Source organism: Hippoglossus stenolepis, chromosome 2, assembly GCF_022539355.2.
Source record: "Hippoglossus stenolepis isolate QCI-W04-F060 chromosome 2, HSTE1.2, whole genome shotgun sequence".
In the NCBI taxonomy this organism is placed as follows: Eukaryota; Metazoa; Chordata; class Actinopteri; order Pleuronectiformes; family Pleuronectidae; genus Hippoglossus; species Hippoglossus stenolepis.
In genome coordinates this window covers 20,104,425-20,242,671 of record NC_061484.1, presented here as the reverse complement: position 1 = coordinate 20,242,671, position 138,247 = coordinate 20,104,425, and the positions used below count along the sequence as shown (strand labels likewise).

The 138,247-nt window shown below is 42.5% G+C and overlaps 5 protein-coding genes and 1 long non-coding RNA gene across 11 annotated transcripts; 3 read left to right on the top strand and 3 right to left on the bottom strand.

Annotated features, from left to right (window-relative positions):
• Positions 1 to 3,420: 3,420 nt before the first annotated feature.
• On the top strand, positions 3,421 to 7,905 carry LOC118121893. Its single transcript, XR_004698413.2, has 3 exons — positions 3,421 to 3,560; positions 4,637 to 4,717; positions 6,623 to 7,905. It is a non-coding gene; the product is annotated as an uncharacterized LOC118121893 (long non-coding RNA).
• A 44,928-nt stretch (positions 7,906 to 52,833) lies between these two features.
• lef1 (lymphoid enhancer-binding factor 1) lies at positions 52,834 to 95,020 on the top strand. Of its 6 annotated transcripts, none has more exons than XM_035181209.2 (11): positions 52,834 to 53,855; positions 56,056 to 56,113; positions 57,316 to 57,440; positions 75,886 to 76,018; positions 80,216 to 80,306; positions 81,521 to 81,640; positions 82,436 to 82,598; positions 83,407 to 83,514; positions 85,217 to 85,256; positions 85,830 to 85,872; positions 93,516 to 95,020. In XM_035181209.2, exons 1-10 carry the CDS (start codon positions 53,649 to 53,651, stop codon positions 85,862 to 85,864), a joined length of 1,080 nt encoding a protein of 359 aa, XP_035037100.1. In that variant the 5' UTR covers positions 52,834 to 53,648; the 3' UTR covers positions 85,865 to 85,872; positions 93,516 to 95,020. The 6 variants fall into 6 exon arrangements, with proteins under 6 accessions (XP_035037100.1, XP_035037092.1, XP_035037083.1 ...); XM_035181201.2 differs by having other exon boundaries at positions 85,214 to 85,256; XM_035181192.2 differs by having other exon boundaries at positions 85,208 to 85,256.
• A 655-nt stretch (positions 95,021 to 95,675) lies between these two features.
• On the bottom strand, positions 95,676 to 99,165 carry hadh (hydroxyacyl-CoA dehydrogenase). The gene is made up of 8 exons (XM_035181221.2): positions 98,974 to 99,165; positions 98,000 to 98,128; positions 97,743 to 97,900; positions 97,350 to 97,476; positions 97,006 to 97,095; positions 96,844 to 96,916; positions 96,613 to 96,729; positions 95,676 to 96,000 (listed from the first exon to the last, which is right to left on the bottom strand). The coding sequence occupies exons 1-8, from the start codon at positions 99,091 to 99,093 to the stop codon at positions 95,882 to 95,884; spliced, it is 933 nt and encodes a 310-aa protein (XP_035037112.1). The 5' UTR covers positions 99,094 to 99,165; the 3' UTR covers positions 95,676 to 95,881.
• Positions 99,166 to 100,263: 1,098 nt separating this feature from the next.
• Positions 100,264 to 104,093, bottom strand: LOC118101042 (cytochrome P450 2U1). The gene is made up of 5 exons (XM_035146671.2): positions 103,539 to 104,093; positions 102,393 to 103,043; positions 101,838 to 101,999; positions 101,513 to 101,680; positions 100,264 to 101,407 (listed from the first exon to the last, which is right to left on the bottom strand). The coding sequence occupies exons 1-5, from the start codon at positions 103,975 to 103,977 to the stop codon at positions 101,226 to 101,228; spliced, it is 1,602 nt and encodes a 533-aa protein (XP_035002562.1). The 5' UTR covers positions 103,978 to 104,093; the 3' UTR covers positions 100,264 to 101,225.
• A 504-nt stretch (positions 104,094 to 104,597) lies between these two features.
• On the bottom strand, positions 104,598 to 116,448 carry sgms2a (sphingomyelin synthase 2a). Its single transcript, XM_035166322.2, has 6 exons — positions 116,325 to 116,448; positions 110,392 to 110,881; positions 109,366 to 109,483; positions 108,528 to 108,681; positions 106,773 to 106,939; positions 104,598 to 105,978 (listed from the first exon to the last, which is right to left on the bottom strand). The coding sequence occupies exons 2-6, from the start codon at positions 110,838 to 110,840 to the stop codon at positions 105,793 to 105,795; spliced, it is 1,074 nt and encodes a 357-aa protein (XP_035022213.1). The 5' UTR covers positions 110,841 to 110,881; positions 116,325 to 116,448; the 3' UTR covers positions 104,598 to 105,792.
• Positions 116,449 to 117,354: 906 nt separating this feature from the next.
• papss1 (3'-phosphoadenosine 5'-phosphosulfate synthase 1) lies at positions 117,355 to 135,000 on the top strand. Its single transcript, XM_035177810.2, has 12 exons — positions 117,355 to 117,647; positions 119,580 to 119,694; positions 119,786 to 120,021; positions 120,550 to 120,688; positions 121,595 to 121,713; positions 122,028 to 122,141; positions 122,306 to 122,417; positions 125,434 to 125,639; positions 128,109 to 128,244; positions 128,615 to 128,883; positions 130,229 to 130,458; positions 133,858 to 135,000. The coding sequence occupies exons 1-12, from the start codon at positions 117,588 to 117,590 to the stop codon at positions 133,994 to 133,996; spliced, it is 1,875 nt and encodes a 624-aa protein (XP_035033701.1). The 5' UTR covers positions 117,355 to 117,587; the 3' UTR covers positions 133,997 to 135,000.
• Positions 135,001 to 138,247: the final 3,247 nt, after the last annotated feature.

Sequence of the window (138,247 nt, the reverse complement as noted above, 5' to 3'; positions counted from 1 at the left end):
GGGAAGTTCTTATGACATTTCGTTGGCTAGAACTTATAAGTCGTGTACGCTGTAGGCTTGGTGTTCAAGTTGTGAGAAGATCACAGGCAATCCCGCCTTTTTTTTCTCACTGGTCTGTTCTACATGAACCAGTCCGTCAGCAGGACAGCAGCTGAACAGTATGTGCCGTTCAAATTATATGACCAAAATCACCACACCCCCATCAGCATTCGTTAGCTAAAGGTGTGCTAGTACGTAAACAGCAGCTGGTGTGTGGTGAGTAAAGGATGTGAATTGGAGAAAGGTGAGTTTGCTATCTTGTGGGTGACACATGAAAAACGATACATGACTGACCACTGTGTTGTAGGATTGGACAACCAACCGAAAATGTATAAAAAACAACATTTGTAGCCTTTAATCAACTTTATCTTGTCCATGTCGGTTAATTCGGTTAATACTTAAAATTTTCTATTTTATTTGTGTAGTGCAAAATCATAATATACATTTTCTCAAGGCACTTTACCACTCGACAGGTTTGGGGTGAGCAGAGAAAAATCGGAAGGAAAGGGGAGACAGGTGGAAAAGAGAGAGAGCAATAGGGAAAGGGGGAGAGAGTTGAGAGAGAGACTTACCCTTTTACTCACAATCCAGGGGGGGGGGGACACTAGTGGAAGCACTGAGTAGCGCTGCAATGGGCAGGAAAGAAATTATATCTGCCATCTCGGAATTTACATAGGTGTGGTGAGATTTAATTGGTTATATGCAATATTTACAAAATCTTTCGCTGGCTTCAAATGTGATTCAGGAGCTTATGGTTACAATTAGGAAAACTGTGTACATGGTACGTTTGGTGTTTGAGTTGCGAGAACACAGCTGCTAGGCAACAGCAACATGGATACAAATATAAACATTACTGTCTGTCTAGAAACCACATAGACTACCAATTTAGTAAGCTAGCAGGAAGGTAACCCAATGAAACTTTTGGGAATATAAGCATTTTCTGCAGTCGTATCATTATATGGTGCCATGGAAACGCCAACAAACACATCACAACTCATGAACGCTGACCTTTCAAACAAATCTGGGGTCTGTGTTTGTAAATACCACAACAGTCAACATAACTGAGCCTTTACCACTACAGAGACAGATGTTTTCCTCAGTTGGTGGAGAGCACAGTGGAGACTACAAACAGAGCTTAAAGTGGAGCATATAGTGGATTTGTGTTTGCCCAGTGGCCTGAAATATGATTCCAACTGTAACCTTATGTTGCTTCATAAACATTGGATGGGAACATTGAAAATATTTCCAAACAAGTTTGCCATATTGATTTAAAACATGATCGCACTCCCTAAGCACTTTATCAGAAACACCATATATGGGTAGGGCCTTCCTTTGCTCTCAAGACATTGAACAAGATGTAAACATACCTTTGACATTCTAGTCCATGTCGACGTGATTGCATAATTTCTGCAGATTCCGTGCCTTGAGAAGCAATTGAAGTACACCAAACTCATTTTTAATGGAATCAATTTGAGTCAACTTTTTCTTTGTGACATGGTGCTTTATCATAGTGGAAGTAGAACATGGTAAATTAATAACTATAGGGTCAGCAACAATACTCAAATATGCAGCAATATTCACTTTCACTGAGACATTTTTTTTACAGTTTCTGATGTTCGATCAGTATCTTCATGATATTATGCATGGCACTGCTTCCACGTGATTGGCTGATTGCATAATTGCATAAATAAGCGGCGTACCGGGGTTCCTAATAAAGTGCTCAGGGTCTGTATGTCTATTATGTTCACAACTTGCTTCTGCTGCCCCCAAGTGGCAGTTATTGCAAGTTTGATTGAGTTTCTCTAATTCAAAGTAAGTAACATTTTATCAACTCTATTGGAATGGAATTACCAAAATTGGTGCTTCATAGGCACAAATTACTTGATCAATATCACCAACTACTAAAAATAATTAAATGTCTGAACATGGTCTCTTCATTATGCAGTAGCAGATGCAATTAGTGACATTACACTGTACATTACTCTCACCTCAGCCCCTGACCCAAGTGAATATGGATCGGACCAGACTCGCTCAGTGCGACGAGGAAGATGCAAGACAAAATGTATACCAGCCCCCCCCCCCGTCCAACTCAGGCTAAGTAAGGCTAAAAACTCTCAAAAATTTTGAATTTCAAATTTTAATCCCCTACACTATTTATTAATGAAAAAAAGAATGTACTGTAACTCATTACTTCTGCTTATCAACTTTACTTAACATTAAATTGAATTGGATTTGATTGGATTTCATCTCTGATCACACTCCTGTCTTTCACCTCTTCACCTTACATTGTGGTAAACAAGTGAATCCTCATATGTGGGTCTGTTGAGTTGTCACTAAGACAATGAAGTAATTTCTCTTCAGGTTTTAGTTGTGTGACCCATATCCGAGAAGGTTTTTGATGCTGAGTATGATCTTGATGGGGCTGAGGAAAATGAAAACAATGACAATTTTTTATTGAACCTTTTATTTAAACAGGACAGTCCCATTGCGGTTAAGAATCTCTTCTTCAAGCGAGACCTGGCCAATATAGACAGCAGCTCAGATAAACACATATAACACAGGTAAAAACACATTTTCCACAAAATCAAACATTGTAATGAGAAAAGTTAAGTTATTCCCCACTCAAAAATCCCCCTGGTGAGGAAATAGACTGATAAAATGAGTTTCTGCATGTGTTCATTATGGTTCTGCAACGTTTCTTTTTTGATATTCACATGGCTGACAATTAGTTTTCACTCAAAAACACATGCTTTACATTTATTGGCATATACAGCTGTGCGTGCGTCATTACTTAAAATCTGTCTTATTGATGACTTGAGGTTTTAACCAAATCCAATCCTTCCCTGATTCATGGACATGGCCTCATTAGTTCCTTAGCTCCAAACTAATCAATGGGCTCTCAGCTGCGTGGTCATTAAAAAAGTCAGTTGCTCTTGGCGCTCACTCTTAAGTATGTCCAGTCAAAATGCCAATGTGGAAATCTACATTCCAGATACCACCCATTCTGACCACTGCAGGTTGTTCATTAATATTTGAGCGTATTATTGATAAGTAAGATGAGTTTTGTAAATACGATCTGTAAAACCTGAGTGAAGCAGACCACGTTATATCTGATGGTCTTTTTACCTAAAACTGTGCTTTAAGCCCAACAAAGCTGAACAAGTGCTTTGAACGCGCTCTTTGAAAAACCTGCCTCACTCTACAAACATCATTGTGCCTACTTTGCAGAACATTTGTGTGGCTAAACTGCAAAAACATCTGTTTATGTTTGTCTCCGTAAAGGCACAAAAGAGCCTTGACTGGTGCAAAGTGAGATATTACTTCTCTCACTTATCTTTTAAGTCCAAGGAGTCAGGCTATTTCATGAAAGCATTAAAAAAATTCTTCTGACCTCCTTTACTTATCTTTTACTCTACAAACCAGTGCAATGAATCCTGCAAGATTTGTGGAAGTCATCAATACTCCCAGAGAGAAGACGTGGTGGGATGACAGAGCGGCTGGATGTAATCAATGTGTGCTCGGTGAGGAGATTTCTTTCCCCATCTATTATATCTTTAATTCATATTTTATCATCATCTTACAGAGAAACTGTAGAAATAAATTTTACATCAACGGTGCACACAGAAACCTTGGCGAATGGCTCAACAGCCGTATATTCTTATTAAGGTCGTCAGCCGTGTTGCCAGCTTGGCTTGATAGAGACACTAATGAAATTACAGACAAGATCCTCTGCCCAGTTACTGTTCTTTTTTCAGCCCAGTCATCATCACCCTGCTGCTGGATTTATCCTCTCATACCAACCACAAGACTGCATCAGCTTTCCTGCTGAATGAATTTATTTATGGCAAATGTGCCAAGTTTCTTTTTCTAACGAGTTGGCTACTGTGCTTTAGGCCATTGAGAGAAGCTGCACTTTGATAATAGAAGCTGCTCGTCCAGAGATTGGTTTGACAGTTAATTTTGGAAGAGCAAAGTGATGCATGGAGTAATTCTATATTTGAGGGGACAAAACTTACATAAATTGCTCTAGACTTAAACGTATACAGTACTTTTCTCATCAATTTTTTTTACTCCACTTACTTTAAATAATTAAAATTGAGAATTAACACCTTCATACTTCATGATCAACCCCTCACCTCTAATATAACTGTGGCAGAGACTCGCGGCCCTCATTACCCCTGGAGCTGATTGAAGCATACAAAGGATATTGATTTGAGTGAGGCCTCAGGAAAGTCACCTTCATGCACATGTTGTAATATCTTCTGTGGTGCTGTAAATTGAAGTGCTGCAACTGACGCTGTCGCTAATCTATCATCATCACCACAGGCGTCATGTGGGGACGACGATTTCTAAATTGGATGACTGATGACATTTTGCATGGTTTCATTTTAAATTTAAGCTCTTGAAAATATTCTTGTAGCATTATGGCTAATTCTTTTTACTTTTAATTGTTTTTAAACTGTATCTGCTTTCTGGAAATCATCTTGCGACCACCCATTCACCCTAGTTTGGCCCCCACTGTACTACATCATACTATGTACTTGTTGTTACTTTAATGAGGAGTTCACAGTATATTATTTATTCCACTGTATTGCAGCAGTAATATGGACTTTGACAACCTGCTCATCTACAATGTTGCTGGGATCAAAAGAGAAAACAGCTGACTGAGTCTTAATCGGTGAGTTTTTTTTTAATGTTATCTCAAGAGTCCTAAATGATTCAATGCACAATCTGTACACTGTCAAGTTATTAAACCAGTTGTTTTAGAGGTTGCCCTCATGAACCAGCATGAATTTGGGATTAGGCTGCCACCTGGAGGTCTTGGATTATTACTACAAAATCAGAATGCACAATTAATAAAGCTACAAAAATAACACTATGTTCCCCACTGAACTGTTTGTATTTTTTTTTTCTTTTTACAGAAAAAATACAAACAAACACGACATGTCTTGTTGAATTCTTACTGTGTCATTAATGAAAAGCGTTAATGAAGTTCAGCGCTGTAGCTTTTTCCATCAGGCACCTCCTGGATATTTGGCGCCATCTAGTGGTATGAAACACGCACATGCTCTGAATATGTTCGAGCTAATCCGTAGATAAGAATGACGTAACAATGGCTAACCGAACGTTTTGTTTTGCTGAGCTCACGCACACACTGCTTGGTTGAAATGTAGTTTGCATCCTAAGGAGCAGGCACAGAGTTTCATAAACTTAGATTAATTACCTAAGATATAACAACCATGATATATATATTCAAGAAAAATGTAATTTACACTTTATTGATACTGTTTGAAAAAACAGATAGGCATACGTTTCCGATAGTTCTTGCCGAATATCACATTAAATCCAATGTGCTGTGTTGAGAGACTGCCCTACACACAGAGGCACTCGGGCTTAGTTAACCCTGAATTCTTAATATCTGCAGACTGAATATCAAAGGCCTGCGCAAAATATAGATGAACCATGACAACTCAAATCCATTTGAGTTAATTAGACAGAAGAAACACAGAGAGGAAGAAATCACAAAGCTCACACACACACACAATGTTTTCAAAAATTTACATACCTGCACTTTAATGTACAGTGTTTTTAAAAATAAATATTTCATGTGCGTCTCAATAATAATATTTACTCTACACCACTCATACACTGTGAGCACAGGCGTCAGGGGCAATGTGGGGTTCAGTTTCTTGCCCAAGGATATTTAGGAATGCAGGCTGGAGGTGCCGGGGATAAAACCCCCAACCTCCTGGTCAGTGGACGACCCTCTCCACTTCCTCAGCCTCACGTACATGCACTTCAGTAAATTGAAACCCAGCCAGAACAGGTGACCTCCTCTAATATAATTATGTGACCTCTAAAACCAAGTGGCTGCACTATTCATGATTGAGGTGTCTCCAATTAAAAATGGCGACCGCATGTATTCTGTATTTTATATCAGGTATTAGATGACTTTGCATAGATCTGGTTTCAATTTGACATTAGATGCACTTTTTCTGTTGATAAATGTGAAAAAAGTTAGTTAGTTAGTTAGTTGGTTAGTGTGGGGGAATAGTATTGGGGAAATTCAGTTTTACATCAATGCACACATTCACATTTACCGTTTCAAATCACATCACATGAAACAAACAACAGAGCGACACCTAGCAAACAGTACACATCATTAGACAATAGCAACAGTAACAATCAAGGACATGTCATCAACATGAAACATTGACTGACACTAAAGAGCCGGGTGAGTGGCAGGATGCATACTTAGTCAATCCCCTTTGGTTCAGTGTAAAAATTCAAGACAGAGAAAAACACTTTCTATGGGAACTGTATCTACTGATCCACTATAGTAGCTATTGGGCTGAGCTGCTCTTTAAAGCATCATATACGATTTTATTCAGACACCTGTCAGTTGTAAGACAGTATTTTTCATTGCCGTTACAATATATGATTAATATCTAGTGTGTGTGTGTGTGTGTGTGTGTGTGTGTGTGTGTGTGTGTGTGTGTGTGTGTGTGTGTGTGTGTGTGTGTGTGTGTGTGTGTGTGTGTGTGTGTGTGTGTGTGTGTGTGTGTGTGTGGTGGCTGCACAGAGGTAAGTGGAGGACTGTCGGGAGTCAGAAGGACGGGCTGTTGTTTGAAGTGCTGGGGCGCACGCAGCCGAGGTAATTGTGTCTGACGGGCGGCGATAATGATGAGGCGCAGATCAGATCAACTGCAGATCCCCTGCCTCCAACCCCCTGCTGCTCGTCTTCACTTTTCCCTTCTCTCCTAATTGACCGGGCCGCATCTCCCCCGAGCCCCTTTGTTATTATTTATTAATAATTCATTGCTAAATAATTCACACCCTTGGACCCGCAGTGTTAATTGAGCTGCAGCGCTGGTGGGTGTGTGAGACTGAGGGGGTAGAAGAAAGGAGAAGGGAAGGGGGGAGGTTTGAAAAGTAGAGATGAAGTGGGAAGTGGGCCTTCCTCGACTTGTACGGGATCAAAACCAGGGAAAAGGTTAGTTTTGTTGTGGATACTGAAGGAGCTCAGGGGCATCTGGACATCACAGTTTTGTGTCTGTTTGAGGCTGAGAGCAAGAGAATCAATAAAGCTCTTTATAATTAGAGGTAAAGGGTTAATTCTCACTCAGGTCACATTCACCTCCATTCACACTCTTTGCATGATTTATATCTAAATTACAAAAGGGGGATACATACATCAAATTTTGATATTTACCTGGCCACGCTTTTGATTGATTAGGCTGCTGAGTGTTCAACTCAGTTCATATATGAATATAATTTTTTATCGTGATCAGTTAGAATTGACGAAAAAGTACATCTGTAACAATGAGTTGATAAATCGATTGTTTCAGTTGTCAGAGAGTAATCAGCAACGATCACTGAATTAAAGACAACACACATTTACTTACTGCAGCATCTCTGTTGTGAAGATTTGCTGCTTTTCTTTTACAACATTACAGATGGAAAATCTTTTGGTACAGATTTTTGCCTAGAAAATAGTATTTCATATGCAGACGAAACATTTGGCTTTATTAAACTGTGATGGAGATTTCTCACTTTTTTCTTACACGACACACATAACAAATCTTTTAATCAAGAATAGAATCGGCGTTGTGAAATATAATTTAAATAATAATTAGTTGCAGCACTATTGGAAAGTATAGATGACATAGAACTGTCGCAAAGACCTTGTAGTGAGTGAGAAGTGAGTGAAAATGTGATATTAAAGTAGAGTTATATACAAATTTAGATGTAATTCATATGCATTTATACAAAACCCAATATATACACTGCAACAGAAATGAAAGTTTATTTGTTTCAGATAACTTATTATAGCAGCAGTAAATTCATCCATCACTGGAAATACGATGACATTAAACTGGTTATTTATTCAACTGTAAAATATCCACCTCTGTAAATAGATGATGGTTCTTTGATAAACAAATCTAGTAACAAAAATGTGTGTTTTAGTTATGTACTGTATCATCACATTTTTTTAAAACTTAACTCAAATATCAAAAGGAAAGTATAGAAGCTGGCGGGGCGTGTTTACGTGTGAAACGGTTATACAAGTATCATTTTATGTTTAGAATCGATATAAAATCAACTAAAAAGTAGTTTTTTTTTATGACTAAATGTATAATGAATTATGTGGTGGTATTACCGATGAATGTAGAGTTTTGGATTTGGTTGGTAATAATCCTGCATTCAGCAGCAGAGCAGTCCAGTAGAGGTCAGTATCAGATCAGCAGACTCTACGCGGCACACAGTGGCTCCGCTGCTTCATGTGTTTGCAGAGCTGCTGCTAATTTGAAATGACATGCTTTGTTTATGTTAAATTATTCATGCAACCTTTCATTAACACCATAAACAAATACAAATAGCACAGCATAGAGGGAATCGTAGCAGTCATGCTGTGCTAAAGAATGTTTTCTTAAGAAGACGCCCGCTTGCTGCTTTTCTGTATATTATTATTGAGACGCATCCTGGTCCAGAACCCAGTGGCCAGCTGGTTATGCTTCCTGCTTACCAACTACTGATCAGAAGTGATCAGAATATATAAAATATGACGAGGTCAAATTTGTCTTGCCTCTAGCTGAATAGTTCATCAGACTGTAGCCGATGCTTAAAATTTAACATAAAATTGAAAAAAAATCCAAAGTGCTGACTGTTTCATAACAACTCTACAAAATCATTCTCTCTGTCAATTTGTTCCCCCCTCGTCCTCTGATTCAAACGTTGGCCCTGTGTGGAGTCGCTTGGCCAACTCTCATCTTCTGAGCTTCATCTAGTTGCTAAATCTCTTTTAAGCAGAGCAATATATCATGAAAATCAAATTAACTCTGAACCCAGTCTTTTAAAAAAAATTTTTGTTTTTTGAGGGGGAATTTTTCTGGGTTTGGGAGATAAAAAACAAGTTTGTGAAATGAGAAAAAAAAAAAAATCTCCCCAGTTTATGTTTCTTTGGGGAATGGCTCATCTGAAGCTGTCGACAAGGTCCATACAAGTCTCCTGCTACCACAGAGCATATACAGACTTGTCTTTCATGCTGTGGTGGTTTGGGACCAGAGAGGAAGGGCCAGCAGAGAGGAATCTGTCTACCAGAGCTCAGTGTACACACTGCATGTATTTTTGTAGACATCGCTGTAGACTTCACTTAATCTAAGAGTACATCAAAGCATCCTCTGCTCCTCTTCTTCAGCTAAATCCTTCTCTGGTCCTTATTACCAAAGTGCTCATAAATGCCTTGGGGGAGTCGGGGAGCGGAAAAAACACAAACAAAAAACAAACATGTTTGCTTTTATCTTTCAAATAACTATTTATGCTGGTACAAATGAGCATTCTGAGAGCGGATCATATTGTATCATAGTGGTTGAAGATGTAAAGATTCATGCTGACTGAAAAGAACAAAAGGAAGAGCGCGTGTACGGCCGAGTAAATAGTTTTTCGGTGACGTTTGCCAGGGTGTCATCATTGCTGCGGGGACTGAAGAGGGTCTGCCAATCTCTGAGAGGACGCTTTTTGATTCAGCAATTGGTTTCAAAAAAGTGCCAGCGAACACGAGATTAACAAATGGCTCGTACCACTCTGTTTTTGATTTATTTTTGATGGCTCTGATGTGAGCATGCGAGTGAAGGGACTGGTTGTATACTCCAGTGGACCACGGGGCCGGGGCCAGGGAGTAAACAGGCTCTCAGCAGCACAGGAGTCTTTCCATCAGGATGGAGTAACCCCATGGAGATCCTAGAGAGTTCTGAAGCCAGAGATGGTGAATAATAGAACAAAGTGAGAACGAGTCTTCTGAGGTTTCGCCGCTCTTCACTATCCCTCCATCGCGTGGAGAAGGGATGTGTGTATGAGAGAGAAAGATGGAGAGAGTGGTGATAGCTGCAACCGCTCCATCCATCCTAACTAACTAAACATGTTTTTCTCTTATCAAGTAAAACTCACAACGAAAACAGCAAAAGTAGCTTGAAAGACCATTTGGAATTGTAAACTCGCACAATTACAGCTACAGAAAATAAAAGTCTGCAGTCGTATGACAGCATCCAAACCTAATCCAATGGAACTGAGGGCCCCTTCTCCTTCTTCTTCTCATTTTTTCTCTCTTTCCACCTATGAAAAATTCACCACAGCCGCCGCCCCCCTACGTTTCTCCTCTGTGCATCTCCAACACTGAGAACTGACATGCGGTAAACGGAGAAATATTCAAAGGCAGGCCGGGGCTGCCTGTCTCCCATAGGGGTCTCCTTTTTACCCCCTCACCACTGCTGAGGAATCAAAACTCTTTGGACGTCACAGAGGCCGATTGAAGTTCGGTGCCTGCTCTGGAGCGGTCCCTTGCCCCACGATGGCAGGCTTCATTAGAGCTGTCAGTCAGGCCCCTGTGACGGGGCAGCGCCGCAGGGCACCCTCAGGGCCCAATCAGCGTTGGGGTCCCCAGGAAAGGGCCATCAAACAACCCTATAAGATGATGCTGTCACCCTGCATCGTGGAGCCTCACGCTCATCCCCCATTGATCACATGATTAATAGCTCGGCTCAACACTTTCAGCTCTGTTTTTTGAACTCTGATGCAAAGCTTTGGTCTTGTATTTTTAATCATTGACTTCCCATTGGCTCCGGTATAGAAATGTGCACCCTGGAAGCCTCTGTAGGAACAGCCTTATTGAAACTCTAATGATGAAGGAGAACGAAACTTCTCCCACAAACAGCTCCCCAGCAGCGGCAGTGGGAAGCAGGAGCCAGTTGTTATTTTTTGTATAACTTCAGCCTGCTTTTCTCAGTGTGTCGCAATTACAATGAGTCACATGATGCAATGAAAATAAATGAGCCAGTGGGTGCTCCTCTGTCCAACAATCTCAAATCTGGAACAATGAGATATCCACGAAATCACGGTACACAATTCAAATACAGGAGCAAACAAAACCCAAACAAAACAAAGTAAGCGTCTTTGAAGAGCGAAAAACTCAGACTGCCTGAGTTCCTTTCAACAATATACAGAGCGCAATATTCTCAGTACCAGTATGTTATTCAGAGCGTTCCTCCAAATATTTGGAGAGAAGGAGGAGAGATGAAACGGGAATAGAACAATGGGACTTTAGCTGTGTTATGGCGTTAGCGCACCTCGCCCCCGCCAGCCCTTTGTAGTGTGTGTTGTGTAGCGTCCGCGTCCCCAGTCAGTCCCCCCCGCTTGTTCTGAGTCCAGGTGGGGTCTCAGACCCCCCTCCGCCTATCTCCCACACACCTGCTCCATCATTTACTCACACACACATGCACACATCTTTTTGTTGTGAGTCATCGAAGCACAGATTAAAGACAGAGATGGGGCTGCTTTGCTGTTGAATTATTTTTTCAATTTTGCATTTTAAGCATTTTTTTAATTAGTTTTATATCAGTATGTAAAAAACAGACTGATGCATATTAACAGTGAATAACAACACTGTGACATTTCAGGTCTGGAATTGAAAAGGAATTTTAGGATGAATAAAGTCTAAGAATATGGATAAAAACTTCATCATATAGAATCTGAGGTGTATCTAATATATAGATTACATATACCGTATAATTAAACCCATATATTATTGATTATAAACAAGATCACTGCTGTCAAGTGCTGCAGTTATATAAAGAAGGATAAAGGGTGTTGCTCATTTATTCAAGCTCTCTTCTAATGTAAGTGAGTGAAATGTAACAGCGATCAACTCCCGAAAGTTAGGCTGAAATTCGCCCTCATTTCAGATGCCTTTCATATGAAGAAAGTTGCCCTTAAAATGCCCAAAAGCATTTAAGAGTGGTAAGATATCAGATTCATTTAATCTCACACTCTCATCAAATCCACTAGATAAACCCTTCTGGATGTTTACCCCCCCTCCCCCCCACTTTCCCCCTCCCAGTGTGCAGTACCAACACAGCCCACTGGAGGATGCCTAGATATACACACCGCTCGGAAAAATGAAGTTGTTCAGACTGGAACAAAGAAAATAAAATAATGATTTCTCTGTCAGATATTTGGCTTTGGGTACTGAGCGCTGCTCGTGTTCTTCGTAAAGGGCGATCATTAGCAAGTAACGGGGACTGTAGACACCTTTTTATCTGGCAATCAAAGGCAAATAAAAACAAAAAGAAACGAGGCCTGACCTATATTCACTCTGCAGCAGCATCCCAAAGGAACGACAGGTACCGGGGCATCATGCACCCTCCCAGCAACACACCAAGCCCTCACAGGATGTGGAGAGTGCACGTGAATAAGTAAATTATGATCGTAACCTTTCTACTTGCACATAAAGAGAAACACATCTCAAAACATGATCAATAAATTTAGCTATTCACTCCAAAATTTAAACCCATCCTCCTCCCTTTTCTGGGGGGGGGGGGTGTCTCTGGTCAGCGTGTAGAGGCTGCGTCTGGTGGGGGTAATCCTCGGTGATCTGCCCTAATCTGTCACAGATACGCAGCTGAAGTGCAGAGAAACTGTTAGGGAGAGCGGAGAGAGAGGAGGGGGTGAGATTCAGGAGGGAGGTGGTGGTGAGGAAACTGGATTATGGCAGTACGTCTGCATTAACTCACTGGCCTTATCTTTTAAATGCTTTGCAAAAACAGCTTTGGCTTGTACACATGGGATGGGGCAGTGTACTGTACAAGCTCGGATGTAAGTGTGTACGCAGGCGTGTGTGTGTGTGTGTCATGTGAGCTGAGCTTATTTCACGCCAGCCATACAGGCATGAGAAATAAGTGTCCCCATTATAGAGAGGAGCACGCCCAGTGCCACCTTGTGCTAGTTCACATCTTTGCCTCCCCAACTTCCCTGAAAACCTGGCAGCCATTCCCAAGGTGATTCAGTTTCCATTTCATCCCTGTAAAGTTATTTGATTGTCACACGTATCAAATTAGTCTTTGTTCTCATATCTGAGTTATGCGCTCATGACATCATTTTTTCCTGTCGAAACCGCACGCAATTATGGTTTACACGGTTATCGTGGAAAAATAACTAATTGTTGGTTATTTCGGATGAAACTGTCTCGCATGTCGAGTCGCGCCCTGAGTTCGGAGGCTGATTTACCCAGCAGCACAGGAACACACACATCCTTTGCAATCATAAGCAGGCAAACACGCACGCACGGACACACTACAAACTACAAACTACAAAAAAAAAGCCTTCACAAACAACTGTTATAAAACTGATATGTTGATTGATAGTAGTTGCCGAAACTCTTCCTAACACAAACAGTGGGACGGCCCGGAGCACGCACAGTCCTGCACTCGTGCAGTCCCTCATCTCCAGTCATGGGAGGGTCACCCCTTTGGCCCTGAGAGAGAGACTGTGTGGATGCTCTCATGTTTATGTTTGGGAGATTAGCAGTGATGAAAGAATGCCTTTTCAAGTCTGGGCTAGAGGGGCCTCTGTTCGATGCCCCACCCTTACACCATACGTGCACGCACGCACGCACGCACGCACTCCCTCCGCATGCACATACATATCTTGTATGTGAACCAAGGACACATGTGCACAAATACAAAGGCGTACGTGGTCATAGGGACGTGTAATTTTGTTATTAATCCCTGCACATTGTGCGCTATTGCCTCCATATGTTCACCACATCCAAAGATTTGCATTTGATTTGATTTTGCAAGACTGCAGCAACATGTCTGACATTCATTCAGTCGTCTTCCGGTACGTCGCGCTGTACGTGGAAGCCACACTGACACTTCACCCTCATCTATCCTCTTCCCTCTCATTTTCCCTTCATCATTGAACCCCACTGAAAGAGGCCCATTGTTCTACTCGGCCTGTATGTGGTCTCTCCGTCTTTTCTCTCTGGTTTCCCTTCTCCACTTCCCTCTGTCTCCCTCTCGCAGCCATATGTTTGGCGCTCTCTTGTGTTTCTTCATCTCATCTCCTTGTGGTGTCATGGATTATAATGTGGGTTATTCATTTTTTGGGGGGTTCCCATGCCCATGCCAGGGGACGGGCCCAACACTCTCGATCTGCCTTGTCATTATCCCTCCCCACCAAACCAAACAGAAGAAGGTATGAGGTTTGAAGCTGTCTGTCTGTCTCTTTCGGTTGTGGACTTAGATTAGGGGATCTCTCAGTTTGAGGGGGCTGCATGCTCGGGCAATTTGCTTCCCATTAGTTGTAATATAAAGCAGGGTTTTCCAAACAAAACACGATTGTAGGCTGAAGTACTTACCGCTACTAGGCCTCTCCCAAAAAAACTTATCTAAAAACTACTGGCTCACAGTCCCATGATCCTTTTCACTCTTGAACTGTTTCATTGTCTGAAACGCATCAATCACAGGTTTGTTTGACCAGGTATTACAGGCTCTATTGTGTAACGTCTCTCCTTTATGTAAAGCTGATTCTGTTTTCTTTGGCTCTTTGACAGAGTCCCACGTGACAGTTTCACTCACTGCTGAGATGCTTAGGGAACAGCTCATACTCTACACTGGAGTTCATGCTTGTCTTTAAACTGACTAAACACTTTGATATTCCCCGGTTTTATTACCCAGCGTGGTGACTGTATCCAGCTCCCTCCTTTGTTGTCCTGGCAAGAAAACCGTTCATTCATCAAATGCTTGGAACCACAGATGTAATTGGAGTTTTTTAGTATGATTACTGATTCTGGGGGGCCCCGGCTGTTGTGAGGCAAACTCCCTCAGGTCTTACCTACTGAAAAGTGGAAAGCACCTATTTCAGGTAGCGTCAGGGGAGAGGTGTGCTGTTGGAACGTCCTGGAAACTACTTAATTAAACATTAGGCTGGATGATAGTCATTATCTCCTGATTGGCTTGATAATGATTACTGGCAGCCTCCGTCCCGCTTACCAAGAAAGCAGGGGAGAGAGGCAGGTAAACAGACATATGAAGCGTATAAAAGAGGGGAAAAAAGATGAAAAGCTTGTGTAGAAGCCGCGTTAGTGAGCAGTGAACCTGGAGGCACTGGCCTGGCTGCCTGTAAGAAACATGATACAGCCTCTGTGACAGCTGCTGACACTTCTTGATGTGAGGTTGTGGAACCAGTCAGAAACTATGGGACTGTGTTGTGGCGGTGTAGGGTTGGGGTTGGCATGCTTATCCCAAAAATGCTGCAAGGCAAACGACACACCGTCCTCCAGTTTTAGAATTGTTAACTCGCAGATCAAATTGCATTCCGAAGTGCCCTTCCCTCCAAGAGTGAGACGTCTTGTGTGTGTTGTGCCCGCTGTCAATCACTGTCGCCGCGCTCGCAGTTAGCGACACGGAGGAATGTGATGTCACGGGGATCTGACCTACATCAGTGTGCCCTTAATGCAGATCGTTAACACTCCATACGTCAGGCAGCCTGCTGGCAGCGGCGGCCTGCCGTCTCTGCTGCAACAGAACACTCCGCCATTATTTGTCTGCGGCTCCAAACAAGGGCACAGACATATTGACTCAATCAACATTGTTCTCATGAAACTTGTATGAGCAGACAAATAAACATCCTGGATGTATTACACAGTATATGCCTCAATATAAATGCTATAGAGTGATCAAAGCTTTAGTCTAAGGAGTTGGTCCATATGCTGGGCAGGATATGTGAAGCGGTTTGTTGATGTATATGTACAATATTTGTTGTACAAGAGGAGCAGATGGCACTACCGTTGACCCACCGTGTGTCTTCCTGTCCCCTAGCTGAACCACAGCGTGAGGGGGCCCTTATCTGGTCAAACTGGGCGGTGGGGAGGGGAAGGCTTTGAAGGCACGCTTGTGTGGCGATGCAATCAGGCAGACTGCTGTAGGGCCGCAAAAACACACTCCCACCCTCCCTCCCCAACTCCCCCCGTACCCCTCTTTGCCCTTCTGCTGCTGCTCACCACCGTACGGCGACGAGAGAGCGCACCGCCGCTCCCTAAGCAGCAGCCTCCCCAGACAGGCCTTGGGAATTATGCGAGTATCACGTAGAGTCCTTTCCATTCCCCTCAATCAGTAGGACACATCTCCAGGAGAATCTTCAAGTGATAAAACACTTACTGAAACCCAAGGGATTCGTTGCAAATTTTCCACCCTGGACAGAAAAATAAATAGAGATTATCTGGAGAGACAATATGATCCCAGTGGTTTTGCTACCCTCTGCATAGAGGACAGAGATAAAGCCTCTCAGATATCAAGTGAAAAAAAATCTCAGGGCCGCTGAGATGGATAACATGCAGAGTAAATGTATTGGACGTAGCCACAGTTTGTATAAATGTTTAAGTCTGCTGTCAAAAACACAGAATGTCTGTTTGTGTTTGTGTTGGATGGTAAAGTGGGAAAACGGCCGTCTTGGAGCTGTCATTCAGGTATTAGGGAACGTTTGGTTGCAGAATCTCTCTTGGGCTGAAGAAAGCTACCGCTTCCACTTCTCATGTGGTCATGTTCGCAAAAATGTATCCCAGCTCTCCTCATATTTTTCCAATTATTACTTGTGCTTTAAAAGACATAATTTCATCTCGCTAACCACTTTGATGCTTTCATCTTCAGCTAATATGTTCCACACTAGCATTGTAACAACACCCTACCACTCACAGATATTGATTTGGATTAGGCTCTGTCACGTTCGGGTATTGCGTAAATGAGGCTTTTTTCCCCTCCTTTATTCTCCCCTCACTCATTTTTTGTTCCCTCTCTCCCTGTCACATCTCCATGCTGCCTCCTCACAGGCCCTTTGATGTGCCTGCTTTAATTTGGAGCTTAATGGAATCTGTGGCACTGCTGCGCCTATCAGTGGCAGCATCACAGATCCCAGGGTTCATTGCGGTATATGCCTCCATTCTGGTGAGTGGGTGTCAAGATAGCCGTGAAACAATGAAGGAGGGCCTGTAGCCCTAGGAGACGAACTGCATTTCCAATGCAGATCCCAGTGTATCGGAAGCCCGTGCCAGGGTTGTTGCCAGTGTTTCACTGGAGGAAGTCCCATCTGTAGCTCAGCGTTACAAACAACTGTTGACCTGATGGCGACGAAAAGACAAAGCATAAAGCCATTTTGTTCATATATTACATGATTCATTAGTGCATATGAGGTCAATGAATACAATACAAATTTATACAATAGGCAATACATGGAAAGAAATGTACCACTCATAATGGCATCAATAACAACATAAGTCATCATAACAGCTATAATAACAATCATTTTGCAATGTTGAATTTTTAGATGCTGACTATATACTCAATGTCTCCAGTTTAAGCCCTTGTTGTCACACCTCATCTCTTTCTCCCCATATTTCCTATCTGCTCTATCTGTACAAAACGTTAATAGAAAAACAGAAGTGGAGCAGATACCTCTGCCAAAGCCCAACAGTCACCTTAAATTCAATCAAGCTGCACCAAAGTTGCACACTCATAGATATCAGTCCTCTAAATATGCCTGATTCTTTTCCCGTAAAGGTTTCTGCATTATTTCTTGAGAAAGTTAATTTCTGGGTTTTTCCGTGGCCCGTTCCCCACCTCTCCACCAAGTTTCCATAAAATCAGTTTAGTAGTTTTTGTGTACTCACTCGACGGCTACATGTGTGTCCGGAGACGGTAAAAACACATTGCTGATTTATCTGCGTGACACTTTATATTCTCCTGCTCCGTGGTCTTCAGGCTGTGGATATTATTACTAATGTTCACAACCATTAGCCACTTAACTGTGGATCACACATTATCTTTAATTCCTACCATTTGCCTCCTTTGCAGTGTTTTTTTCTACAGGCCAAGAAAGCTGTTGAAGTAAAACTGATAATTTAGACCATCAGGCTCAAAGTCTGGACTGGCCAGAGCCCAGCATGTGCGACTGAACCTAGAGGATATGTCAGGGATTTAACACAGTGCTGTCCCGACTACAACCTTCAATCCATGGGGGTTGTAAATCAAAGCAGGTGGTTTCCTCCCCAAAAAAACCTCTCCACAGGATACAGCGCTTGGGGGCAGCGGGTTATGAGTGAGCGATGATAAAAGTACGGCCATAAATCAATTCTTCATCCTTATCAAAGGCATATTTCAATCGCTGTATGTATCGTTTAACTAGAATGCTAGTTAAAAAAAAGGGAGTTAGGGAAGAGAAGGAACTTCCATGTGTGTGTGGAAAGAAGACAGGATCTGGGATCTGAGGCCTGATGAAAATACGCCCTCAGCCATGCATTTGTACCGTATTCAAAGACACTGGCAGTCATGTTCAGACAGTATGCGAGCAGGGGGAAATCCCCCCGATACAGGGGCCTTCATCTCTCCTCACATACTCAGCTTAATGAACTCTGCTGCATGTAATGGCACATACAGGAGCTGTGGTGGAGGTGCTTCGCCTCTGTCTTTCATCCATGTTTGTATTTGATGTGAGCGAGCTAGATCATTATGTCGGAGGGGAGAGTTGTTTATGGCTGTAAAGAATATTTTAAGTGTTTTTAGGTCAAATGTAATTATTAGTATTAATACACTTTTGTTTTATATCAACTACAAGAGAACTTTTTCGTGTGACACCCCAGGAATGGCGACAGTGTGGATACAACCGATTCCAGCTTATTCAAAATAAGAGACATGGATGCACACAATCTCTGAAATGTTAATGCAATCTCATTTAGGGTGCAGAAATATGAATGAATGCCGCAGTGAGAAATGCAGCAAGTTTAACTGCTGGTATGTAATTGAGTTTCCCAGTGTACAGATATTGAATCTCGCCAAACATTTCAGCGATTTTGCTCATGCACATTTCATATTTCAACAGTAAAGCAATTAATTCTATGAAACAGGCTCCATTTCTGTGGGGTTCAGATTAAAACATTCTTCTGAGGCTGTTTTGAAAAAAAAAAAAACTATTATTACCAGCTCCTGCATTTATTTGATGTTTGACAACTCCTCATACAAAGACATATATTGTATTTGACTTCAGTGCAGTTCAAAGTAATATATATATATATATAAATACATATATATTTGAAATCGCTGACAGTGGTTTGAATACTCCTCATGCAGATCAAAACCGAAAAGTTAAATCTTAACTTTGGTCAAACTCAAATTCCAATACACCCACAGGCGTGTAAACAAGATTTGCTTGATTTGTGGTATGTAGCCTCTCTGCTACATCAAGGTAGAAGTCAGCCACTCCGAACCGACTGCTCTCGCTTCAGTGAGCTCTTGCTTCCCGTCATCCCTCTCAGGTCGGTCTGAATGAACGCAGTGACATTTAAGAGCCATGACGATAAGGGCACATGGGAATACCATGAAGCAGTTTACTGGCCGCTGGACCACGCTCTCTCTGGGCTTTGATGTACCGACATACACCGCTTTAGTCAACTCTGAGCTGAACTGTTTGCGCTCCTGCTCGTAAATCGATGTGTGTAACGAAGCCAACAATGAAGCAGCTTTAGCCGAGCCGCGCGAGCTGTCTGTTCCATTCAAATCTGACAGATGAGGAGGTTGTGGAGCCGCAGCCCCGGCTCTCTTGGCCCTACCTGGGCAGGAGAAGCCTCTCCCTCTGATGTCTGTCTGTAAATTGACTTGCCTTTTCAGGCTTTGACCCTGATGTCTGATGTAAGACCGAGACACCCACACATCAAAGGAAACTGGGGGGGCGGGAGAATGGATTTCTATTTTGGAAGAAATATTGACTTTAGGCAATGAAGTGATGAGGCATCCAGCTTTTGCATCCTGTGTGATATTACAGGATCTTCAAATTGATTTTTCTCTTTCAATTAAACTATCATAAAATATCATGAAATGGATGCAGTGTTTTTGATTGTCGAGCATGAACTGGATCTGTTTTGCATTATTTGGCAATCTCTCTCGGATGGATATAATAGAAGTCTAATAAGAGGCGCATTTTGTCTTCATAAGCTCTGAGGTTTGTGCGCAGGTCCAGTGTCACGGGGAGACAGATGTGAAAGATGTGTGAAGATGATGAACAGATGAAAAATCAGAAAATAGTGAAAACTAGAATGGCACTCAGTAGAGCACATCCCACCGCTGAGTCCCAACAGTCAATCTCAAATTCATATTGCACACACATAGACATCAGTCGCCTAAATATGCCAGATTTTTAAATTCCCTGAGAAATTGTCAAAAAACAACCTCTCTCACAACGTTACAGAAAGTGCGAAAAAAGATCCTGGATCTCACCACCTTCCCTGACCCATACTGCATACTTCCACCAAGTTTTATTTGAATCCATCCAGTAGTTTTTAGTTAACCTTGGTTCTGTCATATATAGATATATTTAAATATATTATTATTAATCATACATTTATGTTATGTTATGTATTTATGTTATTATTACTGAGGCATTCATTTGAACTACTTTATTTACTTTTGGGCAGTTAAAATTCAATATCAAATATTATATTATAAATATGATTATGTCATAACTACAGCTGTCAGAAAAGTGTGACATTTATCTCCAAAAAGTAGAAGAGTTGAAGTATAAATAGGAAATAGAAATACGTAAGTGAAGTACATGTACTCAGAATGATACTGGTAAATATACACACACTCACACTTTAAAAAATATACATATATTCATGTATACACACACTCACATGCCACACTGAGGTTCTTGAACAGGCCTCATCTCCTCCTGCATCAGTGTCAACACCCGAGACCCATAGTCACAAGAGACAGAGGCCACCTGCTGCTCCTTCTGCAGGCCAGCATAAACATACCTGCACAGCTCTGGGACGGGGACATCAGGGCAAAGCCACACACACACACACACACACACACACTCACACTCACACTCTCTCTCTCTACAGGTGCTGATTTCAGAAGGATTGGTTTTGCTGGGTTCCAGTAAAGACTTAGTTTAGAGGAGCTGTGGTGAGTCACACTGCCAGGAAAGGCTGAATGTGCAGCCGCGTTGTTTATGTCTTTTTAATTTGCAGTTAGCCAGCACTTCATTTTTTTTTATGTTCAAGTCACGGCCATGAAATATGTTGACAATTTGGTAACAATTAACATGCGACTCTCCAAAAACAACACGTTTTCATCTCAGTAAGGACTTTTTCTCTATTTTGGGCTGAAGGTCTGATGAAGCACCTGAACCAGTTTGTAGAGTAATTAAAAGGAGTGGTTAGACTGCAACCGCCCCCGCATGTGTCACGAGACGCACACACACACACACACACACACACACACACACACACACTCTCTCAGCAGGGCCGAAGATAATGCCAAAGCTCCACATGATGAGACTTCATAGAAACACACACACAAACGAGCACACACGTCTAATGGTGCAGCCAAAGCTCCTGATGATCTTTGTTGAGAAAAGTTTGTTGAGACTCTAGAGCCATCTTCAAGGTTCAGTCAGCCGCTGCGCTCAGCGAGGAGTTTGCGGGATGGAAAAGCATTTAAGCTGGATTCACAGTGGGGATCTCCACAAAGCGCGCTCAGAAGGCAGCAAGACCAAGTATTCTACAGCTTTCTTTGAAGAGTGGGAAATACCAGTTGTTATGTTTCCCCAAAATAAGCAGCGCGGCACACTGTGGGTTTGTACCTTCAATTTTTCTCCTTGTACAAATAAAACTAAACATGGGGGAAATGCAAACACACACAGCCATGCATGAGCTCACAGGAGAACTCTTAGATTCAGGGGCAGAGTGTAGACACGAAAAAGCCTCAGTGATTTACTGTACTTGTACACACATACACACACTACACATGCATGGCAAACCGCTTCCTAACCCCTCACCACTAACTAGAGTGTAGCAGTCTGAGAGTTATGTCCCTCCTCTGACTGCTCTTCTCGTAATCAGCGGCTGGCTGCAGCCTCCGCCGCAGCGCTGCCTTGCTCAGGAGCCTCGAGGAAAACAGGCACCTGTGAGGTGGGCTGGCTGGCGTGCTGCCAAAACAGAAAACAGATGTGAAAGCTAGTACCTGTGAAGGCGTCACACTCCAGTGCAAACCATACACACCAACACTCGCACACACACACAAAAAGGGAGGATAATTCCCTTGGCCACATGAAAGCAGGGGGCGGTGGGCAGAACGCCAGGCAGCGCTACCTGGAGACAAAGGAGCAGCACCTCTGGGGGGGTTTGATGTTCATCTGGGATTCAACATGCTGATGGATCCTGCCTGTGAGGGGGAGAGAGGGAGTTTGGGCTTGTGTGTTTGTGTGTGTGTGTGTGTGTGTGTGTATGTACGCAGATGAATATATTTGAGCCTTCAAGCAATGTGTGCTCCCAGCATGCTGCTGCTCCGTAGTCTGCAATTAATCTCTCCGACATCAGGCCTTCCCCCGGGGGGGCAGATTTCTCTCTGCTGCTACTGATCTCCGCCGCACAGCGGGCCCGCGGGCATGTGGGCGGTCTGAGAGCTCACCCAGTCTACTCAGACAGGAGGGGATCCACCTGAACACAGGGAGAGACATCTCACTGCCGGCTCACCTGCCTTGGCAGCACAGATAGTGTGATGTAAGATTAGTTTTGATTGTTGGCTAATTAAGTGTAAGAAAGCACTTAAAGTTATGTTAACATACTTATTTTCCTCAGTTCTGTCTTCTCTTATAGGGATGTTGGTCATTATAACTGACCTACTTTGTTCAAGTACACATACAAAATAAATACTTTCTTTAAAACTCTGTCACTTCAAAATGGGATTTCTTTTTTTAGGATCTAAATCAGACTTTACTTTGATGACAATGCGATTTGACATCATCCAGTGGGTTCTAAGACGACTCTGAGCCCCTCCAGAGTCTGATGGTGTCTCAGCTCTGAGCTGCAAAGGATTCGACATCAGAATCACCAGGATTGGAGGCACAAAGTTTTAAAAGACAAGTTGTACTTAAATCTGTATACATTTATGCAGTAAATGTTATCTGTTATATTCTTGAACATTTTAAACAATCACACGTGAAATCATCACTGGCTATAAAATGTAATCATATCGGGAAAACTGCTGTTGAATTTAATCAATATTTAATCCATAATATTTAGATACAAAAAAAGCCCCTTTAATGATGCAATTAGGCTCTACTGTTTTGGGGCTGTAGCTAATTATTATTTTCAACATCTATAAATCTGCCAGTTTCTTGATCAATTTATTATTGTTTTGCCTCAGAATGGTGAAAGATGTCCTCATAGCTGCAGGGCCTGAAGAAACATCTTCATATTGGTTTTGTTTGTTTTGTCTAGAGCTGCGGTACCAATTAGTCAATTGACATACAATTAATTAGTAATTACTTTGATAATCAAATATCTGTTGATAGTTCCAGGTTCTCAAATCTTAGAATTTGCTGCTGTTGTTGGTTGAACATAACAATAACATTTTATAATGGACATTTTTAATCAATTTTAATATAGCATAACATTTAATCATTTAATGTATTAACGAAAAATAACCGTCACATTTATTAATAATAATAAAATGAATCTTTCTTGTTTTGTTCTGTCAACTTTTCAAAAACCTCAAGATGTTAAGTTTAATATCAAAGAATTTTACACATAGTAGATAATAAATTGATTATTTGACCACTTTCTGCTTTCTGCTCTACTTTTATATCTAGGGTGTGAGATACAGTAGCTGGCAACAGGGTGATCAATAAAATCTGAAAGGCAACTGTCCAAAGACTAAAATACAAGTGATCTGATCTTACCCCCTGCGGTTAAAGGTCGCTCTGGCATAATGAAAAAGACCTTTTCAGTGTTATGTAATCCAAACAAAAAACCAGGGAAAAAAGATGACGCTGTGGGAAGCAATGCACCTCTCTGCCTCCCAAGCCTCTTGGGGTTGCTGCTCACACAGGTACGTTTGAGTGATAGCACCGATGGAGGCGGCCGTGCTGCTGCTGCTGCTGCTGCTGCTGCCAGTGCCAGATAATCCCGTGTTTGTGTTTGCATGTGTATACTGACACATGCACAGTGTCACTCCACATCAGTACAAAGAACCTGTGATGTGAGGATTACCACATAGAAGCTACACGGTGCTTTTGGTTTCATGCGGCGGGACTACGGCTGGCTGCTGCGCACCACCACCCTCTGCACTGTCCTAATGATGTTGTCTGAGCACCGAGGGGTGGGGATGCGAGGGGGGTGCGGAGGGAGGGAGGGGGTGCAGGGGAAGATGGGGGAGGGAGGGAGGAGATGGAGGGGTGTTACTTATCTCCACCGCTCGGCAGCATTTCTCTTAATTAAAACTCCTATCTGTGTCTTTGAAGTTCATAATGAGTCAGTTTGGTTACGCGGAGGAACAGGGAGAAAATAAGGCCAGGACTGATATTTGTGCTGTTATTTCTCCACCTCTGATTCCTCCTGGTATTCGACACCACGCTGAATGTATGTTGTTGCGTATTACGTGCTGGGAACGAGCGTTGTTGCGTTTGTCGTCGAGTCTCCCATCAAGCTATTTACATGAAAACAACCCTAGAGGAGCGACGGTGTAAGAAATGAGGCTGATAAAGAAAAAGGAGCTATACCGCTGCTCATTTTTCATTATGGGACGTGAATGGGTTTAATCTTATCACTGGCTGCTCCTCACAGCTTGTGCTGATCTCTCTCTCTCTCTCCGCGCACTCCTGCTTTCACAGGCCTTTCAGATTACAGTCAAATATTACAGCCCGTGACCAATCTCCAATTAACCAAATGTTGTAGGGGTATAGTATCACCCTTGGCTCCTTTCATGCTCCTTTAACGTCTTTTCAAGGGGCTTGAATATTTTTCACTTCTGCACTATGAAATATCATTCTGTTAAAGCCTCCTTACTCTTCCGCACAGCACACTACCAATGGAAGCTTAACCTAAATAAATCAGTCTTCCTGTAATGTATGCCAAATCAGCTTGGGAATAATTGAACCCTAAAAATCGTGTTGCAATCAAGTAAATTACCACAACATCCCTCTTTTGAAAGGCTGACCAAGGAATTTTCGTGTCTCTAATTTTCGCCACAAACTACCAGGCATAATCGAGCGTTAAATGAGCTGATCTTTTGACAACGTGGTCTACATGCGCTTTTGCTGGTTTACAATTATCTCCTTTTGTGTGTGTGTGTGTTTTGACGTGCGTTGGCAGTGGCATCGCTGTGATGGTTTTTATCTCCTTGTTCGTGGGTTTATGCGTCACTATCGTGATCGTATGCCTGTCCGTGTCAGTGGTTCAAAGCACATGGGGAAATAATTAGAGTCTAAAAATCGGAACATTACGGGCAGTATTAAGAGAAGCAGACTGCTACGATGATGACAAGATGCAAGCTGGTTTGCCGACGCTTGACGTTGAAGGACAGATTGATGTCTCTCTGGCTGTGATATGAGTCTTCATCATTCCCAAACTGACAGTCTGATTTTCCCTTGAGCGTCCCCCCCCACCCCTCGGGGATAACCTGAAAACTTTATTTTTTCCTTCACTTCACTTCACTCTCTCTTTCTTTCTTCAGTTGCTCAAACCTGGCTTCCTCCCTGTTTTCCCTCCAAGAAGAGAAATCTGACCTTTTATGTCCAGATACACTGGATGTGAGACTCCAGATAGCATGTTATTTATTTCTCCATCTTTTTCTTAAGTGGAGAGAACTTCAAAAAGACCAGATAGTGTAAAGCACCTTTCGTTTGATGTCACCAGGGACAAATATTGCAGCTGAGGCGGGTGTAAAGTTTAGAGAGGGCGAGGTGAAAAGCTCAACATGAGAGAGACTGTAAAAGGTTTGCTATGATGTAAAATTGTGTCTTTGTGTTTTAAAATGAGTTTGGAATTGATTTATATTCCTGATATGAGTCAATGTGTTGCAGTCAAAAGTGGAACTGACATGGATAGTAAGACAGTGTATGAATAGCGTGTGTAGACTATCGTAATTACTCCTACTCAAACCTTGAATAAAAATGAAATCGTGCAAGAAATAAAACAACTTGTGACCCAGCTTGATGTTTTAGTCCATTCGGGGCACTGGAACAAGCGGTAAACACAACATCATTGTTAACCAAGTTGCCATGGCGAACACGTTTCCCAACATTATCTTGATTTAATATCCTGCCGGCAAGCAGCATTAATATGGGGTCAGGTTTCTTGCCATCAGCAACATTGAAGTCCAATATCCAATGTACTTTTACCTCTGTTTTGGTCTCCACCAGCTCCTGAGGGAAAGAGCGGCCTCTTTCATGGCTCCCCTGTGCTCACCGGCTTGCTGCTAACTGTGTCTGTCAGTAGTTTGGTGCTTAGATGAACATACAGTGATGTCTTCTTGAACTATGCCTGCTATGGCTGGAAATTACACTGTGAGAGGGAAGCAAAACCATAAAGGGTAACAATATTTTACACGTTTTTTTGATCAAATTCCTATCGGAAGGAACTAATTCATGACAATAATTGTTTTGATTATAGGGAAAATTGGGACCCTGTGCTAATGGTACACTTTTAACTATTAATTCCAATTAATCGTAGCACAATATACAGTTGTAAGCAAAGCTTTAAGGGGGAAACTATATATATTGTTGCTTTCTGCATTGAAAGTAGTAAATACAACACCAGCAGCGAACAGACATAAAAAGAGAGGAATTTTGAAATGTGCAAAGGTTTGGACATCCTAATAAAGTCTTACTTAGTAACTCACTTCTTTGGCAGACATCACAACATGCAAATATTTTTTGTCGCAAGTAAAGAGGTTTTCTACTCTCCATATAGGAATTTTTACCCACATGCCTCTTCGCAGATACCTTCAACTCTGAGATATTTGTCTGCTGTCTTTCGTGCACAGCACAAAAACTTCAGCAGGCCTGGTCTGATGCATGAGCAAACCAAGTGCCTGGTCAGGGCCCCCCTGGCCATCGAAGGGCCCCCAAGAGTGCTTGAAATGTCCCAAACAGAGCTTGAAACAGAGCGGCCTTATATGCTCACTATATGCAAGTTGTGTAGGAACTGCTCCCCTCGCTTCAAAGCGGACATCAATGTACATCAGATGCAGTGTTTTTTGCGCAATCCTACTGACAAACCGAAGAATTACACTTTAAATAATATATGAATACTTCTTTGATTTTAATGTACTCCTCACAAACAGTACAATCATTTCCTTGTTCTTCGGCGCAGTGAAACCAACATCCAAAAGTCCACAAAATGCTCTGTAGTGCTGAGAGGACCTGCAGCAGGTGATAAAGATCAATACAACTTAACTTAAAAAATATTGATTTGTGCAGCTGAGATTTAGGATCAAGTTTAAGCTGAAAATGCCAGGGAAAGCTGCAGGAGCCGAGGAAAGCAAAGTGAAGATGTTTTTATCATTGATATCTCAGAGGCCAAGGCTGCGGCTGATACCAGACTCTCCAGCACCTCTATTACTGACACACACAGCCCAGGGCCTGGAAATTGGCTTTGTGTGTCCAGAGGCAGAATTCACCGCCGCATCTTGAGAAAATGCATCTGCGAGGACACAGAAGTCCTCTTCAGGTCTGAACCTTTGATCCTTGAGAGACCCCCACCTTCCTTTTACCCCTCAGATACTGCATCAGTGTAATTGAAGATCATTACCAAGCCACAATGCAACCCTCTCAGCGACCGTCTCCATAATGGAAATGAATTGTGGGGCGCGGAGCAGCTCACAACAGCCGAAAATGGAAGCCAAAAGGTAGAAGGAGCGAGGGATGTATTCCAAATTGAAATGAAGTGGAAATATCCCGTCCGCGGTGCCATTGGTTAGCCAAGGAGCCGAAACGAGCAAGATTACTGGCTTACATTTGTAGCTCCTCAGTGTTTTTGTTTTGTTTCGCTGAAGTGGGGTGGTATAGGGGGGCGTGTGTGCACTTCAAAAGAATTTGTAACAAACCTAATTCATCTGAAGCGTAGGATGAGCTGGTAAGAAAGATGAAAGATGAAAGTGAGTTGGCATGGAAACAGAAAGCACATCAGTGCTCATTGGCACACAAGAGGGCTGCCTGTGTTGCATGTTGCATTTTTGCGGGAAGGGATCCAGAGAGGCTTTAAGTGCTATCATGACCTTACAAACAAAATTAGCCAATTATGACTAACAAGGGTCCTCAATTTCCACTTTTTTCATGAAACCGTGCTTATCATGTTTTTCTCTATTTTTACACAGGCCTATAATCTGGAGCATAGAATCAACATTTTTGTTACACACCTTCCAGAATATTCGCTCCACGCCTGTTATGTTGGCGCGTGCTGATCAACAGGGGAGCCGATCCAAAATTTCCAAAGCGCTTAAAAAGCTCGCTCCATCTCAGTTTCACACTTTCTTTCAACCTCTGGCTGTCCCCATCTTTGTTGTTATCACTTTTCATCTTAACGCAGACCCAGGTGAAGTATTAATTGGAAAGCAGTGAGAAACCATATATCTTTTTTTCTTTCCATTTGATCTCGGGAAGGGGAATTCCACACGTTGCTACTGCTGAGACCTCCAGTGCTGCTGTTGCTGTCACTACACACGCGCACGCGCTTGCACACACATGCATGCCTGGAAAACAACACAAAAAAACCACCCTCACGAAAGTCAGCATAACACAAAAGAGCAGTGAGAGCTCAGGAAAAAAGTTTTTCTGCACACTAAAGCAGCATTCACAGAACAAACGCGGTCCAAGTAAGACAACAACATTAAAGTAGACAATCATTTCCAGAAAAGCAAACATTGTACAAGACTGTTGCCCCCAAACATTTGTGGTCTGAACATGTGAAACAAAGAGGGCTTTTAAACAGGTAAACCGCCAGGACACAGTGTTTACCTTTTCATGTTCTCTCTGCGCAGAGGAGTTTGATCTTTTTCTCCTGTATATCCCGCAGTGTCACAAACACAATGCAGTGTCTCGCAGCTTCAAAGGCCCATCGGTGACAGGTTCAGGGGGAAAAGATCAAATATTCATTTCGAAGACACTGAGTGGAAATTTAAATGAAAAACAGTAAAAAATAGGAAAACGACTGCTCGTGCCTCTCGTGACAGGGACTTGCTGGAGAGGAAGAACCTTTGGGCTCTCTTTTGTGTGTTTTATTTGTATAACTTTGTTCAATGTGGTGACTATAGCTGTTTTTTTCCCCTGTAGGAGAGTTGCATTCTTAAAATTACTTCTTTGTTTGAAAAACAAACAAACAGACGGACTGAGGGTCTGATTTTTCAGATTTTAATTGTTTCTTCCATCTAAACAAACATTTTTCAGCCCTTTTACGAAACTCCGGGGTTTCTCACTCTTCACTGAAGCCAACTTTGTGCGTGAAGATTGCAGACTTGTTTTGCCCTTAATTAAAACTTTTCAGTTTATTGCTTGTTATGACACCAAACGTTCAAATCATATTATCATATTAACTGGCAATCCTCTCTCAACTCACTTTCAGCTCGCTGCATACATCAACAAAATATTCCTGTGGGTTTCCGTGGCACGCCCAGCGAGGAGCTAATTGAATTAAACTGCATTAATATGACATATTATTTGTCTGTCCTTCCAACCAAAGATGAACATTACTCTCTAATGCCCTCATGTTTACGATTATATGGGATATTGATTTCAGCACTTAAAAGAGATGTGTTTTATCCTATCATTCAAACAGCTCTCTCATGGTTGTTTGTTTACAGCAAGACTCGTCCAAATCGTAAAAAAAACACATAGCAAACATATGCAAAAATTCCCACAGCAATTTCTATACCAATTCTCAGCAAACACCCCTTTTTTAACTTCTTGTGCAGAGAGCAACTTAATCTCTCTCCTCTTAGAGCCGGGGTTGTCAACTGAAATATGGGCGGACTGTGAACCGATCGCGGGCTGAGCGTTTCATCAATATGACAACGATAACAACGGGGCTGACCTCGCGAAGCCTCCGAAGAAGAACTTCAGAGGCGGGAGGAGGAGCTGCCTCCACTTGTGTTGAGTGTGTGAAGAGGTGGAGGGCTTTACTGGATTATTGTGCTCCCTGCCTGGCTGGCACACGCAAGGGAGTGTCTGATCCGAAAACCAGAATACGAGGAAGAGCCGTCGCTGCCGTCATTGTTTTCCTGGTGTTGCCTCTTTGTGTCAGCGTGTAGCATCATTGGTCGCAGGTACGCTGAAGATCTTATTGATGTTTCTGATGAATTCATACAAAACAACAGAAAAGCCTGCATAAAGATTTCCTCCACTGTTTTTAATGCTATCTCCTTTATCTCTCTTATCTTTCCCACAACCGCACTATATTATCCCCATCTCCCCTCCCTTTACATTTTGTGTATGTGTGGATGCGTCTGAAATGCGAGCGACGACTCCAGCAGCAGGGAAAGCGGAAGAGAGACCAGCCGGCACATGTTGAAAGGCATGGCTGCTCTTTAATGTGGCTCCAGCTCGGGAGTCCTGGGCCTAATGAGGTGCTGTGGAGCTCTGCTGCTCCGTCGCTCCCGTCGCCTACACACCAGCAGCCCACATACTGCCACTGCTGTACCATCCAGGATCATTAAGGAGATGCTCCCAAATTCCTCAAGGGACCCTGAATAAAAAAGAACAGAGAAAATCCCCCCCGCCCCCCCAAAAAAAGAAAAAAGAAAATGACAGCCGTCAAGATTGGCACACATTGAGTTTGGTTGAGAAGTGACGCTCCATTTGCCAACAGCCACACCCTACAGCCAACACACACGCACACACACGCACGCACACACACGCACGCACACACACACACACACACACGCACACACACACACACACACACACACAAAGCAGAAAAATGACCCACACTCTGCGGTAACATTATTCTTTTAACCACAACATATATCATAATAAATTCACAAAAGTCAGAGTGATACAATGTACACATTCTAATATATTTTAATATATGGTTAAAAATAGGAAGGACAAGGTCAAACTGGGCATCCATGGCTGAAAGGAGGTGATCATTATGGAATGAACAATTTGGAGGTTTCATGAAAATGTTCTCTCTAGGCACTTTTACACCTTCGTTGTTTGGTCCAGTCCATAACAGGTGTGAAAAGTGTCTCACACCAACGGATCAAAATTGAACAGACCAAAAGAGGTGGTCTCAGTCCGAGTCAAACTGAGCCATGGCGTGTGGCTTGTTTGCAGTTTGAAAACTTTTCTTGGACAGTTCGGACTGTCCGTTGCATTCAAACTGAGACAACAATTAACAATAGAAGGAGGAAAAGAAGTGGAAGCGGCTCGCAGGATTTCTTGCAGTCTTTGACTCTGATTATATAATGTTTGAACAATGAGGATGTTCATTTGGCACATTCACACTCGTGTCATGTGCTGTTCCTGAAGTTGATGACGTCGGTAGTTCTACCATTATCTTATATCAGCAACACAATTAATTAAATGAACCGGCTCATTAAATTTCTCTATTCAAACAGAAAGACTGCTACCTGCCACTTAACACGTACATTGGCCACATGCCCAACCAAAACAAATAGATGTCAAGTGGCAGATGCAGCTCATGTAGGTGGTGACGAGAGGACGTGCGTATGTCATACAGAAGTGAAATCAAAACTTCCAGGTGTGAAAACACTAAGTGAGGCTCATGTTCTTCCCCTGCTTTAATATTGTTGTTTAGTAAAATAAATCCCACTAATAGCAATACACATGTTTAATATGACAAATGTTGGCTTTCGCTCAGAGGTGACAGTTTGCGCTCCAGGATTAAGTTTCAGAACTTGTTGAGCAGTAAATATCACACATGTTTGATATGGTACCATATGAGTATTTTATTGCTGCTTTACCAAAATAATACCACAGGTCACTGCTGAGCTATGTCACCAATTTTGGCACGTCACATGTTTTTCATTCTGCAGAAGTGCAATCGTTTCAACAGCGAATGCAAAGCTACTTAATATATTTAGCAAAAAAACGAACTGGAAATCTCTCTAATGTGATGTATTTTTAAAGTTGTTATTCAACAACACATTATTTTATTCAACTATTTTCAGTGCTGTGAGACATCTGCTATGCAGCTGTCAAAGAAGGAACATTTGAAAAACAGTTGTGAAACCAAAACTCCATCTGCCCGCATTACTTACGTCTCATATCGAGGAAAAGATGATTGCACTAGCTCGATGTCCTCAGAACGATCATCTTAAAACTCTACACTGTCTTGATAACAACAGCTGGTCCAACATCAAAGTGCGTTAATGGAAAAAAGTAAAAAATTCCTGAGTAGGAAATATTGGTGTAGTTATTTTTCAAGTGTGTGCCAGTATGTGTATGTCTGCATGTGCATGTGATGCTGCTGCTGGTGCTGTGTGACAGTGGTATACGGCCCAACGAACAGGATGAATAATCCCCAACACCATCAAAGGATCCCCAACAGGGAGCTCAGGCCATGACAGCGGCACATACGGCAAGTCTCCCAGCCTGTCTCATACCCCCTGGGGACGGCAGAGGCTGAGGAGAAAAGGGAGAGAAGTCGAGAAATGGGTAAAGTGACGGGAGAAGAGAAGAAGAGAGGAGAGCCGAGAGGGGAAATTGGAAAGAGGAGAGAGAAGTGGGGGGAAAGAAATTGACGAGAATTGGTGGTTGGGGGGGGGAAGAGATAATGTGAGCTGCAGTGAGTTCAAGAGTATTTAAGAGCTATTCCTTTAGGTGATAGAGACAAAGTGGAGTGTCGTGTCCCAGCTGAGGGAGCGTGGACATAACCTGCAGTGTTGACTCACTCTGCTCACTCTAAATGATGATCAGCTTAAATCTAGCCTCAAGTTTTTTTTTATTAGGAGAAGCTTTGGGTCTAGATGAAGTCTGGAAAACAAAGACAATCACTAAAACCAGTTAATGGAGGGAAGAGGTGCCAAAACATGTTTCAAACATGTACACACAACATATGAACTTTTGTTGATGGGTTATGACCTCATGCAGACAGGATATTGGAATGGTGCAATAAGCGAATAGTTGGTTTTCTCCTTAAAATGACAAACTTGGCCCCAACCCTGAACTTTAACCCTCAAACAAGAGGAAAAGCTCAAAAACATAAAATCCACAGAAGTTGTCCCTAAAACTATACATTTTACAATAGGCACAACCATGTCAGACCAGGTTTACAAACTGAAGAACCGGTGCTGTACTTGACAAATTGAAGGATCACTCCTGAACATGCAGTGTCAGAATGAACACATGTCCAGTGGATCATCAGATACTTTCACTGTGTTTATGATAGATCTATGACCAGGCACAATCACAGAGGCACATCACGCTCATTGAGAACTGACATTTGATCTCTGTATAGGCTTTGAAAAACATTCAGATGAACTTCAATGATGAAACCAATGGTTACTTTAGGTCAAAGTGCCACTGCAGGCTGTTTTGTTACGGTCAGGGTCACAAACATCAATAGAAGTTAAAGTTAAAATGTCTTCCTTCTGTGTATCAGCTGATGCACTGTAATTATTTTCGGTGAAAGACCAAAATGCACACAATAAACCACTGTTTTCCCCCCCAACAGAAAGATGCCCAACTATTACCAGTACACACATCAAAAATATGTCACTGCAAGTCAACAGGTGAACTCCCCATACACCAGGCGCTTCCAGTGGAGGCTGACACCAACTACATGAAGATAAAGCCATGAACCCATATTATACCCACCACAAGTTAAACTGATGCAAACTAATTAACTGCAACAAGAACTTTGCCTTGCAACTGCCTCTGCTGGTACTTCTGGCCTGTTAGGATTCTCCTCTCGTCGCTTCTCTCCTCTTGGCATCATTGCGTTGCTGGCCCGTTTGACAAGGAAATACAGTAGATCACAGCTGGCTTGATGCCCACAGATAGAGCGGCTCCCCAGCGTCCTCACACCACTGCCTCAGATCCCGGGCCAATTCTCCTGCCCCGCCTCGTAGGTCAACCTTGGCTGCTCTCTACACCCTCACACTCTGTCCCCTGAGCCGATGCCCATCCCACCAACCCTGGCACAGTCTCTCCTGCCTCTTCCTGCCAGGTTTACACAAACCAAAGAGGATACAATGCAGTGTTTTGGTTAAGAGATGGACAAGTAATTAACCTCGGACCCTGGGTGTTTTTACTTCGTGTCAAGAGAGGTACGGAAGGCAGGTTAGCAAACAGTCAGGAATGTTAGCTGTGCTCGAGGGGGGCTAAATTAATGAAAGCGCCATCCATTAACCCATGTGGCTCTCTGGCTGCTCTCTAGGCCTAAGCTTCTGGATGGATCACAACAACGTCACTCCAGAAAACACGAGAAAAATGATGTTAGAGCTGCAAGAAGAATCGTGGCAACTATTTTAATTAATAATACATTTTTAGTGTCAAACACTTCCAGCCACAAATTTGAGATTTTAAATCGGAATTTTTTTGGGGGCTAATTAGGATCATTTTCACCTTGGATATCCTTGAAACTTTTGAAATTGAAAATGACGATATTGTTAATTTTCATGAATGCCAAAAACACAATTTACTAACACTGTAGTGACAAAGCCCTTAGCCAGGTGGACAGCAGTATGACACTGTCGTAGCAGCACAATCACCTGCTGCGTTTTCATATTTGAAAATCCAACTCTGAACCCAATTTTAGGTGAGCTACCGGATATTTCTTAACTTTCCGACTTTTCAAATCAAGAAAACAGTCAAAAATGAAAATACTCTTTAGTGGCAGAACTCTGAATAAAAAAACACATTACAACCCCCTCACGTGTCGCACCTGCGTTTTTCACTTACCTTGACTTACCTAGAGACCCATGAATACAGTCTGAGAAGGTATGACAGTTACATTTCTATTTGCACAGTCATAAGGCTCAAACACAGCATCCAGAATAAAGATAGGTCTTGTCACATGACCGTCTTAGCCATCCCTCCCCCAATCTGCCAGTTCTGTGACATTGTTCATCATCAATTACATAAAGCCCTTTCTGCTGCTGCCGATGTGCGGCAGCGTCTATTCACATGCAGATGTTTCTAAATCCTCCTCTTGTTTTGTTTCGAGGATGGCTCATTTTGTTTTGCCTCCCCCCCTCCTACAGCTCCGCATCTCTCTGTGTGTGCATCTTGTTATTTATATTTATAGCCGGGGAAAAAAAGGGTTGAGCCAAAAAACTGGATGGTACAGAATTGATAATAGGTTGCCTGGTCTATATAATGAATCCCTGCATAGTATAGATAATGGCTGAAAAATGTCTAATTGTAGGCATGAAGCTGTACGTCCAGCATCCCCCCCATCTGTTTTCTGTCGTCTCTTTTCTTTTAAAAACCAGCCCAACAATAGGTCTGATATTTTTCTCCGCACTCGTTCATTTCTCCCTCTTTTTTTCCCTCTCATTCGCTGCCATCCCATCTTTAAAAGGAGTCTCACAGCTGCCCTACCAGCGGGAGCTGCCTTTCATCACATGCTGAATACATCGCTCACCATTTTCGTCTTTCATCGCCCTCACAATAAGTCAGGAAACGTGGTGACATTACGCAATAAGCTGTAACACTATTACCTCATTGTCACATTTAAAGCATTGTGGTGAAGGCGGGTACAGCGTCTTCCAACAAATCCAAATGTCCCCTCGCACGAGAGAGACACACTGTGACTTCCTTCCTTTGCCAGACAATTGCGTCGCTCTGTGGCTGGTTGGCCATTTCTAATTATTTCATGCCCCTTGGTTCTGCATGTACAGGATGACACAGCATAGTGTTGGAGAAGAATGAGGATGATTGACAGCCAGCTCCCATCCCACAGGAACTCATTAGGCTTCCTGACTAAAAGCTAGTGGGCACGCTCATGCTGCTCTTGCCTCCTTCTTCCTCTGGTCCTCCTTTTAGTCCCACATTCAGTAAGTTGGAAAAAGAAATGCCTGAACTCAGCTCCAAGCAGAGACTGAACTTACTGTGCTCTTATCTCATCTGATCTGAGGATCAGCTCAGAATAAAAGTTCTTTTTTTTAGGCTCTGCGCTCTTTCATTTCAAGTTTCTTTTTCTCTGTGAGGGTTTCTCTGCTCATCTCAGCTTTTATGACTCTTTTGCATTTCGGTTTTAGAGTGTTCTCCCTTTTGCTCGCTGTCTCTTGCGTTCTCTTTCTATTTCTCTTTGGCCCGCTTTTCTGTCCCTCTCTTGGGGTGATACAAGGCAGTGGTGCGGGTTCTAAGAAGCCCTTGAAGTGTTGGCTCCTCTGAGAGTACTTTAAAAGGCCATTTCATCATGTTCATGAAGCAGCACTTGAGACCAAGCTCAAATATGACTTATGTGAAACTCGTAAGAAACTACCAGGAAAGTTTTGTTGCATCCTTTACTGTTATATACCACTTCTCTCCGCAGTGGATGTCCTCTCCTGCTGCTTGTTTGTCGTCTTGCAGCTGGTTATCTACAGATCTTCATGCATGTATAATGTTTCTAGTTCAAGGAAAAGGAAAAGTGAGTCTCTGGATGCTGATGAGCATTAATTATGTTGAACTGTAACCCTGATGTAAGCCTCAAACACCCCGTTTCCTCAACAAAATCGCAGACCGGAGAGCTCTGGGTGCAAAGGCCCCTACTTTTACACATTAAGTGCCCAGACTTCACTGGGTTCTGCGGAGTGGCAATTATGACATGCCAATTACACAGAGACAGAAAGATGGATTTGCAGCTCACCAGTTTGTAATCCGCTCTCAAACTGGGAGATCTCCAGACTTGGTGCATCAGATTTGATTCACTCACCGCCTTTCATTTAACACATCTGTCATATGCACATGTACGTATGGCTGAACACACACACACACACACACACACGTGGACACATATGGATACAAGGGAACACCAGGGTAGGAGTCTCAAGGTGTCAGTATGCTCATAATGATCTAGAAGAATGTCATTGGACCACATCTAAAAGCAAGAGTGTTTGCAAAGAGAGACGAAGAGAGAAGTTCAAACCCTGCTTACTTACAGAGCAACAGTAACACTCACTTGAGTTCAGAATTCATAGTGTTTTTGGAGCTGTTTTTTTGTCTTTGGTCCGATTCCTAAGAAAAATATCTTGCTCTGTAGTTGCTTAATGCTCCATGTGTTCTCCTGCTAGTCACTAACTTTGGCAGCTGTTTGATGCAGAGCAGGTCGTGTGCTTTCGATTTTCACTCAGGCCACTTCCACACCTACCTGAAAGGTGCGTTGGATGACAAAATGGAGACTTTTTTTTCTGTGCACATTATTGAAAAAAGTTAGCAAATTAAATCGCGAATTCGACAACACGCTGAAGTCAGACCCACATCCACCTACAAACCAATCAATGTCAAGTATAAGTAGACTCAGCCCACATAGGTAATGAAGACAGGACGTACCTATGTCATACAAAAGTCTTTAGTCTGTTCGCTAAATTACAATGTGAAACAAAACTAACCACATCAAATGTAACAAAGACATGAACCTTGGTTCAGACCATGGTCCAGACTTTCAGGTGTGAAAACGCCCTCAGTCAGCTGAAATCTTGCCTTCTGCAACTTAAAACAAATACTATGTTTTAGAATAAGATGTGAAAATAAAGAAGCAAAATCATCTGACTTTAAAGTACTTTAAAAGTCAAGTTTTTCTTTACCTTAACCACTGCCATGATACACACACACACACACACACACATGCACACATTGTCATAGGCCACCTTTGGGGACTTAACATAGCCTAACCCTAACAATAACCCTAACCACTTCTTGCCTAATCCTAATCCTAACCTTAACCTTAACCTTAACTCAATCCTAAACTTTTGTCCCCAATCAGACAAATTGTAGCCAGAAGGAAATTTGTCCTTAAATCATGTCCCCATGACCGCAGAGGACATTACACTGACTTACATTATTTTCCTGGAGACTAACCTTAAACACTGTACTACTCTAACATTAACCTACTCCCGTCCTTACGCTTACCTTAAAACATGTCTTACAATTTAATGATTGATGTTATGAGGATTTAAAAGCAGGTCACCATTGTGGCCTCTAAAACATGAGTAATATCCAACCATACACACACACACACACACACACACACACACACACACACACACACACACACACACACACATCAAGTCTGATTTGATGCACCCTGTACTATTTAGAGTGAATTTGTGTTGTTTCTCTCGTCACTAACGCTGTTTGCCGTTTCTGTCTCCCAATTAGTCTCCAAACACATCTGAGCAAGTTCCCATTTGAGCTCATGCAATTCAATGTAGACAATTACTTCTTCGACTTGCAGTGTAGTACCAAGACTTTTAAGGCTCAACAGCTTGTCGCGGGAGCCGGGGGTAAATACTGTGCTGTTTGAGGAAATGTTGACGGTAAAATCACGGTTTCATCTGCGATTAACATTATTTACGAAATTGTTTGGCCTGGGCTTAACAGTAAGAAATTAATGATGGATTTTAGAAGGCCATAAACACAATCTTTCTTGGTGCCAAGCCAATGGTTAAATATGAATTAAGAAGAAAGCGGAAGATCAATGGGCTTTCTATCACTCTCAAATCCCCATTGCTTTATGTGCTGTTTGATGTCTCAAGTGAAGAGCTCATTCACACTAAAATCAAAGACCTGTTGTCTCAGTTGCAGTAAGAGCAGATAATATTATAGTGTGGGACTTTGGGTATGAGTTCCTTTTTAAGCCTTGAGGAAATTGTTGTTTCCACTGGGAGGTTTATTTGAGTTTATTTGAGACTCAGCTGCTCGCTGCCTGCTGACCAACGTCCTTACACCACTAACTAACTGTCAGTGGGACCAGTGAACGGTGTCAGTGATACAAACAGGCTTCTTTAACTGCTACAGATCATTACACTTTATTTCTTTGTAACTTTATTTCCCCTCTTAAAATAATTTTAAATTACTTATTCAAAAGCACAGATCAATCCCAAAAATCATAGAGAATTTTATAAAGCTTTTGATATTTTTTAATAAATTATTTTTATTGTTATAATAATTTCATCTGTTGTGACATTATTGAGAGACAAAGTATTGTTTTTTTATTATTATTAGGATTGTTGTCATTATATTATTGTAAATCATGATAACAAAATAAATCTTTTGTTTTTAATTTCCTCATTTCTCAACTAAAAAAAATTGAATGAATTTAATATGGCCACTGAAACTTCATTCAAACCTATAGTAGTCTAGAGGATAAGTCACTTCATCAAAAAATGAGTTTAGTTTATTAACTTTGTAAATAAATAAAACATTTGAGCCATTTATTGAGCTTAATTACAAAATGTGCTGTCTTTTGATTTTGGACTGTTGGTCAGATGAATTTGAATTTAAAGTCATTTAAAGACACCACCATGAGCTCTGGGACTTTGGTGATGGACACCCTTCAATACTTTTTGATATTTTGTCAACCAAATAATGAATAGGTGAATCAATCCATGATCTGTAGATTCATCAACAATACAAAATAAATGTGTTCCTTGCAGCTTTAAGTCCATCTCTGTTTTAAGACCAATCCCAATATCACATTCAATTAATTTTGTACGGTACTATCATAATGCTGTTTGATTGTATCTTTATTTGTTGATTTTATTAGCTTTTTTTTCAAATTGTAATTTTAATATATATAATAATATATATTACAATACAATATATATATGAAAAAACATACAAATGAGCATAAATCATGATGCTTTAAAATGACTTAAGTAGATTGAATAGGTTTCATATTGCTTATGTTGCTTGTGTATAAACTAATACAAAATACTCCTGTGTTTACATGCTACTTTTGTCACTGTGACACAGATGCTTTAAATGATCTCTTGTGACATTGTGGAGCAGCATGTGGTCGCTACACAAGTGAAAAGTGAGCAGCTTATAGTGTGAGTCTTCACTTATAGATTACGCATGTGAAGCCATAGAAGAAATCCACCCGCCACATCTCAAGAGAGTGATGACAGGAGACAAACACGGACCGCAAGCAGCCACGGAAAAACTTCTAGTCCTGTCAGAGGCAGTGACAAGGCCATTCAATGTAAATGAACGAAGAAAGACTGTGACAGGAAGAAGGGGAAGAGTGAATGTGTGTGTGTGTGTTCTGCAGTCATGTACGGCCGTGGATTTTAATTGTGCTGCGCCCAGACTGCCTCCACCAATCAGAAGACCTTCCCAGGCACACTTCAGGGTGACCGCAAAGGAACAAGAAACAAATGCAGGACAAACAAACCAGCCCTGCAGTGACAGAGCTGTCATGAGGCTTTCAGGGGCAGACACCCATTCCTCCACGCTCTCTGATTTAGAGTTTTTCCTGCCAGGATTTTCCATTTCCCCCTGTTTGCTGATCCCATGCTTTCTCTCCATTCACTTCCCTCTCTCTATCTTTACTTTCTTCCTCCCTCTTCTCTTCTCCCTCCATCTCGACGCGCGCTATCTCCCTCCCCTCCCTCTCTCCCACCGTGTCACTCGGCCCATCTGGGCTGCCTGGTGGAGTCGGGAACATCGGTCCCTGTCAGGGGAGCTCAGTGGGGCCCTGTTGAAGACACAAAGGGCGGATTACTGCAGCTGCCAGTCACACTAAGACCCACACAGCAGCTCTTCGGAGTCTATACCAGTGTCCTCAACCCTCACACCCAGCGTCTATCACAAAGGGACATCATTAGCTCTGGCACAAAGGAAACCCCTGCTCACCCGTCTTAAGCAACACTGCAATCAGGCCCACAAATAGCGTGATTAGTTCCGATGATATGCATGTGTAATGTATGCTGAGGCAGTGTCATCTGCTCAAAAGCGAGAGGGTGTGTCGAGGGGCTTTGTTTTTCAGGAGCATCTCGCACACAGTTTTTCTATCTTCTGTGCTTACGACTGGATTTTCTGTCTTATTTTCCCATGAATAGTTTTGTCCTGTAAAGATTTGATCACTTTTTGTTGCATGAGTCAATGGATTCTTTTAAGCATCAGTGCAAATTACATAATGTGAGAGTTCAACAAATACAATAGCTTTATGTTTACGGTTTCATGTTTCCTTTCCTTTAAAGAATCTTTAATCATTTGTGTCAGAGGATTAAGTTTAGGCCTCATGAAACCCTAATGCTCAACTGAAAGGTTATATTATATATTAACTGATTTTAATTATACATCAAAAAGGTGTTTTAATTGGATGTTCTAGAAGAATCTCACTCTTTGTCTTGATTACGGCTTCTGCTGAGACTTTGCTTTTGTCAGAGAAATCAGTACAGTCATCTTAATTGCAAGAACAAAGAATTCCTCACTCCTCAATCTCTCTAATCATCAAACAGGCACAATACATATCTCTTTGTTTGTTCTTCTTATTTAATCATTTCTCAGAGAAGGAACTGTTGTCGTTTTTGGCCCATTAAAAATTTCATTTTCACCCGCTATGATCCAGCCCTGATCACTTCTGACCAGATTTGCAAAAGCACAGAAACCAAAGCAGCACTCCGGGTGCCTAAAACACATATTCCAACTCTGTGGTTACAGTGTTGGCTTTAGACTGTAACTAATAACATCTACATTCAGGCAGTTTTACCAGTGAAGATTTCTGTTTTTCTGAGAAGCATGTGAATGTTTTGCTCCTCGTCTTATCATGCGTCCTGTTTCTCCGCAGCTCCGCTGACCCTCTTCATCCAGACTGCTTGACGATGATGAGGATCAAGGGGTCAACAGCACTGGGGCTCGTGTCTGTAATCTCAAGTTATCTGTGAAATCTTGGCAAAACACCTCCATGACTGAATGTTACAGTTCCTCTAGATGTCTTCTCTAGGTGTTGAGAGCGGATCTGAGCTTTGCTCTCTGATAACAATGTTGCACTATACCTTTAAACACCAGGATGAACGTTATTTAGCTTTCAAGTAGTGTTGATAGGCGTAGAAACTTTGTTCCTACAGAAACTGTGGACGGCACATGTCTGTCATGGCTTTCATAAAGTTAATACATCTCTAATGTTCCCTGCTGAAACTGCACATCTTCCCATTTTATAGATTTGTGGAGGAGCTGGACTTTAATGTATCAATTGTTTCATCGCTGACCCGGGGAATTCTTACAACATGCGAATGGTCTTTGAATTTGTTGGATTAAAGCATAAGGAATAATAAAAATGTGGCTCGGAGGCTCGATAGAGAGGTTGGGAAAGCCTTTCAAGTCTGAACCTGGGCCAGTGGCGGTCCGCAAAGAGAGGAAACGTTTGCATGTTTTATGTGCGGTGGGAGGGATTTGTCCATGAAATGTGTGAAACATTTTTTACATGTAATCTCTGGAGGATTAGACTCTCTAAATCATTATCTGGGCTTTCTCTCTCCGTGCGTCTGACAGTGGGGTGCCCAAAAGAGTGACCCCCCAACACGGCACTGACGTTCGCAGACATATCAAACATTTAGGCAGCGGCAGAACTGGATGCGGATGAAAACAGAGAAATGCTCAGGGGAGGCTTGTTGACGAGCATCACTCTTAAAGTCAAAGCTCGGGCAAGACGAGTGAATCAGAGGAAGGCAAATGGCATCTACAGCAGTGGGACGGCACAAACACTGGAAAAATCAACAGGGGCATTAGGTCACCACACCCTGAATGAAATGTCTTCTCCATACATTGTATCTATTTTCATTACAGACAAGGACATTTGGAAAAATAGTGTAAGTGTTCACAAAACAGTATTTATTGCGACTCTTCAGCCAGGCTGTAAGGTGTGGTGGCACTAAATCTCTCTCTCTCTCGCAGGCCTTTCGTGACTACACTTTATGAAGCAGATGGCAGGGCGAGGCCGGGCAACGAGGATTTTGGCACAGCTACTTCACTATACATCCTCTGGGATTTTTACCGTTTCAAATTTGGCTCAAATTGGGCGACGACTTGGGCGAGACTGAGGCCAGGAGTTCAAACATTCTCCCGGCCACATATTGCTGCTGTAATAAAATGAGCAGCAGGAACAACAAAGCTGTAGTTTTACAGGAGACGCTACGTCACAGGCCTCCCATATCGTAAATATCGCTTCACAAATATTACCTGCAAGCGCATGGTAGAACTCAAAGGAACTAGGAGGGCGAAGTAGGACTCTGGAACATGATATCAGGAGTTTTCCTTTCAGATATGAAGAACCCAGCAGGAGATTGTCTGGTTCACAACAACAGGAAGATGTCGGGAACATTCAGATGAGGAGTGGCGTCTGGGTAGAGTATTCAGGAAGTAGGACATGATGTAAAATTTCTGTTAAGGAACATTTTTGTTTTTGTTTACATCACATTCTCACTGGTGTTAGCTAATGTCTCAAAAAGCTCTTGAGTGTCCTCTATGTTGATGGAACCTCTTTTTCATCCTAAGATTTTTTTTAATTTATGTTTTTCTGCTGCCATCGCATATTAGAAACATTATCAACACCTATTTTCCCCTTCTGGAATATGTCATGAAAATGTCTTCATGTCTAAAGAGCAGCTACTGAGAGATGTGATGTGCCTTTGAACCCCCCCCTCCCTCCCCTCCCAGGCCGACGCTAACAGTAACACACTCATTAACCAACACGTGAAGTCATGCATGCACACAAGCATAAATCTCAACACACTTTTTCAGAAAACTCCCACACAAACTCCAGACGTAACTCTTAAATTGTCGACTGATCACACTTTTCCGCGTGTGAAAGAGAATACAAGTTTCAAAGATATAATTTAAGATATTACATCAAATGATTATCAGCATCAGTAATCACCACTTTTATCAGAGCCAATTAAACCAGTGACAGGATGAGTAAATCGTTTTTTTGTCTACTCAAGAATATGGCCCGTTCTTTCTCTTTCTCCCTCTCGCCTGAGGCCTGCCAAGAAGAAATGACTCATTTGCAACAATTTCTTCATGTTGGGAGACGTGGGGGGAAAACCCTTAGACAAAGGAAAGAAATGAGTTGTTTCCCCACTCTGGAACCGAGCAGCCTGCCTACAAAAACACTCATTTGATGCTTTTTTAAATACAACAAAGGAGCAGAGCCAAGGTGCCTAACTAAACCTGTCAAATTGGCAGCATGTTTCCCCGTGTCTGGAAACGCTTTCCTCTCTAGTAACAACTCCCGGGAATTGTGGACATTTCCTTTGTGAGACTAGAACAAATCAATCAGCTCGAGTAAGTATCACACTCCAGTGGTTTTAACAGTTAATTTCCTGATGGTGTAGGCTGGCGCACCCAGGAAATCAGCCACCGGCCTGGTTAAGCATTGCTCGCCTGGGCTCTTTACACAGGCCATCTTCAGCTTTCGCAACATACTCAAGCTGAGAAAAAAAAAAAGCAAAGATTAAAGTGCATAGTATTTTACAGACCGGGGAATTTTGAGTCTTGGCTTTCACTCCTGATGTTTCAACCTGTTTTTATGGCATCAAATAAGTAATTGAAACTCTTTAGTTTGGTCCATTTCCCATCCACTAACATGGAGGTGATGGGGTCTATGACCTGTAGAGCCATTGAGAGATTTTGGCTTCATTTTTTAAGGAGCAGTCATGTCGTCCATCTTTATATACAGGCTCATAGTGACAAACCCACCAGGGAACCGTGAAGATGTAGCATCTAAAAATGTGTTTGAGAAAAACCTGCAGTGCTGGTTTCATCCATTTATCCAAGATAACTTGTGCTTCTGTTGTTTCAGCAACTGAAACTTCTTGTCCAATTAGTCGTAAACCTCACTGACTAAAGTGACTGAACAAGAAAATTCTCAAAACATGGATGAATGGATTTTGTAGCTCTCTCGGTAGTTTGTAATTTGTCTGTGGAAAGGGAAACTTTGTCATGTCTGGGTACTTCTCATCCTCCAAGCTTTAAGAAAAAAGTAGGAGAAGGAGAAGGAGCTTCGTCTGGACGGTGGATAGTTCAAAGCTAATTTCAGACTGGATAAAGAGTTTGATCTTCTTCTGAGAAAAGCAACACCACGTATAAAAGGAAAAAAGATTCTGATCTAATATCGAAAAATTTGCGGTTTATCAATCTCTGTGCACCACAGACACCCCTGGTTTTGCAGAAATGTAGTGTATTGATGAGTGTCTCCATTTAAAATAATAAAATTGTGCAAGCAAACCTTGATCATTATCGTCCGACTCTCTGTGTTTTGATGACTTTGTTCTAAAATAACCCTTTTACCATATTTTTGTTGTTTTACTCTTTACTCAAATTAAATGAAAACAATCAAAAACAGTTTTTGATAAGAGACGTAAAAATCTAATTTAAATTTGAATTGATAAAAAAACAGCTAACCCTTACCTTCATGCACCTGGGTGCAGTCATGGTCACACTTCGATACTGATATGTACACAGGTTTGCCCCCCCCCTACATACACTCACACAAACACACACACACACACACACACAGTGAGAGTCAAACCAGGCTGGCTGTGTTTACTGTTTAGCCCTGTGTGTTGATGTGATGAGACACCCAGGCTGATAACACAGGGCCAGAGGTACCGCCGCTACGTGTTTGATCTCAGGCAGCCGAGGCGGGCGGAGGCTGGGCGACGGGTGCACACGGAGGATTGGGGTCAGTGAGGTGTGCTGTGTGCTTGATTACAGACTGGATGGGGGCCCCGCGACCTCTTAGCAGGTCAGTGCTGACCCCCGACCCCAGCACAGCAGGGCCCGACGCAGCGCTCACTGCTTTCTCCAATAACACAGTGGGATGAAAGGAGGGGCTGTGTGCAGCGGGAGGACTGGACCGCTTCCCCTTTGGACCTGAAGAATGTAGCACACAACAGAATATATTGGAGGACGGCTGGTGGTGAAGCTGTGCAAGCCTCTGGACATATGTTGTCCCCGGTGCAATAAAAAAAGAGCCCGGTCGTGCTTCTCTAACCTGATCAATTACACCAGTGGAGACCTCACCCTTTCCCACAGTGCAACTGAAGTAAATCAGTGTAAACCTTCACTCAGAAGAGGACACAAGCTGCAGAACAGCTTTTTTCCTCATGTTCTGTGAAACATCTCAGTAACCAGTGTGTTGCTTCGTGTGCTGTGGTCATTTCAAATCAGTTGCACAGCGCACACACAGTTAAACGACCACCCCTATCAACAGTAGACACCAATGGTGCCCATAGGCAAGCTCAGCAGATTTCCACTAATTCCTGTCCGCTGCAGAGATGGTGGCTGTCCCAGCTGGGTTAAGTTTTTATGTAAACACCCTCACTGTCACTTTCCCTCAAGGCACCTAAGTCAGCCAAGTGTTAATCTGCCCATTAGTCTTCAGGAGTGGCAGTGGGACAGGGCGGCATGTCCACACACACACACACAGATGAGAGAGACTGCCTGTCATGATATGATATGCTCCAGAGGAATTTTCTTCTGGCTGCACCGAGGCAGCACCTATGAGAATCGGTGCCGGATGTGTTGAGACAGTGAGGAGGGTCAGCGGAGCGATGGAGACCGTGTCTGCATGTGCATGTTACTCCACTGTGGTGTAGCGAGGACGGCGGCATGCAAACATTCTGGGTTTTGAAGCTCGGAGGGTGTAAGTTAATACTGTCTCGTCTGTGAGTGTGAGCCAAGTCTCAGAGGAAAAGTCATCCCTCACTCTCTCTCTCTTTCTCTGAGGAGCTCTCTCTCTTTCTCTTCTCTTCTGTCAGCATCTCTGACTAGCTAAGATAGAAGGGTGGAGTCAGGTGCCATTCGGCGTGAATCACTCCATGTCTCTGTGTGAGTCAGACGGCTTCTGATTGGATTTGGTTACCTGAACAGTGGGTGGATGAGCAGATCCTCCTGAGGAAACTTGTTTTTAAAGCTCATTGTTAAATATGCAGAAATACTGCAGCGTTTCATTTTTAGCCGCACAGGGAGGGCGGCTCATGCACGGCAAAGTTAGTCAGTTGTTCAGTCCACCAGAAATATCTAGGTAACTGTAGGATGGGCCGTGATGAAAGTTTACATAGAAATTCAGGGACGATGAATCCTCAAGACTTTGCTGATCCTTTAAATTCTCATCTTGCACAACCTGCAGAGATCAAAGATTTCTGCCATCAAGTAAAACGTGTTAATTGTAGCAACTTTCAGAAAACAAACGTGTCGCTGAAAGGCTGAGGTCGGGCCTAATCATTTAAATGACACGCTAATCAAAAAATCACTGCTATCCGTACAAATGAGTTTCAACTTTTATTAAAGAAAAAGATGATCAACTTATTTGAACATGCACAAACTCATACATTAATGCAATCAAATAGAAAATAGCGTAGCGTTAAAACTAAAATACAGCGTCCCCACTCACCCTCTCTCCTTCCACACACAGGTGAACAGGTGCTCATATAAACTATAACCCCCGCCCATATCCTATGTGACCTACTTCCTGCAAAATTGATATGATCACAGATAAACAATAACTAACAAATAATCCAACAAATACTCCCAAAATACAAACCCATTACACCCTGTATCCCAAATAATAATATTCTTCTTTAACTTATTTATGGCTCCTACATCAATATTTACTAAAAAGCATTGTACAGGTGTTCACGGTTCCCAAATGATGAATGACTCATGACTCCACCCTTTCACCATGAAGTTAATATTTATGCTAAGTGAAACTGCTCTGACTTTTGACACAGACATTCGTGTCCTCATGAGAATGAAGTGTGACAACTTTGGAACATGGAACTTGCTCAAAGAAAGAATCCATAAAATGTTGGCTTTGATTCCAACAAAAGGGCAGATCAAGGATATTTTTTCTTACTTTAACATTGTCAGATGTTTGTTTTTTTTCTTACATTTTCACCAATTTCCCAGGGAATAATTGACAGATTTTGATGAAAGGAATCAGGCATATTAAGGGGACTGATATTTAACTATGTGCACGAATTGGTGTGGCTTGATTGCGGCGGTATGTGCTCTACTGAGTGCTATTCCAGTTTGGTTTATGGGTTAATGCCTGCAAAACATTCCTGTCAGCTTCAGCTGTTCTTTGTTTAGTGCTAATAGCAAACGTTAGCATGATGAGCTTGAACAGGGACCGTAGTAAACACAATACCTGCTACATATGTGTATGCTAGCATTGTCATTGTAAGCATTGTTAGCATTTAGCTCAAAGCGCAGCTGTGCAGTATCACAGAGCTGCTACCTCGCCTGAATTCCTGGATTTATTGCTCTTCTTCTATAGTCAGACCTCTCTTGTCCAAATTGTACACATCCATAATATATACGAAGCATGACAAATTCCCCTCCTTTCCATCAAGGAGATAATTTCATTTTAATGACAGTTTGTCTGAGACATCCTCCTGACAGCGTTGCCATAAATCAACAGATCACACGTCTTCCCCACTCTTCCCTCACCTTACCCCCAAGACACGCCCCCAAGGTGACTCACCGTCTACCATTCAAAGAGCAGCACAAGTAATCACTCACCTCAGACCTCCCCCGTTTTTTGATTTGCACGTTTGATAGATGGTGTCTTTTCTTGGCTTTAATTGCAAGCTCTTTTCATCATAATTTTATGTTTGTTTCCTGTCGTTTTCTTGGGGATGGCTGCGGGTGCCAGGGCTATAATTTCTACATCAAGGAAGTCGTTAGGAATGACTAACAGGTGGAATAGACTGCGGCGTGTGGGTTTCTCCTCTGAACTCACCTGGCAAGTGAATTTAGGAACTGATATTGACAAATCTGAACACATTGATATCACGGAAGCAGACACCGTAACGCTCACACACACACGCGCTCCCACACACATACGCAGCACAATGAGCGAACTGCAGATAATTAGGGTAATTTCTGTTTGAAGTATTATGCATTGCAATGAAAATAGAACGGATAAAAGATGAGACAATAATAGATCTAAAGAGGACCTTGACTGAATGTTGTTGCAACAAAGAGCATTTTGTTTGACACAATTCATATTGTCTGCTAAACAGATATCATCTCTCAAATTTATACCAGAAGGGAGAAAAATTCTCATATGAAACAAAATATGCTAGATATGCAGTATGTTCCTCAACACGATGTGTGGACCATCTATATATATTCATTCCCAACTTCAGATTGACTACTGGTCTGCTGGTGATAAATTATGCCCTGTGCATAGATATACTCCTTCCTTACACAACATGCAAAATGTAGTATCTAAAGTGAGAGACAACTGAATTCAGGTCACAGCGCAGCAGGAAATCTTCCTTTTCATGTGAGATCCAGAGGGGTCACTCTTATGAACTCATTAGGAGAGAAATGCTAATGTAGCTCTGTTTTCTTCGGTTTCTCTCCCTCCCCTCCTTCTCTTCTCTCTCTTTTCTCTCCTCGCCAACTTTCCCGGGTATTTTAACAACCAGGGCTGCGATGCTCACAGCCTCGCTGCAGAATACAACGTATTTAGATGTCAAGTTAAAGTGTGTAAGGTGGTCCTGACAGCAGCTTCATTAGAAAAGGCTGTTGTTTGTTGCCTTGTCATCGAGTCGCCAAACTGGAATCGTTACGCAGCAAACAAAAAGCTGCATCTTTATCTCTGCTGGCTTATTACTGATGTTCTCATTCTGCTGCTGCAAACTCATTAACTGAATGAAAAAAGATGGAGAAAAAGAAAATCTGTATCACTCAGTGAAATGTGGATATCAGTATGGTGTCCTGGTGAACAAATGACCCTTCCTCACAGGGTTTCTAATCAAGAAGGTGGACTTCTCTGCAGTGGTCTCTCACCAAGCAGCGGAGGACATAACAATGAATTACTCAATCAGACTTCCACAAGCTGGACTACCACTTTAAAGACCAGAATATGAAATATATATAATTCAAGCTAATCTGCTAACCTTTTTATGTTCTTCTATGTTTTCGTTTACTGCAGGTGAATGTAGTGCTACATGTAGCAAAGAACAGAAAGACTGCCTTATTTAATATATGCAACAACACCAATAATATACAAATTAGGTAAATACTATGCTTTTGATTTATTTCTTACTTCTTTGACATCTGCATTTTCAACAATGTCATTCAAATTTATTTTTTATGTTTTTTGGGTGAATATATGAATCATTTTTTCAGATATTGAAATATTTTCATATTGAGATAGTTTCAATATTTCTTTTGTCAGACATGAAACTTGAATAACCTCTGCTGATGTACAAATTGTAATTGAAGAAAGAAAAATGGATGATTACAAAATCAAAAATGATCCCCTTAAAAGTTCAGTGTGTAGTGACATCTTGCAGTGAGGTTACAGATTGCAACCAACTCCCTTTCCAAGCAAGTGTGAGAGTGTACAGTGGCCTTCAGGCCATGTAAAAATACAAAAGGCCCGCTCTAAGCCTGTGTATAATGTATAATGTAGAAACAACAAGCTCAGTGGATGAGGACCTGGTCCCTGTATGAAGAGGTAATTTGCTTAACACGATTCTTAGTTTTAGGTGAATTTTATTTTGTGGTTTAAAAGCCAAGAATTATTTAAGTAATCCTTTATTCCACAGACTGCACATTTAATAAAAACAATACAATAAGTAAAATGATCACACATGACCAAATGAGGGAATTGTATAGTACTGTTATATAGGATCGTATAATAGTGTGTTTTAAATGTTACAGGGGATATACATGGTCAAAATAAGACTGTTTGCCCAAAAGTAATTTTTCTTTATTAAAAATTATTTTAACCCACAGAATTTCTGTCAGTACCAGTCACTGATGTAGACAATAATTTTAAGTTTAAACATGTTTGACAGATTGCTTCTGTGAGAGCCTATATAATTTCGAAATTTAAATCACTTGATAATAATAATGAGAATGATTTGGAGTTGTTAGAGGGGACCTGCATGTGTTCTCAGTGACCCCAAACAAAACATTTAGGCTGATAAATCCAACAAAGTCTGATATGTTGAATTCCATAATATATTGCAATGCCAATGAACTAATTCCAAACATGAGTCATTTAGTCCTTTGCTGTATTAAATCTGTTTCATTTTTCACTCTTTGGATCTCTCCACCTCTTATCTCGGGCCCTGCAGGCCTGCGCTGTCTCTTTTTTAGTACCTTAACAGGCCTTTTTGCCCCCGATTTCCCTTTTCTCCTAATTTCATGATTTAAAACCATGTCCAAGGTGAATGCTGGAAAAAACCATGGAAGAAAAAAAATATTTGAAAGGAAATGAGTATGTTCCCATTAGCGAGGTTTTAGGTCGTGGTTGTGCATGTAGGTAGGATCATTTCAAATTGTGCCAGGAAAAAAGTGGCAGGTAATTAAATTAAAGAACACTCTAATGAAGTAGAACCAACAATTTCTTTCAGAGTGGGAAGGGAAACAGAGTTTAAAGCTTGTATCACACTTTTCTCTCTTTTTTTTGGCTGGAAACATTAAGTTTAATGTTAAAGTTTTTTTTTTTTTTATAAATGAAAGGTTTGTTTGTTCATGGGTTTGCTTTATGTGTGAAATCTTTTTAATTAACTCTCTCTCTATCGGTGCTGTGTACTGCGTGCTCGTGCGTGATCGGGCGCGTGAGGGTGCGAGCGCGCTTTCCGCTACACTCTGGAATGCAGCCAGTCTCCTTTGATTCCACACTCCGCTTCCAAAACCCCAAAGCCTTTGATCTTTTCTCTCTCTCTCTCTCTCTCTCTCTCTCTCTCTCTCTCTCTCTCTCTCTCTCTCTCTCGCGCTGCCTCCCTTACCCGGAAGAGAACCCTTCTTTCTCTCTCTCTCTCTCTTTCTCTCTCTCCCTCTCCCTCTCCCTCTCTCTCTCTCTCTCTCTGTCTCTCAGCTGGGAGGATGAACGCACACGTGGAAATGTTGGCCCGGCTCCACACTCGGACCAAATTTAGTCATACAAAGGGAGAGCGGGGAGGGAGGAGGGGGAGGAGAGGGGGCTTGCTGCTGCTGCTGCTGGGGGAAGCGGGGAGGAGGAGGAGGGGGGGAGAGTCGGGGATGAAAGAGCCAGCCGCCGCGAGATCAAAGGGAGCCGCGGCTCCGCCCCTCTAACCCCACCCCCCGCGCTTTATAAAGATCTGCCTCCCCGGCCCAACTGTGATTCTCACGCAACCTCTCTGCGCTCAGACAGACGCACTGACGCACGCCACTTCCACTTCTTTTCCTTTTGGTTTTTTAATTATTATCAGTATCTGTTGCCGTTTATTTTCCTTTTCTTCTCCCCCCCCTCTGTATTTCTTCTCATAAAATCTGAGAGACTCCACATCGACGCATCGATTTCAAAACAGTTCTTTCCCCTCGTGTTTGTGGCACGTGCTTACATATTTTTCATTCCTAATTAATGACTTCAATTTATTTAATCACTGTCTAATGACGCGTGTGCGGTTCGTCTGTCAATAATAAAACGATTAGCTTTCATATGCTTGATTTTATTGTGTGTTTGTGACTGAAGTGTAATCTCAAATGTTTTGTCACGTTTCCACACAAGGTCAGATGAGTGTCTGACTTTTAATTTGAGTCACTAGGAAAAAGTTTATGATTGTGTGGCCTTTTATTTCTCTTATTTCGTTAGGCCATTGCAACCCACTTTATCTCTTTCTGCTGTCACGTTGAGACTTAAATATTTTTTTACTGAATAGCAATAACATAAATTTCATATTTTCAGATGTTGTAGGAAGCACATCAAAAGCTTACGCGGTTTAAAGAATAAAAACGAACCTTCACCCTGGATGTTGCTGATTTGTTGTCATCACAAATAAGTATACAATAAATATATGGGACGAAGTGAATGTGGGGGGAAATGACAAAAAAACAAAACAATTGAAAGGTGTTTACTGTTTTTTAAGTGGCCTCATCTACAGGTAAAAAATAACAATGTTGCCATCACTTGCATCGACATTGAATTCATCCTACCTCCAAACTCTCTTCTAAATCTATTGACATTTTTATTAATCGTAATTGTTTCAAGGCATCCAACGCACAGAGTGCGTCTTCTTCCTCACCTCCTCCTCCTCCTCTTCTCCTCCTGTCTGCCCATTTGTTGTGAAGCCGCGTATAAATCTGTGTCTCAGGAGGAGTGTCAATCGGTGCGGTGTCAATCACAGCCTCGGCTTCCCTTTCATCTCTCCTTCCTTTTCCACAGACTGAAAGGAGAGAGAGAGGGAGGGGAGGAAGGAGGGGAGGAAAGGAGGGAGGGCGCACGGCTACATTATACCAAACACACACATACACACACGGGTTACATGACACTGTGGAAGCGGTGCGGCAGCAGCGGGGAAGTCGCTCGTCTTTATTCCCCCTCCTTTATATCTTCATGTGTTTTTATTTCTCACTCGAGGATGTACTTTGGACGCATTTTTCTGTTTTAAATCCCTAAGAATTAAAAGAGTTTTTTTCCTTTTCTTCCACATCCATCACTTACCTCTCCACCTCCAGCTTTTTTTTTTTTTTGCTGTAGCTCAGTTCCATTAGTTTTTTTTTATAATTTCTTTAAATTCTTATTTCCAAGGACGCCGCAGCTTCTTCACCGGACCACCGAGGAACTATTTTCTCTCTCCACTTTGAGAATGCACTTTTCTTAACGCACATTTGTTTTTCCTGGACCATATCCGCTGTGCGCTGACTCACACGCTGTAGTGATGAGATTTTAAACTCGTGGTTCCCTCTATTTTTATTTGTTATTTTCTCCTCATGACATTGAGGCGTGCACCGGACTCTTCATTCCGACCCGCTTGCACGTCAAGTTTTCCGGGTCGTGAGTAGTTCAGAGACTCGTGGAGAACAGACACACACACACACGCACACGCACGCGCTCTCCTCCTGTTGCTTCTTCAGACACACACCGGCTGCGTGTCCGCGCCACGCCGCTTCCTCTCCCGGTGACTCACCGTCGACGCTCCGGTGAAACCAGAGCAGACGGTTCCCCACTCCCCCCCCCACCCCTACAACTTCCACCCGGGGATTGCCGTGAGATTTCCTCGCACAAGCCGTGGTGGCTTCAGTTTCTCCGGTGGAGCAGATCAAGTCAGTTTGTTAAAATGCCTCAGTTATCAGGCGGCGGCGGCGGCGGAGACCCGGAGCTGTGCGCCACCGACGAGATGATCCCCTTCAAAGACGAGGGGGACCCGCACAAGGAGCAGATCTTCGCCGAGCTCAGCCACTCGGAGGAGGAGGGAGACCTGGCCGACATCAAGTCGTCCCTGGTGCACGAGTCGGAGAGCAGCCCCAACAGCAACAGCCACGACGTGAGTGGTGTTTGTATTGTTATTTTCCCACACATGGTGAACTGGGGAACGAGGATGAGGAGGATGAGGGAGGAAGGTGGGCGTCAGATCTGAGCCCGCATCACACAGGAGGGAAACGGCCTGTAAACAAAAGTTGTTTTTAATCCTTAATAATCACTGCAAGACCTGGTTTTTATTTAGCTTTCACTGATCTGATATGGATGAGTTTACCTTAACGATTTGCAGGATAAAGTGTGAATGATCTACAGAAAGATAAATTAACAACACAGGCCTGATAGTGTCCTTTCTGGTCATCAAGTTTTATTCATGTACTTTTATCATCTCGATTTAAATGGCAAACAAGATGAGTGCAGGTGCATTTATTCTGTTATTTGTTTTATTCTAATACAAAATGAAAAGCTGCAGGGACAGCTTACAGAGCCACATTTCCTTTGTTTTATAATGTACATTATGCACGTGTATCATTCAGATTTAGTTCATTTCACTGTGTATTTCATTTCTAATACAATATGAATAGCTTTAGCACCCAGGTGCACCCCCAGAAACCATAAGATGCTCCTCTAAACACAGCATCCACCGCCCTCTATAGTCTCCCCACACCACAGAGGCCTAAATGTTTTAACCTCCCTCATCAGTTAGATTTCATTTAGCCAGAGTGAAATTTGGATTAAGAATAAAGAAAATCTATTTTTGGGGCTTAAAGAATTGAGGCCTTGTGTGTGTGTGTGTGTGTGTGTGTGTGTGTGTGTGTGTGTGTGTGTGTGTGTGTGTGTGTGTGTGTGTGTGTGTGTGTGTGTGTGTGTGTGTGTGTGTGTGTGTGTGTGTGTGTGTGTGTGTGTGTGTGTGTGTGTGCGCTGCCTGTGAGAAGTAGGCTAATAGCTGTGTTTGCTTTGGTTTCACTATAACCACTCAGCAGCTGTAAACAGCAGCACATGAATCTGTTTAGCACACATGGCTTAAAACCATATTAACAAACAAGATTATTAATTTACTCTGAAAGATCAAAGCTCGTAAAAATGCAAGCTAAATGAAATGACGCTTTGCAATTATTCTTGTCATCGGGGATGTGATCTTTTGATTTTTGCTCTCTGATAATTTCAAATATTATTATTGTCATAACTGTTTACTGGAGTCATAAATAATTTTTTGCATCCTTTTTGAGGGCAGTGAAAAATATGTATTTGTCCTCAGTGATCAGATAAAAAAGAAAATTAGGGTTTAAGATTCTTAAACGTATAAATGTTGAATTCATGATGTATCTAAATACATAAAGAATCTCAATGGAGGAATTATTAATGATACATTTTTAATGTTTATTCTCCTACTTTACATTCTGTACTTGCACGCACAAAAAAGGAACAGACTAGGTATGAAACATCACAGTTAAAATGAGTGTTTGATTTTTTCCTGCATCTGTCTACGCGTGCACTGACCTCAGGATGCCGGCTGCAGCTTCCCCATTACAAACTTAAGACGGCTTGTTTTTTTCATTAACTGCGGCGTTAATGAAATTTTGAGCACATCCCGAACAAGACTGTACACATTCACCACCAAAATGTCCTAGAGACGCACGAGACAGAGGCTGAATGTTAATTAGGAATCCAGCGAAGTTCCCCCCCGCTCAGCTTGAAGCCATCCTGAGGGGTCTGAACTCTAAAAAAAAGAGGTCCTCTTCCCGGTTCTGATTCCAGAAGAGAAGGGAAATTGATATGCGAAATGCAGGGGATTTTATATATATTTTTAGGCAATTCTGTCTGTGCCATTTTTCTCTTTTTAAATAATAATTCTATTTCACTTTCCACTGATGTTTTTTAAATTCTTAACACAAATGCACTTGATTTATTTGAATTTAGAGATGAGAGATGAAATTGCGAGTGGACCTATGATATTGAAAACAAGTTAATTTGTATGCTCCTTAAGGACATGAAGATTAATTAAGTGGTTCTTTTGAAGCTTTGATGCAGGCTGCTCCATCACCCCTCTATAGATAGTGGTGTTTGTGTGTGTGTGTGTGTGTATGTGTGTGCGAGCTTGTTCTGCTTTGGTGACGAGCAAAGGGAAGGCATTTGTCCCTGCAGTGTTTGCGGGTGTCTGACCGTATCACCATGTCTCTCTCTGTGTTACTGCCTCTGAAGGCCCTCCTACTGTAATTAATTCATCCTCACTTCATTTCTCTCTTATTTTTGTTTGTATTTAACAGGCAGGTAGACATTCCCAAGATTCATATCACGAAAAACACAGAGACCATCTGGAAGATGGTAAGTGACACAGCTCTTTAACTCTGCATGCTTTATTGGACGGTCAGTGTCGCCATTTAGCTGCAGTTGAAAAAAACCCCTGACTTCCAGAATAATACGCTGAGGCGAGTGTGAGAAAGCACCACCTCTTTTTTTCTTTTTCTCAGTGATCAGTCACACTATTGCACTGTGCTTATCAGAGACCCCATTTCTGCTGCTCTCAGTCAGATTATCTCTGATCCAGGTCTAGTCAGGACATGCTTTACCTCCATGCACACAGCTACCTGTTACCTACCTCACAGATGAGGGTGCCTGCAGAGAAGGGGGGGAAACAGAATACTTGATGTGAAAAGAGGATGATTATACACCTTTTAAAAAAATTATTATGCAATCCCCCACCCCCACCCCGATTAACTTCCCCCACCCACATACATCATCTCTCCAGTCGCACTGTCACATGCAACATGTTGCTGCCACTCAGGGCTCATTGCTCTCTTGGCTATTGTAGTGTGACCCCGCAGCTGCAGGTCATCATTATAGAGTGTTGGGAGTGTGTCTCCTCTTTGTTCGCCTTTCACATCCTGAATAGTGATCCCCTCAAACCAAACACTGGCTTTCTTCACAACAAGATCCATGTTGCCATCAGGCTGTATATCCCCAAACACCCCCAGCCCCCCTCCGGCCTTATTACGCTGCGCGCAGTTGGAGTGGCGAGTGGCGATGTATTGAGGCCTCTTACATAAAGCTCCCTCTCTCAGGTCAAAGGCATAGAGGAACAGTTGGGGCGTCTCCTGTTTTGACACAGTCTGTATGTTCTTCTAATTGGTGCTAATTGGCACAGAGGGGCTCCATTGTTCCTCTGCATAATGCGACCCTCCTCTCCTAGATGGGAAGAAAGGGCACAAACAAAAGGCTGAGGCAAAATGGGGCACGGGTTAAAGCAATAGAAAGCGATACCATTACAGCAGCAAAACAGGCCGAGGCACAACTTTGTGTTCAGCTTTCTCATTAGTACCTGCTGGATTTATTGTCAAAAACCCATTTGGAATTTAGCATTTTTAAGATTTGATTGTGTGTAAAGTCTTAACTCTTGAGATTTTCGATACTGGCTTATTTAAATGAAGAGTTTTCTGAGTTTCTCCTTGTCACTGAAATTTATGGATCTCTCTGTCTTTTGCTAACACAAACGGACAAATTTTTCCCCCCCAAATTTGTTTTACCAGGAAAACATCATGACTTGTACGGCAAAAGCCATCCGTACTCGGGCTACCCAGGCTACATCATGATGAGTAACATGAACGACTCCTACATGAACAATGGCTCCCTCTCACCACCCATGGCCAGAACGGTGAGTGCCAGCTCTTCTTTTCACCTGTCACTTTGTCGGTCTTTGGATTGCATTTACTTAAATGTATAAATCCTTTTATAATGTGAAAGCGATGTGTGGCAAGGATACACATTTGTCTATGTAATCGCTCATTTGAGAAAACAAATCGCTGAGGAATTTAGGGGTGGGAAAATGACTCTGGAATTAATTTTAATTTGTAAGTATATTTGAGGCATGAAATGTATTTTTTTAATGAGGGTTAAAGGTAAGAGGTTTTTAATAAGTTAAGTAAAAGTTGGTAAAGTGATGGTTAACATGTGGAATGGAAAGCAAAATCAAACACGGAACATAACGATACACAGCGAGGATTTGACTTCATGTTGCTCAGATTAAATCATAGCACGATTATAGTTTCAAAGACAACTGAAGTTGAATGTCAAAATTTGTTTGTAAACCCTCTCATAGTAATGCCACTTAATCTGGTATTGGTACAATCAGTAGAGCATGAAGAGTGAGGAGGCAACCTGTTGATTTACCTCCCCACACTCTGACTGGGAGCTCTCACAATGAGATACACCGTCTCACGTTTAATTCATTACCTATGATATCAAAGGTCATTGATGGAATCAGTGGTTTTTCACAGTTCATGCAGAAATCACAACAGATTAATTTCATTTTCAGTACACAGCTCAGTAGTAGTAAAAATAGCAAACATTGCACTTCTCATATGTGAACATTTGCTGGATTCGTCATTGTAAATCGAATACTTTGTGATTTGGATTGTTATAGAGGGGGAAAAAAAACAATCTGCAATGTCGCTCTATGCTGTGAAATGCTTTGATATACTCTTGATAGTTTAAGACAATTAATTGACAAATTATTTGCTTTGATTCCACAACCATACTAACAAATTTAGTTTTTGATGTCGCAATTCAATGAGAGAAATCATTAATCATATCGATCTACAAATTTATGAAAAAAAGATTTATTAAAAGACAGTTTTTCCTGTAAAATTAAGATTCTTGTCACAAACTTAAACTTAATGATATAATTAAAACGAAAATCAACTCCAAATGTTTATAGCATTATTTTTTATGTTGTGTAGTATCTCTTTATAATCCGTATTTACCCTCTTGCACCAGAATTGTTGACACCTGTCCCCTCCAAAACCATATGTGAACCAAACGCCTTATTTTCAGCAGATTAGCATGAGATGTAAAGTATTTCTCATCTTGTTAAAATCTTAGATGATGCATGTCTTAATGACCCAAGTAAGCCCTCTACTAAGCCCGTCATGACCGAGGAGCTCCAAAGGCAACATTACGTCTCTGAGGCTGACTTGTGGAGGAGCTTGTATTACCGTCCAGGGATGGAGTATGTTGTCACAGAAAATGTCCCTGTAACGGTATTAATTTCAGGCCAGCTGCAGGTCTCTCACTGGCGGCTTCCTGTGTCTGTCCCGTTTGCAAATTTCTCCTCTCAAGACAGACATAAAACGCAGCGCACACCAGCAGCTGTCCATTCTAATCCTGTTTTGTCCATGTTTCTGGTATCACACTCAGACAACCCAGCCTCGGTCTGGCTATGATTTGGTGCCTCCATACAGGAAACACTTACACAGTGCAGAAAAAGCGAGATCCCTGGGTTGTTTGCGCTTTTGCAGTGCATATGAATTAGTTTCATCAGTGTAAAGTTTTTTAAAATGTGCGTTCTGCGTAAGAATCGGCTTCGGAGGCAGATGTGATTGTCGGGGGCAGAAGCCACATGCTGTGTGTAAAGGATCTTCATTCATACGCAACCTCTATCGTGGAATGATGTTAAAATTGCATTGCTTCCCCTCTACCAAGTAGCAGAGGGTGAAAGCATGTGACATTATGGTGAAAACATGATCCTGATTACCTCACGATTCACTCTCTCCAGTTTACAAATAGAAGAGCTTGTGAAATGCGGGGGTATGACGCTTTCTAAATTCTCTTTTTATTGCTTGTTTTCTGGTCAATTTTATCAATTATTCCATCATACGCACTGAGAGATTCATAGACGTGAGTATGGAGACCAGCTGACTGTATGAGAGGAAATTACCCTTCACTGCAGATGAATTAGGCCAGGCAGTTAGGCGGCGTTCTCGCTGCCAAAACTTTTAAAGCCCTGCTTTCATTTCATTTACCATGGCTGCTTTTTTTTTTTTTCTTCACCCAATTTTCCCCCTCATCCTGTCTTCAATAAAACGGTAGTCATTTTATATACGTTTCTCTCACTTATCCAATAAAGAGAGCCAAGGCTCGGTGGAGGGATCATGGAACATGAGTCCTCTGGCTTTCTCACTGATGTCAGATTGCTGCCTCTGCTGCTGGCCATCGCAGCCACAGTATCTGCAGGCCTGGGATCAGTTTTCACTGAGATCAAAGGCACATTCTCTCTTTCATTCTCTTCCATCCCGAAGCCCCCACCACCGCCACTGCCACCCCCCCAATCCCAGTAGTTTAGATTGATTTCCATTGACCATGGCATTCCCGCACATGCCGTCCAGTCATGATGGAGCTTTTGGGAGTTGCTGATTGTCAGCAGATTTTAGTGCTTCTCGCCTGATAGGTCACCTCCGCCCCAGGAGCTGAAATTTTGGTGTCAAGAAGCCCAACGGTGTTCAGTTTCATTTACTGTGTGGTTAATGTGGATTTAAGACAAAGTTGACCACTTCAAAGAGTCACTGGTGGATTATAAATATACAGATACTCTGTAGCTGTTTGTGGATGCAGAGTCTGCAGGCTGAATCTTCTGTGAGGGCGAAGACTGTTTCATTATTTTATGATCTTCCCTCTTTGGCTATTGCGCTTGTTGGAACTGCTGTCTAATTAATAGTAATTTAAAGTGATTATCATGTTTGCCTACCTTAGACCAACATTACTGAGCCTCCAAAATGCCTTTGGATACAAATGGATTGACCTCCAACCAATCAGAGCAATGATATGGGACATATGTATTATCTATTGCTTTAAGTGCAGTTCTTTGCTCTTCTTTTAGAGAAAATATATTTTCAGTTTCAGTTTCTTTAAAACGGTCCCAAAAGCAAATCAATAGACGTCCCCACCTTCCCTTATACGACAGCCATCTTTCGTCAGGCATCGCCTCAGTTTATATAAATGTTTGTGATTGGCCCAACCTGCCAAAGGACGGATATACATGTGTGGGAGGGGGCGCAGTGCCATCTGTGAGGGAATAAGATGAGCTCGCTGAGTGGTCTGGTTTCCAGCTAAACATTATTCATCATCTTATCAACATTTGATATGCGCACAAAAAAGAGGTTATTGGAAATTAACTTGCGTGTTTTAAGTGTATTGGAAGTAAATCCATCATCATTTTCAGTCATTGTTTTCAGTCATGGCATTTGGTTGGATGAGAGTAAAAGGACATGAGGGTTGCTGATAGAGAACAGATGTTTCTTACTGTGTAAATTTGACAAATGAAATTTGTCTACAGAAACCAACTAAACTTCTTTATTTCACTTTTAGTCTGATGTATAATTCAGTTTTTTTTTGTGAAATGATCTCTCTTGTCATTCCACCATATGTGCACATGTTTAGAGCCAAGTAGAAGCCCAGGTTAAGCATATACAGTAAGTGTTCTAAAATTTGTTTTACATTTATGGTCAGAACTATCATAATACATCCCATAGTGTTTATGAAGTAGGATCTTCAAAGCGTTTAGGATGTTGTCATCACTCCAGGTTTGATGTGTAGAAGAATAAAAGTTCACTCCTTTCATCGGCTTTGTCTTATCAAGCTTCCTGAACTCAAGTCAGGGTTTGGAAGTGACAGTTTCTAAATAAAGATCAACATGCATTAGATGGGCAGAACATATTTTTAAATGACCTAAAAATCATTCTCAGAGCACCCCACTGTTTTCATACCCTTTTAGTTTCGCACATTCCTCTTAACAACCCTTTGCATAAACTCCTAAATGCATCGTTGACGAGATAAAGACTCAACTGCATCTTCCTAGTTCGGAAATAATTATAGTGCAGAGATGTAGCGGAAGTTTTTTCACCTAAATGTGAAGATGTGTTGGTGATCTTCGGCTGTGTAAGAGCAGTCGTCTGTTCACAGGCAACATCTTGAACAGAGATGGATAGTATCACATATTTTTCCTTTTTTCTTTAAGCAGAGTTTCGCTGCTGTGGCGGCGGGGGGGCGAGAGAGCTCTCTCTCTCTTTTTTTCCCCTTTGGACCCTCAGTTGCAGATCCTCATGGCGAGGAAGAGGGTTTGTGTGTGTGTGTGTTGGGGGTTGGGGGGGCGTAGTGCTGCACTTTTCTTTGATGTAGTGGGAACGTGACGGATCTGCTAGCCAGTGTCTCGCAGCGTGGAATCACTAACCCAGGCTTACCTAACGGGATTTGGTAGGACCGCTCTGGTGTCCCTCAGTGCCATGTGTGTCCTGAGCTCATGCCCCCAGCGCTACCGTGGAAGATCCCTGTTAAAGAGAACACTACATTTACCAGCAGACTTCCATGTACACACATAATGTTCTAGATGGCAGCTTGTGCAATTTTTCATTTTTTTAAAGTCTCACTACAGTGTGAATATGCCGCGTGAAGTTTACTGGAGTCGAATGTAGCATTTAGCCTTTAAGCAGCTGGACTTCATATGATCATCACACTGTCGGCTCATTTAATTTTCTATAAGTAGACTCTCGTACAGCACACTGTGTATATTGAAGTCTAAAAATGTATTTATAGTATATATAGTAGTTGTCAAAAAGGTAGAAGTATAATTGCCCCTCTCTAAAGCTTTCTTTATCTAGCGGCATATGAATCAAAGAGCCCTACTGACATTGATGTCATCTGCTGTGCAGCTCTATCCCACAGTGAAATATGTGTGTACACATGAAGGACACCACCAGAGACCTCACACAGAAGAAACACTTGCCTTCTCTGGCTCTTTGTAGTGCCGCTGGGTCTCGTTGTTTATAAACAGCACCATTAACACCAAGGTTTCCTTCGTGTCCTCCACTGTCTGGTGATGCCGGTTGACACATTTACTCCATATGCACAGTACTAATGACAACATCTGGTTGCAATCACCCTATCGATGCATTTTATCTTTTTCAGTGGAGCCAAGCGCAGTGATTCTCTCCCAGGACCAAGAGATATGCGTTGTTAAAGAAAGATAAGAATACTGAGATCACAGTAAAGGTCAAGGATGATTTAGTTTTCCTGGTAGAACTTCATGCTGATTGATTGGGATTTGATTTGTCGAAAAAGATAGTGCTTGTTGTTGTATTGATTTGTATTTTACACTGTTTGTCTTGTTCTAACACATCCAAAAGCAACACGCCTAATTTTAAGGTTGTGTCATTATATCCAAACTATGGAAATGAAGCAACAAGTCGATATAATCAGAAACCTCAGATTTCTTTGTTATTGATGTCAATCAGAAATGAGTGACGCAGATCAAAAGGGCAGCTATGGACAAAGTTGAAAACATTATGTGTTCAATGTGCTGAAAAATGTGTTTTCTATACGTTTCTGTGGGAAGCAATTTGGAATGCCACGGCTGCACGCATGACATGCAGGCACACACTTAACCCCTGTTGATGTTTATTTTGGGCATGTTACTGCTCAAAGCGCAGCGCTCATAGATGATGACACTTTATTTGCTCCCCGTCCTCCCGCTGAAACGGAGGAAGCTTAACCAATCAAGCAGCACTGCCTGGAGCCAGCCAGTCAGGCTTCCACAGACAGACCGCCGCTCAGGCCTACAACACCTGCTCGAAGGGCGTCACTCTTCACCAGCAGCCTGCAACTGATCTCCTGGGGTCAACGGAAAGCCTCGCCAAGGTTGTTCCTTATGCCCAAATCAGTTTGAATGGCCAGGGTGTGGACTTCCTGTAAGGGCGGATCAGAAATGGAGACTGGAAGGGGCGGTCTATGAAGGAGTGGAGTGGTTTTGTCAATTTGTTGTGTAACTGTCATCACGCTTGCCGTTGTTATGACTGCGTAATTAGAAAGGACTGTGGGTGAAGTGGTTGTCTCTTGGCAAAGATGATGAGTTGGTGTAGAGGAACTGCGTCCGGATGCAAAATTGATACGTTTTAAAATGAAACTTCAAATCGAGTTTTATAGACATTGTTTGTAATCTGAGATGTGTTTAATATGCTCCTGCAGCACATGTTTCACTTAATTGACCTAGTTGAGTCGTTAAGCCGTGATTGAAGCTTGACAGTAGTCCCTAAAGCTTGATCACAGTACCTCACTGTTCCCTGATACAGCTGTAAAATGAGTAAAAACATGAATAGCTTTATTGACTTCATCCTGACAGCTTGTAGGTCTATATAGAGGCGAGCAGTGTTCCAGCTAGTAAACTGCAGCAAGGGGAACAATAGGACCACAGGAGTGAAACATGGGTGCAAATCCTGCCGGCTGTATCCAGACTTCAGAGAAGCTCAAACAGCCCTCACTTTGTCCAGCTAAGAAATAGAGCTATGATCAATAGCTGCTCTGTTGTATGAAGTTGGTCAGTCTCTGGTGCGCTTTTGCCCTCCCTCCTTCTCGTTGCTGTTTCATATTTTTCAGAAGCTCATTATTTCTTTCTGCTGTGGGTGCGAGTGCTAAAGAGGCTCACATGCAATGTGGATCTGACAGCGCTGAAATATTAATGGTCCCCAGTGTAGGAGGTTGGTATAAGGCCTGCATAGTTGCAGTACAAAGGGTGCCTTCTCGCCACCAGGCTTTATTAGCCAAGCTGTTAAATGAATAGATGGATATAGCTCGCACTCTTTCTTCATGCCTCCTTTTGTGTTTTTCGCTGCACACATCAAACCACTTTCTCTTCGTCTAACCATTTCTAACACATACACCAAACGGATATTAGATGCAGACTTGCACGTACACACACACACACACACACACACACACACACACACACACACACACACACACACACACACACACACACACACACACACAGGGGCTGCGCTACACTGTTGAATTTTCTGTGGGAGGACAAAGAGGAGGGCTTTGCTATCAGTTCATTTTGTGTGGTCTCGGTCATAAAAAACACCCTGTTCTTTGACTGTGAAAAAAGCTGCCTGTCTTTAATTTTTGGGAAACCCATAAAAGTTTGTCACCCCTTTCATATCGGCTGCAGAATTGAAAACAAATGCTACATTCTCCCCTCCTCTCCTTTGAACTGGCCAATTATGGAGTTGTGAAAATAAAAATCAGTCTGTAGATCTCTTTACCCCCCCTCTCCTTTCTTTCCCTCCTTCTCTTTTTTCCCCCCTTCTCCCTCTCTCTCCCACTCTTCCTCGTTCACTTTCTTTTTTTCTCCTCCCCCCTTGTTTTTGAAGAAACCGAGGGGGATCACTGATGTCAAAGTCAAAACCAAGAGCATTAAGAAAACTGGCGAAATGCAATACAGCTGCAATCCGACATGACGCTAGAAAATAGGGCTGAGGAGCAGAAAGCCTCTCTCCCGTATTCCCAGGGCGCGCAACTGCTCCCGGCCTTGGCTTTGATCTCTTCAAAGCCTCCTGCCTCCTACTAGATGGAGAGTCTTGGCTGCTGCTCGTGAGCGCTGGAGAGAGGCAGGGAGGGAGAGGTGGGGGGGTTTTTTGGTGGTGGTGGGGAGCCGTCGTCTTTTCCTTTCCAGGGCTGAAATCAATCACGGTGCCGAGGCAATTATGCGTAATTCAACCCCAGCCAGATTAGTGACTCTTGTTACCTGAGCGACCGGAGCTCTGTAATCTGTGAGACACACCGGCCTCACCAGCAAAGGAGTAGCCAGGAACAGGCGAGGGCACTTGAGGGAAAGGAGGGGATTGAGGGGGAGAGGTGCTGAAAAGCAGGCTGCCATGCTGCTGTCCAGAAGAGCAAAAAAATCTGAGTACAATGGAGTGATTACACTTGCAGATGTAGCCATATTTATAACAAAGTGGATAGAGAGAACAGAAAGTGCTGATTGCCATGGAGCTTGCTAGTTAGTGTGCTAACGAGCCCGGTCTCTTTTGTGTTAAAACATGTGCGTAATGTCACCTCAACTGCGTTTGGAGTCCTCCCCCCACCATCCCCAGCCCCGTCCTCCCTCTAGTGCCATATCTCTATCCCTCATGCCCTCCACAGTCGGCTCCGAAATGCAGGCTTGGCCGAGGCTCCTGCCCCAGGCGCCCAATTTACTATGGCTGGAGAAAAACTCAGTGGCCCCAAGTCACAGAGGAAAACAGCAGAGCTGAATGCTGCTCTTTCCCTGCTGCTGCAGTTCGTCTGATCTGTGCAACTGTTTTAGTGTCTTAACACACAGCAGTGTAACAATTTACACCCTTGTGCTTTTTTTACGTGGCTTACTGAGATTTGTCCCAATTATGTTTGCTACTAGTTAAGGCAAATCCAGAATGTGGTAGGAGTTTGATGCTTATGACGAACACTGCCTTGTGTACGTTATGAGATTATATATTTGTATGCACATTTTTTTAGCCTGTGATATTTTGGTGGGGGATTTAAGAATACAAAACAATTAATTTGAGGTTGGGTGGAGTGCAGAGGAAAAATTGCAGATTCACATTATTGTACCAGTTAATTGGAAATATATGATCGTCTGGGCTCTGGTTCTTTCCCTGGGCTCTGTCTGTAAGCGCTGATGTCACAGGGATGGGAACAAGGCTTTGTTTTTTTCCTCAGCAGTCACTTGATGCGGGATGATGAAACCCACAAAGATATCTAGCAAGAATGTGTTTGTTCATCTGATGAGCTCGCCTTGTGCTCCATGCTGCTTTTGATCATCGGGCGGCTCGGTCGGTGATGGGAGGCAGTTATTTTCCTTGCTACACATTAAAATAAATCTGATATTCCATCCTGTTTTATAATAGGAGGTAGTTCATCAGCACCCTGATGTCTGCTATAGTTTTGACAAGGCAGGCAGGGAAGTGGAGCTGACTCTAAAAATATAAAGGTCACGCTGAATGGATTATGTGGCATCAATGGAGCCACCGTCCAGCTCGGCAGGAGCCTTTAAATCCACTAGCAGCCATAACCCTCAGCTCAGGGGCCAGGTGACGCTTTTCATGTCCTCCAATGGAGAGACATCACAGAGGCGTCCTCGACTTTGAGCTGCCCGTCATCAAACAATGCATCAAAACATCAAATCAGTCCACCCCCACTGAACCCCTATCTTTTGATATGAAAGATGAGGAAATGTAAGAGCCGGCCATGGCCCCTCACCCTCAAATCTACATTTTATTTTTTCTGTCGTCATTGCAAACACTGATAGTTCGTCCACACCGAAGATACGATAAAAGGAAAGATTTTTTTTGACTTTTACGTTTTTCCCTTTACTTGATTGTCACCTGACCTGGGCTCACACATGTGCTCAGGATCAGTTTTATGTGGGTCCACCATCCATTGTTATGAAAGAGGAAAATAGTTTTTGTGAACATTATTTTACACAACTTGAATAGAACTTAACATAAAGGCAATGGCGCTAGGGGTTCAAATTTATGGTCAATATTTACTGTAGCCTATTAAATAAAAAATTTGAATTGTTCAAATCCAGTTGATATGGACATAATAATTTACCGGAGCAAAAGATGACATTTCCATTGTCAACAGTTCAGTGTCCAACGATATTCAGTTTACTCTCCTTTATTTGTGTAAACAATTTTTTTTGGAGCCTCACTATTTAATATTTGGTATTTTTCATTAATATTAAAATTGATTCTTCAAGTAGCTGTCAGTTTATTTTTTTCAGTTGATCAACTGATTGTTTGAGCTTGAGGACTCCATTTCAATAACTCAACGGCTTATTCAATCTAACATTGCTTTTTGTAATAGACAGATGAGATTAAGTTCAAACATGTATGAGTCCACCATGAATTAATATAGCTGAAAGTTGAATTACAAGCACTGCATGCTCATTATGCTTATCATTCAGATTGTTTGCCTCAGGTGCATGAATGTGCCCTATAATGTTGCTGTAACCATATGCCCTGAACCTACGGAGTTTCCTTTGTGCTCACTATTACCATTTCTTTGGAGGTATCAAGGGATAAGCAGACGTCCGCTGCCATGTTGTACATGGTCATTGTTTTGTTTGTATTAAAGCCCGTAAAACCCTGTCACAATGCTAATTGATGGGGAGGAGTTTCCATGTGACCGTTCAGGTCCCTTGGAGAGGTTCTTGAAGTGCTCCCTTTTTCTGTGGAGATGGAGAAAAGCCATTTGTTCAGAGGGGATCAGATTTGAATAGCTTTGTGCTTTTCATTCAGATCTTAGCAGGGGCGTGTGCGTCTGGCTAGAAAGAACCCCTAAAATGTGTGGTTTGATTAATGACTAATTCCAGGCTGAAAGGCAGTTGTTGGTAGTCTTTACCAGTTAATCCTTTAAAACGTGGATTCACACCCAAACAGTGGGCTGATGGTATTGTTGAGCGGTCAATAGTGTGAGGGAGCGAAAGGTTTGCAGTGTGTTCCGCTACCATGAATACTTCTTAGCACTGTGACGGGAACCTTGCCTGATTATAACTAGAATCAAAATAGTGATATAATTTGAAACAGAAGGACAAACACAGCTTTATCTGAGCTCTCGTCTAATTATGTAAAAAGATTGTTTTGAAAGTAAAAGAAGAAAGAGTGTGTCTTCAAGAGGAAAGGTGCACTGAGGTGAGGCGACCACTGATCATATGACGACGGGGTCAAAGGTTCAGATGATGGCCAGGACACAGGTGTCATACGACCTGAGGCGAAAGGGCTCCTCTTCACCTGCACTTTTTAAAATGTTGCATAACCTACATACTTAACACTATGACAAGAAATTTCATCTCATAAAGAAATTTCTTCTTCAAGGTAAATTTTTTATTCCATAAAATCACCAACAGTACAGGCTTGGGCTACCAATATTTTCACTCTGTCTATCCTCACATGCTATGTAGGTGGGTGCACATCTGTCTGAGATGGAAAACTAGGTCAATACCGTCTGCAGCTCAGGCAGAAGCGGCTCTCATTCAAATCACCTCCCCATCCACATTTTCCTTGTGTGTGTGCTGTTGAAAACCTTCCTTGCAAACACGGCAGCCTCCGCTGCCGTCTGCTCTCTCTGTCCAGCTCTACCCTGGCTAGCTTGCCATGCTAATATTTAACCCCCTTCCTTTCTGTAGACGTAATGTGTAGCATTGGAGCTAGCTGTGGCTTAGTGAGAAGAGTTCTGTCTCCAGCTTTCGTCTCCACAGGTAGAGACACACAAAGACCCCCACCAGACTCCATTTTCCCCCCTCAACGCTCAGCTCCCAAATCCAAACTGACAGCCATTCATACCCAGAATACCTGGGCGAAAGCTGAGGGGGGGAAACACTATCTAGGTGTAGCAGGCAAATCCCCTCTTGTTCGACGGATCTATGCAGCTCCAGCATGAGGCAACTCATCAGCACTTTTCCCCCCATTCTGCAGTGCGTTTTCTCACCCTCTTTCTCTCTGTCTCTGGTGTTGTATGGGGGCGAAGGTTTTAGCACACTAGCCACACAAAGTTAGCTTGTGCTGCAGTTTTATTTGTGTACATCTCTCAGGGCCTTCATGTGTTGTTGTTGAATGTGGATGTTGGCACCGCCGCGTCGCCTGGCATGAATGTAGCTACTCAGCAGACCAGCGCTGGCTTCTAATGATAAATCATGCAGTGTGTTAATGCAGCAGCAGAGCTGCTATAAATAGCTGCTTGAGAGGGATGCCGATTGATTCAGTATGAAAAAATAAGTGCGCTGTAAACATTTTCTGCTTGTGGTCAGTTTAAAGGCTGAGTTCAAACAGCCCTTTGATTTAAAACGCACAGCTGATTAGGTAAATGAGGCAATGATTCAACCATTTCTAGACACACTGTCATTGTCCAGACGTGCCAGGTAGATGTCTCTAAACTCCTGAGTGCTGATAAATGAATTCTGTGAGACTTGTCATCTAAGGTGTCGCTAGCGTTTTCAGCGAACACGTCTCCATAGATCCGTGGCATTTCAGAGAGCAGCCATGTTCTTTGTGGGGGTATAGATGCCTAGTGGGGGCTTGTGTGTGCGGTCTGCCTTTTGTGCATGTGTCTGCGTGTGCGCTCGCAGGCCTGCTGACAGTGGCACTTCAGCAGAATGTTTGCCCTTTCCTCAGTTCTTTGATGTGACCAGGTCCTGCTGTGATAATGAGCCCCGTGCCCCGCCGCAAGGTGAACATCCTGCAGTTCGCCCAGGGCGCTGCCAGAGCTGAGGCCCAACCCCCACCACACCTCTACCGCACACACACTCTCTGCAAACACAACAGTGGAGTAGGCGACCTCCGCTCAGCTGATAAACTCCCACTCAGTGCTTGGATAGTGCGATCGCTATGACAATACTTTGTGTGGCACGGAAAGGTTTCACTCCCAAAATCTACCTCAGAGCGCCTTACAATATATACAGTTCACACAACATGAAGATATGACTGAACATGGTGATTAATATTAGTGTTTCACAAATTTAAATATATTATGGATGCTATATGAAAACTTGAATACAAAACATTTGAAAAAAAATTGTATATGCGTTTAAAGGATACCTGTGGTGATGCGCTATATTTTTTATTTTAAGTCAAGTAAGTAAATCTCATTTAAATATAAAGATTACACTAACTACTAGAATGCACACCTCATCCTACATGCCTGTCTAACTCTAAAATAGAAAAATAAAAAGGAAGAAATAATCCAATAATCAAAATGTAGGGACTCTTATATCTTAACGCTTCAAATAATGTTATTTTTTACACCAAGATCCATATTGAAAAACTGATGGAAATGATCTGCACCAAGATAGAATGGGTTCATCTCTCCACCAGGTTTGCTTCAGTAATTTACTATTATTCCCTCAAACAACCATCAGACCACCAAAACCTATAAATTATTTTATATAACATTAACACTTTCATATCGCAACAACATAATTCCAGCAAAAGATACTGCACAATGATATTGAACTCTCTCTCAGTCCTATTCCTAGTCCTCTACTTCAAACAGTCATGACCTCTTGAATGACCTTACAAAGCACCGGCTCTTTTAAAAACAAACTGTGGCTCTGTAGTCACACTTCTTAACTCTGTAGCTTAGCAGGGAAGAAAAACAGCAGCTGGATCATTTCCTGACATTCTCTCGCGCTTCCACAGGTTTTTAATAGCATCGCGACATATAGAAAAATTAAGAGTTGAACAGCGGATAAAGTCTTTTCATCTGGGGAGGCATATTTCACACAAATTAAAGTCTTTGCACGTTCTGAATGCCAGTGTGAGAGCTTGCGCGATCGGTTCGCTCGGAGCACACGCGCTCCATGCCAGCTGAAGGATGATGGGTAATCCACCTCGTTCTATTCAGTTGTGCTTGTTTGCGGTGGAAAAACTTGGCTGATAATAGCTCCTTTGTGTTCATGTGTAGCATGTATGTGTTAAATGCATTAATCTCGTGGTTATTGCAGGCTCTGATCCTGTGCATCACGCCTGCATTTTATAGCATGTCTATTGAGTTGGTGTTTTTTTTTTTTGGGGGGGGATGTGGATTCTATGTTTATTCAGTGGCATGCGTCTGTCACATGTTTGTTAATGTCAAGTGTTTGACTTTTGGCTTGTGGGTCATGGTGGTATTTGGAGGACGGTGTCACAAGTTTTCTGACACATCAGATTTGTACTGCCACTAAAACCACAACACTGTATACACATGGCACATGCTTTAAGTTTGTGTTATCTCTCATACATTTTTGTTGTTTTTCTTTCCATTTAACCAGCCGGCCTCAGCCCTCAGTATCATTGCGTCTTCTTCACCCTTTGGACTCAGTGTAGCGCACCAGGGTTCCTAACTAAATTTTAAAGAAGGGGGAGAAGAAGAGGTTTTTTTGGGTGGGGAGGGGGTCACAGATGTAAATTTCTCTCCAGGGCAGGCTTTTCCTGTTATCCGTAGCCTCCTCCACGCCTGTCCCTGTGGTTGGCTTCACTTGTTCGTCTCATTACCCGGGGCGCGTGGCGCTCCTTCGCTTGCTGCCGGCCTGGCTTTCTTCTCCATTAATTGGGTTTCGTTACATTAAGCCCCCTGGCCAAGGGGCCATCCTGCCAATAAAACATTCCATTTTTAGCACTATGCTCAAAGCTGTTGGGGTTCAACCCGCTCTACGAATGGTAATTGGTTATTTATTTAAGCTTCCTCAGGTTGGTCTCTACTGGTTTTGGTGAATAAGAGGGAGGGGTGGAGTGAGATGCTGTTCCCTTTTCTTTCCTGTGTTCAGAGACTGTGGCCAAGAATGTTTGCTCACCGTTGTTGGGAGAAGGTTGGACAACTTGCACACAAACACACCTGAGAGTGAACACCTGGTCTGAGGGGGACTAGGATTTCAGCAATGGGCACGCCCTCGCTTCATACTTAAACTTTCAGCGTTCTGTCTGTGAACTATTCATCTTTATGAGCCACATTGTCAGTGGAGACAGTAGCTAAGGACTATTTAAACAATCTCAAAAGGGTGTGTGGTCTCGACCAGTGATTCACTGTTACTTTAAAACATGTCCTCAGGTGGGAATCACGTCATTTTATTAAAGATTCCAGACAAACACTTGATGATGCTATTTGCTCCCTTTCTTGCCTCATCTTTTTTTCTCTTATTTATATATATTTTGTATGTATCCTCTTCCTCTGGAGTGCAGGAAATCCCCTGAGTATGTGAGGTTGGGTTTTGAGGTGAGAAGGGCATCTTGGTAAAAAGATTTAGCAGCATGGGAATCCACAGCCACCACCACTTGAGCTGCCGTCTCCCCAGCTGTTTGTGAAACACCTCACATGGTTTCTGCACACTTGATTGTAGCTGCAGGCGGAAAGAGTCCTCATTGCATATAAATTACAGAAGTGGGAAGTGATTATTATAAAATTCCTGCTTTCCCTTTTTTCCACTCCACTCTGCAGAAGTGGTATAATTGAGTGGAGCACAAAAGCTGTGCTGTGAGGGGAGAGAGGGAGAGAGATGCTAAAAAGGCAATATTGCAGGGATAGTTTCTCCAGATACCACATAGACACACATTTAAACACACACACTCGTGCTCAGCAACCATGGCAGCATGGTGGTGGAATTTGACAGAATACAAGCTCCGAGACACCGGCGTGCCGTCAGAAAAATCCTCCCCCAGAAAAAACAAAAACGAAACAAAAACGAAACGTCCCATTTCCCTTCCCCACCCCCAATTTCAGATGGCACGCCAAGTCACTGGCTCCCCGCGCTGAAACACACTGGAGTGTCTCCTCCACGGAGGGCTTGCTGCCAGCTCCAGTTCCACACAATGAATTTCTCTTAAAACCACATCTGAGGGGCTCTTTAAAAGGGCCGGCCAAGCCTGCATATGGAATTCCAAATGGAACGTTTTCTTTTCAGTCCTTGCAGCCTCTCCTCTTTCGCTCTCCCTGAAAAATATGAATAGAGAGATCCTAAGCCTATTATTTCTCCTGTATAATAAAAGGGACCTCCAATATGGCCGCCCTCCATTTGCAACACCGCTGCTGCCACTATGGTTGTTGTTTTTTTCCGATTCAGGACAGGGGGATGAGAGGGGATCAAATCACTGCGACGCGGCCGTCATTGTCGTGGTCAGTTAAGTGTCTACGCACTCCAGGAAATTGGTAGAAGGGTGTCGTGGGCACAGCAAGCAAACAAGTCTCCACCTGGAAGTATTAACACAGTGGCTCCATAACATCATTTGGCACATAATCAATGTAACGTTAAAGAGACAGTAAAAACATACTGTTTAACCATAATACAGCGATATGACAGAGAGATGAAGATATATGAAGTCTATATTACAATTCCTTGCTGTTCTTCTCTTGCTCAGATTTTAGCCTGGCATGCAGTTTGTGTAAATGTGACCAAACAGCCATAAATTCTCTATTGGTCACAGAGGCCTGCAATTTTTCCCTGGTGGATTTGGCCACAAGGGAGGCAGTTTATTAAGAAGTTGACAAAAATAGATTTGACAGCTGTAACTGGGACGAGCACCGAGCTTTCTGCACCTTCCTATTCTTTTGCAGTATCATAGTTTGTACAGGAACAAGTGTGAGAGTCTAACTTTTGTCTCCACTTGCTTTTTTTCCCCTGCCCCCTTTGCCACAAGTTGGAGAAGACTTCCAGCTAAAATGATAATCCCCCAGGTTCTTATCTCATGCTCAAAGGATAGCAAATGGGAGTGGAGAGGCGTAAAATAATATGGGTGAGAATGCTATCATTTAGCCCCTGGTGTAGGCATGTCCCAGCCGCCCCGGTCCTGGTTAGCCCTCCTTCAGGGTTAGCGGCCCTACTAATAAGCCCTCCCCTCTGTAGGATGAGGTCTGACTCTCCCCCCACACCCACAGATTATCTCATCACCTTTGACTCTTGTTAGCTGGGGTCAGAAAACCCGACCCACCTGGACCGGTGTGAAAAAAGATCCTGCATCATGGCTTAATTAGTTTTCAGGCAGGATTTGTCTCTCAACCTGAAATTGTACAATGTGGTCTGTGGTAGATGACTAATATGGAACTTGGGGGGGGGGGAAAAACAAAAAGACCATGGGAGATGAAATTCTTAGGCTGATTAGCAGCCTGATGTGGATGACGCTTCATGCGGTTGGGGACACTGAGCTCTTTTTGGAAACGCAGCACACATACTGCCCTTTGTGTTCCTGGTGAGGACATTCCCAGAAGTTGGAGAGAGGGAGGGAGGGAGGTATTAAGTTGAGAGTCGTGCCAGCCTGCGAGAGGTCCGGGAAAACGCAGACATTCCAGCCACCGGGTGTGTGTGTGTGTGTGTGTGTGTGTGTGTGTGTGTGTGTGTGTGTGTGTGTGTGTGTGTGTGTGTGTGTGTGTGTGTGTGTGTGTGTGTGTGTGTGTGTGTGTGTGTGTGTGTGTGTGTGTGTGTGTGTGTGTGTGTGTGTGTGTGTGTGTGTGTGTGTGTGTGCTGGGCGAGGAGGTGCACCAATCGCCAGTTAGCACCATAGGAATGTCACCTTGGCACACACCTCACTGGGACACCGACACGAGCGCTAATAAAGAGCGGCCTCATGATTATGTCGTCTCCTCAGAATTTAAATTTAGATGTGTATCTTCAACAACATTTACTAATCAGGTGACATTCCCATGGGAGCATCTGATTACCATTTCATGAGGCCTTTTTTCTCCCTTTGATCCAAAGCTTCTGGGTGCTGTTTGGCGTAAGACGCGTCTCACCCAGCGGTGAACCGATGTCTCTCCGATTAGCCATATATCCTGTGGAGGTGATATTTTGACTCCAGCTCAGCTCTGGGCTCAGATTGTAAATAGTAGATTTAGCATGGCTAAGCACTACCATGTGTTCGGTGCTGCTGAAGCATGTAAGCGCTGTTGGCTGGGGGTTGGGGCTGGGTTTTCTTTGGGTCCGGCTCGGCCTATTTTAGTTGTCAGGAGGCAGGGTTCGATCTGAGTCAGCCAGGGATGGGGAGGGGGGGGCTTGTGGCCGGCCCACTGTTGACGTGATTACCCCTGCATTAAGTACCACTGCAGACATCTGTCTCACTCGCGCTCTCCCTCCATAGCCAACCCCCCCTTTCTTCTCCTCCTCCTCCATCCCTCATCTTTCCTTCCCCCGGCTCTTGCTCTGTAATGAACTCCCCTTATTCACCAGCTAATGACTCCCTTTGATCTCCCGCGTAAGACCTCTGCTCTAACTCTACCCTGTGAGTCTCTTTTTCTCTCCCCTCTCTTCCTCGCTCCTATTCGCTCCAGTTCTGCTCACATCTTTCTCTCTTTAACTGTCTCAAACATGCTCCTGCACCTCTTTGACTTTTTCCCTTGTTTTTCCTCTTTGCTTGAGGGAATAGTGTTTTTTAATCCTGCTGACCTAGGCTAAACAAAGTTTTTGAGGTGCACCTATCTCATAATTCCAGAAATCTGTCTGACTGTGGCTTGCATAGTTCGAAAACTGTTCATCATATCTGCTTCACACTGTGCATGTGTATTGTTATGGGCCCAATGAGGTGCAGTGTTGAATTTGATACAGTTTGGGTCGAGTTGAGTGTCACAGAACTTTGTGTAAACAGGCGAACAGCTCTTTGTGTCTTCAGGGTTCTGCAGACTGAGTCCCACAGTCCGTCTAAACTTGCAGCGTCTTAATTACTGAGGGTCATTTTTAAAGTTTCAGAAAGAAAGCTGCAACCACTCCACAGGCCAAGCAAACAGCCCATTCCAAACAGCAGGTTGAGAACAAGCATTAAACTAGTAAACTGAAAGAATTCTTGTTTAACTTTTTCTTGACCATACTCTGAAGCTTTACTCACATATATAAGGAGACTGTTCTGCAATCAGGGCCGTACCAGTCCCCGCATCATGTGACGGGCAACGGACGGAGACATATTGCACATCGAATAATGCTGCTGCAGCTCATGCATATTGTCATCATCACTCTTTCTTATTGGTTTTTTTAAATCTCCTTGTATTTTTCTCCACAGTCCAACAAAGTCCCCGTGGTGCAGCCGTCCCATGCAGTCCACCCACTCACCCCGCTGATCACGTACAGTGACGAGCACTTCGCTCTAGGATCTCACTCTGGACATCATCATCAGGATGGCAACAACAAACAAGGTAGAGAGCAAAGCATGACACGGCAATAACAGCCTGTGCACCAACTGTGTGGCAGCTGAGTCAAAGATAAACAGACATGATTTTGCACATGACTCATTTAGAGAGCAATTAGTTTAATTCAGCTGGCTGTATGAGAACTTTGTGCATGATCTGTGTTCCCAGATATTTTGGATGTTCTTGTCGTCCTGTTATATTTTCTAAATTTGCCTCGGAGCTTCTGTAGTAAGGAAGAGAAAGACAGCTCAATACCAATTATTATACCTCTGCTTATCTGCTGATACTGTACCGAGTATCAGTCTGACATCAGAACAATTTAAGATTTGTATACCAGACTGTGTAGAACTCTGTGACTGACTGACGGAGTCCCTGACAATATGACACCAGTGATCGGCCGTTCAAGTGTTTTGTTTCCCATCGGTTGTTGCTGTTTGAAAATGATTTGGTTCAGTTATATCATCAGGGAGTGCGACTTATTTCTGTTGGCCCCTCCAGTCCTCTCTGCTACGGTGTTTGTCAAATTCTGCCTACGTCCTAAAAACGACATGCCTGTCGCGACAACGTGCGTGGCTAAAGCAAAAACTACCAGTGATACGCCGAGTTTACAGAGGCTGACAAAGCTGTGATCCGCCCGGCAGGAGAGACACTCTGAGGCAGGAGATTTTCATTACTGACCTGTGCCGTACACATCCACTGTACAGAAATAAAATGTGCCCAACTGCACATGGTACTTGGTTTTTACCTTGTCTTGTTATTCAAGACAAGGTTTGCTGTGTGACCAAAACCGTAGCTTTAGCCAGGGATATCTGAATAAACACAGCTGATTGAAAAAACATTGAATTGTATAGTGACACTGAAGAAACTGTATTTAATTAATTGTATTGCATCAGTGCATCGCCTAGATTTGTAAGTATGTTGTAGATTTTACTTTCCCTCTTTCATCATATATTGAGTGGGAACATCGGTAATGAATTGATTAACAAAACAAAGCTTTTTGTGATGCTTTACATGATGTGTGTTACTCTCTTGATGGGTTTTAATAAAAAGATTGCCTGTCTGTTATAAACTGTTAAAGTTTTACATCATCCGTAAATAAACCGGGCTAATTAGTATTGTAGGTTTGAGAATAAAATATGATTTTTTTATTCAGGTCACGCTGAATGCTGAACTTAGTCTGCACCAAACCAAACAATTACCTGATTCTTTTTACATACCTGCCCACACTCAGGATTCAATAGACACTCAAACCAAAATGTGTCACAGTGAAGTCATCTTTCCTGTCAGCTGTGAGCGTGAACTCATTTGAAGCCGCCTGTGGGATGGCGCGCTCAGCTCTGCTGCCCTCTCCCTCTGCACCCTTTGCCTCTCTGCAACAACATCAAGCTCCAGCTCTGACAGCTGCAGAGAAGCTCCGCAGCAATTTGCACGAGCTCCTCAGCCCCTGCGCAGCTGGAGACTCTGGCAGCTTCTCTTGAAAGCGAACAGACGCGAGCCCTCCATAGTTTTGTCCCGCACCTTTTCTCTTCGCGAGACTTTCTTCTCCCGTGGCTGACAGTTGAAAAGAAAGAGAGGAATGAGACAGGATGTAGGCGATGATGAAGATGATGATGATGATGAGGTTCTGAGGGACCAACTATAAATAACAAAATGAAGTGAGTACACAGCTTAGTGAGATGAAGGGAGTTAGACATACAAAGAATTTGTGCTCCACTTATGCCAGAGGAATCGTGCACCCGACACGTTATGTTGAATATTTTTCTAACGGAAGCAGGAAAGAGTTGTGTTGACACGGAACTAAGCAATAGATATACAGAGCACACACTCAACCTCAGAAAATTGTTGTCATATCGTAACACTCTCCATTTTACTTTTTTTGGTTTGCTTTTCAGTCCACAGAGATCCACTAAGTTTCTGACAAACGCAGTCGAGCGCACAGAACCCCTGGAGGTCTTTTTCTTACTATATTTGATCTTTGCACTCGCAGCCCAACAGAAATCCATGTCCAAGCGATGCACTTGCAGAATTAGCTGCAAATGATTTCCCCAGGCATATTCATGTGTGTATACCAGCAGAGCTAAGCTGAAGATGCTTAAAACGAATCCTCTCTTATTCTCTTTCTTGCTGTCCCTCCCTCCCTCTCTCTTTCTCTCTCGATATCATATCGACCAATTGATGCGCTGCCTTCCTTAGCGGCCTCAGACTTTGATCTGCTCGTTAATTATGAAAAACAATCATGGATTTCTCATTATGAGCTCTAATATGCACAGGGCTGCAACGCAGGGTGGAAGTTTGAGTATTGGGGGGGGGCCCTTTGAACATTTTACATTCAAACCTTTACATTGTGTTTTGTTTTTAAAGATGGGAACGCTGATTTGAATACAGAATATTTTACACTGAGAATCATGTCAGTGTTGCTTGTTTGGCGAGGAAATGCAAGTGTGAAGCACTGTTGGGTGTCAACGGGAACGTGTGAATAGGGGGGAGTGAGTAATTAGGCACCTTAGGGGTGTGAGTGACAAGGTTAACACGCTGGGGCTCTCTTCTCCCTTGCTGCCTCACCCCCTTGCCTCCTTCCCTTCTGCCCTCAGGAGGGCCCTGAGGAGTGTTCGCTGGTGGATTAGTGGGCAGAGGATAGTGCTATGCGCGCTATGAATCCAGCGTTGCAACATTGGCTTTGGAGATATAAGCCCCTCACTCACCCTGCCTCTCAGAGGAGGGAGGCCCCCTCAGACCACAGCTCGGAGAGACAGAAAGAAGAGGAAGAGAAAGGATAGAGGCAGGGAGAAAAGACTGGCTCCAGCAGGGATTAGAAGATGGTGCTAATCTGGAGGCATTTGCCCTCTTTTCTTTGTGCGTGTGTTTGAGCATACGTGTAGAAACACTCCACTTGTCCGTGAACAGCATTTCTCTATCTGGATCATAGAAGCACTTCCCTTTGCTCTAAAATGGGGGAAAAAAAACTAATCGGTATCGCACGAGTAGATAGAGGCGATACATTTTCGTAAATTTTTTGTCATCCTGCCGCCCCATTCTCATTAAGAGACCTCTCGACCTTGAAGCCCAGTAGGAGCAGGCGAGTCGGAGATGGAGGAGCTTAGTCCTGGAGATCCACTGACAGTTAGTCCAAGTCAATCCCGTGTCTACAGGGAGCGCTGCAGCCTCCGCCACAAAGAGGGCAGCTTCAATTAACCAGCTTAAATACACTAAACCACACTGGAAGGAATCTGGCTAAGCGGAGAAAATATCATCCTTTCTTACCGGGTGATAATGTGAGGTCAGGAGGCACGTTCAATTCCCAACATGTGCAATGTCCTTGATTCGGAGTAGAAGATTGGAATGAGTAATAAAAATGGATTTTGAACAACATTGTTTTTTGATCAAGATTTAAAGATATAATATGTCACAATCCTTCATTAAAATGTCTAAAAACAATTTGACCTATGTTATATATTTTGTTGACCCTTGGACTTACACTATCCAAAATGTTTCCAACAATGTTTGAACCCAAAGATATCCACAAATGTATTTTGTTCGCCTTTAAAGTGCATCATATCTGCTTGACCCGTGGCTTTTCCCATGTCTGCTATAACTTCTGGGTCAATTGATGTATGACGAAGGAAAAACAAACCACTGGCCCGTTAGCTGCTTTTTCCTTCATCTGTTTGAAATGGATCCAGATTATTCAGTAACGGTTGCTACACGTCCTCTTGCTGAAGCTCACATGGGAACCAACCAACTCAAGATTATGGGACAGGAAATGTTGGTGAACACAGAAACTCCCATGATCCTGCACTATTTCACAATGTCATCAAGCCAGGTCTTTTGTAATTGTTTTGATAATGACACCCCTAGAGGCCGAAGTTGCATATTATACATTTAAGGTTGGAATACAGTCTATTTGAGTTTCCTCAGTTGTGACCTTAACAGCTCTAAAAAAGGCTGGTGAATAAACCAAGTTCTATTTTTGTCAAGAATGAATGTTCAGAATCATTAATCAGTCCAACCTCAGCATATCTACCAGTACAGATGTCGTAGCAGTGATTTGAGGAATGCGAACATGCAGTATATATTTTTTTGTAACCGTTTTTTGCTCTTTAAAAAGGAAATGACAAAATTAATTAAAAAAAGTATTGAAGAAAATGTCTGACCAAAGAGTATTGGTCTAATATCTAACTCCTCTGCACCATCGTTGTGTTGCAGGAATGCAAAGGCATCACCCGGGCCCGGACATGACCAACTTCTACTCCCTATCACCTGGAGGAGTGGGACAGATCACGCCACCACTGGGATGGTGAGTCGCAGACGGACGAGGCAAAAACACGTGCAGTCAATTCGTGTAAACAGGGATCAATTACTACCCTGTCTTCCCACATCAGATGCAAACTGACACGGTGCTGGCTTTTATTCGCTGAATGTAGGCAAGCTGGCCTTCAGCAGCAGCCGCTGCCTTCACAGGGAGGTCTGCCTCTGGCTGTTCCTGCTGCGCTGCTGCGGCTTCAGCCACACCAGCTCCTCTTTTTCCCCTAGCACACATGTCAAACACATCACCGCATACGTGCCCCTGCATAACCATATGGCTGCTTAACCCCCATCAAAGGTTTTTGGAAGCACTTTTCTCTCTGAGCCTCACTTCATGTTTGAGAAGTGCTTTTTTTAGTGTCTTTTACCTCCATTTCCTGTACTTTTTTTGCCCAACATCTCTTGCCTTCTTTCTTTCTTCTTCCTTGCTATCTTTTTCTCCGTCAGTGTGATGTTTGCAGAGACAGGGCTCCAGGCACACACTGAGTGATGCCAGATGTAAGGTGCGGGATCAGGCGACTGTTGAAGCCCAGGCGTTCTCCCCCTCCTTAGACCTCTTTAGATCTGAATAACTATAATATATGAGCCCATTTTTGATTTAGGAACTTTTCCCTAACCAGGAACTTGTTCTTAGGTACTTACCCACTTTTCCTGAAGGAATAACTTTCCTGTAATTCAGAGGAAAGATATGATAAATTAACTTACATTTGTGTAGAAGTGTTTAGTGGTTTCTTGTTTCCTGCCACAACCCTCTAGATTCATATTGCAAGTTGAGAATTACTGCTATGTTCGGTCAACATTTAGAATTTTACTGTGTTGTTTTTGGAAATGTTCATTTACCCCAGCATGAAATGATCATATTGACTGCTGTCATTAAGCCAGACCTCCTCCCTGGGACATTAAAGCTTTACTCTGCTTCTCTACTGTAATAGTGCAAGAAATAGGTTGATGAAATCAGTCATTAAAAAAGTAGAACTGCACGTACAAGAAGTTAGTGACCCTGCTGTCATTCTTTCTAAATATTAAGCATTGAAAATCTAACCTCAACAAGACGAGCATGTGGACGTATTTCCTTCCTTTTTTCTTACTGTCATTTCAGACCTTTTTTTTCTCACTTAAGTGACCTTTACGAGACCCTGTCCTTACCACTGACCTTCTCCTTGCTGTCTGGCTAATTAAAGTGCATGTTGTCCACTGTTATTGCAGGTTCTCACACCACATGGTGCCTGGCCCCCCAGGCCCTCACGCCACAGGGATCCCCCACCCGGCCATCGTCAACCCGCAGGTCAAACACGAGCCACCGCATGAAACAGACATCATGCACATGTGAGTCTCGCAAACGCAGAATGGCATTTTATCAAACACTTCCATACTTTCTTTGGTTTTTAATAGCTTTGAAGGTCTCTACTTCCTCCCCTCACCCCCTCTATCAGCATTTTTCTGAGACGACATACTTCCAGGTATTTGAGCACTCTGCCACTACAGCGGGCCATCGCTGAACAAACCCTCTGTCAGAGCCGTGTTCTCATTGCCTTGATGTGAGCAGATAAGCAGCGAGGGCCCGTGCTCCACTGATAACAGGCCTGTGCTTCATTTGGCCTCAGGGATCACAACACACTTAGCCAGCCACAGATACAGGTCCCAGATTAGTGCTTGGATGAACTGAATTCACATCCCCAGTGTGTGCAGTGGGAAATCTGATATTTACATTATTCATGGCCATCCTCATACCAAAACTGTCGAATCAGAAAGGTTGTTAGAAAGTAAGTCAGGAGAGGGAGTGGAATCTTTCAGCTTGTGAGTTTGAGCATTTGGTTTTAAGTGATTAACAATGTGCTATAGACAAAAAGGGTTTGGTTGCCATTACTGGTGAAGTAATCTCTCCGCATGACGGCCTGCAACTGCACAACTGCACATGATTAAAGAGGCAGGGGCCCATCGCGTGGCAACCCCTCGCACGCTGCCTCACCATTGGCTGAGAGCAACCAGACGGTTGCTGTTTTTGGTGCCATTGCGGCACCACGATTTCCTTCTCTTATGTCTCTCAATTTCTAACTTTTCTGTCTCTACCTGTTTTCTTTAACTCCATCTGTGGTGTTATTGTTTTGTTTTTAATTGCAGGAAACCCCAGCATGAGCAGAGAAAGGAGCAGGAGCCCAAAAGACCGCACATCAAGAAGCCACTAAACGCCTTCATGCTCTACATGAAAGAGATGCGTGCGAATGTGGTCGCCGAGTGCACGCTGAAGGAGAGCGCAGCCATCAACCAGATCCTGGGACGAAGGGTAGGTCACATTGTCGCTGTACTTGGTCTCATTCTCCCTTTTGCTCTAATTTATCTTTGTTGATTGGGTGAAATCACCGAGAGATGAAGGTTCAAGCCACGGCCCTTAAGAGGCGGTACGGGCCGACTTTCCAGGCCCAATTAGTTCAAAAAGCACAAAGGTTCCTCTCTCTATTAACATACAGTCTTTTATGAACCAGTCATGATTATTGTCATAATGATTGCCCCAGCCAATTATTTCCCTCTCAGAAGCACAGATACAAACTGCCTATCTAACTGACATTTAATCAAATTGGCTTTAATAAAATATGCCTGGATAATGGCACGGTTGGAAATGACAAAATTTGTTCCTTTTGAGGATTGGGAAAAGAGTGGAACCACAGAGCCATGTTAAAAGCCTTAACGAATAGGCCCAGCGGTTGAGGCAGCCAGCCACAGCAAAGCCTAGTTTGTGGCCTGCATAGGGTAATTGCTCGCTGACATAGTTTGAATAAAAAGCGCTGCTAAATTGGAACCAGTGTTTTGATATGAAATCAAAGTTTTTCCCCCCTTCTCTTCTCTCCCACTCCGACTCTTTTGCATGTTAATCTCTTCATCATGTTCCCCCTTCTTCTTCGTCTCTCTTTTATCCCCCGTTTTTTTTTTTTTTCTACAACAAACGTTTGGAAGTTGAAACGGCTTCTTTTTTTTCTTTTTTTTTTTTTTTAGCAAAACACCAGCACACTTCTCTATGCAGGGAAACATGCAAGTGCATGCCAGTAATTGACTGTATGCTATTTTTTCCCCTAATCTCCTTTGTACTGAAACAGTGGCATGCTTTATCTCGGGAAGAGCAAGCTAAGTATTATGAGCTAGCCCGCAAGGAACGGCAGCTCCACATGCAGCTCTACCCAGGCTGGTCCGCTCGAGACAATTATGTAAGTATCAACAGAACAGATTGGCAAAGGTGCGCCTGCGAGTGTGTATGTTGGTCTTTTTGTTGTTTGTTTGTGTCCGTGTCGCATGACGTGTTCTTTAGATGTCACACAATAGTCACACAAACACGCTAATTCACACTAGTCGGCTCCGTGCTAATAGGGTCCATTTGTGGACCCTTTGTCTCAGCCTGATTTGTAATTCATAACACTGTGACTCACTGCTACATTACCATCCACACTTAAATGGATTGTAGTATCACGGACATTATTATTGCCACACTGGGTGAAAATTGCCTGGTAATGGTTATGCTAGGCTTTGATGTTCTATATCAGTGTGGATGTAAAAGGCAACTGTTAGCCTGAGTTGCGGAGGCTGGATGGTGCATACATCATTCAGCAGCAGCAACCTTTGCTCCTCTAGCTGCCTGTTTTGTTTGTGAATGTGGGAGGTTCAGCTTGATTTAGGATGCAGTCTGTTTTTGGTGTGTGTGTGTGTGTGTGTGTGTGTGTGTGCGTGCGTTTGTGCATGTGTTTGGAAGTTGTCGCAGTCTGTCCCTGAGTACATGTGGCGTGTATGAATTTGTGAGAGAGCACCAGCCTTTATTAAAAGTGTGGCTCCGGCACTCACATTCACTCCACCACCAAAGTGCTTTGTGGTGTTTATCTGCCTCCCCTCGGACACCGACAGCATCCCTCCTCCTTCTGCCTCCACTGCTCCGCGGCAAAAATGCCTCGCTGAGCTGGGGGAACGTCTTCACACCTCTGCTACCCGACGTCAGCCAGTGACAGCTAGTGCAAACGTATTTTATGTGTAGGGGAGAAAAAGTAGAGGGATGACTTTCTTCTTACTGTAAAAGTAAAAGCAAATGATTTTTAACTCAAAAGAATTTGCATCCCTGTGAGCGCTGTTCTGTGACCCCTCCCACAAATAAAATCCTCAGGCAGCACATCATGCCTGGAAACACCCAAAATAGGTAAGGCACAGGCATTGAGAGCATGTAGCATTCATAGTTTTTTTTTTTCCCAGTGTACCCCCTCTCTCATCCTTTCTCTCACCCACTCTCACTTAGTCGCTCCTCTCCCCTGTCTGCCGCAGCAGTAGAAGGCAGATTAGCTCATGAATAAGTGGATTAGCAGACTTTGCAGCAGGAAACCAAAGTGCTGCTCATATTTGACTAGAACGACTCTACGCTGCTATCTATACCTATAGTCTCCCCCCTGGGGATTTAGCATAAGCTATAAATCCCCACACACTCCCACCACCTCGCTGGGAAAAGAGTGGCACTCTTCAGTCATTGAGCTCGACTAGCCTAATTATGGCGAGCGTTTTTAATTGCACTTCAAAAAGGGGTAGTGGAAATCTGACACGGGCTGGTCACAACAGTAGAGCAAGGTGTCGCTTTGTGATTAGGACGTAACTCAAATAAAGGCCCTGAAATAGTAGAAAGGAAGTCACTTATTTAAAAAAAGTAGTTGAGAGCAGGTGGAGAACACTTGCTTTGAATCAGACCCTTGCCTGGTTCCGTCCCTCTCAGCGGGGCAGTTTTGCGGCGGAGTCCGGAGTCCGAGGGATGCTGGTTGGATGCCCAGCAGGGGATGAGTGAACATGGCAGTCAGCAGCAGGATATCAGAGTGGTCTAGTGAGCGTGAGTGCTGGAGCCACACTTTATGTGTTCCTCTGTATATTTTTTAGGGAAAGAAGAAGAAGCGGAAGAGGGAGAAGATGCAGGAAACGACCACAGGTAAGCAACAGTCCCTCCAGTGCCTTCTTCTTCTTTATTCTTTTGTCTGTTGCATCTTGAGGTCGTGAGTTTCACCATCTTCCCATAGAATACATGTCGTCATGATGTAAAAAGGATAAAACTAATCTCCCAATAGACGTAGAGATTTACACTAACCACACTAACGTCACCTGCTGTCCTTATTCTGGCTTCGGTCTTGATTCCGTGCAGGCAGTTTACTCACTCATTCACATCCCCTCCATTCGTCTGTCCCTTGCCTCTCTCTCATCCCTATCTTAACACATGACACCTGCTTTGGGATTAGTCTGTCCATTCTATACGACGACTTACCAATTCTGGGCTTTGCATTCCTTGTTTGCTTGCTACACTACAGTCTGTCTTTCTGCTGACCTTGTCTAGCTGCGCTCCTGAGCTTCCTCTCAGCACTGCAAGTTTAATCCATTGAGAATTACGTCTTAAGTAAAATGTCAATTTCCTTTTGTTATTTTAGTCTGTAATGGATGGTAAAGATCAATGCCGTCCAGAAACTCCCCCCCAAAAAAAACTTTTTAAAAAAGATGCAATTTTCTGCAGGTACAGGCCAGAGAATGAAAACGGCGTACATCTGAGAAAAATGGTAAGACACCCCCACTCTATCCCCTTCCTGTCTGGTCCAGTTCTATGTCGAGTCCTTTTTTAAACTGCCAAACACTGATTTGAGAGTATGTACTCACAGACTAATCCTAAAAAGGTCCACCCTAACCTCGCCATAGTCATTGTGTCAGTGGTGTTACGGCCTGAAGAGGGATTGTTTGCACAAAGGCCTGAGCACAATAGGCATTGGATTTTCTGCGCGCGTGTGTATGTAAACGTGCATGTGTGTGTATGTTAAACTGGTCAATTCAATGTATTTTGTGTTCAGTGCTGGTTGGATGACGGTCAAGGACGTCGTGTCAGCGGTTTATTTTTTCTTCCATCGTGTGTCAGAAAAACAAATAAAAAATGTGGGTTTTAAAAAATGTTGCTTTAAATATCAGCTCATCCACTCTTGTGTTTTCTAAATAATACATCTGAAAACACTTTTGCGAGCCCAGAACGTTTTTCTTTTTTTTTTTACTGCTGGTGAAGGCTAAGACGTCAGCTCGGCTCCATATGGACTACATGTGTTGTCTCTCTCTCTGCATCTTTGTTGAGCGGAGCAGGACTCAGCAGCTCGTTTGGCAGGAACTTAATGAGATGCTATACCTTAACAAGATTTCATGGTATCTGGGGTCTCAGCGTGTCTGTAATGCTTCCATAACAAAGGCACTCCTGTAGCGTTTTTTTTAAACATGTGAAAGATATGTTGAGATGTATTGATTCATGTGACATGTCAACCCCTCTCCAAACTGTCACCTGTCCCTCTTTTGTTAAAAGGATTAACTTTTTCCCGATGCGTGGGGAAGGCAAGTCTCCTCTCCCTCTTTCAATCTTCCTCTCTCTCTCTCTATGGATCTGTTTGCCTTCCATCTATCTCCTTCCCTCTCCCCCTCCCAGTGAGTCGGGTAGCATCCTGTTATTCCGCTCCCTTTCGGCAGCAGGAGAAGCCAGGCAGATGTGACAAATCTGGTCTTAAGTCGAAATCACCCCAACCAGACAAAGGTTTTCCACTTGATCGATTCCTGACCCAGTGGCTCTCTCTGAACTCAAAATTGGTCGGGCGGCTTTTCTTTTCTCCGTTTTTTTTTTCCGCCAATGCCGCTTTTCAAAGCGCAGAAGCGGAGGCAGCGAATGCAAGCGCTAAAAAGCACTTTATCTCTGATCCAATAATTAGCAGCGCCTAGCCGCAGCGGGATGGACACCCTTGCTGATTCTCAGTGACAGCCTTAAACTAATATGCATAATACCAAGGATACTGCCACAACTCCCCAAGCCCTCAATTTATGCAGATCCCAAAGAGCTGGATTGAGGTTAGCTCGGTGTAGACGCCAAAAAACATCTTTAAATGAACTCGTTTGTCTATTTCTTTTCATCTGCCCCAGCCTCTACCCCATCTGTCTCTGCCCCTGTATGAAAAATCTGGACGGACATTTGTTCGTGACTTAATTCTTCAGACACATTCTCGACACGTTTTGCTCCATTAGATTTTATTTTTAGCATCTGCACCCTCGTAATGAAGAACATCCAGCATTACAATTGCTCCATTCTTGGTAGATTTTATGAAGGGAAAAATTGACTTGAAACGTTTTTATATTAACATGCTTTATGGCCATTGCTGAGTCTTTCTGCCTGTGAGGCAAACTGGGAGTTGAGTCGTCGGGCTGTGTTTAATGGTCTGACATTGCTTCTCTTTGTTATCTTTAGCATGTCAAACACTGGGCCCGCCACACAGCTGGCTCTCACCACAGTGGAAGAGCACTCTGAGAAGTCATTACTCTGACATTGTGAAATTAGGATTTCCGTCTCTTAGCCTCTGCCCCTGTTTTTACTTCACACCGACTTAAAGAGCGCACTGAAACTCCTCCTTTCCCTCACTTTTTTCTTTATTTGTTTTCTCCCCTCTCTTGCTTCCTCTCGCCCTGTCAGCCTTTTGTCTGACTCAGCCCCTCTGATTCACAGCCCTAAAGATGGTTATCTGGACGAGATACATACGTGCCCTCCAGGCTTTTTCGTCCGTCTCGGCTGCTGCACATTTTTTTCACAGGGGGGAGACACTCCTAACAAAGGTGGCTTTTTGATTTGGCTGGTGGGAACTGTGGAGTTGCACACACTTGCAAAATGCCATAAAACTGCATGAGTCATCTCGCTCCGGCTCTTATGAAGGTGCTCCTTTGTCGAGATGCAAAACGAACGTCTTTACTTGTCAATTATTCTTTGTCGGTGCATCAAGGCCCGTTTCTAGCCACATGGTCCTGGTGCAGAAACATGAAAAGAAAAAGTGTAGCAGGAGATTTGGTGGTGACTCTGTCTTCCTCCTCCTCCTCCTCCTCCTCCTCCTCTTCTGTCGTGGCCCGGCTCTGCTCCCTCTGATGTGTGCAGCCAGAAGTCAGCTGTCAAAAGACTTTTGATGAGCAAAGAGGAAGGAGAGAAGAGAGGAGAGGAGAGGGGAGGGAGTGAGTGAGTGAGTGTGTTAGGGGAAAGGGAGAGCGAAAAAAAACGGGCCAGAAGAAAATCCCTCATTCTGGAGAGTTCTGTTCTGTGAGTTTGCCCAATCTCACTCAACTGCCACTCATCCTTCAGTCTCCATCCCTTATTTATTTCCCGCTTCTCTATATTTGTTGCCTCTCATCGTCTCTCTCTCTCTATCTGTGTGTGTCTCTCCACCAGACCCTCATCACTCTCTGCACATTTCACACACACCCGAGCAGCCACACACACGCTCCAGCCGCAATTAGGCAAGATCCAGTGTCCGCCTCTATTTCCCGAGTCGTTTCAATTTGGCACTGAGCCTCTAGGCTGCCGCGGCACAGCCCAGTGGCTCCACACCCTCCCTTATTAGTGACCTGGGATAATTGAGGAAGGAATCCGGATCGCAAAAAAGAAGACGGACTCTGGGTCTGGCTCCGAGTTGTTTTTAAAATTGTACTTCTTCACAGAAAAAAGTAGTAGTCACGGGTGGGAAGCGGAGCGAGAAGAGAGATATTTGGGCTTAAATCAGAGCAACGCCCTGGCTAATGTTGCTGTGGGGAGGATATAGAATTGGAAAAGGTTAACCCCCGCCGTCCCCCCTCCCCCCCCTCCCCCCTGACCTCCACAAAGCAGACTCTGTGGAGGAAACTAACCCCTCAGCACTCGGTACATGGACTTCCAGAGGGTGGCAGTATGTCAAACGCGGTGCGATGCAAAAGACTGTGGTTTTTAGCTCAGAAGTACAAATCTTGGACTCCGACAAGGTTGTCTCATACTGGTCTGGGCAGCCCACTCGAGAGGGAGAGAAAACCATTAAGATGAGGATATAACCCTCTTAAAGTTCTGTGTTTACATGCAGCTAAAGTGCTGCCATTGTTTAGACTGGGGCTTGAAATTTGTTTTGATTGAGTCACGGGCCCATTGTGTTGTGGTTTGGTCAGCTGCAGGAACAGTATGAGGGTCCAGTCTCTCAGCTTTTCTTTTTTGTTTTTGTTTTTTGTAATGTCTTCTTCACTTCCTCCCTTTCTCTCTCTGTGTCTACCACCCCCCCAACCCTCATTCCAAACCCCCCTATTTTTTTCTTCTTGTTTTGGGAAGAGGCGGAGATATGTGGCCTTGTAAAAACGCTCGTGAGATGCTTATCTGTGAACGAAAGGCCCCCAGGTAACACTGGGGCACAGACAGGAAGAGAACAGCGAGGTCTGAGGGAAGCGGTGTTTATTTTTATTTTACTCCACTCGGCCTGGTAATTGTCAGAGGAGGCAAAAACCCTCGGCCCCTTCTCATTTTCATCCCTCACTCATTTTCTGCCACTTTACTCCTCTCCGTCACCGCTCCTCCTCTTCCCTGCTCCTCTCCTCTGTCCTGGTGGTGAATACGAGCGGCGGTGGCGGCCTTTGAAGCGAGACCACAGCAGAGGGAGCCGTCATTGTGTAGGCCCTTTGAATGTGCTCTAACCTCCCCCTAGACACCCCCCCCTCAGCCTGCAGCGGCTCAGACTGAGCGGTGCGGGGGCACACGGCCAGACTTCAGCTGCCCGGGCCCCCCAGCGATGCCGCCTCAGATGTGGGCAATGCCTCCCCCATCCTCCCACACCCTCCTGTGCTCCCCTCGTCTCACCCACACATGCCTGAGGTTTGGGGTTTTTGGTGTCTCCCCTCCTCCCCTTTCCCCCCCTTTGACCACAGCCAGTCCCCACCCTTCCTTACGCTCAAATATTTAAGTCTTTTCCTCCTCTTTTCTTTCTCTTCCCCCCTGTTTAAGCCCCTCCTGACTGACTTGTTAGTTTCTGATATCCCCCCGTTTGATTGGAGGTTAAAAAATAAATGCTTTTTTCTAAAAGCGGCAATTTCTTTTTAAGTTGAATGTCTAAGAAAAGTGCTGACAGGGCAGAGAATTCAGTTTAAGACGTCGCCTTCTCTTCCAGGTGCTTTTTTTTTATTACCCTGCCTCTTTATTTATTTCCCCCTGGTGTGTTTAAGAGAAGCTCTGCTACAACTTCGTAGAGGAGGCTGCTTTGAGAAGGTGTCACCAGAGCGAACTGTGCAGTCCAGGCAGAGGTCAACGCCAGGACTTGTCACCACAGCACATCTGTTGGTGTGACCTCAGAGGACGATGTAACAGAGAGAAAGAATTGACGCTCAGGTTTCAGCATTGGTCCCCATTAGATTTGGTTGATCACCTCCGTCCATTTTTTGTTTGTGACCAAAATTACGCATTTCCATGAAAGGATGCGGTAAGAACCCATAAAGGTTTCTTGACATTTTCAACAATTTCCCATAAAACAATTCATGGATCTTGATGAAAAAATCAGGCATATTTATGGGACTGATATCTGAGTGTGTGCAGCTTGATTACATTTATATAAGGAGACTATTGGGCCTTGGAGATATGCGCTTTACTGAGTGCCATTATAGTTGGTTCTGTTTTTTTTATTTACAAGCAAAAACCTCAAACATTCACTGGTTTCAGCCCCTTTTGGTTTTGAACATGTTTTCAGATGTTGATCAAACAAACAAAGCTCTTTGTTACTCCCGACTTTTTTTTGTCGTTCGCCGTTTTCCATTTTTATTGACAATCTTTGGACAAAACAATTGAACAGTTAATCAAACAGTTGACGTTTATATGAATGATGAAAATAATCAGCGTCCTGTGAGGGAGGAACTGTTGACAGCTATTGGTGCGTGAGCAGCGACGTTATTAATACGTCACTTCTTAACTATGTTAGCGTAGATGTTACTCTAGCATCAGCATTTCTTCACAAACAAGAGCAATTAATGACACTGGATGCTTTTCATTCTTCTCTTAATTGGTGTCCTTAGCCACCATGATTGACATTTTAATCCAACCACCTGCCAAATTTATTTTAAAAGCGCGTGCTGATTCCAATCTGAAATGTTCTGGTGTAACAAACCATCTCCCACATCAGGTTCATGAAAATAAGAAATCACAAATCGTCCTTCACTTGGATTCCTCTCCATCTCCCCTCAGTCTTTCCCTCTCTCCTCTGCCATGGTAAAGTCTGCTCCTCAGCCTGCGCTGGAGACACCTCTCTCCACTTGGCTTATTTTTAGAGTAATTTGTCAGCAGTGTTTTCCCTTTTAATGGCACAGAAAGAAACCCCAGAGCTCTGTGTAGGGAGCGAGGGAAGGAGCTGCGGAGGTGGGTGGGTTGGTGGGTTTGGAGGTTAAGGGGCTATAAGGCAGGCGGGCCCCAGCTGCGGGCTCTTTGATTCGGCCGGGGAGGTGAAAGCGGCGATTGAGACGCGAGGCTGTGCCAGTTATCTTAACCTCCCACACTTCAAAAGCTGGGCGAGAGCTTGTCCGACTGCTTCCCCTTTCCCTCCCTCCCTCCGTCCCGTAGAGGGAAAGGAATTGGGGGAGAGAGACGGGGGGAGACTAAACCTTTGCTAGCTGTCTGAACAGAGGAGCGTTTCATTTCCTGCAACAAAAAAAACCTCAAAAAATCCAGCCGGCATTCCTGAGCACTAATGTAGAGAGAGGAGGAGGAGGAGGAGATGGAGGGAGGTGAGGTGAGGGGAGAGGAGAGGAGAGGAGAGGAGGGGTCAAGTTGCTCCTGAATCCCAGTGTTTGTGTCGACTGGACCTTGTGAAGCGCTGGCCTGCTGCCCCCTACAACCAACCACCACGCAAGCACACATCCCTGCTGTTACCACCAGCCTTTTTTTAAAAGACACACACACACACACACACACACACACACACACACACACACACACACACACACACTTCTCGCCCGCAGCCCTTCAGGCCTCTTCCCCGGGCAGGAAGGCCAGTGCTTTTCATGTCTGTGGTAGGGGGAGGAAAAATGCTCCCCAGGAAACAGGGTGCAGCACCGGGCGTGCGGGCCGGCTTTGAGATCCTGGGATGAAAAGAGGGAGGGCGGCGGAGGTAAATAAAAGCGACAGGGGCTCTCTCTCTTTCTCTCGGAGCACTGTGTTCCTTTCAGTTTCTGCTCTGTGCGGCTCGGGGTCAGCTCTCCTTGGGAAAGGTGGCCTCTGTCTGTTCCCTTTTATCCACATGTGGTAAAGCAGTCTGCAGGATGGTGCGTGCGTGTGCGTGTGTGTGTGAGCTAAGAATTTGGAGTGTTAAGATGCAGCGAGCAGCAGGGCTCAGCTGACTTCTCTCCTACAATAACACACTCTTGGCTTTGCCACAAGGGAGAGGCAAACTAATACCGTTTTTTTCTTTCCTCGTCTTCACAAAACATCCATCTTTTTAGTCGCAAGAGGCAGCCATCCACCTCTGTCTCTGCCTCTCCACTTTGATCACAGATTCTATTTGATGCCGCTCTGGTCTAAAATATCTCTCCCTGGCTTGTCAATAACTTAAGCTGACTGTGTTTGGTTAGCCCGAGCCCAGATCACGAGACAGAAAAGAACACTCTCTGCAGCTTGACAAACAATTTCCCCGTCAGGGAAAAGCGCCAAATTTCATTCAGTCCCTGTGAAGTGGATTGAGCAGTCAGGTAACATTTTTCCTTTACACCACAGCGTCGACCTGCACCTGAACTGTGTTGGTTCAGATAATTACCAACAACAATTCCATGAACTCTTGCTTGTTTTAACCAACTGGGTCAATGTGATGATCCTCCTGCGCAGAGAGCCTTTCTTCATCTTGTTTTCCCATCGCCCACCTGCAGCGGCGGCCTAAATGTCAAACCAGAAGCTGCACAATCGGGTGCTCGCCTTCAGAGACTCGGAGGAGGAGTGAGTGAGTCAGGGGAGGGCACAGAAGAGCGCGGCGTTGCCAGCTGGGTCACGGCAACCCCCATGTCGGACTAGATGAAAGCCAGACCAGCCCACATCCTGCCGCTGACCTATAACCCCTCTGTAGTTCAGCGCCGGGCCCGACACTGTGGCTTTCATTCAATCAGCTGTAACGCTAAGAACATAACACTCTAATGATTGATCTTGCTGATTGTAATTTGCCCCTCCCTGATGTGGGGGAGACATGCTCGCACGGTGACACACTTCTGAGTCACTGTGATTCATCTTGATATGTCTGGTTTTGGTTAATGTGACGTGGACGTGACCTGTGTTTTCCTCTGTTTTTCTTTTTCAGCAGATTTTCTTCTGTACAGAGATGCAGTTGCTTCCCAGTTAGAGCGGCTGATTAATCCACTTTGTTTTTTTTCTTCATTTGCTCTTCAGGAGGAAAACGGAACAATTTCTCCACATGCAAAGCGAAGGCAGCAGCTACGGGCCCTCTTCTAGAGATGGAGGCCTGTTAGATTTCATGAAGACCCTTAAATCTCCAAACTGAAGCCTCCACTTCTCAGAGGACCCCCTCCCTGTCCCACCCCAACTACCCCTACTCCCTTCAACACAGTCACATGCCACCACCACCACCGTTCACCAAAAAAACACTTCACTGTTTGACAACACTTCCTTCCTGAAGGCGCCTGCTGTAGAGACACTGAACTGAACAAGACAATCATGATTAGTAGGAGCACCCTCACGAAAACCACACTCTCGCACGGGGAAAAAAAACCCAGAATCGACATCTGTGTTTTGTCAGGTTCCTGTAAACGACTCGAGCTTTACCACGATCCAAGGCACTGCACTGAAAAAACAAAACAAAAATAAGCAGCAATTTTTTGATGTGCACACAAACTTCTTCCCCCTGCACTGCCCAAACTCTCCAGACACCCGTCCCTAAGTTATTGTAACTTATTTGTCACCTCTGTTCATTTGTATAGTTTTATTAGGCCGACCTTCACGCCCTCACCCCCCTGCCCTGCCCTCTCTCTCTCTCACTGGATTTTTGGAGACCCTTTGAGGTTTCACTCGACTGACCAAACACCTCTTTTTAGACTGCACTAAGGAAGATGGAGGGATCTCATCTCGTCTAAAGAAACGTCCTCAAGACGCCATTTTAGTTTGTCGCTGACCAGTTGGTGCAAAAAAGGATCAACGATTTGATTTGCTTTTCATTTTAGACTGAATTTTATTTTGAATGCTTTTTTTGTATCTTGAACCCTCGTTTCAATTTCTCGGTGTATATTTTAGTGATTTTTTTTTTTTAATATTGTTTTTTTATATAGTGGTATATATGAAAATAAGCTTTGGACACAGGAAAGCCATTTTTCTTGTTGAAGCGTCTTGCAGAAAATTGAAACTTAAGGCTTCTTTTGATAACTATTTGTAACAAATAGTGACCTCGAGTCTTGCTCAGATGTAAAATAATGCTCAGTATGTGTACTTTTTAAAAACTGTCAGGATATGTCAATTTTCTTGGTATTTTTGCAGGCAACATTAGGACAAAGGCAAGAGTGATAGCTCAGAGGCCTATATTTTATTGTTCTGAAACATGACAAATGAAGCAGATATATATATTTACCCCAGCACTTGGCAGTCTTTCTTTTATTGCAATGGACCTTTGTCTTTTCTCTCTGGTAGCTAATAGTGTGTCTTTAGCCATGTTGTTTATTCCATGCAAGCATCTCTGTAACATTTTTGATTTCAATGCTCTATTTTAGTATTACTTGATGAATTCCTTTTTTAATTATCATATTCTGGGTCACTGTCATCTTGGTTGAGCATTTTGCTTACCAAGTGGTCATATTTGAACTGTTTCAACATGTTTTTTTGTTTGGTTTTTATTTTGTTTTTGTTTTTTTTAAAGAAAAATAAAAAGGCACCATTGGCTCATGTGATCACTTGTGTGGTTTAAAGACCAGAGCTGGAAGGGCCAGATGTAAAAGTCTGAGTCGCCCTTAGAGATTATAAGTCAAACACAATCAGTTCAACACCATTAAAACTCTAAAAACACACAGATACTGTATTATTGCAGTGATAATGAAAAGCCCATCATCCAAGTATTAAACTCTTACATCTGGGCAACAAGGTGATTTTCTCCTGAACTGTTAAATTGTAAAAATCTCAAGGTAACAATTTTATGACGTAAACACTATTGGATCAAAGAGCAAAGATCAAAGAATACGACTTCAAATTTGAATTGTGCCTCTAGTATGTCCCCATTTCAAATGAAACAGCACCACCTTGTGTTCGTGGTGGGAGGTGTTTTGTAAAGCGTCTGACAAATGGCTCATACACGCCCCCTTCAACACTGACGGAGGATGCAATAGTGGAATTACAATATAAAGTACATTCAGTATATTATATATGTGTTGTTTAGTTTCTTCATGTTGTATTGTGCAGAATGACACGTGAGCAGAGTTTGACCTCACAGCTGTTTTCATATCCATCTACTGAAGAGGGATACTAGATATGAGCCCTTCACATTAGATGTTGAGCATGAATGTCACTGATGTTCACGTGTATCTGCAAAACAGTCAAACGCCAAAAAAGTATTTTAAAAATCTATTTTATTTAATTACATTTAATCTCTTCAAAGATATTCAGTGGACGACATGCATAAGAAAATGGACTGACAGACACAAGTTGACCTTTAACATAGAAGGCACATTTTCTATTTCGGTTTCTTATTAGTCCTTTGATAGCTTATTTTCTGTAGTTCGGACTCGTCCTTCCACACAAAACACAGTGAAACGTATCTATTTGTACTTGTAGAATCCTTCTCCATTCTTTCTGCCATATTTTCCCTCTGCAACCAACTTGTTCAGCAGCTCACTCTGGCCAAACAGTGGGTTGTCGGGATCCTTCGCAGTCCAACCTACAAAAAAAGGCAATAGTAGATGCTGTTATTCAAATTAGATTTGTTTCTCCTTTCTTGCAGTAGTTTCTCCAGACTGACACAGCCGTGCCACTATTAGATTGTCTTTTGTAGTTTTCCCTCTTCTTTAATGTCATGTAACTTATTGTGTGTGTAAATGATCTCTTCAGTTACAAAGTACACAGCCAAGGGAGTTCTTCTCTCCTACATTCCTCTTTTTTCCTCAAACCAGGTTACGTGTCTCCGCCTACTGGCTAGTTTGGCTCATAGGTACAGCAGAGCCGACGCCACTGTTATCGTAGCGACAGCAGTGCTTACAGCTGATATGGGCGTCTCAGGGGCGTGACATTTCTGACACTCGCTATAAGCTAATGACCAATCACAAAAGAGTCGACCAGCTGACCAATCAGAGCAAACTGGGCTATTTGGGAGTTGGACCATGAGTGTGGAAAGAGGCGCTGCAGCTGTGTACACACAAAAAACATACGTTCTGCATGTAGACCTATTCTAGTAACTAGATTAAAATGATAAACCTGAAAAAGGCGAAACAATTGAAATGTTAAATCAAAAGTCATACACACAAACTAAATATTTACCACACAGTTCACTCACCGTCCATAATAAATTTCATAGTGTCCAATCCTACGTAATCCGAGAGCTCGAAGGGTCCCATGGGATAACCAGCACCGAGTTTCATGGCAATATCAATGTCCTCTTTGGATCCGTGACCTGAGGAAGAAAAGGGACAACACAGAAAAACATGTACTCAAGCAAACATTCAAAAATAAACGAGAGCTCCGATATTTTGATAGATTCTTTTACAGTGTTTCCAGGTATACAAACCTCTCTCATGCAACCGGATGGCCTCCATTATGTAAGGAACCAGCAGGCGGTTCACAATGAACCCCGGTGTATCCTGGGTAAAGAGAGGTCAGTTACTGCTGAGTGGACAGATATATTCTGAAAGAGATGACAGACGTACCGACATCAGTCATCAGATCTCACCTTGCAGGACACTGGTGTTTTACCGAGCATTTTGCTGAAGTTAAGGAGGGAATCAAACGTCTCTTGGCTTGTTGCCGAAGTTCCAATGACCTGCAGAAGATAAGACAAAAGTTAATACCCCAGTATAAACTTATTGTATACGGCCTATGGATATGAATGGTAGGAACAGGGTTTGTTTCATCTGAACTTGTTTTAACCTGAATTCAAACGCCTGAACAGGGAACAAATACACACACATCACATCTACTGCATTACGTCTTATGCAACTATGTGAATCTGTGTCCCTGTTAAATACACAAACACATAAATAAAAAAAAAACACTGATTGTATTCTGGGGCCTCACCTCTACAAGCTTCATCATGGGGACGGGGTTGAAGAAGTGAAGGCCGCCGAATCTGTCGAGTCTGCTGGTGCAGCTGGCGATGTCGGTGATGGGCAGGGAGGACGTGTTGCTGGCAAAGATGGTGTGTCTAAAAAAAGTTACAGAAACACAGTGAGTGAGGAACACGTAAGACAGACACGTCCAAATACAACACGTGTCCACTTACATCTCATATTAGGAAATTTATATCATTCAGTGTTTTAAAAAACTGATTACTGAAGTAGAAACAACACACACAGAAACTTGTAAAACCCAGAAAGTAGAGAAGTGGAGTGATGTAACACTGCTGCTGCACTTGCTTCTAATGGAACACTTGTAGCTGATCATTAAAATCAGAAAGGGGACAGTGCTTACTCCGGTGCCAGCTTGTCGAGCCGACCAAACAGATCCTGCTTGACCTTCAGATTCTCCACGATGGCCTCCAACACAAGATCTGAGCTCTGAGCGGCAGAGCCAGCATCTGTGGATGTCGACACATTCTGCAAGACTTTCTGCATGAACTCCTCGCCCGCCTGAAAAACACACAAAATACATCCTCATCCATTAATTACACACGTTTCACTCTGTTCCTGACCTGGTTGTATTCTGTCTGTTGATCTGCTGCTTCTCACCTCCGGCTTGTCAGCGAACTTCTTCTTCACCACTCTTTTGAGGCTCCCTTCAATTCCCTTGACGGCCTTCTTCAGGATGTCTTCAGATGTGTCCACCAGCGTCACCGAGTGGCCAGTCGTTGCAGCAACCTTCAGGGAGGAGATTCAAACTTGTCAGTGATGCTGAGGTGAGAGTATATATATACACACACACACACACCTGACCTCCTAGTATATGGTCTGTAGAAATCCAGGAGAAGCCGATGTGTGAACACAGCACAGTTACTGCTGCATTTACTGCAGCAGTAACTAGGAGGATCACAGACGACATTTAGGCTAAAAACCTGGTGTGAAAGACACCGTTTTAAGTTTAATATGAATGTCGGGGCTTACGGACACTTGGGTGACACCACAGGAGCAGTATGGAGGCATTTGATGTTTTTATGTTTTAAGTTTGATTATATTATTATAATAATATTGGATTTGGCTGCAACGCTGTTTACCCCTGACACTCTAAAAGTGTTTTGTGGATTCAAACACTTCACCCAGAGATGCACAGAGCAGTGCACGCAGGGAAATGGAGGAGAACCATATTATAAGTGACGCTGAGGCAGCTGGATGGGTTTGTGTTAAAAAAGTGAAAAGTCATAATGCAGAACTTCAAACAGGGACCATGTTGCACAATGAGCATTTTTATAAAACCAGTCCTGTCACATGACACCACAAGGAAACAATCTCACCTGCTCCCTGGTTGATCTGCAGATACCAGCATATGAAAACTTTTTATTCTGTCAACTGTGCCATTAAACCATTTGTCAACTAGTCTCTTTGTCATGAGGGTTTGATAGCAACATAAATATCTGTTCGCAGCAGTGAGTGGAACTTTCAGCTCTGTCCCCTCATGTCCTCCAGCAGCTGATCTCAGGTTACTTTTACTGAAGCTAACTGTTAGCTACGAGGCTAAACCCAACCCCGGAAGACATGTGTCCGCTCACCTGTGCGATCCCGGCGCCCATCTGTCCCCCTCCGATGATCGTCACATGTTTGATGGCAACGTGTCTGACCGCGGAGGTGGACAGAGCTCTGCGGAGGTGCAGGGTGAAGAACGCCATCATGAGAGAGGAGCTGCGATCCGGTGTGCTGACGAATCGTGTTTCCCCCGGTAGAGTGGTGTCTCCCCCGCTGCGCCCCCTCGCGGTGGCGAGCGTGAGGATCGTGTGTTTGCTGCAGGCGGAAGTGAAGGAGGACACGTTTTCTCGGGGACACAGATTTCAACATAACACCGGAGGGGAACGAAGGTCGTCGGTCACGTGATCACGCGCACGCTTCCGTGACCTTTTACCCACATCTAGTTAAATATCTGGATAATAAAGACACAGGTTAGATTAAGTAAAGAGCTGCAGGTTTACAACATTTAACATTGTCTCTGAAAGACAATATGGGAATTAAATAAGTATTAAGTCACAAGTTAGGAGTATGATCTCAATAAAATACACTATATACTATTTCCTCATTTTATTTGCTCTTAAAATATATTTTAATAAACATGTGGTCTGAACTTTTATTTCTAATCACCTCACACAACGGTTGTGTACATGAAATGGTTTTCTTGCAACCTCTATTTTACGTGATTGTTTTGATTTAATTCAGTTTATTTATTTATTTCCTTCTGTCTGTCTTTTCTTCTATTTTACTTTAATTACGCTCTGATTGCTTGACATTATAACAAATATTTAATTGCAATTATTATTTTGTCTTGTAAAGCACTTTGGTTAGAAAAGTGCGTAATAAATAAAGTATATTATAATTTTCATACCGTTTCAGCTGCAACAATCGATCCTATTTTATAAGCTGTTACTTTATAGTCCGTTCCAAATCCTACTTCAGTAAAAGTATGAGCAAATTATCATGAGTAAAAGTACTTCAATTACTCTTTGAAGGAATGCATATCATTTTGAGTGTACCAGTGATACCAGTAGTTTATCCTTTACCTGTCAAATCAGTGAAGTAAAAAGTTAAAAATCTCCCTCTGAGTGGATGTGTAAAGTTTTATGGAAATTAGTAAATCCAAACAGTTATCTAATTGGCACAGTACTTGTAATCTGCTTTGTTTAACTCAGTGTTGCTGTACATTCCTGGTGTAATTCATACATTTCACTGACCACCTCATACATTTATGAGTGAGTACAGTAAAAATAACTTTCCTGGTTTCCTGGTTCAGAGAATAACATCTTGGAGCTTAAGTGGAGGATGTTAACAAGTGTAAATAAAAACAGACACGATGGTTCAAAATCAACAAACACATATTTAATGCCCTTTAAACACATTATAAACTTTCAATGTGATGGTCCAGAAGTCGCAGCTTCGTCTCTTTTCCAGCTCCGAGATGATTTTGTTTACTGAAGCTATTTATTATTGTTATAATTCACTTCCTTTGACTTAAATATAACTTTACATTACACGGTACATGTGTCTTCATCAGACCTAAGTGCATATTCACACCTTATAAAAAGTCCTAGAATGACCCCTGCTGGTGGACTGTTATAACAATATAACAGTATATGTATATGACAATATATATTTCATATACATTTGTTTTCAATATGAAAATTTGGAATCACTTAATTCTGTCAGAATATAAAAAAAATACTTAAATGATGATATTCATGGTGCCACATATCAGTGGTTCCAGAGCACTGGTTCAATTTCAAATAATCTTTGTATATAACTGTCATTCTGAACCACTGACCTAAACATTTCATTGCACATTGTGTCCGTGAAAGTTTTTAACACCGAGCTAACAATTCTTCCTGAAAAAACACAGGGCTACAACAATCCCATCCTAATAATGGCAACAATTTCAAGAAACACTTTGAAAACAGTGAGAAAAGAAAAGGTATATGTTTATGACCGAAGATAAATTATTAAAATAATCTGTCTTTATCAAGAGGTTGTCATTAATCCATAGATCAAGTCTGTGAGGAAATATATTAACAAATAAAAATCTTCCTTTTTCTCGTGCCCCAATAAAGGACATGACCATGTATGTGTGGTTATTCCTATAATCTGTTATATGCACCATAAAATAATAAAGTGAAAGCATCATGTTATTGTTACAATTATATTTGAAATATTATTGATAAACCAAACGTATTCAATGATCTCTCCAGGAGACCTTTGTTTGATCTATTTTTCCTCTCTCCCTTATTTAAAAGGTCATGGGCAAGATCTGTTCAAACCAGGTGTCTCAACTCCGAGGGCTCACACACACAGTGAACGGGCAGGGTGCCAGCGTCAGGCCGAAGCGCCCGTGCAGAGGAGGAGGGGGTTTTCCCTCTGGGAGTCGGAATCTGAAGGCCTGGAGTAAACAGGTAACCATCAGGAACAGCTCCATCTTCGCCAGCTGCTCGCCCATGCACACCCTGCGACCTGGGGGGCACATGGGATTACTCATTAGTTCCTGGTACAAGCAGAGTTAAAATTCATTTATAGATCAATGTTTCAATTATTTAATATGAGTAATGAAAGGCATACCAATCCCAAATGGCATAAAGCAATCTTTCCTAAGCAAGGTTCCATCATCATTCAAGAAACGTGCCGGGTTGAAATTGTCTGGCTCGTCCCACACACTGGGATCTCTATGGACAGACCACAGATTGGGCAGAATAACTGTTCCTTTGGGAATAGTGTAGCCTCTGAACTCTACAAGAGAAAAAAACCACATGTAAAAAACATCACCTCATTGAATCAGGTTCAGATCATTATATATTATCCCTCAGGGACTCAGATATTTGACTGGTTGAGCACCAACTGAGGATTTACCAGAAAACGAGGGCTCATACGTGTTGTTTAAGTTCACCTGTTGTCTTGGAGGCCATGTGTGGGATACCCAGAGGAACCACGACAATTAACCTCTGCACCTCCATGATGGTGGCTTCGGTAAAGGGCAAACTGCCTTTATCAGTCAGAGACGGGACCCGATGTTTCCCCACCACGTCGTCAATCTCCGCCTGGACCTTTTCTACAATCAAAAGAAGAGAAGCAACGTGACAACATGACATCAGTCCTGCACAACAAAGTGGGAATTCAGTACTTCAGCTGTTTCCAATTCCATTTTTACCCATAAGTGCTTCCTAATAATGTAGAAAACAGGATATGTGGTTCATAGGAGCATAAAATTAGTTCACTCAAGTCTACAACATGCAATTCACCCATCACTATATGAAGTATAAATCTCAAAGCATATAAAGAATTTATAGATTGAAATCATAAACGTTTTGCATCATCAATGTTGTAAAAAATGTGACTGTGTGCATCTTTAGTTGCTTCTACACTGTTTATTAACAGTCCAATGGAAAGTTTATGATGAAATCGGACAGAATCTGACTGGAGATATAGCAGATGCTGTTTTTACCTTGGATATCAGGATATAACACCATGTAGAGCAGAATCCACAGAACTGAATTCGTGGTGGTGTCTGTGCCTGCGATGAAGAGATCTCCCACGATATAAAACAGATAATCTTCTGTGAAGCTGCTGTCCTCCTGTCCTGCAGCCTGCTGGGCCAACATCTCCTTCAGGTACATGTCTACAAGATCCCTCGGGTTTTCAGGATCTAATGTTTCCCTGTGATTGGCAATGATGCTCTTCAGAAACATGGTGATGTCTCGTTCCACCTGCCTCAGCTCCTTGAAGACGCCAAAGGGCAAGTAGTAGAGAAGCGGAAAGATGTTGATGAGGACCGCGGGGCTGTTGACGCAGATCTCCAGCCCGTGGTCCATCAGGGCCAGCAACTTGCGGAACTCGACGTCTTCGTGGTGGAAGCGTTGGCCCAGGGTCATTGAGCAGATGACGTTGGACACGGCGTTGCTGATGAGCGGGGCCATGTCCACGCCGGCGCCCCCGGACTCTTCGTTCAGTCGCAGCAGCTCCGTTTTGATGGTAGCCAGACCTTGAACGATGCTGGGCTCAAAGCTCAACTTCCCAAAGCCAAAGGTCCGGAGCATTGTGTGGCAGAACCTGCGTTGCTTTTTCCATATCGGCCCGTAAGGTGCAAAGACGATTCCTAAAGTTGAATTAAATCAGAAAACAGAAGGAGCATTTAGGAAAGTGTAAATTTAGTCACTTTTCAAACTTATCGTTATGGAACTCATATATTTTCCCCTAAACAGTGGGAAAAAGACTTATTTTGTACCTTTAACCTTTCTATATTAGTTTTGCAAGATGAGAGACACATTTCTTTTTGATATTGCTAAACCTGTTTAGTGCATAAACCTTTAGGAGTTGAATGTGAAAAATTGAGTCTCTCTATAACTTAAAGTGAGGCTGGGTAATATGGCCAAAATTATATCAAGATAAAACATTTTTCTATCAGTCAATATCCATAATGATCCTGATAAATTATTATTTTAATATATTAATTTAGTTATTCTTGATCTCCATTGTACTTTTTATTCAAACTTTATTTGTCTTTGATCTTGTGTTTTTCTCTTATGTCTTATTACCATATGCATTATAAATAAATAGAGATAAATCCTATGAGTGCCACCAGTGTGGTCACCTTTCCGTTTGGTCATGATGGAGACACTGGGGATGTCCGGCCGGTCAGAGAACTCCTCCGGGTGCTTTACCAGCGCCTCCTTCACCGCCTCGTACCCGTTCAGCACCACGATCAGCTGCTTCCCCGCGAACACACTGAACACGGGGCCGTACACGTTCGCCTGCTCCGTGAGCATCACCGCGGCGTTTCTCACCGGTGCCCCCGCCCCCGAGCCGCCGGAGCGCGTCCACTTCCTCCGGAGGAAAGACGGCACCAGGAAGCCGCCGAAGTTACCGACCACCGGCCACGGTTTGGGACCCGGGGGGATGTTGGCGAACTCCCGTCGTTTGCGATACAAGTGAAGTAAATAAAGCACCAGGAGGAGAAGTGTCACAGCTCCGGTGTTCACATGAGACAGTGAAGACGAGCCGAAGAGCTCCAGACATGACGGAGGCAACATGGCGCCCGCAGTTAGAACCGAGCCGCAGATAAACACGGTCCCATCTTCTTCTTCACAGCAACATCACACCGGGTCGACCTTTTTGTTTACTTCTCCATCGCTCTCTTCCTGTGTCGTTAACGTGCTGCCGTTACTGGATTCCCATTGGCTGGCGGAGCTGCTCCCCTGCTGTCATTGGTTTGTGGAAAGGAGTTTTTTAGGCCCTCAGTTTGTCTCACAGGGTCACCTGCAGTTACAGTCCAGCGTCCTTGGTCTTTTTTGAAAGACGATATATAAATTCGTTAAAGACGATAAAAATAACAAGTTCTTCTTCTTCTTCTTCTTCTTCTTCTTCTTCTTCTTCTTCTTCTTCTTCTTCTTCTTAATATTAGCTGTGAGGGCCCGAAGGGATTCAGAAAATCAATAAATCAATCCAATGTAAATAAAGAAATAGATCTTATTTATTTCTGTATTGAAATTTTTTATTTATTCTTAATTTTAGTATGTTTTTAATTTTCAAAAAGGGCAATCTCGAGTTCTCTTCTCTCTCTTTTTTTTTTAGGGCAGGTGCAATATTCAACTCACTTTTATTCTGCATTATTATTACATGTTATTTCCTTGTGTACAGTTTGTTGTTGTTTGTCGCACAATGTACTGTTCTGCAGCTGCTGTAGCACTTTGGCCCCAGAAATGTTTTCCCAACGAGACATTAAGTATATTTGATTTGATTGAAACTTGATGGAAGGGACAGATAAAAGTCACAGCTCTCCTCTCCTCTCTCTATATGGGTATCTCATGTACAGTGGACAGGTTGGCCTTCTGTGTGTATGATGTCTTTCAGACACAATCTGCAAACCTGAATGACTGAGCCAAAACACAGTGAGCGCATCTGTGTGAGTATGTTACTGTTGCTCTGTATCACACAGTAGATACAATAATGTAAATATAGTTAACATAATCCAAATGTAGCAGTTGATTTTATGCTTAATTTAATAGTTTGTAACGTATATGATTAAAAAATGGGACCTATAACCGACTGTCTGAATGCAGAGCTATAATGTTTTACTTTCCTTAATGTGGACAATGTCATTTTAATACAGAGGCATGTGACTCAGACTGGATTTTAATGTAGGCTATCATTGGAACTACTTTTAGAAAAACATTTATTTCTTGTAACTTGTGTGAGGAACAAAAGGTTGAAGAGATGCACTAAACATGAAGCTGTCAAAAACTTGCACATGAGGTAGATAACAAAGATAATTTCATTAAATCCCAAAATAGAAGGAAGCCTTGGTATGGTTACATTTAATACAATGATGAGACAATAAAACACAATCTGGGCTACTAAAATGACAACAAAATGAATAGTAATATAATAATAATAATAATAATAATAATAATAAGCTGAAAAAAAGACTCATAATGGCAGTTTTGGTACATCTACTGACATCTAACACACTAAGGCACCTTGTGACTTGAGCACACTGATATTACATTGAGGTAAACCCATCAGTATATACAGTATGTAACAGGAGCAGATCCAAAATCAAAGTCTGGCAAATACTAAAACAAACCTACGAGTCAGCTGCGACAAAGTGTGTGAAATTCACCAGGAGCTGCTACAAGTGTCATTTTCAAAAACAATGAGAACTTTATCTGAAAAAATAAATAAATAACACTGAGAGACAAAGAGAAAACAAGATTTTCCTTCGAGGCACATTTTTTGTTGCTTTTGCTAAGCATTTGGTACCATTAAGCTCCCGTCAAGTTGACTGAATGAATGAGTACAGCCTCTGGTGGATGATCAGGCAACACTGTTGTGGTATCGGGGTAAGGTCACTCCTCTCGGGTACTTTGTACCATGGAGTACTTCTTGCAGGGGTTCTTAAGGCAGGCGGGAGGCCAGGTGATGGGCCAGCTGTACGAGCACGGCACCGAGGTTTGGACGTTCCTCTCCAGGAAGTTGAACACAGGGTTCCACCAGGTGTTGGTGAGGTAGTTGTTGGGCAGACATTTCACAGTCTGTCAAGGAAAAAAAATGATATAGCAATATATTATTATATCACTTTCCATACAAGGAGTGCAGCTCAGAGTAGTGTTGATGATCAGGCTCTTGTTTTTTGTCATAATGTGTTTGAGGAAATTAAAAGGTGGGATTGCATGTCAGATTAGGAATATGTGGTTTCAGTGACAGTAATTTTAGTCGTCACATTACAAGTAAGAAGCATGTGGACTTGTTAATTGTTAATTTGAGGAATGAGACAGTATCTTCCAAAATGACTGTATTTGTACTTTGGGAGATAACAACTGGATTTGTCAAACTCAGACGGCTAACGCCTCACGTTAAACATCTTTGCACAGAACAAGGACTGTCCCCCATCATTTACATTGGAAATGTATTAGTAACCCATATTGAGCAGTTTGAACAGAGGGAATTATTACAGAACACAACAGTTTCTGTGTACATGTGGACACTGAAACCGTTGTATTTTAGGATAGACTTCAAAACTATGAACATATTCTGTAAGACGCACCCAAAAACAGTCTCTATATCACTAATAAATAGTCAAAATCATTTACATACAGTGACAAGAGCCTGAAACATTGTATCACATTTGGTTTCTTTCTTTTTGACTGTGTTTAAGTTGTGGTGAATGTTTTGAGCATTTATACCATTGTACCGCACCATATCAACTGTGTGCTTCAATTTTTGCCAGTAGAGGAAGCAATTCATCAGTTTGAAGGTATTCTACAGGGAGTGACATCCAGACAATTAAAACTCCAACAGCCCCCGGTGTACGGCTCTCTGCTCTTACCTGTAAATTGGCCATGGTGTGGTACCACCAGAACAGGCGGGAGGTGATGAAGTAGGCCACGACCACATCCACGCTATAGTGCTCGTGAGCCACCAAGATGCACACCACTCCCACTGCACTCAGCAGCCAGCACATCAGATGGTACCACCAAAACGACCGCGGCGAGTCTTTAGAGAGAAAGAGAAGGGGGGGAGAAAGTGTTGGCAAAATGTTTCACATTAACGCTGACAGACAAGGGCAGACAGAGAAATGTGTCAAGAACAGAAGGATTTCCAGTGACACACAAACAAGGCTACCACAAAAACATTTGAAACAGAAGAGACTTAGACGCTTCTACTTCTGCCTAAAATCTCAACCAAACAACTTAGTTTAGCATTTTTAGAAACTTACCTTGTGATGGATGGATGATGGATGGAAAGATTGATAACTTTAGATAATGAGAAAGTACAGAGATGTAAGAAATGCAATAAAACAGAAGTACCAAATACACAGTTAACGGGAGCTACTACTTGCGCTACTAACTCAACACGTGACAAAGTGATGCAGCCTTATAGAACAGAACCTTTGAAAACATCATATCTCCATGAAAGTGTATGGAGTTAAATGTATGGTGACTTAGGATGCTGAAGTTTGTGTTATACTGACCAATGCTTCCAATATTTTGTCTTGCCTTGTTGACATAATTGGGATGGACAAAATAATGAAAAAACATCGCTCTGTATAAAGATATATAATTTAATAGCACCAGAAACTGCAGCCTTCAAAATGGCCATAAAGTTGAATCTAAACTTTAAAAAAGAAGTAATTTATAAAAAAATGATGATAACAGCCCTTACGAAGAATCAGTCAATGGCAAGGCTGCTGTATAAGACAGCTTTGATTAGGTATACCTAATAAACAGGCAACAGAGTGTGTATCCAGCACTATGCAGCAATATAATATTCAAAAGTTGTTATGGTGGCGAGCAGAACAGTGGTGCATGATTTCGGTTCGAATCCCGGTTTGGCTGGGGTCTTTCTGTGTGGAGTGTGCATGTTCCCCTTGCGTATGTGTGGGTTATTTCCAGGTTCTCTGGTTTCCTCTGAACAAGTATTAGGTTAAAGGTTCAGTGTGTAGAATATAGTGACACCTAGTGGTGAAGTTGCAGGATGCAGCTGAATACCCCTCACCTCACCCTCCCCTTGCAAACATGAAAGAGAACCTGTGGTAGATTTCAGTTTTCATAAAAACTCAAAAGGTGTTTAGTTTCTCCAGTTTGGGCTACTGTAAAAAAAAACATGGTGGCCTCCATAGAGAGGACCTGCTCCTGATGTAAATATAAAGTTTTTAAATATAAAGGGCACATTCCAGGGTAAAGAAAACAACAATTCATACAATTTAAATGAAACACACAAGTGAAAACATCACTAGGATTATTTTATATTCAGTTTCTGCCAATAGATCCCTTTCACCTAAATCGTACACACTGGACCTTTTAAATTATGATTCTAAATTGTCTCTGCATGTTGACTCTGTGATCCGTTGGCATCCTGTCTCCTGCCTCTATACCAGCGTCAGCAGGGATTTGCTCTAGCTGACACTCGACCTTCAAAGCATAACATGTATTATCTGCATCCTATTAGTTCCTCGAAGGTAGCTGAATGATAAAACACTGCCGGCCACTTGGGAATGAGGATGGAAACAGACAATATCTTTTATATATTATTCATGTTTCCATATACGAGCGAACAATTTAGTGTTGCAGTGAGTACTCACACTCCTTGATGAATAGGTAGGTGAGAGTGAGCATCACAGTGTGTCCGCTGTACAGGAAGTCTCCACACAACAGATGGGAGTTCGTGATGGAAAGACCTCCGCCCGAAATCAGCCGCAGGATTCGCTGGATTTTTGCCTGGGAGTCTCCGTGGAGCTGACGGGGAAGAGAAGGTGGATGATAACAAGGAAAAATAAATAAACACCAATGACCAAAGATTTTTCGAGGTGTCGGCAGGTGGATTTTGTTACCTTGGGCCGGGCTAACCGTTTCCCTCTGTTTTCAGTCTTTGTGCTAAACTAACAGAACCAACTGCTGGCTGTATCAAACACATGGCAAGAAAGTGTATTTTTCCAAATGTTAAATAACTTCTCCAGTTTTCTGTCGATCTTTTCATCTCTGTAGGCAACATGAGTTGAGCCGGTAATTTACAGGGACAGGAAACATGAAGAGGGATTGAAGGAAGTGAGAGGAAGATGGTTGAGGAGTAAAATCGACGCCACATGGCTACATCTCTTCCACCTGCTGCTCAAATTACTGACAACAACTCTCATCTTCCAAGTAGCTGAGGACTTTCATATACAACATGAAACACATCAAATTCTTGGGACCTACTGTCCGACCCCTTGTGTTTTAACACTACTTGCTTCAGCAAACAACTGCCAGGAGCACAGGTTTCTAACCAGACACATGCACCTCCATGTCTTGAGCCAATAAAAAGTCAGAATAGCTTTTATTTTTTAAAGCTGCCTCTCTTGTGCGGTTGTGCAAAATGAGTCTCAGAAGCTGCGTTGTAGTACACGTCTGAATAACGACAGCTGATGTTTGTATTCGACTCACCTTAGGAGCACACGTCATGTGCATGCCAGGTACAGGCAGGGTGGTGATGTACATGGTGACACAGCGGTACAAGTACAGGGTGCCAATGAGGAAGAAGAAGCGTCTGATTGCTATTGACCTGTAAATGGATGATGGAAGAGCCATAATTGATCGAGTGTATATATATAGTCGTCGCCTGGTTATGCAAAAACACTTGTATTAAACATCAACTTAAATCTACAGAACTCTGGAGATGATCTTGCTCAGTGTCATAAGGTGTCAAACTAGACGTCTCCTGCTCAGCCAATGACATTGAGTTTTACTAACCAAAATACATAATGACAAATTCTCTATAATATGGTGTAATAGTGATTCAAATGTTTATTTTGTAGTCAGATTTGACCTCGGCCACGCAGATTAGGTTTTTAAACCCGTCTGTTCGTTTGTTGATTGTTTCTTTGTTAGTTAGATTATGCAAAACTACAGGAAGGATGATTAATAAACTTGGTGTAATGATGTAATCAGGAAACAACCCATTAAATTTTGTTACAGATTCAGATCAGAGGGCGGATACAGTTTTCCACTTAAACATTGTGAGAACATTTTCCTTATTTCTCAGAGAACAATTAATGAATCTTGATGAAAAAAATCTGATGTTTAGTGGATTGATATTTATATATAAAAATCTGGATCTAGTGGATTCAAATTTGGTTTCATGAAGGGACTGTCGGCCTCTACTGAGTTCTATTTGTTACAGTATCTTCATACCTGTAGTCAAAAGTTCAAATGTGGTAGAACTTATGTAAAAAGATTAATTTAATTCATTATAGTTTAACCAAGTACATTAAAACAGTTATACAGGGAAAACTCCACTATAGAAATACGACTTCATCACTGGCAGCAGCCTCAGTAGACTATAATAAAGAGGCATTTCTTGAGTACCAGGCAGACATGCGGAGCAAAAACAAGTTTGACAGGAAATAACTGCGTTTATTCTTTAAGCTGAATGAAACCTGCCTACACAGTATGTAGTGTAAAGGTTCTTACTTGTATCTGAAGAAGAACAGCTGGATCATCCAGATGGCGAGCAGCACCATGCCGTTGATCTCAGTCACTGTGAACGCCCACTTAACTCTGTCGATATAGTCAAAGAACTTGTCGGGAAGAGGTGGGCTGCTCTCTTTGGATGGGACCCTCTCATGGACAACGGTGATGACGACGGTGGTGAGGACCAAGTTGAAGCCAGCATAAAAGAAGGCCATCACCGTCTTCCACCACTCCATGGGCAGACGATTGACCTTGGAGTCCGGCACAGAGATCTTCACGTAGTCATTGTGCCTCCCGATGCCTTTCCTGAAGCCCCTCTTGCTCTCCTCCGCGCCTGGAATGTGGACGGGACACGTTTTGCCACTGCCGGGCACAGCGGTGCCCTCCATCCCTGGGTTCAGATCAGCAGTGGCCGAGTCTCTCGCATCCACACGCTCCTGAGATGCCATGAGTGTCTGCGCTGTCCATCCACAGGCACTGCTCCTCTGGGCTGAGGTTTTTTAAGCGCCAGGAGAGGAAAACAAGAATAAAAAATCTTAAGTTTGGAAAGCACAACATGGTATCATCATTTGCTTTAGATAGAGAAGCACAAAAGTAAAAAGGTGCTGCTTGAAGTGCATAAAAATATTATCCTTATCTCAAGGTTTATCATAGCCAGAGATTGAGTTTTTATAGATACAAAGTTCTTGACTCCACTGGATGAAATTTCCAGTTCAGACTGAAAAGCTATATTTGTGTTAATATTTGAGTTTATAACAGTTTTCAGTGTGGATTTTCTGTCAGACTCTTATTTTAGGCATTTTAAAGTCTTTGTGCCAGACGGCTTTGGTTTCCTGATTTTGGCCTCAACGGCTATGGTCCGGTCAGTTTTGTTCAGTTTTATGGTCAAACATTTTCTGTTGCATTTCCCATGCTCATCACAGACGCTGCAAGCTGTATGAATGCAAAGTGTAGCTGAAGAAAACTGAACAAGTTGAAATGAATACTAAATTCTTGACCTTTGAAACAGCAGCTAATGGCACAATTTCACCACCATAATCCATTTAGTGGCTGTTCTGGAGCTTTCAATCATGTCACATGATTTTCTCTGCAGATGGAGTTTTCTCCAGTCGTCATGTCATCCCATCACTTCTTATTCATAGTGACTTAAGAGTCCTTGACAATTGGGAAAACACTGTCCTGAGGAGGAAAGCATCTGAACAGCTATTGACCTTGTGGTGAGATTTGTTAGCAAAACACAATTTGTTTCTGAGAAATCAATGAAAATGTTGAAAAATACCCTATCTCACAATGTTAGAGAAAGTGAGAGAAACTATTTTTGGATTTGTCCCCTGATCCAGATCCACACCAACATGTATTGGGCTCTTTCCTGACCCACTTCATTTAATTTCACCAAGTTTTGTGGTAATACATTTTGTAGTTTTTGCGTAATCTCGCTTAGAAACAAACCAACAGATAGGGGTGAAATAATCAGCTCCTTGATGAAGGTTATAAAATAAAATAATGGATGCATTCTTGTAAGAGCAAATGTGATGTTTGTTTGTGAGCCCTTCTCAGTTAATGACTTGAGAGAGCACTATACAGCAGTAACCTTTTTTTATTTTTTATTCTTCACATCTAAAAGGCCTCTGGTCCCGTTAACGGTTCCATTAATGGATATCAGGATATTGCTATCAGCCCTGAAATGCATCACAATAAATGTCATCTGGGATACATACAGAATGGTATGTTTACTTAGCGGGAAAACCTGGCTCTTGGACAACAGAGGCGATAGAAATAGAGTGAGGCTGGATTCAGGAGAGCTGCTGAAAGCATCAGTTTCCGCAGAATCAATTTTTCAGAAAATATTATTACAGCGGAGAGAGGCTCCCAGTGCAATGTCCTCTCACTAACCCACAGCAGATCCAGGCTCTGGTACTCGTCTGATGGATGGCTACGAGACACAACGTGTGGCGGACTTTAAGGGCTCATGTTAACGTATATATTAATACTGATCAACATGGCAAATGGGATCAACGGGAGCAGGCAAACAACGTAAACCAATTACAATGCCACACCCCGTCTGTTATTAGTGAGATTGTGTTGCATCTCTATGGTTAATTGTTGTTCTATCAACATTCAAGCTCTGGTCTCTTAGCGTTTACATTGTGAGTGTGAGAGAGAATCTGAATGTGTCCTTTAGGTTTTTAGAACAAAGCATAATTCAGTTTTTTTTTTTTTTACTTTTCTATAATCTAACAGTTTAAACTTGTGAATTTGAGCCAGTCTGTACTTTAGAAGAGCAGCAGGGAGAAAGACTGTGGGGATCGTGACATGTAGAGACGTCCTGCTGCTGCTCAATAGACTGTAAATAATGGGACACTGTTGGTAATTTACTGTAAATAGGACATTGGGGCTTTTTGCGAATCACAGGCCCTCACCCCACTTTTATCTGATCTGGCACACACATATCATTAGGATGACATTGTTGTTGTTGTTGCCTGCCCAAACATTAACATATTAATTACCTCCCTTATTTTATTTATTTATTTTATGTTTTCACCCCGGTCTGTTTGTTTGTAAACAAGATTACACAAAAACAAGGGGTCAGTGAGGAATCTATTGAGTTTTTGTACGGATTAGGAGGCAGATTTGATCATTAACAGTGCAAAATGGGGCATTTTTCAGCATTTTCACCTTTCAGGAACATTTAGGGGACTGGACTTTGGTGCAGTTTGATTGAAGTTAACAGGGACAGTCTCCAGGTGGAGATACGAGCTCTACTGAGAGGAAGGATGATGCATAAACTATTGAAAACGTGGAGGAAGAATGGAACATGGGCTAAGAAAGAGCCTATACAATTTTTGCCGATTCTAGTTCTATGAGCCTTCATGTGAACATGTGATGTCACGATCTCATCCACAGCGACCTCAGGACTTTTAAGCCAACATGGACGCAGACACAGATGATACAGTGGAAAGCTCTGGAAAAGGGCTTGGATCTGGATGGTTTCGCTGACCTACAGTTTCAAAGGTCAAGAATGAACTTCACTAGGTGGCCACTTTTAACAGAACTTTTACTGTTGGTAGAAGATGGGATGTAATGTCGTCTGTGGTGTCATCTTCTGGTGTCCAATCAGCTGTTTCCTTCTGGTGAGAACAGTTTAGTTTACAGAGCGTCCATCCAAAGTTTTTGGAGGGACACAATACGAAACGTGATTGAGTGGACTCTGTCTTTACTTCTCATACATCAGACTTATCGGTGTGACATTCAGTACAAAGACGATCGGAGATATTTATTTGTCCATGTTCCCTGAGACTGCTCTGTGTGTACTGTACATGGGAAATCAGCGTGTCAGCGAGTGTCTCTATTTGACTAGTTTTCCACTGGTCCCCTCCTCCCTAGTGTACAGTACACAATGTTTTCCCACCAGCCGGAGCACTCGGTGCTCTGAAGGGATGGGTGGTGATGGAAAACTGGCAGAAAAACCTATTCCACATGGTCACAGGCCGTAATGGATAACTTGGCTGCCTCTGCTCACCCAGGCTATTTCAAGAGAAGCCACCCAGTCGCCTTCGAAGGCTGTATTTTACTTTAAAGTCAACCAGGGCTTTGACTCCCAGTTTGGGGCCTTCGTAATAACACACTACTATAGCTGTCCACTCATTTTCTTCTTCACATCGCGCAGTTGTCTTAATCAAAGGGAGGGTTTAAAATAAATCACGCCAGAGGTGGGGCAGCTTTCTGGAAACTGGTGACACTACAGAGAGGAGATGACTTTACAGTAAAATGTACAAGCTATAAATCCAGCGTTGAAACCGCATGTTTGGCAGTAAAGCAAGCTCCTGTTTTAGCTCAGTGTAAATTATTTTCTATGACAGACACTCATAATGTTAATTGAAGAACTCAGAAGTTTCCCTGAAGAGGATTAGATTGAAATATTTGAAGTTTATAGCACTTTGGCACTAGTCACATTGTGTTTGAGGCTCTATAACAGAATATAAATAATACCTTCTTAATGGCTGTGTGCAAAGAGATTGTTTCTTTGTGCTTCAAAAAATTACAAGAGGGACGTGCTTTAAAAAAATGAGTAGTAGTAGCAGTGATGTAAGATTGTCCTATCCTTTAGGGAAAAACTTTATAGAACAAAATGGCCCCTGAATTTTATATCAATTCATATGATTGGATTGTTAATTCAAATATATAAATATATTAACATCTGAGAAGTGTTTACATATTTGGTTACTGTGATTACTGTAGGGATTGGTTGGTACTGTAATAGCATAGCTATAAACTGCTAACATCCTTTGTGGCTAAAAGTTTGTGCGTTTTCAAACTAATTTTCAACCTTCCTTTCTCAGCTCCGCTTGTGTTGTTATTTTATTTCATTAACGTCCGACATTGGATTTGTTTACATATGGTCGTATTGTTCTTACCTGCACAATATACTTTGTTCACAGTGGCTGTGTTGTTTTATATGCACGTTTGATTTACTTATTCAAGGTTTCGTTAAAAACTGGATTACAGGACATTTTCATTGTAAAACAAAAAGTTTCTTAAGTTAAAGTCAAAGCCTCATTTTTCAATGTTAATGGTGATAATTTTGGTCACTGTAATCGTGATACAAAACTGTTTCATCTCTACTTTATACTGTAAATGAGATTGAATTTAAAACAATGTTTCATATTATTTAAGATCATTTTTATCTATTTAAGCCCTTAATCTATGAAGGATTTGCAGCTGTCAGTTTATTGTAATGGACTAAAAAGTCCGGTGATGTTAGTAGAAGTAGTAAAGTTGGGGTAACATGTTGACTTCATGTAACATTACTGCAGATGCTATGAGTAATACTGAACTATATTTATTTAAAAGTAAATGTATCAAAACAATGTAAACGACAGAGATGTTTGAAACCTTGGTTTTACCACAGTTATGTTCACTTCCTCTACTGAAACCCAGGACAACTGTATTATACCCATTCACTATCAAAACAAACAGATGAAGTATTTTCGTTTCTTTTTGAAAAGACAACCAACTTTATACCAGACAAGCCCAAAATGGTCTCAATGTGCACAGAGCTACTCCAGTCTCTGGCTGCCAAAACCACATTTGGGCTGGATACAGGCAGTATAATGTCAGGTTCAAGACTGGGTGTCTCCCAAGCATCCCGTATATTACAGGGCTGCCGTCTTGCCACATGGGAGATGTGTGCGGCACAGACGGTTTTGAAGTTTACTTTTGGGGTGTAGCACAGTGGCCCCACACGCACTGTTAAACACCATGTTCCATATGAGGCTACTGGGTGGGGCAACAGGTCAACTGCACGCCCTGTAATTAAAACCCTTTCGTTTTCAGACAAAGTTGTTGCATGTAGCAAGTGACAACTGAATTATTCAAATGTAATTAAACTAAGACTGCTGTATCACAAATATACACAGTCTGTGTACTGAGTACGCATATATATATATATGTATGTATATATAAGTGTTATTATATGGATACAACTGTGTTAGATTGATCAGGGTATCAGTTTATGGCCCACAAGTCAGAAAATGTGTTTGTTATTGTGTACAAAATAGCCAACATATAAAATGCTGTGTGTACATGACATCATGTCCTGAGCACATACTCTTCCAGCTCATACTCAGTGATCAACCAAAGAAAAGTTTTTTTACATGATGATGCAAGGTATGAACCCTACTCTACAAATAAACATTCAGAAATAGCCCATGTATGTCAAATCGAGTTCATTTCTGCTGTGTATGTCTGTATTTGTAAGCAACACTGGAAAAATGTAACCGGAAGACGGTATAAAATGCAATACTGCTGTCAGCAGTACAGATCAGATACTGTACTAACACCTGTAGTAAACATGTATATAACCAGCACATACCGAGAGAGGATGAGAGTCTCTACATGTACATACACATGTTGCACAGTTAATAGCATCCTACCTGCGTGGCTCGAGCCTCCTGGTGCCTCTTCCTGTAGTTACAGCTGGTTGAATCCCTGATGCTGCGCCCTGCTCGCTGATCAGCTGCTGCTCTGCTCAGGCTGGACTGATACACACGACACTGCTGCTGGCTTTTGAGGAAGGGCTCCTCCTCCTCCTCCTCCTCCTCCTCCTCCTCCCTCCTCCTCCCTCCCGAAGCACCACACAGTTCATCCATCCTCTGCATCCAGCCTCCTCCTGCCTCACATCCCCCTTTAATTGAGAATCTGTCCTGTAATCAGCACAAGTATCACCCTGTAACTGAGGTGCACTGCAAGAAACCAGTGAGGTGGAGCAGCACTGTGTTTTATTATTAGTGGGTAATTCTGCGTTTGTCATGTTGACCCAGAGTATTATATTTTTACCTCCGCCAAAGAGGTTCTGCAATTTTTTGCTTCCTTTTTTCATGTGGAACTGCTTTTGTAAATTCTAACCAAATTATTGTTTGGTTATTGGGGTTTTGGGGGTTATTATTATTTTTTTTTTAGCAGGATTACATGGAAACGACTCAACTTATTTCCATCAAATTCTTTGGAGGGTTGGGGTATAACCCAAGAAAGAACCCATGAAAATGGCATATTTAGGGAACTGTGTGTGCAATTTGGTGAAGACCCCCCCCCCCCAAAAAAAACCCCATGGTTTGTTGAAAGGACCTTGGCGAAGGTATGCGCTCTACTGGGTGCCCTTCTAGTTATATTTTATTTTATTGTCCCAAGTAAAAAAAACTTCAAAATGCTGTTCATATGTTTTTGGGCATTTAGTCTTTTGCATTATTTTTAATTTATTTCAAATATTTGTACCCATGTCAGTAATAATAGCAATAATAATAATTTGGTAAATCAATGCAAAACCAGATCATACTCAGCAATGCAATAAAACAGATAACAGAAAACAATAAACCGAACTGACACCAGATCAGCACGTGTGACTGAACCAAACAGAACCGTCACCAGATCAGTTTGTGTGTTTCCTGCAGAAACGCGACCCCTCGTCACGCGGAGGAAACGCGTCACTCCGTCGCCGGTGACGTGGCCGCTGGGAGAAGCTCTTCCCGGTCGTCGTGCCAGGCTCCGCCGCTCCGGGCTCCTCCATCCACCGGAGACAACTCAAATAACAGATACACAAACTCCTGAACACACACGGGTACCAGCAAACTGCGCTTTGTGCGGAGGTGTGCGTTAGAGACCGCGAGCCGCTCACATTAGCCGCCAACTGCCGCCGGAACATGGACACGTACGGTAACACCAACAAGAAGCCGAAGCTGAACAACGCCTCTGAGGGCTGGGTGAGTTCCGTGTTTTTCACCGGGGGTGTAGTTCGGTCAAACTCGCCGGTTCACCGCGGCTGCTCTCTGCCGTGAACCGGCTCTGAGCTAACGGACCGACCGGGCACACGGCTAGCTAACTGTTAGCACGTAACGTTCCAGCGGCGCACAGTGAAGCTAGCTGCGCGATGCTAACAGTCAGCGGCTTCGTGTACAGGCATCTACTGCTCAATACAGCTGTAATAACCCCCCCCCAGTCACATCTTAAAGGCTTTAACTGGTTTACTGTCAAATAATTACTCTTGTAATCTTTTTTTAATCAAGCAAACCGTATTTGTTTAAGCACCGTTCATTGAGATTAGTGCAGTTCAAAGTGCTTAACAAGTGACTGGTGAGCCAGAAATGGACAAAACATAAAATAAACAGGCTGACAACGAGATAGATTTTATAAGCTATAATAGTTAAAACGATTTAAAAGTGTAATACAAGTTAATAACTGGGATAAAAACACACAATACTAATATTGATGGGCAGGTTTAATTCAATTCAATTCCACTTACGACATCTTTTATGACAGTTTACATGATAACACTTGTAACTCTATTTATTATCTAATTATTGTCTTTTAATGCTATTTATTTTACCCCCCTAATATTTATCTTCATGTCTTTCACTGAAACTTACACTGGTTGTTGTTTGTGTGATTGTGAACGGGGGAGGCTGCACATGAATTCCCCCCCTTGGGATCAATAATGTTGTCTGACTATGAATCTGAAAATCAAACAAAACCCACTTTATTTCAGGGCACTTAACACAGTAATGTAGGGACCTCACACGATTATCGGGAAACCTAATCATGACCTCAGCGAGCAGACTGTGGGGAGATAAAACTCGCCTTTTAATGAGGAAACCTCTGGAACCAGACTCAATGGAGGTGGTGAAAAAGACAAGAGAGAATGGAGGTGTGTGGAGAAGAGATGGGAGACCAGGAACAGTTGTGTAACCGTCATATTTAAGCTCCTTCTGACTGGTTGTTGTAATGACAATTAATACGATTGTTGTAGATCAGATGATGAATAAAAGTTCAAACATAGATGAACTAAAATCTTGTGCTGAGGAGCCGAGCTGGTTCATGCAGTGTGAGCGACGTGTGAACTGCCTTAAAAACCAGTAAAGGAATCTTGAAATTAACATGATCACTGACAGGCAGCGATTGTGAGGACTTAATTACAGGAGTGATGTGGTCTCCTCCTTGTCCTGGTCATAAATCAGGCTGCAGAGTTCAGAAACAGCTGTTGCTGGTTTTACAACGTTTTAGTTGTCAACCAGATAGTGGGGCTTTACAGTAGTCAGTAGTTTTTTTTGCTTGGATTGTGCTATATCCATCAGTGTCAGCACAGCACACTGCAGTTTCTTTCCCTTTTAGCCTGGTAACCTATCGCCTTAAACACTAATTCATATTCAAGTGATGATTTGATATACTCTAAAACAAATGCACAAACATATAAAGCTGAAACAACAACAAGTCAAGTCCACCCAACTAGTCAATGTTTTTGATAATATCTATAATTTTAAAAGGATAAAACACCACCAGTGTCAAATATTACTGTTAAAGCCTGTTCTTGTCATATTGGACAAAGAACCAGAACATGTAAAAGGCTCTGAATTACTGTTTACTTGATAAAACAAATTACCTGAGTACTCAGCTTTAGTTGTGGTAAATTATAATGGTGAAGTTTCACTCTTCTCTGACATTCAGCAATTAGTTGAGAGACTATTGATTTTTGCAACTATACATGTAAGCTCTCTTATAATAAAAAAATTATAGTGTTTAAGTTTGTAAGGCTCAATCCATCCATGACAACCTCCAATCTTTTAATTTAGAGTTTTTAATATATGTCTGTTTTGCGTTGTGTGCCTCCTGAGTTGACAGTCAATCTTTTTCCTTTTCAGGGAATGCAACGTGCAACTAATGTCACCTATCAAGCTCATCATGTGAGCCGAAACAAGCGCGGGCAGGTTGTGGGAACAAGAGGAGGGTTCAGAGGATGCACTGTTTGGTTGACTGGTAGGTTACGAAATGTCACTAAAGTGTTCTTAAAAAATACCTATTAGGTAATTTTATAGTTCCACAATCCTGTTTTTCTCTCCATATACAGGTTTGTCTGGTGCCGGGAAGACCACAGTGAGCATGGCTCTGGAGGAGTACCTGGTGTGTCACGGCATTCCCTGCTACAGCCTTGACGGGGACAACATCCGTCAAGGGCTGAACAAGAACCTGGGTTTCAGCCCAGAGGACCGGGAAGAGAACATTCGACGCATTGCTGAGGTGGCCCGGCTTTTTGCTGATGCTGGGCTGGTCTGCATTGCCAGCTTCATCTCTCCCTACAACAGGGTGAGTGAGTCACCAATGAAAACATCAGCGATTAAGTGAGAGAAGTAGATGATGATGATAGGGATTAATGTGGCCGGGCCTCACTGATACTGTATTCGTTTATCTCTCGTGGCCGTTGCACAGTCTTTGTTAAACTATATTTAGTCTGGCCCTCTGAGAACAGTTTGGTTTTAGGCTGAGAGGCGATCAGCAGGCTTATGCTTTACTACACTATAAATTATACATCTATTTGTGGAACACTTTGTAGATCTTGGACTGTTATTGATGAGATTACTGATCATGTCATTGTCCATCATTGTTTTCATTTCTCACTGAAAGCCAGTTCTGAGCTGTGTCTGCTGCATTACGACCTAATTTAATGTACACAGCAGTGAATTTATCATCTCATAGTAGAACACAAATTTTCTGTGAAACTAAACCTGATCAACCTTAATAATTTAACATACAAAACATACTGTCTTCCACTAACTTCTCTTAGGCAGAAATCCTCTGTGTATGACATTGAATTTATGTTTTTTGTCTGTTCAGGATCGCGTCAATGCGAGGAAGATCCATGAGGCTGCAGGGCTGCCTTTCTTTGAGGCGTTTGTGGACGCTCCACTGGACGTCTGTGAGCAGAGGGACGTGAAGGGACTGTACAAGAGAGCTAGAGCGGGCGAAATAAGAGGTGGAGTATGGTCCGATGGTCTTTATGTGAAGTGCAGCAGTAGAGCCAAGACTGGGGTTCATACTGGGGTCATCTGTCACATAGAACTTTGAGACTATAAGGAACAGCTCAAAATCATATTTTGTTGTGAAATGTGTCACGAAGGCAGAAAAGAGGAAACTCAAAGAATGATAGTGACAATAAAATTGATGCATCACTGTTAGAGGTGTTAAAAGTGCTTCTTGTCACACTGTGCTGTGTAACACATTGTCTTTTGTTTCGCTGAATTTTGTGTCATTTGTTTTGAGCAGAATGGTCTTTGTCAAATATTCCTTTTGGGAATGAGAAGAAATTCAGGGTTGACCTGCTCTTTGAAGCTTCTCTTACTTACGACCGCCTTCGATTAGAGGGTGTTAATCTTTTCATACATATATAAATGTCATGACAAACAATTGACCCTGTGTAAGAATTGGCTCTGAAAGGTCCATGACCGAATGAAACACTAGGTGGCGTTATGAGCTGTGTTCAGTTCATAAATGTAGGGTTTTTAAAATAAATGTGTGAATGTGATTTTAAAACCATCATTAATGTCTTGCATCAAAGAACAGTCATATAATTGAATTTGCAATTTCACTTTAAATCCCAAAGAATTTTGATTTATTATAACTAATTAATTACTTTTTATATTTAAAACTCCCACCGTAGTAATTCCAGACTCTAGAATGTGGTTTAAGTAGTATACATTTCAATAGAAAAAATATTTGGTCTACAAGTGCTGTTGTCTTAGTGTTTTGATAAATAATATATAAACAACTATACTATAAACAAAAAATAAAGGTTAGATAGACTTTTCATGTCGTTTAAGAGTTGAACATTTTAGAAAGTGGAACTCACACCGTGCATTGTTTCCCGTCTCTGCTTCATCAGGTTTCACTGGAATTGACTCAGAGTACGAGAAACCAGAGGCTCCAGAGCTGGTGCTGAAGACCGACTCCTGCAGTGTGAACGAGTGCATTCAACAGCTGATTGACCTGCTTCAGGAGAGGGTGAGGCCTCTCTCTGTCCTGCTTAGACAGGTTTAAAACATGTGGTCAGAATCAGCTGTTGTGGTTTTAATGTTGGCTATGACCCCTTTAGAGTACATTTGACTCGATACACACACTGTGCTGTAATCCCTTCATTGGCCACAAAGGGGCAGCAAAGCCTCATAATTGTTTGGATGTTAATGTCGCTGTGTCTACTGTGTTATCACATTATCAATATTTCTTAATGAAAGAGAAAAACTCCCACCAACACTTACTGTGCAAGGTGTTTTCTAATGACACCGGATGATTAACTTCACATTCTTTTGACTCTGCAGGACATAGTTCCTGTCGATGCATCTTATGAAGTGAAGGAGCTGTACGTTCAGGAGAACAAACTGGACCTGGCTAAGGCTGATGCAGAGACTCTGCCTGCTGTGCAGATCAGCAAGGTGCCTTTAAAATGTTGAATATTATTTTGGTATATCTTTTTAGCAAAAATGAGTAAAAGGCAATTATAATTTATGATGTTTTTTAAAAAAAAAAAAAAAGTAAAATGCATATACAGGATGTTAAGTTAAACCTCCATATATGACCTACTGTGTATGATCCACAGCTGGACATGCAGTGGGTGCAGGTGCTGGCTGAAGGCTGGGCCACTCCTCTGAACGGTTTTATGAGGGAGAGAGAATTCTTACAGTGTCTCCATTTTGACTGTCTGCTGGATGGTAAGATGTCATTTATGTTTTTTTTTTTAGGAAAAAGAAAACCTTAACACTTACTTCAGAAGACACAGAGGGCTTTCTATTGGAACATGAATGCCGAGACTCTTTCAGGGCAATAGATCAATGCTAATATTGTTAAACGCATTCTAGTACAACTGTCATTCTTTTGTCTACTAAATATAGCAGAAATGAAGCATCCTGTCCTTAGCTTACCTATCAGACAGAGGGTTCATTCTTAGGTGTCTACAATTTGCCATTTCCTGGAATGTTTTAAATTTGTCAGCTGTAGCTGTGTTCTTCCTTCTAACATTTTTTACTAAATTCAAATTAATTTATTGATTTAAATGGAGCGCTAAATTAGACAAACAAATACTCCTCGCATGTGTCTGCAAGCTGCAATGCATGTTTTTGCTCTGTTGTATGTAATGAGAGGCCTTTCTTGTGGCTGACATGTCGTTATATAGCAGTGATGTAGTGGGAGGCTGTGGCTCAAGAGGTAGAGCGAGTCATCCACTAACCAGAGGGTCGTTGGTCCAAATCCCCGGCTCCTCCTGTCCACATGCTGACAAGATACTGAGCCTGAAATTGCCCCTGACGTGTGTGACTTGGTAAATGTGGCTTGTAAGGATCAATAAGAGGTGAAAAGTGCTAAATAAATAATAATAGTCCATCTCCATTTAGTACTCAGTTTAGGTGGCCGTATGACCCATTCATATAATAAGGAATAGTGATGTTTATGCTCTTTTCGCCTCAAAACCAGTCTTTATGGTAATATTTTGTATTGTTTGTGTTCCTCCACACGACACGCGGATGCACGCAGGAAGTTTGCATGACAGCAACACAAACAAATATAGAGGAGAGTAAATGTGTCACAGAGCGGGATAATTCTGAACAGAAACTCCGACTAGCAAACAGACAAGGAGCTCGCACCAAATAGAGGGGTCACTTCTGTCGCGTGGATGTGGTTTGGTTATGAAGAGTCTGACATAGACCAGAAAACCTTACTTTTTCAAATTATACTTCAGACCAGTTGCCACAACAGACTCAAACAACACTAACTTCTTTTACCACCTATGCAAGAATCAGGTCAAACACAGAATAGAGTCTGCAGACGAGTAACACAAAAGCACAATTGAGTGCACAAAACAAACCCCAGACCTTATGCAAGAGGCTTCTGCCAGAAGAAAATCGCAAAGATGGAGGAAGGTAACAGCTGAACAAAGACATTTTCCGTAGAGAAAAAGTATAAATAATGAAAGGTATCATAGTTCTATCAGGATGGAAGGTTTTAGTCATACTGCACAGCCCTAATCTGGAATGAAGTTGAATGATTATGTTGTGTGTCGTGTTGATGAAGGAGTGGTTCTGTTTGCACCGAGGCATCAACAATGCCTCCTCTTTTTTGGCACTTTTTAGTAAACAAATATATCAGTTATAGAGTCTCCTGTTGTAATGTAAAATTCCTAGAGAAAGTTTATTGACTTTTACTGCCCACAAGACCACACAAATCTCACTTTTGTGTTGTGTTGCCAAATATTTAGTTACAAACGCATTGTAAAATGAAAAATATATAAAAATAAATGGGAAGGACAGGAATACAACCTCTGTCCTCAATGAAGGATAAAAAAAAAAAAACATCAAATTCTAACAACTTGGCATGAAATCATATTTGATCTAGGTTTATTTCCCCAGAAATATTCATATCACATAAACTGAACTTGCTGCACTGAGGCAGAAATATATACTGTTTCTGTTTGTCCTGGATGAGAAGGACGCAGAGGAAGAGGCCTCTGTATTGATTGACACCAGACGCCACCATTTGTCCATTTTCACTTCCTTCCAGGGATCCAACGGTGAAAGAATGATATCGTGGTGAAAGGATTGATTGCCTACACTATAACACTAAAACTGGTTGGGAAGCAGAAAACGGCATGTTTGACTAATCAAATGGTCTGCAAAAATAAACACAACCAAAGTCAAGCTTATGTCTCCTTCGCTCGGACAATTGGCCTTCGTGTCTGTGTGTATGTGTGCGTCTGTGTGTGTTATTAAAACCAGCTGTAAGCTCATCGTGACAGAGGGGACCAGGAGAGGGTCCAGGGTGGAGGTGGGGGTAGCAAGAGCAGTCATAGTCCTCCCCTGTCTTCACATTACTCGGTCTGATGTGATGTGAAAAGCGTGTCGTTCCCAAAGTTTTCATCAACCTGGAACACAACATGAACCGGCCACCAGAGCACTCACCATACAGAGAAGTCAGAAAATGAGAGAGGGTCAAGCTGTAGCTCAGCTGAAGAGAGGATTTTTCTCCTCGAGCTTCTTAAATTGCAGCCTTGACGACTCACTGTAGCCTGTGGTTTAGCTGTATATTCCACATTTAGCCTTAAGGGCAGCAGCATAGGGACTTTACTAGAATGTCTGAGCTGTTTGGTTGCATATACTGAACCTTTGAGCGTTTTCGGTTGCTCTTTGTTGAATGCCTGTTCTCAGAATCTCAGAGCTTTGCAACAGGGTCCCTCTTCGTGGTGGTTCTTGGATCATTATCTGATATTAAATATGTCTCATGGAGTTTTCTTTTAAGCGCTTGTAAAGTTGTGTTTCTCATTAAAACACATTGTTTATACCCTTTAGGTCTAAAAGAAGGCATTTTCATGTTGTGCATTGTTACATCCCTCACAGAGTTGATGTTGTCACCCCTGTCCGTTTGTGTGTTTGTTGGTTTAGATATATTGGATCATTTCGATAATTAAGAATATTTAGATAATATTTAGATAACTAAGCTCACCAAATAATCAGCATCACACCTTCATGTTTCAGAAGTGAATTGACAGAAAATGTGATAGCAGTTGATTGTTTGAAGTACTTTTCAAGCAACAAGCTTCTTAAATGTGAGGATTTGCTGCTTTTCTTTTCCAATATGTGATAATAAACTGAATATCTTATAGTTTTGGACTGATGGGGGTTTTTTTCTGCATAAATGTGCCTTTTTTCTTCTCATAAAATGTTTATTTCCTTGTCCCAGGTGGCGTCATCAACCTGTCAGTGCCTGTGGTGCTGCCAGTGGCTACCGCAGATAAAGAGCGTTTGGATGGCGTGACGGCCATGGCCCTGGTCTATGGAGGCAGGCGAGTTGCCATCCTTCGCAACCCCGAGTTTTATGAACACCGCAAAGAAGAGCGCTGTGCTCGACAGTGGGGCACCACTTGCAAGGACCACCCCTACATCAAGGTAAATTGATGTGACATATTCAGGATTAGTTTTGCTCTATGAAAGCTGAATTTACAGCACCGGTAAATATGTTGGAAGTGATAGAGAAAATCCCCAAAAGAAAGCACTGAACAGCATCTGCAGAGTTCCAGACGGCGTGTCTCAGTGTTCTGTGTGATAAACACTGTGCATGTGAAAGAAACCTGCTTCCCTGGATTGTGCATTGATGGAACACAGATCCAAACTGTCTTTTTCACAGTGCTTATGGAAAGACTGACTAGGTTGAGGAGTGGAGCCTTTCTCACAGTCTGTCAGGACGCCCAGTGTAATCACTTGATCTTTTTGGTCCACCCTCATTTTGCAGGTGTTATATTTGGATGCTGCGTCTCTCGCTCAGCCTCCACCTAATGCGTTTGTGATTATGCTGCTCAGCTGAACAGGCTGAGGAAGCCCTGCCAGCTTCTACCTTTCCACTCTCCCAACCCTTCTTTAAATATACACAGGAAGTGTTTCCATCTGTCTCCTATCGAATGCCGTGGCGCTCAGGTAGACTCAGTGGCAAGATGACGTCGTGGAACAGTCATGCAGACCCTGTAGAAAGTTGCATTGGCTTGTAGCTGGAGAAGAACAGAACAGTCTGGTGTTCGTGAGAGAGATGGTTGTCAGATTAAGAACTCTAATTCCCATTGTTTTCAGGATTAGTGCAGTCTGTCAGCCACCTGGTTATTTGCAAAGATACAAGCCAAAACTAACAGTAAACTCCGTGGCATCTGGTGATTTCACTCCCTGAGGTCAGACTTACTGAAAACCTCAGTGGCTAATTTTAAAGCTGCTTTGCTGCTAAAAATGCTGGATTGACAGCTGTATCAATATTTCAGCACAGACGTCATTTAAAATGTTTGCAAAAAATCTAAATTTCTTCTTTCATCTTGGTTATGATCCCATTTGGCTTGGTAATGTGTTTTCTAAGATATGTTATAAGAAGCTGCCAGCTTCATAAGCTGGAACCATGACTCCAGTGTCAACACCTTATGCCTCAGCATTGGTTTTTAACACATGCCGAGTACTCCACTCTAACCTGTCACTGCCGGATATGTGTGTTCAGCTTTCTGTGATTAAGGTGTCACTCATTAACAGAGTGTGTGTATGTATACCTAAGTGTATGTTTAACTCTCCAAGCCGGAGCCAGTCTGTCAACACACCTCCGAGCTGGTAGCTGCAACTTTTTCTTGCTTTTTTCCCCCCATCCCGTCTTTTTCCAGTCAGAAACGACCTGCTCCATATTACATGTAGTTAATCCACGTTTTCCTGTTTGCCTGTCTGTCAGTCAGACAGGGAGCCCCTGTCTGCGGAAACTATGGTGTAGTGGCTGTTTATTTGGCTTTGGCCCTTTCACATGTAAAGCTACAGGGCACATTAAAGAGTTAAACAGAGCACATGTGTACGTGTAAGGCCTGCTCTGTTGGATTTATCTGCGCAGACATTATATTTTCCATTCACTTCTGTTGGAAAAAAAATAAATTGCAACCCATCAATGCTGTTGATTTCTCCTAAAGAAAAAGGCTGTTAAGCATTTTACACGACTACCGTCTCCGGCCAGCAGCCGACAGGTCGGATTCATTGAAGTGTGGAAAACAAATCACAACATAATCCTGCAAACTTCTCACAGTGGAGCCAAGTAGTCATTGACCACATCACTGCTGAATGCTCTCTGATGTTTCTGATCATTTTGCCAGATCAAACTGAAAACAATATGTTTGTGAAATAAGGATATCAAAGAGTTTTTGAAATATTTTTTTTTAAACATGATTAATTATATGTCATTGAAATAAGTGATATGAATGGATTTTTTTTTCCTTTTCATCAACTTCCAAATCTGCTATTTGCAGAGCCTACACACTTCAAGTTTCATTTATGGCCGTTGTTTTCGGTTCTCACCGTCTCCGTGCTACAGCAGTGCTTATTTTATTGCTGGGCCGGTGGAGAATTGTCACTTTGTATAACATTAACATCCCACAGGCCCGTGTGCTCAGTAACTCTAGCTACAGTCCTATAAATGCCCCAGGAGGCAGGCGAGAGATGCAGCCTGAAACAATAGCAGCCTTTGCCTGGGTCCTGAGCACTTTGGTGACATTGTTGGATTAAATCTTGTGAGGAGGGAAAAAAATTCTCTTCAGTGTGGTCATGAGCTCATCACCAGGTTTTATTGTGGAACACAATCTGACTTTGCCTCTGCTCTGTTATTGAAATCAAGGTAGTAGATGTGGTCAAATGCAGAAGAGGGTGCCGTTTTTTGGGCTGTTTAAACGACACATCAGGACTTTGATTTATGCTGTCCCCTGTTGCAACTGGGTAATAACTCAGGACTTTTATTAGAATTCATGCTGGTCTGCTTCCAGCACAGTGAAGTTTTAATGGATCACAGTGTCTTAAGTCTGGATTATGTTTGAGTTGCGTTCACTGCCATGATCGCCGTGGCTCCTGTTTCAGATGGTGATGGAGGGCGGGGACTGGCTGGTCGGCGGAGACCTGCAGGTTCTGGACAAGATCTACTGGAACGACGGACTCGACAAATACCGGCTGACACCCACTGAGCTCAAACAGAAGTTTAAAGAAATGAATGCAGGTACAGGCCAAGTTGTATTGGTCGTGTTGGATTGTTGTCAGAACTGTTTAAAAACAGTGTTGAGATGTTCAACTAAGGATATTTAGAAAGTATTTAGAGTATTTAAACAGTAGGAGTATTTATAAACTGAAATCTTTTTTTCTTTAAAAGGAGAAGGGAACTGTGGGTAGTCCACTCTTTTCTGTGAGAGTCAGGGTAGTGAGGTCACAGTCGAGGAGAGGTCTGGTGTGATTCAGATCTTCACCAATAAGAACACATGCTGTGTGTGGTTTCAGTGGCTGGGCACTTGTGGCCCTCTGTTTTTCTTGTACAGATACAGATGTTTCATCTGAATATAACCAACCCCTTCTTCTCCTTTCTCTTTTTTCAGATGCTGTATTTGCCTTCCAGCTCCGCAACCCGGTCCACAATGGCCACGCTCTTCTGATGCAGGACACACATAAGCGTCTCATTGAGCGAGGCTACCGCCGACCCGTGCTGCTGCTCCATCCACTGGGAGGGTGGACTAAGGACGACGATGTGCCGCTGCCTTGGCGAATGAAGCAGCATGCTGCCGTGCTGGAGGAGGGCGTCCTGAATCCAGACTCCACCATCGTTGCCATCTTTCCTTCACCCATGATGTATGCCGGGCCAACTGAGGTAAGATCATCAGCAATAATGTATTTTCAGTTGCACGTTTGTGGTTTCTTCAAAAAAAAGAAAGAAAGTTACACTTTCCTCAAACTTGACAGGGAACAAGAGAATGACTGCAGCACCATGTAATAACTAAAGACTTGAAGAAGAGACATGTCACATACTTGTCTGCACAGTTTTGACTGTGATAAATGGCAGGAAAGGGGATTTAAAATTGTCTCTGGGAGCTCTGTTTAGAGTTTCCCTGCCATACACAAACCTCCCTGTGTGGCTGAGTGTATCTGTGTATCTTTTAATCATTCACTTATGATAATGGGAAAAACTATGGAGAAAATGATTGAGAGCAGATTGGAGGCTGGTGGATGTCAGGCAGTGAATTTATTTATGTTGTAATTCTGAACGGGAACACTAGAGAGCCAGACTGAGTCTAGTGTCCTTGTTCTGACCTTGTCAACTCTTCAAAACAACATTAACCCTGGCTCTACCTGTTACTCAAACAGAAAAACATGCTTTCTACTTCCACTTAACTTTCATTATTAGTCAGATTGTTCTATAGTCTACATCTTCCACCCTAAACTGAAATCTCATTTTGTAATCTAAACCTAATCTAAAACCCCTACATCCTGAAATATACAAACTACAGGGCAGAACATTATCCTAATGGCAGCAGTCTTAGTAATTATCAAGACATAATGTGTTTTAGCAATTATTCATAATGAGAAACAGAAAGGGAACCTCTGTGTTTATGGTGAATGCTAATTCCTATTGGGAATAATTGTTGGAGACTGGCTGGCTGAACTTGTGGAGGTATAGTTCTGTCAAAAAGAAAAATGTCGTTGTACTTTATTGTTTAAGTGAGATATTGTAGCATCTCCAGTCAGGTAGCCACGGCAAAGCAGGTTCCAGTTACTTTTATATTCACAGCCTTTACTACAAAAATATAACGTAACTCTATTAAATAAACTACAGCACAAAGAGCAAGATGATCATCAAACAGAAAACATCTTGCTTGGAGACTTGCATGGCAGACTAACAGGAGCATGATTCCCCAGAGCTCTACATAAGGACCTAATCTGTAAACTATTAAAGGCCTGTAACACCCCTGATGTATTGTGCAAATAAGATAAGAGTGGAGGCTGAGCACAAACAAAACAAAAAATACATTATGTATACAGCTTATCCTTTTGAGGGATGCAGGACTAGGAGCCAGTCCCAGCTGACATTGGCCGAGAAGTAAGGTACATCCTGGACAGGTCGCCAACGTGTCACAGGGCCGACATACAGAGAGGCATATGTCTTCCAGTCAAGTCTTCTCCATGTTTCTTCAGTCTCTTTGTCTCCTCGTCCACAGGTTCAGTGGCACTGCAGATCTCGAATGGTAGCCGGTGCCAATTTCTACATCGTTGGCCGTGACCCTGCAGGGATGCCCCACCCTGACACGGGGAAGGACCTGTACGAACCCTCTCACGGGGCCAAGGTCCTCACCATGGCTCCCGGCCTCATCACCCTGGAGATCGTCCCCTTCAAGGTTGCTGCTTACAACAAGGTCAAAAGAGCGATGGATTTTTATGACCCTGAGAAGTAAGTACTTGTTCATGTTATAATTTTCAGCTGTCAGTTCTCATCTTGTTTCTCATCTTGTTTCTCACAGTCTTTAAGTATCAGGGTAGTGGAAAACAGAAATAGTTTGAGTCTAAAGCAGCAGACTTCGCTCACTCTAAATTGAATATCTTATTTCTCGATTTAATCCAGAGTAATACCTCACATGAATGCCAATTAGAACCAGCAGCCTAAACAGAAATTACACTCTCTAAATTTATTAGGCCTGTCTTGCTTTTTTTCCCCTATAATTTCCTTTCTTCTTGCTCTGTTGTCCAAAGCAAAACATCAGGCCAAGAATAACACGCTGTTTTTCTTTCTTACACAGTTAAAAGGTTTTTCGGATTAGGTTTAGCTTTGATGTTGCTCAAAAAATTACAGAGATCTGCTATTAATTAAAGTTTGTATACGTACACAGCAACACAGCACATGATGACTAACAAAAATCATGCAATCTCATTCTCTCTCCGCCATCAGGTTGTGTAATTGTAGCTGTGTAGGAATGTTCAAAGTAAATACGACCAAACTAATCACCAGACCTGCTCAGTTTTCCATGATGCATGTTTATAATGTTAAATCCAAACTGAATTGTTGATCATTCATTGTTGACATGAAGTGCTTCTGTGGAAAGAGTTAACAGTGCTTTTAAAAATGGTTGTTATTTTAGAATAGCAGGAGATTTTGCAGGTCAGACGTGTTCACATCAACAGAAAAATGTCCAGGACATTTGGGTGAGGGGTAACGTCTGGATAGAGCAGGCAGGAGGCAGGACATGGTGTTTTTAAATTCCACTGTGGAAAGCACACAGTGACACCAACACCAGTCCCACCAAAAGCTCTTGAACCTTATTATCTTTACAAGTTGTCATCTTTGCCGTCAACTTCTATGTGTATGGATCCTCTTTTTCATCCCATGATATTTGTATTCTTCCAGTTTCAATGACTGTTGCGTGTTAAAATCACGCCCACTCGCTCATTCTAACATTTTATGGACACTTTACTCAGGGACTGGCAGGAAAAGCTCAAGAAAATGTCTGGAGTTAATGACCCGGACATTTGCATTCTCACACAAGGCACCTTTCAGAAAAATGTTTGTATATCACTGCATGTCTGAAGGCAGCTTTAGACTAATTATAAATCAGTGGTCAAAGCTCCAAGTCGCTGTGACCTCTGTCACATGTTTTTGGCCACGACTACAGGATACTTATCCTAATTATGAAAAGAAATCACAAAAATGTTTAATATGATAAAAGGCTGAAGTGATGTCATCTTAAGGTCAGAGGTCAACTTCACTGTGATGAAATAACGTTGCCAACACACTTAACACCTCTTGTTAAATCCCTTCAATCTTCACCAAATGTATTTTCTTCAATCTGGACAGATGTGGAAACTGCCACTTGATTGCTTTGGCAGAGACGAACAACCATGAGGAGCTAATTCCAGTTTTGTACTGAATATCATTGACCCTGGGCTTTGGTGTAATTCTAAGGCTAAATCTAATGCAAATGCAGGAGAATAGCTGGATTTCCATGGTCTGTAGTCGTCACTCAGTTAGATTTATGGGATTCCATTCTCATGCACGCTGACAGCACTTTGCTGAATTTCAAGAGGAATATCCATGCTATGCCTAATCACCAGCAATACCTCTCAAGTCTTTCCCTAAAGTGTAATGGCTGAGGTCACAGCAAGCTGTTTCTAATTTGACACTGTATAAAAATGTTCTTGGAAGAATTTGCCTGCAGCCCTTTTACATCACGCCATGTGAAATGTGAGGTCTTCTTCACAGATTCGGACTGTTTCAAAGCCACAAGACGTGCTCTGTGTCGTGTGATAACAATTAGAAATTGTACTTCACAGCGATGGACTTTGATTCTCCCTACATGTGAGCTCCGTGGAGTGCGAGTGTCTGTTAACAAGATGTCTCAGAAGTGTCGTGATTATTCCTGACAGTAATTTATAGACAAAGCAAGTGAAGATGTGATGATCTTGTGCCAGCGCTCTGCTCAGCTCTGATTAGAGATGAAGACGGTCCTTGGCTGCTCACTTCAAACAAAGCCGTTCATATCTTTGTCTGCACCAGGTGTGGTGAGAAGTTATCTTCCTCTCAGACATCAGAACGTCTGAAATATGTGAAAAAATGTCTGGACTGATGAAAGAAGGTTTTCCTTCATGCACACACACTTGGTTTAGTGGTTTGACAGCAGTGTGTGACAGCCTCAAGTAATAATTTCTTATATTCATTCAATCATTTTTAACTGGTCTGAACGGAAGCAATCAATGTTTCAGTTAATAAAGATGTTTCACTAAAGTTTCTGTTACAGGTCTAATAGAGACGGCCAGTGTTGCACTTCACAGCACCGGGTCCATTGTTTCAATCCACTCAATGTTTTACAAAAGGAGCAGTCGTGAAAGCAGAGGACACCAGAGGTTGTCCTGAATTCATTATTTGTCTTTTGGAAACTGATTGTTGTTTGTAGCTCTGTCCATGAAGAAAAGTTAAACAATGTCTCTTTGAATATTGAAAATAAATGTTATGTCCTGCCTCTGCCTGCTGCACTCCCCCCTCACCTGAATCCTGTGGAGGATTTGTCTCTGTTGTGAACACGTCTGAGCAGAGAATCTCCTGCTGCGTTTTGTATGTGTGAAACGAAAACTCAGGAGAAAGTCCGAACCCAATTCTGTGGAGATGGAGATTCTTGGGACACCTCTGAAAACGGCTTTAATGAAGCCTTTAAAAAATTTAAGATGTGGTCGTGATAAAAAAAAGATTATGCAGCAGAGTGACGTATAAAGTACGGTAAACATAAAAATTAATTATCTACTCCCACACAGTGAATTTGAAGAGTGTGTGTGTGTGTGTGTGTGTGTGGGTGTGTGTGTGTGTGTGTGTGTGTGTGTGTGTGTGTGTGTGTGTGTGTGTGTGTGTGTGTGTGTGTGTGTGTGTGTGTGTGTGTGTGTGTGTGTGTGTGTGTGTGGGGTCAGCTGCACCGACCTCCGTCGCGATGGCGAGCCGAGCTGGCTCACTGGATCGTCACAGCATCTCTCTCGCCACAGAATGATGTGGGAGCAGAGCAGCTGCCAGAAATGGTCAGAATATGAAATGTAGAGCTTAGTCAGATAAATATTCCCATTCCCGTATTCACGTCTGTTTTCACTGTGTGGGATGTGAGATGCTTTAAGAGCTTCGTTTCTTGGTTTGCAGAAATACTAACTGGTCGGCCGCTACGCCTCGATGCACTCGATTCCAGAGCAGCAGGCAGTTATTGTTGGCTCCCGTGCGCTGCTCTGTCGATAAGCATCTTATTTTTGTATTAATTGGAACGTGTCTGCTACCAAAAACTAAAATTCTTTCTGTTTTTTTCTCTGCTTCTTCCAACTGCAGCCACCAAGACTATGATTTCATCTCAGGTACACGTATGCGGAAGATGGCTCGCGAGGGAGAGAATCCCCCAGATGGCTTCATGGCGCCAAAGGCCTGGGCCGTGTTGAAAGAGTACTACAAGTCACTGGAGAAGGCTTAAAGGTCGAGTGTGTGAGGAAGCGACACGGGAACACAGTGGTTTCTACTGATGTTCACAACGAGCGACGTGCGGACCACTCAGCTTCTATCAAACACCACGCTCCGGCTCCTGTCTGTCACTTTTGTCTGTCAGTCAGTTGTTTTTAGTCTTATCACGTTTGTGTTTTTAACTGTTATGTACTTCATTTAACCGAACCAATCAAAAACGACGTCGTTATAGTAGATGTTTGTGTTTCTCACTAACTTTATGACTGTATTATTCTGTTGACCGGTTGCAAAAATGTTGTTTTAAAGAAGATTTTTACAGATGGAGACTTGTATTGGCCCGTGTGGAAAGCGCTGTTGATCAGCGCCGAATGAATGTTGCGTATTCGGGATTCAAACCGTTGCTGCACTTGCTAGAGTTTGCATTACTCACGACTGAACCACAGATTGCTTCGTACTGTATGTTTGTGAGTGGAAGAGGCAAATTGCTCCAAATGTGTACACGAGTATTTGATGTGAGAGTTGAGTGCCTTGGTCTTCAGAAAGTGAATTCACATGTTGTCTTGTTTGAATGAGGACACACACACATCCACCTGCTTTTTGTCCCACCTGTTGCTAGACTGAACATGTCCATCAGATCAAGAGATGGCCTGCAACACAGATCAGCATTAAAGATGATTTTATTGAGATACGAAACCCTAACCCTCCTAAACTTCTTAGAATATGTCTAACAGTTCTTCTTTTTTTCGTATTTATTCTCTCTACATTTAAATTTCTTCTCTTTTTAACTGTGTTGTGCACGTAGTCTCTGAGCTTTGAGCTTCTCTCTCAACAGTTTTCATGTTTTGTTATGTTTTCATCATGTGTTTATTTTTTTTCCTCATAAGTTACTAATATTTTCCATGTGGTAATTCATTTTTAACAGTCCGCCAGTATAATCAGATGGTTGATGGTTACCATCGAGGGATCAGATTTGTAATCTTCCTTATCCAATAAACCATTTTTTTTAGCAGAAAAGAACAAATTGTTTTCTTTTGCTTTTCTCTAATCTTTGGTTGTGTTTATCTTTTTTTGTTGTTTGCTTTAGACCAAAGACTTTTTAAACATCTAACACACGAATCCCACTTCATTTTAAAGCATTGAATTTCAGGCATTCTAGAAACTAAACCCACGTTGATGAGCTGTCGTGGACTTTCAGCGGCCTGTGATCTCACCGTGACACGGTTCATATTCTGACAACTCAATAGCTCTAAATCTCTTCACGTCTCTGTCATCTACTTGAGCAGAGCACTCTTGAAAATATAATGCGTATACGGGCCCTGCCTGTTGGATCTCCTCTGCCCCCCCCCCCCAGTTGGTCAATCAGCTGTATATTGAATGCGACAGACCCTCTAGTGACCCCAATCAGATGCAGACACACTCGCACACTGTATACAAAGAGCTGCAGCTGGGCCCCAGATGCAGCGAGAGTGGAAGGTGGAGGGTTAATACCAGGCTCTGTCAGAAACACCCTGGGTACCTTATCTAATCCAGCTCCGAGATATAATGAACAGGCCTGCCAGCAGCAATTTTTTTCAATCTTTTTGCCAGATCTTGTTCAATCTCAAACGGTAATCAAGCTGGGATCTCAGCGCGGCTTCAAAAGAAGAGCTGTTGTTCTTTCTCACACAGAAAAGAGGATCAAATGATTTTTGGAAAGGTTACCTTATGATTTCTGCTGTTCCTGATGTTATCTCACTTGTAGCACGCTCAGTGTATTCGTTCGGGATCCTTTTCTTTTTCAGCTTGTTTGGCCCATTTATCAGATGTTGCTTTGTAACCTTTCTTTCCTCTGAGGCTGTGGCACACTTCTGGAGAATAACGTGGAAGGTGTCGGAGGAGTCAGTCTTGTTCTGACTACTGTTTACATGACTCACCTGCACCCCCTCGTTTCTCCTCGTGTGGCTTATAACATTCATCGAAGGTGGTGAAACTGAACGATGCTTTAGCTGCGAGTGTGAAGCCGTTTTCAGACGTGACCTCTGGAGCAGATTACTTGTTTTTACAGCACATCTGCACCGGTGTCGCTCCTCATCACCAGAAGATCTCTTGACATCTTCATCAGAGTCTTCTACGTTTGGGGCACCGCTTTTATTATCTGGAGGTATTTGTTTTCTTTGAGTTTTTTTTCATGTTTCACGTGTTAGAAACGTCAACACCCCCACTTGCTTGCGATTATTCTTGCGGAGGATCTCCTGCTGTCTCACTTGGATATCAGCGCTCACACCTACAGCTCCTCCACAGAGAGTCCAGAGGATCTCTGCAGTTCAGTCCATGTCTGGAAGCAGCTTTTGAGGCCAGAGTTTACAATGCACAACCGGAGAGAATCAAAGTAATTGAATGTTATTTAGTTATCTAGATCTTAAATATAGAAGTAAACATAACTCATGATAAATAAACAATAAGCTCTATCATTGCACTTTAACATAGAGAGGAGGTTTTCCCTTGCTCACGTCCTCACAACCACGTTTTACCATTCTTTTTGAAAAGCACCCGGTGAACTTTGTTTAAAATACTGTTATATAAAATACTATAAAGTTGCTCGCTGCCTCTTTCTAGTAAATTCATAGAAAGAATTTGATATATAACTTTTAAAACTACAGTTTAATTCATACCATAGTTGTGTAGTCGAGAAATAAAGACAATAATTTGAATCACCAAGTACAAAGAATAAACATGGAGAGTAAAATGAAAGAATATTTCTAGTGATCGATTTTAATCATTTGAATTTGAATAACATTTAATGCTTCTTATTTATTTATTTTGGCATTGAATGAACCAGTGGACCTATACAATCTCCCAGTTTATTCATCATGAAAACAATATAGAAATAGTTCAATCATCATCCCTGTAATTATTATGAAATTATAGAATTCTGTGCAGCAAATTACCAACAAATGATTAATTGAACAGTGTTTCCAGTCCTGTATAAGATACGATACAATAGAATGATCATAAACATCTATAAACAAGTGAAGCATACCAACGTAAATAGGAAATGTCAAATATATAGTGATGGTGTATTGAAGTATTAATTGTATAAAACACCGTTAATAAGAGACAGAATTAAAAAGTTGTCGCTTTGTAAAGAGTCATTTCGTCTAAATTCCCCCAGTGAGGCCTTTACTCGTATATTGTCGCACATGCAGTGACATCATCGCCGTCTCGTCCCATATCACCAAAAGTTTCTGCTCCAACGTGGACTCCAGCTGCATTTATCTCCAATTTCCTTCCATCTGGTTTGAGTTTGCTTTCAAAGCCAGTCATGATAAAAACAGGCTTTACTTTGCGAAATGCAACACAGTGATACAGGACATGGTTAAAATTCAAGGGAAGCTGTGATCCCCGGCGATGGCTCCGAGGTGCAGGGCACAGCCAGTGCTCGCCGGCGGTCACGTCTCCGTGTGATCGTCCTCCTCATGACGGCGTCATGTCTGAGGAGCTGTCTCGCCCTTTGTTTCATAACATCCAGGAAAAAGTGCGCTGTGTTCTCAGGCGGCTCCGACACATGGTCCACACACTGTTCTCTGAGGTGGATTGTAAATGGATGTTTTTGCCCTAAAATCTCTCTCTGGGTATTTTAGCTCTGAAAGATTAGGAGTTATCTGTGAACAATGCAACATTTAGATGTGGTCAAACAAATACTAACGCAAATCAGGAAACTTCGGTTGAGGATTCTTTTATCTTCAACTTATACAGTGTGTGGTCTGTATTTGTAATTTGGAGACATTAACCTCTGGATTATATATCATACTTTCCGACAGTATGGAGATATTTAATGGTTTTAATTGCATTTTAACGGTCGTTTATCATTGACTAAAACTGTAGCGGTTCGTGCAGTCGACTGTTTCCGAGAGGAACCGACAAGAAAATGTGTGTCAGACACTTGATAAGTTCTTTGATGTTCATGCACAGTACATGATAGTAGCAACATAATATCTACAAATCATTACTCACACCGCTGTCACATATGTTCTTCTTCTTCCTCACGCGTGCCATTAAAATAGGATTCAGATGACACCCGTTACTACATGAGATGCTTTGTTATTCTCTTGTCAGTGCATCATGTCAGAGTGAGGCTCGACAGCCTCAGGAACATTATCTCAAGAGCTCGAGGCTCAATATGAAGAGATCATACAGGGGGAGGGAGATCGTGCATCAAACGAGGCATCGTGAGCACATCAAAGGGAAGCATCTGTTTCACAACCTTGGAGGGGAAGGCTTCCAG

Excerpts from the sequence above, each read along its gene's own strand:
- LOC118101042 (XM_035146671.2), bottom strand. The coding sequence starts at position 103,977 with ATGTTGCCTCCGTCATGTCTGGAGCTCTTCGGCTCGTCTTCACTGTCT. Across the intron at positions 102,000-102,392 it reads GTTATATCCTGATATCCAAG|AAAAGGTCCAGGCGGAGATT; the intron begins GTAAAAACAGCA and ends TTTTGATTGTAG. Across the intron at positions 101,408-101,512 it reads CTTTATGCCATTTGGGATTG|GTCGCAGGGTGTGCATGGGC; the intron begins GTATGCCTTTCA and ends TGTGCCCCCCAG.
- sgms2a (XM_035166322.2), bottom strand. The coding sequence starts at position 110,840 with ATGGCATCTCAGGAGCGTGTGGATGCGAGAGACTCGGCCACTGCTGAT. Across the intron at positions 108,682-109,365 it reads ACATGACGTGTGCTCCTAAG|CTCCACGGAGACTCCCAGGC; the intron begins GTGAGTCGAATA and ends CTTCCCCGTCAG. Across the intron at positions 106,940-108,527 it reads CTACCTATTCATCAAGGAGT|ACTCGCCGCGGTCGTTTTGG; the intron begins GTGAGTACTCAC and ends TTCTCTCTAAAG.
- lef1 (XM_035181170.2), top strand. The coding sequence starts at position 53,649 with ATGCCTCAGTTATCAGGCGGCGGCGGCGGCGGAGACCCGGAGCTGTGC. Across the intron at positions 53,856-56,055 it reads CCAACAGCAACAGCCACGAC|GCAGGTAGACATTCCCAAGA; the intron begins GTGAGTGGTGTT and ends TGTATTTAACAG. Across the intron at positions 83,515-85,207 it reads GGTCCGCTCGAGACAATTAT|GGAAAGAAGAAGAAGCGGAA; the intron begins GTAAGTATCAAC and ends TATATTTTTTAG.
- papss1 (XM_035177810.2), top strand. The coding sequence starts at position 117,588 with ATGGACACGTACGGTAACACCAACAAGAAGCCGAAGCTGAACAACGCC. Across the intron at positions 119,695-119,785 it reads ATGCACTGTTTGGTTGACTG|GTTTGTCTGGTGCCGGGAAG; the intron begins GTAGGTTACGAA and ends CTCCATATACAG. Across the intron at positions 120,022-120,549 it reads TCATCTCTCCCTACAACAGG|GATCGCGTCAATGCGAGGAA; the intron begins GTGAGTGAGTCA and ends TTGTCTGTTCAG.
- hadh (XM_035181221.2), bottom strand. The coding sequence starts at position 99,093 with ATGATGGCGTTCTTCACCCTGCACCTCCGCAGAGCTCTGTCCACCTCC. Across the intron at positions 97,901-97,999 it reads AGTTCGCTGACAAGCCGGAG|GCGGGCGAGGAGTTCATGCA; the intron begins GTGAGAAGCAGC and ends TGTGTTTTTCAG. Across the intron at positions 96,730-96,843 it reads CATCCGGTTGCATGAGAGAG|GTCACGGATCCAAAGAGGAC; the intron begins GTTTGTATACCT and ends TTTCTTCCTCAG.